This window comes from Lepisma saccharinum, chromosome 7, assembly GCF_977018435.1.
Source record: "Lepisma saccharinum chromosome 7, izLepSacc3.1, whole genome shotgun sequence".
Classification (NCBI taxonomy): Eukaryota; Metazoa; Arthropoda; class Insecta; order Zygentoma; family Lepismatidae; genus Lepisma; species Lepisma saccharinum.
Genome location: NC_139235.1, coordinates 96,654,535 through 96,771,910, shown reverse-complemented (window position 1 = coordinate 96,771,910; position 117,376 = coordinate 96,654,535). Strand labels below are relative to the sequence as shown.

The following is a 117,376-nucleotide window of genomic DNA, read 5'->3' as shown; positions in this document are numbered from 1 at the left end:
TGTTTACACATATCAGCCTGCAATGTTTCAGACTGTTTGCAGATATCAGCTTTCAGTGCTTCAGACTGTTTACACATATCAGCCTGCAATGTTTCAGACTGTTTGCAGATATCAGCTTTCAGTGCTTCAGACTGTTTGCTAATATCAGCCTGTAATGTTTCCATACTTTCAACTTGCTGCTTGCTAATTCCTTCAATCATGGCTTTTAAAGCTTCAAACATATTTAATGGATCAGATGTAATAGTTGTAGACAATGATTCACATTCTTTACAAACGAAATCGGTAGCTTCGTGGCTTTCAGATCGAACATCTAAGCCACAACATTCATAATGTAGAAGCTTTGTACATTTCTTGCACACAAATGTGGTTTTATCTTTATCAATGTTCCGACAACAATCGGGAACATTAAGCTCTGAATTTGAAGCAAGATTTTTATTTGCGCTACGCAAATGTTTTCTTTCCATTTCGAACCAAGTAGTTCTGTGCTTTTCTACAAATATAAAAGTTTAGTGCTCTTGCACAATGAATCTCAACTTTAAACAATTGTCTTGCCCTTGTACACTACAAAATCGAGCCAACACGTTGAGCTGCCACTTGATACGTTCTAAGCACAATTACTTCACGCGTCATATTATTTTACTATTAATATTAACTTAATAATACTCAGCGGTGAACGATGAGACTCGGTGAAGTACAAAGACTCCTCTCAGGTACAGGGATAGTGTTAGGCAAAGACAATATTCACAGCACAGAGAAATAAAACCACCTTACTGCCGTATGCATCAACTGAAAAGTTTTATTCTTTATTTATTGCAATTATAATGCAACTATACTTGAGACGAAGGCGAGGATTTCGCTTTGTCGATGAATTGACTCAATTAAAACGCATAAACTCAATGCGTGGCTATCGGCAAGCCTATGATCACATAGACCTAGCTTGCGCCCCGAACTACCACACCAAGAGATATGCAATGATAACTGAGCCAATATTTGCTCTTTAGCCCTTTATTTCCAAATTAATCCATAGGCTAACTTTATTATTTGACGTAGAATGGTTGCAGTATTGTGCATGTCATCAATGCATGGCTATCGGCGTACCTATGATCACATAGGCCTAGCTTGCGCCCCGAACTACCATACCAAGATGTATGCACAACACCGAGGAGTTCTTTTTAAGTTTAAAAGCTTCGTCGATCCGTGGCGAAAAAGTGTGATGCAGGGGGTGCTCGTTGCTATGTGAAGTACGTATGCATTACGTCATCTGGGAGGATCGGGTTTGACGGTGCTCGTTGCTATGTGCAGTAAGTTTGGTGCGGGGTACATTTAGCCAGCCCTGGCCCAAAACCATGGTAACGGTTGAAGTTTTTGCTTTCGATGACGTGCGACCGGCCAAGTGAATGCATCACTTCAATGTGAAGTCACGTGAAATGACAAAACGACAGTGTTGCAGTATGCAGATATTAAACACCAGAACAAGAACAATGTCTAGATGAGGATGTGTACTACAGGCTGTGGAAAAGGAGATGCGATAGCCACTAACGCCGTCAAACGGTTGGGCGGGAACTTTACGTCACATACCATGAAGAAGTAATAGGATCTGAGCTGATTATGTCATTTGCGACTAGTCCACTCAGAATTAGTTCACTTCATCAAATGATTTACTAAATCTCATCAATTTACATTATCGAATTCATTATTTGAGTTTCTTTTTTTTTGGTTTAGGTTCAACATCTTCTCCGAAGAGAAAATTATGCTCATTTCTTTGTTTTTCTTGACCCTGTACATCCAGGTGTGTTATATACAGTGTACGTACAACTATAGATTGAATTGTATATGATTGTATCTTCTCCAAATATGATGTATAAAGAAACAAACTGCCGGAGAAGTAAGTGAGGTCAGTGTACAATTTTATATTACTATTATAGTGGAACCACAAGCAGAGAAACCTGCGCAGACTCGCGACTCCTGTGCACCGTACTCCAGTGTGGAGGGGAGGGGGAGAGTGGAGCATGCTCATTTATAGTCCGAGTTGAACAGAAGAGGAGGAAGGTTCTTTTTCTTGTGGTCGCTCTTGTAAGTAAGGGGAACTGTGATTGGCCATTCATATATTTTATCACTTCTTCATCATCTCAATTGACTTAAATGGCCGGAAGAGCAAAGTAAATTTATCAAATATAAATACAAACACGTACCGTTTAATAAATAACCAAAATGGAATGAAAAGTTAACAGTTTGTATTTTTATTGCTTTATGTGAATATGTAGGGAAAAAGCGAGAGAGAATTGTACACCAATGGCAAAGAAATAGTAGGCGAAGTATTTACCAGGATTATACTCCCTACATTCCTGCTCATAATAAGGAGTCGAAAGCATCTTGCTTAAGGATCTTTCTTCGATGTAAACCTAAAAATTGACTTTTCAGATTACGTACATAATCGTCTGGGCAGAAATGCGCACTGCAGATTCTAGCATTAGCATGATTCACGGTAGCGTTCCCACACGAATCCAAAGCTCGGTGACCGAAGAATCCTTTTGAAAAACGTATATAACGTATATATTATGTTCAAGGTACTTGGGAGATGTATCTTGTGCTGAACTAAAATAAATAATAATAACAAGTGGTGTGCGGTATCTCGAAATGTCGGTATCGGGATCGGAAAGAAAAATTCCGTCCCTATCCCGACTACAGCAAATGACTTCCCTACTTTTCTGGATCCCGAGCAGTCGGGAAATACCGAATGGTCATTTTAAAACGGTATTAATTCTTGATGTTTTCTACATTGCAAGTGTCTGAAACTTATCGGAAATTGTTAGCTTTCATTCCAGAAATGCAAAGAAAATCACTTAAGGTGAATTCAATTTGTCTGAAGCCAGAAAATGTAAATGGGTGGAAATGCTCATTTGTGTACTCGATTTCGTGTGTTCAGTTTCTGGCATGGTTTCCTATCTGCATAGTGCAACACTAGCGCATAAATTTGGAATTCATATCATGGATAGATTCATCTCTTACCGTCGTTTCGTCATCACGAGTAAACAACGGATTGGCCCAACCTATACTTCTAATAACCTTGCATTCTGCTTCCACCAGGGGAGGGGGCAGCAGAAGCCAGAACCTCTTCATTATAAGGCGACAACGTTATGCCATTGGAGAAAAAAATATGCAGAAAAAACTCACAGGAAACGTGTCATTTTATCTCCACAGAAGATGCGTTCATTTAAGCGCGAGCGGGTATTGCCAGAGACAAATATCTGAGACTTTCGGAAAACAACGTTATTGTTCACAGAGTTAGCTGCCTTGATAGGGTGACCAGACGTCCTCTTTTATCCGGACATGTCCTCCTTTTTAGGTGCCTGTCCGGCGTCCGGGCGGATTTTTTAGAAATCGGTAAATGTCCTCCTTATTTAGAAAGAGTATAGCATCGACCGTTGCAAATGTTCTGCATAGAGAATGTTTCCACACATAATGATATTCATATCACTTGGGGCGCGTTAAGTATTAGACCAATGCTCACCTAGCATCTGGGAGCTGAACATGATCACTTTCCTGACTGAGTCATTAGTAGGGGTGTGCGGGTTCCAGAAAAGTTTGTAACCAGGATCAGTAAAAAAAAAAATTCCGTCCCGATCCCGACTTCGGGAAATGATTTCCAGACATTTCTGGATCCCGAGCAGTTCGGAACTTCCAAATGGTTGTTTTAAAAAATGGTTAATTATTGATGTTTTCTGCACTGTAAGTGTCTTGACACTTTTCGGAAATTGTTAGCTTTTATTTCAGAAATGAAAATGAAAAAGGAAGTGACGTAAAATTCGCGATTTCCACAGCATTTCTCGTTCCTGAAAATTTCCTGGCTTGGTCAGGAAATTGCGGATTTTACCCGTCCCTAACGTCGCGTCGCGATTTACCCGTCCCGACCAAAAAAAGTTCTTTCACACCCCTAGTCATTACTAACCAACTAAACTAACTAACTGTCTAGCCTTCCTAAACCCGAAGGTTCATGGCTGCAGCAACACAGGCCTTCCATCTGTCCCTATCTTGAGCAAGATCTATATACTCTTTTCCATCCCTACCGATTTCCCTTAGGTCCATCTCAACGTTGTCCCTCCATCTTCGTCTTGGCCTTCCTACAGGTCTCTTACCATCAGGTTTCCCAACAAGAATCCTGTAAACTCCTCTTTCCTCTCCCATTCGTGCCACATGGCCTGCCCACCTAAGTCTTCTTGATTTAATTATTCTAATAATATCTGAACATGAATACAAATTATGTAGTTCTAAATTATGTAACCTTCTCCACTCACCTGTCTCCTCATCCCTTTTAGGTCCAAAGATTTTCCTAAGTATCTTATTTTCAAATACTCTCAATGTATGTTCCTCTTTCAATGTAAGGGACGAAGTTTCGCATCCATATAATAGTACAGGCAAAATTACTGTTTTGTATATTTTAACTTTTAGTTTCTTCGATATTAAACGAGAAGACAAAAGTTTATGAAGAGAGAAGTAACATGCATTTCCTGATTTAAGCATACTTTTATTTCCTTTTTAATATAATTGTCATTTGTTAGTATTATTCCTAAGTATTTGAATTTGGAAACTGGTTCAAACGAGATGTTACCAATAATTAGATTTTGATTATTACCTAAAACTTGGTTTCGGCCTGTAAGCATATATTTAGTTTTCTCTTTGCTAACTTCCAAACCTATCTCTTTAGCAGTTTTGAAAAATACTTTAGCATTATTCTTAATTGTATTTATATCATTCCCTAATAAGTCTACATCATCTGCATATGCTAATAACTGAGTCACACCATTTAATTTTAGTCCTTCTTTAGTTTCCTTTACCTTACTAACAGCATATTCTAAGGCAAAATTAAAGAGCAATGGAGATAATGCATCTCCTTGTTTTAACCCATCATGAATTGTAAATTTGTCAGACACGTTAATACCCCTAGTCATTAGTACGTATTATTCAAACTCGTTGCTTCGCAATCTGAGACTTGTGAAATGCATGTAATTTGAGCAGTTCCTTTTTGATTGACTGATATGGTTTATTTTAATTCGCTTTTCTGCCACTTTTGGATAATGGCGAAGATGAGGATGAGCGATGACAAGATGATTTTGATGAAGGGACACTCACAAAGAACACCCATGCCCAGCCTGGGATTCGAACCAGGGACCTCTGGCGTTGTGACTCGGTGTGCTAACCATTCCGCCACAGAGGTCGGCCAGTTCCTTTTCGAGTTATACATAGGCGATACAGAAACGCGTAGTGAGAATTTTCATTATTAAGTCCTATTCACTTTTATGAAATAACCTTACAAGAAAATATGAGGCGTTGCGGATACGAAGGGCGAACTCAACAAACGTACGTTGTGAGGGTAATGCGTTTCAAGTTGTCAGACAGTGCGAACACACAAAAACTTGGTAACAGTAGATCGGAGACGGAATGTTTCATGCGGGAATTCCAAAGTTGTTTTTTGTGGAGTTCGCACTGTGCTTGACAACTTGAAACGCATTTCCCTCACAATGTACGTTTGTTGAGTTCGCCCTTCGTATCCGCAACGCCTCATATCCAGCTTTTAAAGATGGAAGAAACAAATATGAGGTAAAGTGTAATAGATAATAGATAGATTAGGAGATTGCTTTCGTTGCTTAAATGTAAGAGGAAAATATTTTTAAAAGTCATCAGAATTATATGTGAGCAAAGTTTTCGTAGGTTTTTTTTATATTGATTAAATTATGAGTAATGGCAAATGAGTTGCCATTTTTTGCGGTGTCCTCCTTTTTCATCATGCTCTGTCCTCTTTTTTACATGTACGTGTCTGGTCACCCTGTGCCTTGATCCAACAATGAAACAATGTGATATTGAAACTACCACCTCAACTTTCGAAGTGGTATGAACTAATGAAGCTCCACTTTTGGAAGAGTAAGTTGTTGCTGATTCGACTGATTTGTTCTACGTGAAGTAACTTTTCTGCTAATTTGGCTAATGGCGACGAAGAGGTTCGATGGTGATCAGGTGAAAGTGACGAAGAGCGAAAACAATACACGCAGACACTGAAAATACAACACCACACAATTAAATTATTATGTTGACTGTGGTTCCAGGCGCCAGAGATTCGTTCACCTGCAAGATTAACGTTTCCAGGGTAAGCTGGGCAGGATAGAGGTTAACATTTGAGCGCTTTCGAAAAGGTCGCGGCATACAACCCAAGTCATCTATGAAAAAGAGATGAATTACCGAGTATGGTGATCAATTTCGATGAATTCCTTGTGTCCAAAATCAAATTCTACTAAATGTAAACTATTTGTTACCTCAGAGCATGTGTTCATCTAACCATACCAGTGTTACATATCCCGCATGAGCAACGAAGACTAACTTCAGAAAACGAATAGCAACTTAGCAAATAATCTCTTCAATTCTTAACAGATTATTACTTTTGAGCGATGTTTAGTCAAAATAGCCTTTCATAAGCCTTGGGATACTTTATGCAGAATGAAGAAAGAATTGTCTTTTTTTCCGCGCGCGCGCGCGCGTGTGTGTACATTCTCAATAAGACATTTATTTTAATCAAAATATTTAGTGCCGGCGATTTGGAGGAGCAAGGGGGGGAAAGTTTTCCCCGCCACATTTTGCCACTTATTGCACCCGCGCTATGGCCTCTTAATGCTAAGACTTTTCTACCAAAAAAAAGGTAAACTGTCCTTGAACCCTAGTTTTGGCACACGATCGCCGTTACTGCAAACATACATTCAGATACATTTGTCAGTTGCAATAACCTTGTAAGCCAAGAAAAGTGAACATTAACCCTCAAGTTTCAGTCAAAAACTCATATGATGAAAATAAAATGATCAGGAACATGCATTTAAATTACGAGAAAGTAATTTATTTCTTCACCATTGTCTACCTCAGTGGCGACTCGTGGCTTTTTTGGAGGGTAGGAAGAAGTTATGGTAAACCGAGGAAGGTTTGAAAAATGTGTACAATTACAGTCGCACAAATCGCTCTTACTATCCATTGCATTTAGAATGTTACCTGCAGGCCCACCCACAAGGTAGGGCCCTCTTAAAATATGATTTTTTTTAATGTGAACCTATAAAAACCAACGAAAATAGTATTGCGATATTTCAGATTTTTCAAGAATTTCGATATTGTCCCCTCTCCCTGTCGTGTGGATTGAGGATAATAAAAAGTTCTGCTTAAATTCTGACATTATGTTAAATGCTTCTAAATTGTGCTAGGATTTATTATTAATTACTTTTTTCGGATAACTACAGTTTTAAGTTTAATTATGTATATACTTTTCGAGTTTTGAACTTGCGTTACTTATTATTCACTACACAAAATTGTGTAGAATGGCTCAACAAACGAAATGGGTTCAGCATATAGAACTTGAAACTGTTTGAGAAAATGGTTTGTTTACCCCCAACCTTCTTTCGATTTACTGCCGTAAAATCTCCTCAGGAACAAAATCGAGAGTATAAGGAAAAGATAGAGGATGAATCGTCTCATGGTTGTAAAATTATGCGTGTCGCTATGTATGCATATTCCCTTTTATTTGAAACGAGTCCGCTGGTGAAGTATAAATGAGACTTGGAAGTGATTTTATTTCTATTCCATGAAAACTTATTCCTTTGAATTCGATTTCCCTATACCTGAGACTCGCGTTTGCAGATTATGCTAGATTTGACCATTATGCCAAAAGCAGGATGCTAGGGGCCAACGAAAATCAAACTTTGCTACATTTAGTACCATTTTGATGGATTTGGCACCACTGATTGAGGAACCCCTCGGTGCTTCCTGGCTGTATCTTTAAAAACCGCAACCTTCCCCCGTGCTCCTTTTCCACTCCTCACCCAGCTGTCTGTAGGATGACCGCCGACGTTCCTCAGCGATCGACTCTTGACAGTAGCTAACCTAGTCAATTGTACGTACATTGCGCTCAAAATTTTATAACGCACATTATTATTAAACTCCTAAAAAGTTGAGAACTGGAAGCAAGTATGAATGAACTGCAGGAAGTTGCTCACTTCCTACATGGAGGAATCGCCCTTGGTCTACCATCACACGTTCTGTCACTGTCGCCAGATAAATTGCGTATGTACCTTGTGTTTTTTGCACTTGAAGGGCAAAATGTGATGCAACCGATCCACATTTATTTCACTACATTGACATGAATGAAATAATGTGATTAGAATGTATGGCTGCGCACACACGAACACTTCCTTGAAATAATTGTGTCCATCGGAGACAAAGAAGTGGAACAAGATGCGAGAATAGATTAGAAAAAAAAGAGAAACATTTGAAGAATGGAACGAGAGAAAGTGAAAGGGGAGAAAGAGCTAACAAGTTGAGAAAGAAAGATATAATAAGGCATTAAAGAGTAAAAAAGAAAAGATGAAAAGTAAAAGGAAATCGGGTGTGTAAGAGAGGAGGGGATACATATACATATATATGGCCTTACATTTATACCTGCCTACCCTAATCTATCAATATACAGCTCCTGCCCACCCGGTGAAAAAATTCTGGCCGCCCCTGATGACAGTGGTCCACGGACTCGCTGCGATACAAATCACGATGGAAAATTTCGTGTAAAGACAGCGTGCAACGTTCTAAAGGATCATACTCAGAGACATAGGCGAAACTTGGCAGGGGTAAGGGGGCCACTTCCCCCCCAAATTTTTACGTTTATGAAAATTTAAGTTAATGGTAGAGTGGGACAACAGGCAAATGGACCTGCGTAGAACAGCGTGTCGTGTGCATCGTACTAGCACGTGGAGGGGAGGGGCACAGTGGAGCATACTTCCTTATGGCCTGAGTTGAACGGATGGAGGGGAAGGTGTGCGATTTTTTTGGCTGAAGTTCTCTCTTTGTGGTCGCCCTATACTTTTGTTAATATCCTGGAACCTGAGGAGCAAATACTGTCGGATCTCTACGTTGCGTGCAAAATTTTATGACTTCAACGTAATCTTACGTCTGTGTATGGGCCCCTTTGTGTTGGGAACGGAACAAGTTTTACTGTGCATTCGAAGCCAGCCCTCGCCAGGAAATGTTTCAGTTTACACTGGATAAATTAGGTTTTTGGCTTCTTGTAGTGTTGTCCACGGGACGAGAAGGGACAGGCTTTTATAAATTCGAGACGAGACGAGATTGACCATGTGTCATGAGACAAACGAATATTTTCGAGACGAGACAGCATTTCCACGAGACTTCCACGAGACGAGACAGGCCTAAGTCTCGTCTCTGGGCAACACTAGCTTCTTGAATAATGTGACGATAAGTTAAGGAGATAAATAATTATCTAGGCAAGAGGGAGACTAAAATCCTGTTATTGATAATAGCACGTATCTAAGGCGGGGATCAGGGGTCAGCCCCGGGGAAATCTTTCAGTTTACACTAGAAAAAAATAGGTTTTTGGCTTCTTGAGAGAAATAATTATCGAGGAAATAGGGAGAATGCTCTATAACCCTGTTATTGATAATTGCACCTATCCAAGGTGGGTATCAGGGGATCGAGCCCCCCCAAGGGAAATCTTTTAGTTTACACTAGATAAATTAGGTTTTTGGTATGGAGAATATTCCATAACCATTGATAATAGCACGTATACAAGGTGGGGATCAGGGGGTCGAGCCCGACGCAGGAAATCTTTCAGTTTACACTGGATAAATTAGTTTTTTGGCTTCTTGAATAATGTGACGATAATTTGAGGAGAGTAATTATCGAGGCAAGACGTAGAATGTTCTATAAATCTTTTATTAATAATATTGCACGTAAACTTTCTTGCGCTTTCGTTGTTGTTGTCGCAGCGAGCGCGATCATTGTGTAAACATTTGTCATCATTTGGAACCTGCACAACAAAGCTAGTGCCACGAGTAGGACTTCGTTGCATTATTTATTCTTTGGAAAGCGCAAGAGGGAACGTTTTTGAATATGAGGTGGAGTCGAACTACTGGTAATATTAGCGAAAGGTTTTTATCTGCGGAACATTCTAGAATATAATGAAGATATAAATACCCGGCTTCAATTTCCCGGTTGATCAGTACAACCGAATTGGTTAGTAATTCGAAAATGAAGAGGACTAGTGGCACAATTTCCCGTAAAGTATACCGAAGTCTACTTCTGGTTCGTGTCCAAAGTTAAAGATATTGACGACTGTGGAACTCTCTAAACCTCAGTGTAGTGCTAGTTCGGGACATGAGCCGAAGAGATCGAAGGTCTGTCTCTAAAGTGAATATTTTAGCAGTACCGGATATTGGAGCGGTTTATTAAAAAAACTAAATAAGCTGCACAGATCAACTGTAAATCAAAGTTTTGAGTGATGATTTATTTGTGCCCGGGCCAAATTACGTGTATGCAGTCCGCATGGGATAGAAAGGACTTTTATTTAAGCCAAATGGGTTCGACACACTCAAACACTTAACTACCAGAAAGGGACAGTCGAAAATTTTATGAATGTCGAAAAGAGAAAGCAAGAAGATGTTGCACATTTCAGGCTCTGCCAGGACCCAAACCAGGATCACTGCCATATCGTGCCATTGCTCTACTGGCATACCAAGACTTTTTGAAAGGGAGGAGGGGGTTACGCATACTTTTTTCGGTAGTCAGTCTTCATTTTGCAGTCTTTTTATGTCTTTGATGTTCCTTTTTCTTTAGGAATACTGGGCCAGGGTGCGAAATCCTGGGGGGACGGGGGGATTTTCCCCCACCAACAATCTTGGCCTCAAAAATCCCCCCACCAAACGGGGGGGAGAGTTTTTGTTATAACAAACACAAGATAAGCAAATACTTTTAATTTCAAATATACTTTACTAAGAATAATATCCAAAAGACACACAAATTAGTGTAGTTGTGAGTATTGAATCCATTCTCTCTCAAGAGATCATTAAGAAATCTACATCAATACGCATCAATAAAAGTAAAACAAGAATGCAAGAAAATAACAACTATGAAATCTAATTGATTTATCATAAAGCACAAACTAAACAAAAACTTACACATAATAAAACCACTTGAACTATTTCATAATTTATTAACATCTTTAACCAGTTAGTAACGGAATTAATTAGCTGCTTTGCAATATCTGATATGTATAAAAGTAACAAATTAATTTCCTTTATGTAATTAATAATAATAGTAATAATAATAATATATTTTTAATTGAGTAATTTATTTTTACTTTTAATAACACTACAAATATGTATTGTATAATTTACACATATGTTTGTGGGGGAGGGGGTTTGTAGATGAAGAACTTTCTCCCCCCACCAGTTTTCAATGTTTTCGCACCCTGTACTGGACCAAAGGGGGGTTATGACATCCCACCAAATACTCCCTTGAGCACGCCACTGGAGATAATTGAGTCAGCATTTTATCATATTGGGAGGCAAAATTGTAGATATTTTGTGAACGGAAGGGTTTTCATTGTTCATTAATTTTCTCGCGATCCATCTGCGATCGAGACTTACTTTGTTTAGTGCCGATATATGACAAGAGTGCTGAAACTGCAACACAGTTTTGAACACTCGCGAGTGCTTAGGCCGGAATGTGAACGATTTGGTGGGTTTCGGCTTTGATAAGAGCCGCAGCAGAGGTGTTCAGGTTCGAATCAGAGAAATATTCGAGAGCTGTCTGCATCCACTTCGCAGCCCACAGTTTGTGTGGATTTTCCACCCCGAGCGCGTGTAACAGCTTCGTAAAAACACCCAGACACCATAAATGTTTTGATGGCCGATGAGAAGAAACGGGCAAACACGTTGTGATAAAAATGGCAGCCTTCAACGGTGGCTTCGATTTAGGGGACAGTTGCACCCCCATTTTTTTGCCTCCGCACTATGGCCTCCTAATGCTAGGCCTTGTCTACCAAGAGAAAGTAAACTTTCCTCCCCCCCCCCCGTTCTGGCACCACTTTTTTTCTGTAACTTGGGAGAGATGGAGGATTTTGGAGTGGTAGAGAAGAGAACAATGAAATTCCTTAGGTCAGTGTCTCAGTGTAGCATCTCAGTTCGTGCGGTGTCATTCTGCTTAGTGAAACAATGTCTGAAACTTTACTGCAAGACTGGCTGAAGAAAGTAGAGAAAATGAAACTATACAGACAGAAACCAAAAGTGATTAGTAGAAAAGCAGTGACACTATATGTAGGTATAATTTCTTCAACGGATATTCATAAAGTACCAATATAAAATTTACTGACCGAGTATTCGATGTAAAATGGCAAGTATTTTATGAAGAACCTAAGTGATTCATTCACGTCTATAGTTGATGTACGTATGTGACCACTTTTGTGGCTCTAAGAGTTCTTACCTTTGTAAAAGAAATTATATATTACAAAGAGAGTTGTAAAAGGTGTGTGTGGGGGTCCAGGTGGGGTGTTTGCCTGGTCGCTAAGGTCAAATGGGGTGCCGAACAAGCAACACAGATAAAAATAGAAAAGCGTTAACGTCATAGTGCACTGTAAAATTATGGCACCCTATTAAATTAAAATTATTGTCAGTTTGCAAAGATATAGATTTAGTAAAAATTGTCTTCCTTTTTGATTTAGTCGTTTCCCTGACATAATGACATATTTAATTTTTTCCAACTTTTCAGAGGAAGCAGAGAATGTATAAGGAATTGAACATAAAAATAAATTTAATTTACATTAAGTCCAAAATTTATATCTGACCATCGGCGCACCAGTGGGGCATGACGGCCTTTACCACTGCCTGCTGGAAAACGTGGAGAGAAAATTTTCATTTGGTTCATTGTGCTCTTTGTGTTAGAAAGTGAAATAAATGATATTCAATTTTTAAATAATTGAAAATAAGCATTACCTCAATTTAGAAGTGAAAATTCCTTGCCTTCCCTTTGCAGCCATGCCATGCGTTTATTTGCACATGTTATTTCGTTTTCTTTTAAGACAAAGAGGCACATGACTCCTAATTCCGTAAAGTCTCTCGTTCAGTATTTGAAAGATAAACTCTCAACAGCGCCAAGCGCATTTTGTCCAAAGTTTTGGAAGGGTATAAGACTTCAATATGAAATTCCTTGACCGATTTCGTTCAAAAGCAATACCAGGTATCTATCAAACGTGCATCCCAACTTCTCACTATATTTTAAAGTCTTCATGGCCATGCTCTAAATATATAGAGTTTCATTACCTTATTTCAGTTTGTGAATCATTGTTTAACCTTTAGGTGCCCAAGCGTCTCGATCGAGATACCCAAAAGTAACCCTCAATTGCCCAAGCGTCTCGATCGAGACGCTGTGTCAAGGTCGTTTTGAGAGTTAGCCCCCTCCCCCCGCCACATATACGCCGAATTTGCAAAAATTTCATATAGTCTGAATCTCTGGTTCATTCCGCGTACAACGGTATATCACTCACCTCTCTAGGGCAATTAGCTTCCGAACTACACTCATTTAATTGAAACTCTGTATTTTGCTCAAAATCGGCTTGGGCAACCGAGGCTTACTATTGAAAAAGGGCTTGGGCGTCAAAAGGTTAAACAGAGATTTGAAAACACCATCACAATTTGGAAGTAATTCGCAACATAGAACTATTAAAATTATATCTATCCATATTTTCTAACTGAAGCTAGAACAGGAGGGGCAGGGAGCACGTGCTGAGGTAAAGAAGACGCCGAACGAGCAAAGCAAGCTTGTAAAGAGTAAATATCGTTGGATACTGTGAAATGAAAATATTAATTAATAATATGCATTATCAGTTTGCAAAGAAATAGTTCTAAAATGTTCTTGCTCGCAGTGTGATAATTTATTTAAGTCATTTTATATCTGTGTTTATTACTACTCCTTCAGACAGGCAACCGCGCACGCACCTATGCGATGCAGTCTCACTCATATTTCATCGATGAATTGGGCGACCCCCCAAATGAATAAGTTACACCTACGACAAGAACCATACAAATAAAGTTAAAAAATATTGCGCAAGTGTTCATAATTTCTTTATTACTAGCTTAAGAATTGCATGAAATTATTCCTGGTAATAATATGTTTAAATTTTGCATTTTTCAATGTCATCTCCTGAGTCTTGTATAAAGATTGATTAAATCAAGTACTGAACATTATCGGAAAGTAATACTCGAAACGTTAGACTGAAATGTTAACATTATCACACGAATCTATTTTCCATCTTTTCCTGTATTGGACATCTTTTTACTTCTGAAATGTTACGTGAAGGGAAAGGGGAGGGGGGATGAATCTCTGGAAACATCTATGAACAAATTGTATTAAGGCAAAAATTTAAAAACTGTCCAAAATATGCACTTAACATCCAAGAAATTACACCCTCCAAAAGTTTCCAATACATATTTTGCCAAAGTATCTGCTATATAATTTCCTTCTATTAAAGAATGTCCAAGGGTACAAATAAAATTCATATATCCCAATGCCATTAATTTCAGTGTCAGTACTCTTATCTTATGTTAACAATATACCATTCCAGTGGAGACGATTAGGAGGGGGGCGAGGGGGGCAGTTGCCATCCCACGTTTTGCCACTTGATCAAGAGACACTTAAAAAAAGAGATTGCCAGACCAGGACTTGAACCCGGAACCTAAAGCGGGTAGGTTGTGGAAGACCGTCACTAACTCCCGGCCATGAACTGGCTTATAACATTTGTAATTGCTCAGGAGTATTTTTTGTTCTGTTCTTGCCTAAAATCTGCTATCGGTCACTTAATTTATAAGTGACACACTTCGTTCGATGAGGACAATCCACTTACTGTTTGAGAGGAGGAACACATCTCGTTCATATACTACGACGGGCTAGACACTACTTTCGGAGATCAGTTGGACATGGCAATTTTGATATACAAGTTGCATTTTCTCTACTTAGATTCATTATGTCAAAATTTTATCCTAATAGATAATCTCGCAACAACGCAAAATGTTTCAATTGACACGAATTCACAATGACTAATATATACTGGACCTACATTTTTTAAATGAGAAATCTAGGTGACGAAAATATGCTTCATCACGAAATAAAATGCAATATTCATTCAATACACTAAAGATGCTAACTAAAGCAGACTTTATTATATATTCTTAATAACATTACACACGTAACGTTTCCATCCTCTAACAGGGTTTTCGTTGCAGTAAGATTCACATGGCGTAATAGGATTATCATTCACTACAAAGCAATAGCTATAAACATGAGATAAACCTGAAATGAGGGGTTCGAATTCACCATAAGAGAAGTGCAGCAGGTAAAACAAAATACATAGGAAGAGGTGTGTAAGTGGAGGTTTCTATGTGAAAATTGATTGAGTGGTAGCACTAGACGATTTACGTCAAGAGTCCTAGATTCGAATATCGGTCTGGGCATTGGTGTTCTTTATGAACATTCTATTTATCATATCTTCACTCATCTTCATCGTCGCGATTTCCCAAAAGTGGTAGAAAAGCGACGCTAGATAACAAAAATAAAAATAGATGTGAAAATTAAAAGTTGAATTAAGAGCTGCTAGGTAAAATATATTTCATGAGCGATAGTCGATAGAAGTTCTGTTAAGATGTAGCAAGCAAGGGGGCCTCCCCGATGGCGCAATGGTAGCGTCATTGCCTTGTAATCAAGGGGTGCCGGGTTCGAACCCGGTGGAGGCACATAGTGGTTCGGATCCCACTTTAAACTGTAGGTTCAGTCCCGATTAGCCTTACTGTGCATAAAGTGGACTTAAAACATCAAATCAATCAAGATGTAGCAAGCAAATAGCGAAGTTGTGTGAAGGATTGAAGATAAGCTTCTATCACGTTTAATCTAAGCTCACACGAAGAGCTAGAGCTCTGTATGAGCTAGAGCAATGCAAAGCACAGAAAGCACTTAATTATTGATAGAAACAATGAATTGAGGACTAAAAGTGGTAAACGTTGTAAGTGCCAAAAGCGAAAGTGTTGGGAAATCGCATCGTTCAGCACATCAGCCCATAAGAACGTTCACACTAGTGCCCTCTTTACACGCCCTTTGAACTCCTTAGAGGGCTACCAGCCACATTTCACGTTTACCACATTATAAAGCATGGCACATTGCACAGTTTAACGTGGAAAATGGTGTTTGAATTATTGTGGCACTTACAGCGTTTACCAATTTTAGTCTTCAATTTCAAGGCTGCAAATTTCTGCAAATGTCAGAATTTGAACTCTAAAATAATAATTCTTATGTGACGAATAGTATAATGTTGTAATCCAGTGTGGATTTCAGGTGCTTTGCGTATTGTTGCTTTTCGAAATTATTTTCGTTGTTACCATTCTTGATATAGGCAGCGTTTTGCGACAATTTCTTAATTAGTTTGGGTTTTTGTTTCAAGTCCATTTTATGCACAGATAGACTAATCGGAACTGGGCGTACAGTTTAAAGTGGAATCCAAACCTTTATGTGTCTCCACCGGGTATGGAACCCAGGGCCCTTGATTGCAAGGCTTGACGTTATCACTATGTCATCCTGAAGACCCTCCGTAATGGGTTACATCTGCATGGATTAACATATATTTATTTTAAACATATTTCTCACACCAAATAGAGTTCGTTATCACCACAGACTGGAAATTAGTTTTTTGCGAAAATACGAGGAATACATATGGTTCTTCTCTTCTTACAATTCATTAGAAAATAAGAATCATTTCATTTCTAGCGTTGCTATTGATTGACGAAACAATAATGCTTCAAACTCAGAAGCCAATACCGAAGATTATATTTTTTTTTATTTCACGCCATTGTTCTACCAGTCTCCGTTAATTGCGATGATAAAGAATAAATATGTAAGGTGGAGGTGGGATGAAGACCAGGTTCTAAACCGACCTATTAGACTTTGAAGCGCGTTACGCTGACTAATTTGCCACAGGGTTGGTTTTGAGTTCATCAAATCACTCTATTCGTCATTCAAATCCCAGAGGTAGCAAAGCAACGTAAAATAACGAAAACAGAAGACAATAACATATACACTTATCATCACCCAGCAAATCCACACACAAACCTCTTCTGGCATTCGTTGTGCTTAATGGCCTTGGGGATTAAAGATCGTCCATTTCCTGGTTCAGCTCGAGACAATTCAGGTGCCTTATCAAAGCTACCCTGAAGCACGCAGGGTTTCTAACCCCTTCGCCGTGTGGTCTATTATCTTTGCCGTTGTTTGTACCAAGGGAAAGTAAACTGTCTTTGCCCCCCCCCCTTACTTTTGTCATCTTGCCCCCAGTTTTGGAACCCAATCGCCGCTATTGTACATGACCATGATGTACAATGAATTTAGCACAGAGGCAGAATCGGTTGCAATTAAAACTGAATTCAACTTCTTCTCTTGTACATAAAGTAATGCCTGTCGTATTGCGGAAGCTTCTGCAGTGTAAATGGACACATGCGAAGGCAAAGGAAAAATTTTGAATTCTGCAGAATGCTAATTAACTGTACCGTAACCAAATAATGGCGACAGCATCAATGGGATGCCCACATTAATCGCATTGTTGCTAAGTTTTTAGGCGTGTTGGTATTATTTAGATAAAGGTGATATCTGTAAAAAATAGTTCTGGAGACTCGGTTCCAAATTAAGTAAATTCTTAGTGCTTTAAACTAATGCAAGTAATTCCTCATTGCCTTCCTTCTAGAAGCCTGCGGACACGTTAGAATAGTGTTAGAATTTGACGGTTGAAGAATCGTTATTGCTAGTTTTGGGATCAGACAAAAGTTGCAGAAATGCGAAAATAAACCAAATGAAAGCAATTTCAGCCTGCGCGTATGCAACCTGGCAGCCCAAATTCAAGGTTGTAGCCGTCTTTCGTACTTTGGTAGGAAATTAAACTAAAAGGAACCATGGCAACAGCACAGGAAATAACGCGTGTACAGAACTAGAGAACAGCCTAATATATTCTTGTACCAGTGTCAGTGGTGCTGGAGCAGAAGGTATATAGGGGTACTCATGTTTTTTTTTTTTTTAATGACACAACAAAATACTATAGCTCTCAACTTGCGCTTAAATATCATTAAAGGAAGATAAAAAGGAAACTTACAAAAAAAAAACACACATGACAGTTTTAGCATTCGATGGCATCTAAGGCCGTGTCCGAAAGGTACAAGACTGTACTTTAAGCGAGCATCCTCCGAGAAAGGTCTTGCAGTGCGGTCTTCAAGTCGTGGACTGGAAGTGAAAGTCTCTCGAATTGCACTACGACTGCAGCGCCAAATACGATCAGTAGATATAACTGAGGACACTTTGTTTTCCCTGAGTTTTAAACACTTGTTTTTCACCAAAGAAATCACACAGCATTTTCAAATGTTCTTACACATACATTTCCACACATTACAAAAACTTTAACCAACAACTTGCTGGCCCATAACTTATATATATTTAACTTGTGTTGCTGGCTTTCTACCTCCGTGATTTTAAACAAATGAACAACGAGTGCGGAGATCACGTGACCTGGTCAGCAACGATCTGTGCATTTGTGTAGTTGGCCCTTTCGAACTGTAACCTACTAGATTACGTTACTTCCGTCAAGACCACACTTCATGTCTGTACGGTGTACCTTTCGGACAGAACGTAAGACACTAATGTATGGCAAATGGGGCTCTAAAATGAACTAGAACTCCATATGTATAATATGTTCAGTGGCGAGGCGTCCGGTCATCGGGAGATGCGGCGATGCAAACCCAAATAACAAAAATATTGCTTTTTAAATGTTTTAGAGAAGAAGTCAAAATTAAGACAGAATATTCGCATATTTGAGCCAAATTAGTCAAGTGACACCATGAGACAGCAAGAATTACGCAAGAGATTCGGTAAGTTTAGCGTATCGAAGGGAGAACCCAGTTCTAACCCCCCCCACCCGTCCCACTATATTTCTTGTTGAATGCTATGGTATCAGGCGGCCCAGGTCATCGCAGGAATTGTGCGAATCCAAAGTCATTCGACTGCTATTTTCCCCCCGCTCTTGAATGTCTTTTTTTTCAGTCCCATGTTTACAACCACGGCAGGACTTCTATTACGTCATCCAGATGAAACTTCTCAGTGTCTGCTATTTGCAGCACTAGAAAGCATGCAACGCTCCACAAGTTACACAGAATACATTAAAATAATGATGCATAGAAAAAATATAACTAAACAAAAGCATAAATTTACCCACGGTTAGTGCTGGAAAGAACTGGAAAAAGAGCCGTTTCGGATCCATTGTATTTCTTTCATAGTATTTCTCCTCTTAATTTTTTGAATCCTGCGGTTCACATATTGATTTCGGGGGGGGGGGGGGGAAGAAAAATAAACTTTCTAGCTTTACAAAACACGTACTTCCTGTTGTTTTGTGTTTACTATGCTTACAAATGACAAGACTGATCAAGATTTTTGTTCTCGAGTTGACAGACATACTTACTTAGATAGAACCCTTTTCCCTAGCACATCTTCTTCACACTAGGAATGTCCAAAATTATCAGGATTCAGGGAAATTTAAAAATTTGGATTCGGAAATTTTACTACCCGGATTTCGGAGGCAATCCAAATTTCGGAGAGAGAGGATAACAATTTTTCCATTTCCTCGGGTAGAATTTATTATCTTCTTTATTTTACGATCACATACTCCTAGCAAAAAAAATCCGGACTTGGTAACCCCTATTTGATACTTCATCAATGTAGGAACGGCGCCTTTCTTCAGTCTCTTTTTCGGTGAAACTCCTAATAATTCGGATTTTAAGTCACGTTCGTAACATTATTGTAAAAAAATGTTAGCAATTTTGTATTTTCGATAGGATTTGTTCTCTCAATTTTTCGGAACTTCTCATCCGAAGGAAATAAATGTAAACAAACTCAGAAAATGTCGTTATCTTGAGATAGAGTGCACATGAGCTTACAGCACCATGAGATACAGTATGTAACATTGTTATTCGTACACATAGAATTTCCGAGGAAAAATGTCATATCTACTAGTAAATATAATCATTTTCATATGTAGGCCTACCTGGAAATTAAAGTTAATGAAGGTTTCAGCAACAAATGTCAATAAAATTGTATGTTCAAAATGTATAAACAGAGCATATAATTTGTGTGAAAAGAGAAAAACACGCTGTTTCATGCAACATTGTTATTCGTACAGGCAAGAGCTTCAATCTTCCTCGCATACAGCGCCACCGCTATTCGGGCGATTTCGTGCAGTTTGCAACTTCGTAACAAGTTTGAACATGCAGGCGCGCTCCCCGTCAAGCGGAATGCTGGCGTAGGTATTGTTGTAGGCCTATCGTCTATCTATCAGAGTGTTCGAAATGGGCAAGGTGAAGGAATTTAGTTCCGATCTGAAGGATGTTATTATAAATTTGGCCCTTAGAGGTTATTCGTTAAGAAAAATTGGACAAACAGTCAATAAATCACACTCCACAGTTCAATACATAGTAAACAAATTTAGAGAGGATGGTTCAGCACAGAATGTGCCGAGAAAACCAAAAGAGAGAAGGTTGAATAAACGTAATGAACGCTTTATTTTAAAAAGAGTGCGAGAAAACCCCCGACTAAGTGTTCCTCAGTTACGACCGTTAGTAGAAAATGTTGCTGGCAAGATGATGTCCGATCAAACTGTCCGACGTGCCTTGTGGAAGCATGGATATCATGGCAGAATACCACGATTTTGATTGATTTAGTTTATTTTACTTCGCGTTTTGTGCCTCTTGGCTAATTTGCAAAGATGGGGATGAGTGATGAAATGATGAAATTGATGAATTGACATTCACAAACAACCAAGCCCGACCAGGATTCGAACCCAGGACCCTTGGCGTCGCAGCGTGATGTGCTAACCACTCGGCTACAGGGTCGGGCGCAGAATACCACGAAAAAGGCCGTATGTAAGTAAGGTGAATCGCAGGAATAGACTTTCATTCGCGAAAGAGCACATCCACAAGGACCAGGAATTTTGGGATAGTGTCATATGGTCAGACGAGTCCAAGATTAATATATACGGGCCAGATGGGATAAATAGGGTCTGGAGAAAATCAAATAAAGACAACGATCTCATTAATACAGTTCCAAAAGTTAAACACGGTGGTGGGTCATTAATGAACTGCGGCTGTATGTCGTCCAAAGGTGTTGGTACCATCCAGTTTATTGATGGTATCATGGATGCATATGTCAGGCACAAATAATTAGTGAATCATGTGTTCCAGGGTGCATTATATCACATATTTGAAGATATTGAAGAACAATGTAAAGCAGAGTGTCCAAAAAATGGACATGCCGCCTATCTACAGATTCCAACAAGACAATGACAGTAAGCATCAGGCGCGAGTTAACATGAATTGGCTAATATGAAATGTGCCCAAACTGCTACAAACACCAGCTCAAAGTCCAGACTTAAATCCCATCGAGCATTTATGGGCAATTTTGAAGAGGCGAGTCCAAAAAGCAGGCGTCAAGTCCAAACAAGAATTGAAAACTGTTGTGCAAGCCGAGTGGAATAAAATAAGCTCTGAAACATGTCAGAAACTGGTTAATTCTATGAAGAACAGGCGTCAAGCAGTAATTAAAGCCAAAGGATACGCATCAAAGTATTAGAACTGTGAGTCAATTTGCTCTGAATATACTTTTTTATTTTATATTATTAAGTGTACGAATAGAAAAGTTGTACAAAAGATGGCATGTTTCTCTTTCAGTTTCATTTAATTTATTATTGTCATTGGTTATACAGAATTTGGGTAAGATTTTATGTTCCTAACGATATTAGTTATTGAATTGTAAGGAAACAATTTCAAAAGAGTGTATTTCCTTCCAGATATTAAAGCATTTTCTTTGAAAATCCGTGTGTACGAATAAGAATGTTACATACTGTATTATTATCTCTCCGATACTAGATTGTAGAGATGGGCCGATATGAAATTTTGGCCGATACCGATAAAGTACCGATATAAAATTTATCAATACCGATAACCGATATTCTACTGATCCGATATAAAATTAGAAATGGTCTCTGAAGAACCTGAAAGGTTCGTTGACCTCCTTAATAAATGTGTATTTCGAGGTGACTGCAGTGAAAGAGAAGTTGTGTATTTAGACATTACTTTTTTGGAAAGTAGGACATGGAGATTATCCATAAAAATTATAACAAAATGGCAAAATTTTGCACTAAATTACCAGATATTTATCGATATATTGGATCGGTAAAATAATCGGTAATTTTACCGATAAACCGATACACCAATATGCCTATATCGGCCGATACCGATAGAGTACCGATTAATCGGTTCCATTCCTACTAGATTGTGACTCGCACAACATAACGCATGACCTTGACGTTTACCGTGAAGAAATATTTGCCCTGACGTTTGGCAAGTTTTGCGATAATTACGTAAAAATGTCACGCTTCGCCATTGAATATGTTTAATAAATAATATAGTTGACATATCCAGTGATTGCGCAAACAGTTCCCTGATTGTAATGTCTTATACATAACCAGAGGTTGGAATGATTCAAGGCAGGGGGTGGGGGACTCCCATCTCCACTTCCAATCGCACCCTCCATTAATATGAGTAGATGTAAGCTTGTTCGAAACTTTCATATTTCAAACTTCTGATTTTTTAAATTCAATATTAGCCAAGAACGAGGTATACAGCTTTATATGGAAATTTTTATCTCATTTTAAAATAAACATAAAATCTACAAACAAAAATGAAGGAATATATTTATCGAAACTTTCCATTAAAAAATCGGAAAGTCATGCATGCTGTTCTGGCATGCAATTTTCCATGTTCCTCCCCAACATAGTATATAGTGTGTGTATGTGTGTGTCTGTAGGCTGAATTTTTGCACCCTTCCTCAAATTGAAAGACGTTCTGGTGGCACTCTTTCTCGTGTGCAAAAGGGTTTCTTCTGTTTGCCATAGCCCGCTGCGATCCTTGCAGCCTCGGCACTAGACCAGTTCGCATGTTATTGCAAGAACTTACAATTTCTGCCACTACCCACCAAATGGCGCTGATGTCCGACTGGTCAGCTTCTTGCAAGACACCTCTAAAGCAGGTGAGCTTTATGACTGAGGGGCTTGTGATTTAAGTATTTAGGTCTTTCAAACACTTCCGTCGTTGAGAAAGTATTTCAACACAATTAGAATAAAGAATCTGCAGAAAAGTGCACTTATGTCTTCTGATTGATCATTATTCGTGGAAGAGAACGACACATTGTATTGTCTCAAAGCCGGTAGTAAGCTCTATATTTTCTTGTAGGCTCCGCTTCAAATCCATTCTGGATAAGAGAGGCATAGCATTTTCGAAGAATTTTTTGAATTATCCATGAAAGACCAACAAATCTGGGCGATGTATAGGGCATCGATTTTCTCACTTCCGTAAATTAGGTCCATACAAATGCCGAAGTACAGGATGAGGTAGATATTTGTACGTTGCATTTGGAGCAACATGATTTCCATAACAAATCCAGCAACACAAGCAAGGGAAGATAGTTGTACCGATTTCTGGGGAAAAGCTTAAAAGAAAGCCAAAAATAAATAAATAAATAAAATAAAATAAAGACGTCACAAAAGTAAAGGTAACATTCCCCTGCTTGTAGCACAGTGCCATGAAGGTACATTTAGGGGATGTTACAAAACGTAAAAGAGTGACTGATTTAGACTTTGAATAATAAAACAACTTATCTATGTTCTAAATGGTTATGACTAGAGCTCGGATTTTTAGGTTCTAAAATATGTGCTTTTAGGTTCCTAAAATAGGCTCTAAAAATCCTAAAATAGGTCCTAACACCTTAAATCAGGCTCGAAAATCCTGAAATAGGTTGCAAAAAGACTTATTTGGTACAAAATTCCTGAAAAATACTGATTAGATACAATAGTTGAAAACAAAATTTCACAAGAACCGTAATAACCAAATATTAATTTTCTAAACAAATTTTCATTTCTTTATATTATTTTCAAAATTATCTACAAATTATATAATACTGCACTTGTGCTGTTAGAGAAAGTCACTTGTTGGTATGAAAAATGAATTACGTATGTATAATTTGCTGCACAATATCAGGGTGGCTACTCACTTGGAATTCCTTGAATTCTGGGAATTATGCTCGAATTATTTGCTCTGGAAATTATTCATGAATTTTGGCAAGACATGAAAAAAGGTACAACCGGATGTTTTCTGTAATCCCATTTTTCTCCGTAGACGTAAAAAATTGCAACCTTTATTAATCCAAATCCCATTAAATTTATACATCTTTATATATGCACTGAGGAAAGTTTCTCTCAGTTTAGCTTTTATTTTATTTTATTTTTTTAGGAAGAAAAAGAAAGCTCTATGGAAATAAAACAAAATTTTCTCAATCCGTTAACTTTGTTAGTGATTTCACAGAACCATCTATCTGACAGACGAAAGATTATTAGAAAATAATATATCTTGAAGTTGATTAGGTAAATTTTTTGGTACCTTGGAATCATACAAACCCTTTACATTGTTAATATTTTTGTGTGTGGAAGGGAGGGTGATACGTAAGGTTCTAATAGAGAAAACATCTGCTTGTATCCTTGAATTTTTGGAAAGTTCGCCTTGAAAACCAGGAATTATACTTGAATTGTTTCCATGGTCCTATTGACCAACATGAATCCTTTTGCGTTATTCACACTCAAACTCCACCTCTTGCCTGTGAGGATCATTTCATGTGCTGAAAATTATTCAACAGAAACATAGTCAGTAGTGCGATTGTAATCAAGGTGTTCCGGGTTCGATACCCGATGGAGGCACCTAGTGGTTCGGATCCCACTTTAAACTGTAGGTCCAGTCCCGATTAGCCTTACTGTGCATAAAGTGGAATTAAAACACCAAATCAATCAATCAATTAAAGCAAATTTGAATGCTGAAACATTACTCCGCAAGGCGTGAATGCCAAAAAGAACCAAACTGACACGAGAGTGAGCAAGGCTGCACAGATCAGAAGTTTGCACTTGGGACTGTGCAGGCAGTAGAGACGATTGGGTGACAAAACAGAGAATGGGGAGGAGGGGGGACAAGAAGTTTAGTTTATCTTACTAGGCAAGGCTTAGCATTAAAAGTCTATAGTGCGGGGGTAAAAAGTAGATATCATATACTTGGAGGGAGGGAAATCGTCAGGAAACATGTTTCAAAGATGCCAGTCATGGAATTATTTCGCCACCAAACCTAGTAAATACCTCTGTGAGATACAAAAATCCTGTAAAGCCTAAAGAAAAAATAAAAACCTAAAAAAAAGGTTTAACTTAGGCACATAAACCTAAAATAGGTTCTAACAAGCAAAATAAGTTATTTTAGGCACTATAAAACTTCGTCAGTTGTTTCGTTTTTTAATGAAACGCTGACGTAACTTATTTCTTATTTACCTGCAAAGGAAAAAATAGGTTAATAACCTAAAATCCGAGATCTAGTTATGACACATTGACGTATCCAGCGGGGTGTAAGGAGGGGCATTCCCCATGGAAAACGAGTCATTTCATTGTGTTTTCTTTTACGTGAAAACTAAAATAAATGTTATTCTTTTATCAAATAATTCAAATTAAAGCATTGACAAAATAGCGAATCGTTGCTTGTCTCCCTCAACGAAAAACGTGTTATTTCGTAACGTGAAGGTTGGTAGCGGGCTGTGTGTTTACCATCGTCTTACATTTCCACAGCAGGAGGACATATCATGTACAACTGGAAATTGTATTAAATGTTACTAAATAACGAGAATGCTGATAATTTAACACTGTTGAATTCACATCTAAAATAATGAGATTTAGATATAGTAGATAAGTTTATGCAAGGAATGGAGCCAGCTTCGGACCTTCAGCAGTGAGTAATGGACAAAGGTAAGTGAGATACCTTGAAGAGAAGAGACGCTGCACGAGGGAGAAGTGAACTTCGCTTTTCAACAAAGATACTTTGAAGCGGTGTTGTTAAAGATGCAGGAACGCATACACTCTAATGGGTTCTATTGGGTTCCGCTGCATGACCGTAACCTTCTTTCTCGCACAATTTAAATTCGGTCCAAGTTACGTATTATTTGATTCCAATACGGAACTTGGACTCCACTTAAATTCATCCGGAAAAAAGGTTCCTGGGCCGTATTTAAATTGATCTGAAAAGAGGGCCGAATTAAAATACTTTGCAGATAAAAGGTTTTTTTCATGTTCCAGAACCGAATTACGCTCGCTGATTTTTTCTCATGGACCGGAATTGAATTTATTTCAACTTCAAGGACCTTTTGCAACCCTGCTATGAAATTTCTAGGTCGAAATTCTTTAATTGGCGATATGAATCCGGTTACAATGGCCTGTTTCACGTATGATCCAATTACTACTGTTGAGTTGAGATATCATTCATTTTTTATTATGAAAATGCATTCTTTCAGCTGTTTATTTTCGACATTTGCCTCCCTGTTATAACCAAAATAAATGTATGAACTTCCAGGCTCTTATAATTACAATAAAAAATATAAAAGTTACGTAACGTAAGTTGACAGACAAGTCAACAGTCTTCACGATGACATATAGCCTTACTATTAACACACAACTCGGAGCAAATCCAATATGAGAAAGAAGATTGTATATAACCTTTCATATCACGAAGAGAACTGATAACTTTTCCTTGAATAAAATGTGTATTCTGTGTTTGTACATAACATACCTGTTTTGTATTAATATAAGCCAATAACTATTTACTTTATAGTCATACTGCAATGTGTAGTTATTACGACATTACTACTAAAGGTCACAGTTTCATTTTGTATGAGAGTAAGTAATATTTTGTGATGCACTTAAATACGTAATAATATTCATGCAAACGTGTTTAGAATATTAATCTATAAGTAATGTTTTGTGTCATTATTGCTGCGTGGGTAGTTTAACTTCAACGATTATTAACGGCAACTTCACAATGATAATAAGGCTCTTGTAAATGTGTTCAGTTTTCTACTCTCTGCACGCATCCAACATGTGGGAGGTGTAGAGATAGGGCCCCACACGATCTGTGATCAATACCATGCTCCGGTCGCCTTTTCAACTTCTTCCCAGTACCAATTATATTACAGGCTGGGTGAAACCCAGAGTAGTTCCATAGGAATATGTCGGAAGGATTTCCACCTAAAACCACCCACCACCAGAACCGTACCAGTCAATTGGGGAAGTCACACGCCCTATCGACTGAAGACCGATCTTCCAATTTGATATTAACAAGAAAATATAATTTAACTAATGAATAGTAATTTAAAATATGATGTACTCCTAGCTAGGATGTCAAGCTGGAATCACAAAATACTTATTTCAGATTTGTGCTTACACGACGTGTGATTGAAAAGTTCTTACACTGGGCTTGTAATTTCCAAATTACAGTACTTACAGGTTATTGTGATGAATCCTCTTCAAGGTAACCCACTTCTGACTGAAAACGCCGACTCCAGTGATGTTTCCACTTTTGGAAGCATTCCTGGAAGCCCTCCTTCTTGAGCCTGTTAACACACATCGCCGTATTTGCCTCGATCTCTTCAATTGACTCAAACTGCTTCCCTTTGAGCATCAAATTCAATTTTGGAAATAGGCAGAAGTCTGCGGGGGCTAGATCTGAAGAATAAGGGGTTGGGGAAACACAGCAACTTGGAATTTGGCCAGAAATTCAGTCATTTTGAATGGATGATGATTGGGTGCGTTATCGTGGTGCAGGATCTCGCCAGAATGCTGGTCTTTTCTTCCGCACTTTTTCACGTAACCGCTCAAGAACTCTTTTGTAGTATTCCTTCTTGACTGTCTGCCCATAAGGGGGATATTTCTGGTGCACAATACTGGTACTGTCGAAAAAACTAGTAACAATGTCTTCATATGCGACAAACTTTACTTTGTCGGCCATCTCTAACTTTAATATAAAAAAGGTAAAGTGCTCCCCTGTGCTTAACACCACGCCATGAAGGCGTATAGGGGGTGTGGGGGTAACGCACACGTAACTTTACTATACCTTATAAAAACACTTGCCCTATATACACACCTATCTCCGAAGGCTATTTTTGACATTTCGTAAGTCTCCGAAGTGGATTTCACGATTTTAAAGGAAAATTATACGCACATCCATTGTTCTGAACACACAATAATCCGCCGACAACAATACACACGCCCGTACTTAACAGGCTGCAGCTCGCCACTAAACAAAGATAGAGCCATGACCTTTTCAGAATTCTTGAAGAACAAAACAAGCTCCTCCTTTTCCCCACACACAACCCCAGCACAACCTAACTAGTCTAAGAACTTTTCAATCGCACCTCGTATATTAATGATGAACTAATGAATGAGGTTCATTGTCTCTACAAAACAAAAAGGGATGCCGAAACTCTCACTCCAACTTTTCATGCTAAATTTGTGGAAAATGAAAATAAGATTTTAAATTCTGCTCGAGTGACACTTATGCAGACCTCTTGAAAGATCATTTTGCCGGGAATGTAACGGCAGTTATCAGTGAATTAATTTCAAATGATACATTCCGATACCGATACATCAATTGCTTGAAGTCAATATGGCGGCCACCAATATGATGGTCGTTCGCTTAGAACACACCAATATGGTTCCATTTAGGCCTAACCCGTTTCTATATTGACCATTCTTACCCAGCCTAACTCTTTTATATACTATTATAGAGGTTGTTAAAGGACTTTTGAACCACCCTATGTACATGCATATGTACATCCATCCATCCATATATACATACATATATCTATAGTAGGGCATTGGTGAGTATCGGTTGATTTTCCTTTATTGATACTAAAGATTTTCAGTGGCTATAAGAGCAGGCAAGAGCAACAGCTGGTCTCAACATTGCTCCTTTTCAAAAGTTCGTTCACCCTTCCTTGTGACAGATTGGGTGACCAGCACAGGAAGTTCCATAGATTTTCCTAGAAACACTGGATAAAGCCCGCACCCTCCTGGGAAACAGATGGCAAGATCAAAGCATATGATCAAAGGCATGGGTAAGTGAAAGCTGAACCGAAACATTACCATGGAGGCATGCAACACTGTAGGAAATAAAACATTCATAGCCAATTCTTGCTTGAAGCTTGAAACTCCCGTCGCACATTACACAATCCCGTCTCTCTCACTGTCCATTGGTGGAGCCGTCTCGCGTCACTACTTGCGCAGAGACTTGTTCTCGTTCGCCTGGTCTACAGTTAGCTGGTACGCAGTCTAGTTGCGGAGTTCTTGGCAAACAGGGATGGAGGTCACTTGAAATTAGCTTTGTTTTATCTACGTTCAAGCGGGAAGGCGATTCAGCAATTTCTTCTTTTCCTCTTCCCTTCCGTGTCAGTATTTTGTGTGACTGCCGGTATCGTCCAATGAGGGTTTTCAGCCGCGATTAGATTATGAACATGCGGCTTTGAATGATGGCACTAACGAAGACTGAGTTTAAGTTCTTGTTTCAAGTCCACTTTATGCACAGATAGGTTAATAGGGACTGGACCTACATTTTAAAGTGGGCTCTTAAGCACTATGCGCTTCCACTCAGTATCTAACCCAGGATATATTGATTACAAGGAGACGGCATTACAATTTCACCATCGGGGAGGCCCCTCTAAAGATTTATGTACACCACTACTTACAATAATGTGCATAAAATAATTATCAGGAACTTTACTTTTCAACAAATAGACATACCATCATTCTTTACGTTATTCAATAAATATTCAATTTTTTACTTCATTGACATTTATCTCTTTGCCATGACAGTTGCTTTTACACAAATTATAGCGGCCTTAACTATACGTAAGCTAGATAATGAATATTTGCAGTTTTTTCTTTGATTTCATAGGGTCTCTTTGCAATTTATGTAATGATATTTTTCAGTCAAAGAAACAAAGAACACAATAGGTATTAACTTTGATTTCTTAGTCTGTGGTTACATACAACAATACTCCATACGCATCGGAGATATTAAGTACTAATTCATTAATTTATGTATTATTACGAATCGACCTATACTCATATTAACATATTAAATGAAAACACTTTAATGAATACATTTCCAAGACACTTGGCTCGGACTGGCTCCCTAAATATATTTCTAGATACGTGCCCAGTGATGTGACAAGTTAATATGCGTCGGTAACTAGCCTTCATTATTTCATACTGGAAGTATACAAGTATCGGTATCGGTACGAATTGCTCAGATAATATATATATATATATAATGGATAAAAGCAAGGAGGGCCAAAAGGGCTAAGTAAAAATCAAAGAAGGTAAAGGAAACACTCACCGGACAGTAGAAAAATTCAAAATTTTCGCTAACTTCGTAGCATCATCGGTGTGAGGAGCAAGAGACGGCCTCCTCACACCGATGATGCTACGAAGTTAGTGAAAATTTTGAATATTTATACTGTCCGGTGAGTGTTTCCTTTCACCTTCTTTGATTTATATATGTACGTATATATATGAGAATGTGTCGCTTACAGACAAAGGCTACCACATGGTGTACAACTTGGTGTTTAGTGTTTGCATTCAATTCTCAGACGTATTCGAATAACACAGTGTTCCACAAATTAACAATGTTTTCAAATTTCCTTTACTTTTCTTATACCTGCATGACTGAACAGCCGTGATAATTCTATGTTTAGAAAATAATATATTTATAAGTCCTTCTCCGTGGTCATGCTGTTTAAGTGCTGTGCTTTGGGCTCCGACTGCAGGATGGATGAGTTTTGAGTCTGCCTGGGTTCTCAGCTTGTGTATAGGATCGGTGGCAACCCATCATCGTGAGGAAATTGGTGAGCTACGAGTGAGTAGCGTAACCCGGTCTCGAATATCTCCTACAACGGCTGAGGGTTCGACATGCTGACCACACGTCACCCCATTACTGGTTGAAGATCTCCATGCCTCTAGGTAAAATTGTGGGAGGGAGACTGGCAGCCGGAAGATGGGCCAAGGCCCTTCTAGGGCTGTAGAGCCAAGGGTTATTATTATATATTTATAAATTAAATTATATGTATTAGCAATGATTATTAAAATAAAGACTACGTCTAATACTGAGTTAACAAAAAAAAAAGAAGAAGATAGTTTCGCAACACAACTGAAGTAACAAAAAAGTATGGACACTAATTAAAAACAATTGACTGTATCAACTAAATCTAGTAGCCTTGCATTAATGCATCAATATTGCAGACTGCCTCTCTCCACACAACAAACCCATTCATTTACCGTATGTCACCACATAATCATCACAGATTTTGTGCCAAATTTTTCTGCAAAAAAAGTTAGGTGCGACCATAATATAAAGATATTTTTTTAAATAAAATAAAAAAATGTGGTGGCATACTGATACTTAAAATTAATATATTACTACACTGTCTATGGTGCAATATTACTTGAACATTTTTCTGGTCTGATAAAAAAAATGTTAACGCAGTAGTTGTTACTTATTTGTGCATTATAGTCGAAATATCAAGTTTGAGAAAATATACCACGGTGTTACGAAGTACGTAGTTACAAAATGTAATCATCTGCGTCTGAATATTCTGTGCCACTATCATTGGTCTTGTTATCTGATGTGACAATTACATGATAAAATATTATAAACCAATTTTTGGACTGAAAGAAACAGTTTGGTTTCAGTTGGTGTTTTAAGTCCACTTTATGCACAGTAAAGCTAATCGGGACTGGACCTACGGATTAAAGTGGGATCCGAACCACGTGTCATGTGCCTCCACCGGGTATCAAACCCAGGACCCCTTGATTACAAGGAAACAATGCTACCACTGCACCATCAGGGAGGCCCTGAAAGAAACAAGGAGCGACGATTATGCATTGAAGTGCAGTATGCAAGGACAAAATCGAAATTCTTGCAAAATCTGAGAAATGGTTAATGTTATTTATTTTCATAGGATTTACATTCTAAATATTTCATAGTTTGAGGTGTCCCCTGGGTGAAGGCCTGATATGTGAAACATACATTGCCTAAAATTACTATCCTGAATTAAAGAATCATCAAATTTAACTGTTTGTAAAGTGATTCATATATAATTAGATTGCAATCACCATTATTGTTATTTTTGCTGCACACACTTTTGTAAATAATAGAACTGCACATTTATTCCATAGCATTTTTTCAAGAAAAATTGTAAATAATAAATATAAAAAAAGATTTAACTGCAATACTGTCACTTTACATAACTTTTCTGCGGTTTAATTGTGACAATGAGGATGAGCAATGATTTAATGGAATTGATGAAAGGGCACTAACAAACAACATCCATGCTCAGAGTGGGATTCAAACCTGTGAACTTTGGTGGCAAGATTCCAAAGTCTACCAGTAAATGCAATTGGCTATGGAGCCGTTGATTTATTAATTGTTAAGCTTATGACATCACAACACTCTGTTACATGGGTTGATTATTATGTTCTTGTTTGCAAGTATGGGAGAAAATTAAGATGGACACTGTTTAACTGAAGTGAATGACATTGAATGAAGTTATTATTGTACTGGTGGTTTTACGTTCCACATACATATCGTTCAGACGATATATCACGTAATTCAAAAAATATCATCTAGGTGATATATCATCATGATATTTTGGCGATATATATCATTTCAGCGATATATTGCCACGATATTTTGGCAATATATATAGTGTTGGTGATATATCTTTGAATTTAAATTTTTGGGTGCATTAGCACTAAAAGGCTATTTTGCACCCGTCACGTTATACGGGGTGCAGCCCCTTACCAGAACTAAAATAACAGTAATGTCGTTAACTAAAATATTAGAACATTCTGATTTTGGTAAAAAGCGGAGGCTGTAAATGGGCACTCAGCACACATAAGGCCAAAACACAGACGCCAGAGCCTCGTTAGTCTGCAAAATGCAGTCCAGGGTGTACTACGTGGAAGTGAGGTTGGCAATTGGGTGTACTACGTGGAGGATCACCCCTCAGTGATATATGGTCACGATATTTGGAAATATTTATCATGGAGATGATATTTTCTTGACGATATATCGTGATATCAAATTTCCGATATCGTCCATCCCTACTTTCTGGCATCATGACTGGGTAATAATGTGCACACTGGATAATCTATAATAATATAAATTCAGTTTTACTTACGTTTTTTGCGAGTATAGTTCGTTCTTCAAATACGACGTTTCGAGAGATAACTTCTATCTTCTTCAGGTTATACGCGATTCATAGGGTCTTAGCTTTGCCAAAATATTTCTTCCATAGTCAACAGGATCGAGGATTAGGTGAAATGTTAGCAGGGTAAAAATATAGGAAGATCGATTACACACTGACAATTTACGTTCTAAAAAGCCATCGTTACCTAAGTTAAAACCTATTACAAAAACTTATTGGTCCTCCTGTATAAATTTAAAAAAAACTAAAAACCTTTAAAATTCTAAAAACCATTCACTATTTTTCCCAGTCAAGTTGTCCGCAAAGAGCTTCCCTTGCGAATGTGGAAGCAGTCGAACCGGCTGTCTTTTGTTCCTCATTTCCCCTCCCTCCCCTCTTCATTACGTCAGTGTGTAATCGATCTTCCTATATTTTCTCCCCGCTCGAGTTATCTCTCGAAATGTCGTAATTTAAGAACGAACTATACTCGCAAAAAACGTAAGTAAAACTTAATTTATATTGTTAATCTTGTGAGTAATTCGCACATAGTAAATATGAACGTGGATAACCTATATTGCCCCAAACACAAAAATTCACACATGTTTAATATAACTCATAATGTTTTGCTTCTCCAGAATTAAATGCTGCAGTCTATTGAAGTTCCTCGTAACTAATTGGTTTTTCCTCCACCATTTCTATTCTATCAGATGTGGTAATTTCTGGAGTGCCTGTTTGCAGAAGGCATCTGTGAGGCTTGCTGCTTCATCCCATCTATTCCTTTCAGTACTGGTATATGAAGCAATGTTCTCTACATAGTGAAGGGCAAATTTAAGAAACCTGTAAGAAAAGAGAAACAAAATTAATAAAGGGCCTTTTGGTGGTATAGTAATATTGCTTCAGCTATTAACTTGTAAAGAAACTCAGTACAAACAGATGAAAAATTGGCAATTTGAATTTAAACAGCTGTAGATCAAAAACTATTTGACCTAGAGAGTTCAAATTGGTGTCATTCTCTTCTGGTTTTAATGAAGTGTAATGTGGAATGTAACTTGAATATGGTTGGATTTTGTAATTTTTCAAAAAAATTCATTTTTAAAAAAAAAAAAATCTCAAAATCCCCACTTTAATTGTTTTGAAAAAGAAGAGTCTTAAAGACATCAATTGGCTATTAGTCTGTAAAATTTCATAATGTGGCAGAAATGGGTTTCTATGGAAATGTGCATGAATTTTGCTAAATTTGTTGACTTCCTTGTTAAAACTGTAACTATAAGCTCAGTGGTTGATGTTGAACACATAATGTTAATCATATTTTATAATTTTTGGGCTACTGAGTTTCTATTGAGTTTTTGAAAGTCAATAACTAAAAAGCTAAGAGACAAAAAACCTGAAATTCTACACTTTTTGCTAATTTTACGGGTACTACCACTGTATCAAAAATTATTAATTTCTGAGATGTTAAAGTTGAGATCATTCATTGATTTGACTTGAATGGCTCACGAGAAGTACAAACAAGAAATATCACCTTATCCAATCATGTCTTCTTTCTTCACTCCAGGTAGGTATATCATTGACATGCTGCCACAGGTACACAGTCACAAGCAACAAGCCGGTCACTGACAAATGCAACACTGGCACAATCTCGAGCATACGACAATAGGTCACACGCTGCCGTGAACGTAGTTTGCGACCCTGAAAGAGATTGAATTTGATTTTCATACCATTTTGAACATTTTCACACGTCACACCAACGTGCCCCGCCAATCTCTTCAAGAAAGACAGAAACTCATATTCCACTTTGTCCCTGTACAGAGTTAGTACTCTCACTTTTAAACAGTCACTGATATCCACTTCCCCTTCATTTCTCAATATAATGTGAAGTACGTGAGGTACAACCATAGACTTCAAACACAAAAAATCCTTTCTCTCATCACACACTTCATCCCAAGTTTTGTATGTTAACATATTTCTATCTGGCAACGGAAAGTTCTTCCACTCATTTAACTTTACAAATGCTTTCCTTATGTCTTCTGCAACTAAAGAACTCAAATTGAATTTCGAAATGTATCCTTCTTGGCTTTTTCTTAGCATAGAAACTAAAATGCCATTTTGAAAACTGTCGGGAAGAACTTGCTCTGACGCATTTTTACTTGAGCACTGGATGATCAAAGTCAGTGCAACTGCAATAACCGCATTGCATAAGGGGAACGGAATGTCACATAAATTGCACTCGCCGTGGCTGATCTTATCGCGGATTCTTGGACCAGCCAAGTGCACAAACAGGTCGTGTAGCATTTCCAACAGTGGCTCACCCAGAAGGTTCCTGATGCGATTCTCTTCCTCGCCGGAAGTGAAGGGGGAAAGGACTTCATCCATCGTTGTGTAAAACACGGTTGATTCAGCTGTTAACACTCTATCTGGGCAGTTGTTTGCAAGGCAGTATGCTATTCGCATTGTTTGTTCCATCTGCGGTAGGAGAAGCAATAAGCTTCTTCCATATCTGCAAAGAGGAGAGAGATATCATATATGACTGCATGAGATCTGATACCACTTTGAGCAGACACTGATGATGATGTCATACTCACATTGATATGATACTAATACTTGAATATAAGAATTTAATGCATTCTGAATAGATATAAAGGTTTATTTTTTGTAAATATTCTATGGCAATTCCATTAATAAGAAGTAGAGATGGAACAGAATAATTAGTAATATATTTGTAGTAGTCAATCCCATTAAAGTCAGTTGTATGGAGTGTCCTCATTAGGCATACAATGAAATTACATTTAACCTGCAATCAGTTGTTGGCAAGGTGGACTGATGTAAATCAGATGATTTTTTTTAAAAATCATTTTAAATAAATAATTTATAGAGTAATGTACATAAGGATTTTGTAGATATCAGATTCACTTTTGGTGAAAGTATGAGGGAAAGTCAATATATAAGTTACAAAATGAAATATCTTTGAATTGCTGCAATGTGAAATTGTTTTATGAATATCAGTCGTTGCACTGATCCTTTCTGCAAGAGTCGGTGTAGGTAGCAGCACCAGCATGTATCGTATATGGCGCTAGTAGTCACGTTCTCGTGCGGCGGTGAGTCATTCGAGTGCCAAGTGGGTAAGATGGCAGGTGTGTTAGCCGAGTGTACGCATGGTGAGCAACAGGCCGTAATTCGATTTCTGTGGGCTCAGGGCAAATTTGCACACAGTGCCAATACCACAGTGGCTCACATATGGTCCCTAAGTTGGGAACGACTGGAACATCCAGCCTACAGTCTGGATTTGGTACCATCAGACTTTCATTGGGAGGTCCATCAGGAGGTTACCAGCTGGCTAAGACACCAACCACAAACCTTCTGGCTTTGAGGGACTTGTGAAAAAATGGGAACAAGTTCCTAAATGTTCATGGAGATTACGTTGAAAAATAAACCACAATTCATCAGGTAACTATTTCAACTTTTCTTTCTATTCCATTTTGCGACCTTGTACATTAATCTTGTATTCATTTAATGGTGTTTATTAGGCTCTAAGAAAGGAAACAAAATATATGTACTGATGGAAAGGAAATGTAATATGTAAACTGTAAACGCATTTAAATTTATCTTGATTAAAAATTCAATACTTTGTATACACAAAAATAGGAAACATTTTGTGTAGACAAATATACAAAAAACTAATCATGATAAACCGTAAAATAGTGTCATCATCATTAAACTGTAAACAAACATGGCAGCTGATATTTTGAAAACTATCATTAATTGTTTTTCCAAAATTCAGCTGAAAATACTTAAAAAAATATTTTAAATTATAATTATATACAAAAAGAATGTTTTATTTTCACTGGAAGAAAAGTTACTGAAATAATTATAGTTTCATTAACACACTAAACAAATATTTCCATAGAAGATTCATGTAGCTATACAGTATCAGAAACAGAAAAATGTATATTTACATACTTTTCTATTTATTTTAATTAAAGTGTTCGAATATTTTATAGGGCCGTTTACTAGAAAAAGCCTTTAAAAAAACAACACATCTATATGTATGGTATCAAAATGCATACAAGCAATTTTAAGCGTGTTCTTTAAAAAATAAAGAAAAAATCGATTTAAATAAAAGAAAATCATCAATTTTTTTTAAAATAAAAATGATGATTTTTATCCACCCTAGTTGTGGGTGAGTGCTGCACTCACTTTCAATTTTAGTTAGGTGCCATTGTAACAGTATTTCAAATATTGGCCTGTGGTGATATCTAGTTGACTTTTAGAGTGTCATGAGTGTGACGAGTCACATTCTTATAAATAACATAAACTGCAGTATGAGAGAGACCATTGCGTGGAGGATCTGCAAGAACACACATGAAAACTTGCAATCTGGAAGATGATGACTCAGTCATTTGCTAGGTAAATGTCTAATGGCTTCCATGACTGAGGTGAATGTATTGACGATAGGGGGAATAAGCTGGGGCTTTTGGACAGAGTGATAAGGGAGAGAAGGAAGGCGAGAGATGGTGAAGGAGGAAGTGACATCTTCATGCTGAGACTGGGAAAGTTCTACCATGCCATCATGAAGTTTGCCATTCTCAGTCAGAAGGTATTGGTTAAATGTTATCTCTCATGTCCTTTCCCTAAGTCAGTTTTAGTATCCTAATGCACCCTTCAGGAGGATTTGTGCTAAGCGTACCTGAGGGTTACGTTACGCAGAGCTCACCCATGACCGATTAGATTACATTTTTTTAAATTTAGACTTGTGCATTATTTAGAAACCTATGCTGCTTCTAATGACTTTTCGTACCGATATGTTTTTGTCCTGTTAATAGAAAGTACGAAAAGTGTCTAAATTTGTATTTTATCACATTTGTGGAGCACAGATGGAATTACTCCAGAGTTCTTCATGGCAGCTTTGAGGAACATGTGATTCTTCTTACTGCTGAGAGATGTTTGATTCAACAATGTTTTACTCTGTTTGAAAACGAATAAATATTTTGAAACAGAAACAGAAACAGGTCACTAGAAGTACAAATTAAAAAAAAAAAAAATGCAGTGAAATATGCCTGAAATGATGGGGTAAATTTTGACATTTTTATGGATCTTTAGGGTAATTGCAACGATGAGGTTGTACGGCAATTAGATGAAAAGTTTCTTTGTTTTAAATTCACTTTTCGATTAACTAACTAACTCTCTAGCCTTCTTAACCCCGAAGGTTCATGGCTGCAGCAACACAGGCCTTCCATCTGTCCCTATCTTGAGCAAGATCTATATACTCTTTTCCATCCCTACCGATTTCCTTTAGGTCCATCTCAACGTTGTCCCTCCATCTTCGTCTTGGCCTTCCTACAGGTCTCTTACCATCTGGTTTCCCAACAAGAATCCTGTAAACTCCTCTTTCCTCTCCCATTCGTGCCACATGGCCTGCCCACCTAAGTCTTCTTGATTTAATTATTCTAATAATATCTGGACATGAATACAAATTATGTAGTTCTAAATTATGTAACCTTCTCCACTCACCTGTCTCCTCATCCCTTTTAGGTCCAAAGATTTTCCTAAGGATCTTATTTTCAAATACTCTCAATGTATGTTCCTCTTTCAATGTAAGGGACCAAGTTTCACATCCATATAATACTACAGGCAAAATTACTGTTTTGTATATTTTAACTTTTAGTTTCTTAGATATTAAACGAGAAGACAAAAGTTTATGAAGAGAGAAGTAACTTTTCGATTACGTAAACTAATTGGGAGTAGACCTACAATTTACAGTGATATCCAAACCACTGTGCTTTGTGCTTCCACTGGCAATTGAAACCGCAAATGTCTGATTGCAAGGCAACACTGTTAGCCACTTCACTACCAGTGCATAATGAAATTGATGAAAAGACTCGGACACAACAATACTCATGCCCAAGCTGGGACTCAAATCTGGATCCTACAGTAGCGAGATTGCATATTGAAAATTCAATGTGTTCAGCCAATGAGGCAGTGGTATATTTCAAATCCATCATCTACCAGTATTGTTAAATTTCTTATCTTATTGCATTCCTACTAACTCTCTAGCCTTCTTAAACCCGAAGGTTCATGGCTGCAGCAACACAGGCCTTCCATCTGTCCCTATCTTGAGCAAGATCTATATACTCTTTTCCATCCCTACCGATTTCCCTTAGGTCCATCTCAACGTTGTCCCTCCATCTTCGTCTTGGCTTTCCTATAGGTCTCTTACCATCAGGTTTCCCAACAAGAATCCTGTGAACTCCTCTTTCCTCTCCCATTCGTGTCACTTGGCCTGCCCACCTAAGTCTTCTTGATTTAATTATTCTAATAATATCTGAACATGAATACAAATTATGTAGTTCTAAATTATGTAACCTTCTCCACTCACTTGTCTCCTCATCCCTTTTAGGTTCAAATATTTTCCTAAGGATCTTATTTTCAAATACTCTCAATTTATGTTCCTCTTTCAATGTAAGGGACCAAGTTTCACACCCATATAATACTACAGGCAAAATTACTGTTTTGTATATTTTAACTTTTAGTTTCTTAGATATTAAACGAGAAGACAAAAGTTTATGAAGAGAGAAGTAACATGCATTTCCTGAATTAAGCCTATTTTTCATTTCCTCTTTAATATAATTTTAATTTGTTAATATTACTCACTCCTAAGTATTTGAATTTGGAAACTGGTTCAAACGAGTTTGTTCAAACTCAAAATAAATCTATAGAAGTATTCAAAGGGAGCTTTCAGAGCAAATTGAAAAGCTACAAGTGACACACGTTACTTGGAAATGAAACTTCTCTAAAAGACCAAGCAGTAAATTAAATAATAAAAATATAATTGCTTAACATTTGTTATGTAATGATGCTTATTTATTTCTGCTGAACTTATTGGAAGGCAAGGAATTTGTTTCACAAGGCTTTGATGAACGGTTCCAAAGATTATGCATACTACTACTTATGATAATATGCATAATCAGCAACTTCACTTTTCATCAATTGTAATAGGAAATCAATAGTGATCACTGTACAATTATTTTTGCTTATTACAATTGGATATAACTCCTTTTTTTATTATTATTCAATAAACATTCAATTCTTTATCTATTTCACATTCATTTCCTTGCCAGGGCAGTTATTTTTACACAAATTTTGGCAATCTTAACTATACGTAAGCTAGATAATGAATATGTGCTGTTATATCTATCTGCAGTGGCGTGGCATGGGATTTTTAAAAGTGTTACCGGTTATCAGTAGGACATTTAAGGGAGGACCCGTAAGACTTGGGCGCCTCCCCACCTCATGCACCCCCCCCCCAATGTCTTCCAAGTATATCATATAATATTAATCTGGTACGTCTGCAATTCAATACTAGATTTTGGTAAAGTTATTAATCATGAAAAAGAATGTTGATATAAGGACTGAAGTGAAATCGCAAACATTGGTTGTTGACACAATAATACGTAATTTGATACTTACAGAAACATAGAAGGCTACTTATAGAGAAGATTAATCCGACGACTCTTCTTTGAAAATAGTTATTTGATGCTGTGGTCCCGGGTTCGAATCCTGCCTTGGGGATGGACGTTTGTGATGTCTATTCATCAATTTAATCATATCATCACTCATCCCCATCTTCGCAAATTAGCCAAAAGTGGCACAAGCGAAGCAAAATCAATCAAATCAAATCAAAAAAGTTCTATGATGCTGTCATAAAGTGAAGTTTTTCATTTGAATTTGAATTTTTGTGTGCGTCATGGTCCATGTTATCCACACCTGAATTCCACACTTTTTTTTCACCCGAAAATAGAGTACATGGCCAACAAAACAGTTTCGACAACTGCGCACATCCACATAACCACGGATAGTCGTTATACCACAAAACATTGAAATGTCGGTCATATCCAGCAGACGACTTGGTTTTTAAATCGTTCAAAATAGGCTTTGGCCTCCCTTTCGCCACAATTTCGATTTTTTCTGCAAAAGAACGAACCAAAAGATTGCTTCAAAATATCTTCTATCGCACAATTACACATACTGTTCAGATAGGATGAACCCGCCACCTCGGAACTCGGAGCAAGCTCCATTAATTAATTGACAATGCCCGAAAACAACATAAAGACGAAAGACACCACTCACAAAACTCGCACTGCACTGTCCCTCCCGCAAAACGTTGTTTACTTTTGTAACACATGAAGCACCCGCCTTGCCCCCTCCCCTCTCAGCATTGGCGCTTCCCCAATATTTCCTTCGGAACCTGCAAGATGTCCAGTTCTACTACTGTTGCCATCTTAGTTCTTTTGAAACCAGATTTGCCCAAATCGCGAAACTTTTCCTTTCAAATAAGACGTATGTAGAGTAGATGTAGTCTTCATCTGTTTCCTAACTACTCCCACTCCCATGTTTCGCTAAATCCACTGAAATCTCATTTCTGACACCACTACTATTTCGTATATTTTACGTCCCTTGCTACCTTTAAGGCTTTCGCTTTATAGGATAATCGTGACGATGAGGATGCATGGTGAATTATTGAAATAAAATTATTATTTCTTTGTGTATGTAATTATTAATTTTTATAATTATGTAAGTAAAATAATAACAACAAACATTGAAATAACCATTTCTTGCTGAGGATTCGAACCTGCGACACCTGACACTTCAGAGCGTGCTAAGATAACAATCGGGAAATTATGCTTGTAAGTAATGTTTTCACCCAAAAACAGTTCTACCACCTCAAAAACATTGCTTCAATCCGAAATTATCGCATTCCTACGACAACGTATGTCAATCTCAATCAGCCCTTTCAACAATTATCACAAATTCCTGTAACTGAAATAATATGTGTGAAAGATAGAATTTTAGGTTGACATTTTTAGAAGGACAGCGGACCCCATGACTATCCCCAACTCTCCTTCTCACCCATGATGTCAAAGGACAAAGAGGGACTTTCGTAATCGCTGATATTTAGAGTAAATACAAAATATCACTTGGTAGTTTGCTTTTCCCCCAGTGTGATTTGATTTTTTAAAATTTTGATTTGGCGATTTAAGTCCACTCATGCACAGGAATGTTAATCGGGACAGTTTAAAGTGGGATCCGAAGCACTTGGGCCTCCACCGGGTATCGAACCCGGGATCCCTTGATTACAAGGCGGCGACGCTACCACTGCGCCATCGTTCCTCAGTGTGAGTGGGCACCTTCAGAGTAAAACCCCTATTACACGGAACTGGATTTCTAATAGGAATGCCCTAGTTGGTGCTGAACTAACTTTCTAGGTAGCAATCATGGCCACCTGGCTGACTGCTTGACTGGTTTGGAGGAATAGGACATGTTCTAATTGCTACTTGCTTTCCTCGACTGGATTCTGTGGAACAGCCAATCAGAGCAAAGTTTCGCCATGTGAAGATAATCTGTGAGTGTGCAAAGGAGCACTTTTGTCTGTGGTTTCCGAGTGTTACTCCAGCAATGTATAATGTATATAGCATGAAAGGCACGTTGAGTTACACCATCTATTCTGAGTGCACGGTTTGAAACAACTAAAATATTCTTCCATGCATGTACAGTAAACGTTGTAAAGTATGTATTTAAGCAGTGCCATTGTTTTGTACCTAATAACGTTTTATACGAAACGTTAATCCTCTCGGTTGAATAGTTATCAGCTTTTAAAAATGTGAAGTGATACATTGTTTACATCTCACGCAGCCGCCATTAAAATTTCCCTCATATGGGAACAAAAGTCTATTGACAAGTACACTGATAAGTATCGTGTGAGGCGAAAACTAGCAACTTGGTAGCCAGTCTAGCACCAACTAGGGCATACCTACTGGAAACCCAGTTCCGTGTGATGCGGGCTTAAGATAGACCCGATTAGGCAACTTAGCTTTTTTCTGTCAATTGAATATGGCAACACTGATCTGTATCCGGTAAGTATCACCGGCAACTGCGGCGGCTAAACAGTCATGCTAATAACCTGCCTCCTCCTCATGCCGTAACAGTCTTTGCCGCGACGGAAAGTCTTCCTTGGGTGGGCTCAGGGCCCTTTCCCCATGTTGCCTGAGGAGGGTACCGGATCAGTCCTCCTCTTCGCTTTTGCCGGTGTCAGAAAAAATGTCAGTCTGCTATGTTTACTTTACGACAATATTACCAGTTTATGTACGTAATAATATTTTAAGACGAGTTCTTCAATATTTTGGTGTTACCTGCGGTAACAGCGGCTACATGCACGCCACGCCACGCCTCTGTCTATCTGTATATCTATTCTTTTACCATCATTTTACTTATTAATGTAATAACAACAAAAATATTAATTAATTTATATATTTAATTAATATCGTTTTAATTTAATTAGATATAATTATTCAAATTTATTGTCGTTGTCATTATTATTATTATTATTATTATTGAGACACTTGGTCGGACCCCACCCTGAAATGTATTTCTAGATGCGTGCATTATTCTTACCTGTTTTGGCAGTAATATTCAACCGCAGTCTTCCAATAAACTTTATGTGACAGAGGAATAAATGAACAATAGTCTATAATTTCCATGGCATCTCTCTTGTGTTCATGTATATCAGGAAAGTTCTCATTTAACACTTCCATTTTCTTGAACTTTGTCTGTTCTCTACTTGGAATGGAGGAAAACATTATTCCTTTTCCTTGCAGAAGTTTTCCAACTGAACACACACTAACTAGCAGAGTAGCTGAATAATGAGGATGAATTTCATCAGGAGATGGGAATCCATGCCACACAACATTACGAAGATTCAGGCACTGTGGTGTTCCCAGCAACACTTGCAAAAATATAATCTGAAGAAAGAAAGAAAAAAAAATTACAAGGATGCATTTTTGCATTTTGGTGTTGATATACACGAATGAGCATAATTAGCTGATGGTTTTAAAATAGTAAAATTAAACAAACATGTTTCACTAGAGGATATTATGTAAATGGAAGAAAGAGAAACAATTAATCTGTACACTTGTTGGAGATAAATTCAAACAACACAAACACATACATGAACCGACACTAATAAAAAATAATGTCTTTCAAGTGGTCAAGACAAGGCATACGAGGGGGTATCAAAAAGTAGTAATCATTAGGTAAAATTATTAAATGTACGTGAATGAATTTTTGCCAGTATAATCATTGAAGTCTATGTACGTCATAGTGCAAATACCGTGTTATTATGTCTGCATATGTCTAAGATGTCTGCATGCTGGCTAACTCCACACAACAGGCACACACGATGTGATCAGTCAAGGCAGATGCTAACTCTGTTGCAGCACGACGAAGAGAATTTCTTTAGTCATTTGGTAACTATGGAAGAATGTTTGATCTACCTCTATGATCCGGAGACCAAAGAGATGAGCAAAGAGTGGAAGCACTCTTATTCACCCCCTCCCAAAAAGGCCAAGGTGCAAAAGTCTGCAGGAAAGGTCACGTTGTCGGTATTCTGGGATTGTCGGGGAGCCATCCTGACAGACTACCTTCCAAGAGGAAAGACTATTAACAGCGCATATTACTGCTCACTTCTGAAGAAATTGCAAGATACTTTCAAGAAAAAATGCCACGGTATGATCTCCAAAGGCATCCGTCTCCTCGCTGATAATGCACCACCTCACTCATCTCAAGTCGCTGTTGTGGAAGCAGAGCACTGTGGTTTTGAATTATTGCCACATCCACCTTATTCTCCAGATCTCGCACCAAGTGACTTTTTCTTGTTTCCAGAAATGAAAAAGCCACTGCGAGGTCGGCGATTTGATGCTACAGATGACGTCATTCATGAGGTCGAAGTGGTTTTCCATGCAATCTGCGGACTTCTACAATGAAGGCTTCAGAAACGCTGGGAGAAATGTGTGAATTTGGAAGGTGACTACGTAGAGAAGTCTTAATTACCACTACATAACATCAAGTTTCTCACGTAGTTATTTCATGGTGATGATCACAACTTTTTGATATCCCCTCGCAGGGCTCGAAAAATTCCGGTCGCCAGGTCGCCATGGCGACTAAAAATTTCAGCCTGGCGACTGTGATCTTATGTTGTAATATGTACAAAATTTTGATGATTCTAAGTTCAAATTGCAGTACAGTGTAAGTTAGCAAATTATTATTTTTTTTTTAATCAACGTTGTGAACATTCCAGAGTGTCAGTAATAATTTCTTACTCTTTGTCCCCCAATACCTCATTTCCTGTTTTCTAGAATGATTTAGCGATGTTTTGAATACCATAATGCTCAGCTTCTTACACAGAGTGTTTCAAAAGTTGCACAACCCAAACTTTGAAAATGCATTTTTCGCTGAAAATTTCTACTTAGTACATTTCCTGTGTGTGCCTGATCTTCAATAATTAACATCTCTACGCTGGGAGGAACCAGGCAACGTCGAAGTCTACTGTGTTTCAAAGGCAACAGATCCCATTGCGGTAGCACTGGCAGAGACGATTCCACGCAGGTAAAACAGCGACAGAGAAAAATCAGGTGAGGCCAGGCCGGCTCAGTAGCTCAGTGGTTAGAGCAATGGCACAGTATATCAGAGACCCGTGTTCGAGTCCTGATCAAACCTGCATTTTTCGCTGAAAATTTCTACGTTGGTATATATTGTTGAAAATCAATTCAGATATTTTCAGCAAATTAACAATATTTTTTAAAAATAATATAATTATTTTTATTTGGATACATGCTAATATAAATTTATTAACCCAGTGATAGCGTACATGATTAGTTTAGTGCAGAAAACCTGGTGTAAATACCTCTTACGGTTTTCATGATATACATCTTAAAAGTTTGGGTTGTGCGACTTTTGAAACACAATGTAGTATGAACAATTGCTAGTAGGTAGTTTCCTGTCACCTGATTTTCAGAGCTGGCGCCTAGCTTTGAAGAAAATTTTTCGAGCACTGCCCCCTCGTATACAGTATATGCTCATTTTTTAACTTGGCTCATGCATTCTCTCAATGATGAGTGCATACTGCTTAGGGACAACATTAGAGGTAAAGGCAGTCAAAGAATGCCGTACTGGCCTAGCTAGCATCACAAGGACAATCGAGGAGTCCCTTAAAATAATGCAAACTTGTTATTGTAATTACTAGACCTCGGATTTTTAGGTTCTAAAAAGCATGCTTTGAGGTTCCTAAAATAGGCTATAAAAATCCTAAAATAGGTTCAAAAAAACTTAAAATAGGTTCAAAAAATCCTAAAATAGGTCCTAAAAAGCTTAAGTTAGGCTCGAAAAATCCTGAAGTAGGTTCAAAAAAACTTCAAATAATTCAAAATTCCTGAAACTCCGCAATTTTGTTTGGGGATCATCGTATATGCTGAAAATAATCTTTCAACAAAAACATAGTCAGTGGTGCAAGCTTCAATGCTGAAATGTTAGTTTGTAAGACATGTGTGCAAGTGACGCGAAAGTGAGCAAGACAACACAGATCAGACCACTTTGAATTGTACATTTAACAGTGGCTAACTAACTAACTCTCTAGCCTTCTTAAACCCAAAGGTTCATGGCTGCAGCAACACAGGCCTTCCATCTGTCCCTATCTTGAGCAAGATCTAGATACTCTTTTCCATCCCTACCGATTTCCTTTAAATCCATCTCAACGTTGTCCCACCATCTTCGTCTTGGCCTTCCTACAGGTCTCTTACCATCAGGTTTCCCAACAAGAATCTTGTAAACTCCTCTTTCCTCTCCCATTCGTGCCACATGGCCTGCCCACCTAAGTCTTCTTGATTTAATTATTCTAATAATATCTGGACATGAATACAAATTATGTAGTTCTAAATTGTGTAACCTTCTCCACTCACCTGTCTCCTCATCCCTTCCCCTTTAGGTCCAAATATTTTCCTAAAGATCTTACTTTCAAATACTCTTAACTTATGTTCCTCTTTCAATGTAAGGGACCAAGTTTCACACCCATATAATACTACAGGCAAAATTACTGTTTTGTATATTTTAACTTTTAGTTTCTTAGATATTAAACGAGAAGACAAAAGTTTATGAAGAGAGAAGTAACATGCATTTCCTGAATTAAGCCTACTTTTTATTTCCTCTTTAATATAATTTTCATTTGTTAATATTACTCCTAAGAATTTGAATTTGGAAACTGGTTCAAACGAGTTGTTATCAATAATTAGATTTTGGTTATTACGTAACACTTGGTTTCGGCCTGTAAGCATATATTTAGTTTTCTCTTTGTTAACTTCCAAACCTATCTCTTTAGCAGTTTTGAAAAATATTTTAGCATTATTCTTAATTGAATTTATATCATCCCCTAATAAGTCTACATCATCTGCATATGCTAACAACTGAGTCATACCATTTAATTTTAGTCCTTCTTTAGTTTCTTTTACCTTCCTAACAGCATATTCTAAGGCAAAATTAAAGAGCAATGGAGATAATGCATCTCCTTGTTTTAACCCATCATGAATTGTAAATTTGTCAGACACATTAATACCCACATGAATTTTACTTTCTGTTTCACTGGTGCATACTTTTATCATACTAACAAGCTTCTTAGGTATTCCAAACTCTACTAATATATTATATAATTTATCTCTTTTGACCGAATCATATGCTTTTTTGAAATCAATGAATAGCTGATGGACATTTTGATTATATTCCCACTTTTTTTCAAGTGTTTGTCTGATGTGAAAAATTTGTTCTGTAGTTGATCTGTTACGTTTATATCCACATTGATAATCACCTATAATTTCATTAGCATATGGGGTTAGTCTTGTTAAAAGAATGTTAGACAATATTTTGTATGTTGTTGAGAGTAGAGAAATTCCATGGTAATTATTGCAGTTCATTTTATCACCTTTTTTAAACACAGGAACAATTATGGATTCTTTCCACTGTTGAGGGATTTCTTCTTTATTCCATATTAAACAAATTAATTTATGAATTTGACATATTAATGAATTTCCACCATATTTAATTAACTCAGCTGGTATTAAATCAATGCCAGGTGCTTTGTTATTTTTTAGCCTTTTAATAGCATCTTTAACTTCAGTCAAGTTAGGTTCTGGAACTAAAGGTTCTGCTGTGTGTAGTTCATTTACTTCTGATTTATCTCCTACATATACATTTAAAAGGTCATTAAAGTAGTTCTTCCATCTATTTAGAATATCACTTGGGTCAGCTAGATTGATTGATTGATTGATTTAGTTTATTTTACTTCGCGTTTTGTGCCTCTTGGCTAATTTGCGAAGATGGGGATGAGTGATGAAATGATGAAATTGATGAATGGACATTCACAAACAACCAAGCCCGACCGGGATTCGAACCTGGGACCCTTGGCGTCGCAGCACGATGTGCTAACCACTCGGCCACAGGGTCGGGCAGGGTCAGCTAGAAAATCACCGTCTTTATCTTTTATCAAGTTTACTTTAGGTTGCCACCCCTTTCTAAACTCATTGACACCTTTATATAAATCTCTGATATTTTTATTTTTGCTGTTTGTTTCAATTTCGTTAATTTTGCTTTTCAAGTAATCTCTTTTTTTACTTCTAAACGTGTGGTTAACTTCTCGCTTTATTCTATTATAATTGTTTAGATTTTTATCATCAGAGTTATTTAACCACCTAAGTCTAGCCTGATTTCTTATTTCTATTAGATTATGACATTCATTATCAAACCATGGCTTACTTTTTCTTGGTTTATGGTATCCTATACTTTCTTTAGCTGCTGATTCTATTGCATTACGTATGTGCTCCCAATTCTTATTTACGTCTGTTTCATTTATATTTTCATCATCATTTAAATCCTGCAAAACATCAAATCTATTTGACAGTTTAATTTGGTAATCTTTCTTAATTCTTTCATCAGTAAACTTTCCTGTATCAAATTTTATAACTTTTAGATTTTGTTGCTTATGATTTATCACTGAGAGTCTTTCTCTTAATTTAGCAATTACTAAATAATGGTCACTGGCACAGTCAGCACCTCTATGTGTACGAACGTCAATTATACTAGTATGCCTTCTCTTATCAATGAGAATATGATCTATCTGATTATGAGTTTTACCATCTGGAGAAGACCAGGTATATTTATGGATATCTTTATGTTTAAAAGTGGTACTTTTCACAATTAAATTCTTTGAGGTTCCAAAAGTAATCAATCTTATACCATTATCATTACTTAATTCATGAAGACTTCCTTTACCAATCGTGGGTTTAAATGTCTCTTCTTTGCCAATCTGTGCATTACAGTCACCTAACAGAATTTTCATATCATACTGAGAAAATTTATCAAAGACCTGTTCTAACTCTGTATAAAAATCATCTTTAGTATTATCATCTTTATCTTCCGTTGGTGCATGTATGTTTATTAAAATAATTTTACACCACCTACCCTGTAAAACTGCATATGATATCCTATCATTAATAAATTCTACTGTTTTAAGAGCCGAGATAATTCTATTATTTATGAAAAAGCCTGTTCAAAATTATGGTTTTCAGTACCACCATAGAAAAAAGTATAATTTTTAGTTTTACAATTCCCTTCTCCTGGCCACCTAACTTCCTGGACAGCTACTACATCTAATTTATACTTAACTATCTCATTAACTGTACACTGAAATGCCCCAGGCCGGTAAAGGCTCAGAACATTCCAGGTGCCTAATTTAATATCCTTATTCCTAATGTAGATCTTATCCTTAGTCCAGGGACCTCCCAAATTAGTCCCTGCCCGGAGATCCGAATGGGAGACTATTTTACCTTGGGAACATCCATGGCCTCATATTGCTGATTCTTAACATGTCTTTTATACAGTGCAGATTTGTCAGCTCTACGCCTAACCCCCAATATGAATTGAGGACCTCACCTGTCGTTGGTCAGCGGATCCCTCGGATCTAGCTGGGAGAATCACATAGTAGTCCACCAACCATACCCCACTTCTGCCGATTGTGGGACGCTCATAGAGCCATGACAGGACATTTAACAGTGGCACAAGACATTTTGCTTTGTTTCGAGCTTTGAAAAATCACCATGGACTTGGAGGAAGGGAAATCGACAGAGAGTTTGTTTCAAACACGTTTGTCATTGAATTTTTTCGTGACCAAACAAATCTGTGTGACATAAAAATCCTGTAAAACCTGTGAAAATATATAAAAACCTAAAAAAAAAGGCTTGATTTAGATGCATAAACCTAAAATAGGTTCTAACAAGCAAAATAGGTTTTTAGGCACTATAAAACTTCATCAGTTGTTACATATTTTAACGAAACGCTGACATAACTTATTATTTCTTACGTACTTGTAAAGGAAAAAATAGCTTAAAAACCTAAAATCCGAGGTCTACTAATTACACATCTATTTAAATGTAATGATATTTTAGTGCTTGGTTATCCTATTATTGATAAAAAGTCTGGGGTCCAGAACAGTTGTTTAGACTTAGTGACGTATGGGGTGCTGCGAGATGAGTGTAAGCTAGGAGAGGGTGAAACGTTGTTGAGAAAGTTTGAGATGTGATTTAGCATGCCTGGATGCTCTGCACTTGCTCTGGATTCCAGAACTTGCTCTTCAAAGGGGTGTTGCACTTGCACCATGCAGTGTTTGTTTAGTAGTCACTGACTGAAATACCTGCTCTATGTAGCCATTAAGACAAAATTCAATTTTGACAATAAAATGATACTCTAATCATGTATATGGGAAAAGAAAGAAGAACCACAAAGTACTTACAGGAAATATGCCAAGGGTAGTTTTTAGTTCACTTGTTGACAGTAAATCTCGCAATAGAAAAGGAACCTGCTTTCCATTCAGTAGCAGTACCTACAGCATCATAAAGAATTACATAATGAACACGACAGAAAATAGCAATACTAAAAAAAATCTTAAGGTTCTGACATTTCCACAACATTGTGTGTAGGTTATAATCAGAGGTCAGTCTGTTTGTGAAGCTTCAGTTTGTTTTTTAAGTCCACTTTATGTACAGAAAGGCTAATCAGGACTGAATCTACAGTTTAAAGTGGAATCCGAACCACTATGTGCCTCCACCAGATATTGAACCCGAGACCCCATGATTACAAGGGAACGATGTTACCACTACACCATCGGGGAGGCCTTCCGCAGCAATCGCAAAAAGCAAAATATGAACATAATCATGAATTATCACAAACTTTTTATTTTTGCAGATTATGAAGGCTACATTGAATTAATAAAGTAATAAATGTAAATTAATTACACTGTTATATTGAATAAATAATTTTATAATGAATGATATGTATATTTATATTTTTGCATAGTAAGTTACGTTTGAACATGCAAATAATAGTTGACCAGAACAGTTGTACATCAAATTCAGCTGCAGTATCAACATAAACATGAAAAATATTGGCAGAAATAAAATAATTATTTTATTGTAGTGGTTCTTACACTGTCACAATCATATAATATATTTCAAGTAGTGTAGGCAATCATTCCTTTCTTGAACACAACACACTTGTACCAGATGTATTGAATCCTTAATATTAATTATTGTATTTATTTATTTACTTAAAGTTTCAGATACAGTACTGAAAGACCATTTTATACTAAAACTGTAGCAACAAGAAAAATAGCAACAACAAAAGAAAAAAAGAAATGTTACACATACATTCTTACCGATTGACGAAAACTGTGTTTTGACAATAAAATATCAACATTTACAAGCATGTTATTATATAATTGGGGGAGCCTATAGTAAAGAGACCGCTGTAGGAGAGAGAACCATGTAGCGGGAATGTGAAAGAGCTTTGCATTACGGGTTGGCCGTGCGGGTGGATCACAACATTAATATGAGTAAATACATCAATTTTAGCAATTTTGATCACTTTCCACCAGAATACAAAGCAATCTCCATAAATACATGCCTCTAGTTATAGTATCTGTTTTATTAACTAAAATAACATCAAACTATAAAATACACTTAATTACTATTTTGAACATACTGATCTCAACAGAGGTACAAGTAAAGCTATAATCTGTGGAATGCACCATGTCACGAAGAAACATAGCAAAATAAACCTTTTTTTTGGTTTGAGGGCTAATTTACATTTCAAGAATTACTGGCGGTCTACTTATTTTATTAGACCTAACGAGAGCCTGAAAAAGGAAGCAAAGGGCCAATACCATAAAATTCACATTGATTATTTTATGTATTTATTTATTTACTTATTTATTTATTAAATAAGTTTTGGCTTCAGTACTGTGGGCGTGGCACCTGTTTTAGGCTGTATCTCCCCAGTTCACCCCTAGCATCTTTTCATCCTTTTAATGAGAGACAGCAGCCTCACAGCGAGTTTACAGTCTCACAAATGTGAATTTTCGACAAACGTCATAGCGTTCCACAGGGTTACGAATAACTGCTTATTGGCCCAGTACTTTGTGCAAACAATGTTGCATCTAACAATGTAATCAAACTGGCCTTGTCAATAACAACAATGTAGTGTAGGAGAAGAAAGCTTTTGATCGCCCATTGCTCAGTCGTTCAATAACGAATTGTTGGTTACTCCGAACAGAGAGGGCACAGAATATTTACATTTTTTATGGTTAATTATTATGTGATTAACTGTTACAACAAAGCTCTTTTCCTGATACAACAGTTGAAAATACAGAGAGGTAAGGAATAAAATATTTTGTGACTATGCATAATAAAATCCGTATAATATGACAGAGCACCGTGGGCGCTACCTCTCGCAGCTTGCCGGTCGACACGTTGGCCACCCCTGTCATATGCACAGGAGATATATTTATTTTCATCTTTATCAATATATACACACACCCACACCTCACATGTGCAAAGAGAAAGTGAGAGAGATGTTCTTCTTAAAAATATGAGCATGATGTGCCCAGAAATTTTACAAGAGAAATAATCTATCAAAAAATTTATTGCGCTATTGACTTTCGACCAAGCAATTTCGGGAAAACTTTTCTGAGTTTTTGACGACAGCTAATATTGTTCTAATCTTATTTAATTCTTCAAACTTCAGAATCTACCACAATGCTGCAGTCAATATCAGAGATAACTAACTCTCTAGTATTCTTAAACCTGAAGGTTTATGACTGCAGCAACACAAGCCTTCCATCTGTCCCTATCCTGGCAAGATCAATCCAATCTCTTCCATTCTTAACATATTTCCTTTAGATTCATCTCAATGTTATCCCTCCATCTTCGTCTTGGCCTCCCTACAGGTCTCTTACCATCAGGTTTTCCTACAAGAATACTGTAAACTCGTCCTTCCTCTCCCATTCGTGCCACATGGCCTGCCCACCTAAGTCTTCTTGATTTAATTATTCTAATAATATCTGGACATGAATACAAATTATGTAGTTCTAAATTATGTAACCTTCTCCACTCACCTGTCTCCGCATCCCTTTTAGGTCCAAAGATTTTCCTAAGGATCTTATTTTCAAATACTCTCAATTTATGTTCCTCTTTCAATGTAAGGGACCACGTTTTACATCCATATAATACTACAGGCAAAATTACTGTTTTGTATATTTTAACTTTTAGTTTCTTAGATATTAAACGAGAAGACAAAAGTTTATGAAGAGAGAAGTAACATGCATTTCCTGAATTAAGCCTACTTTTTATTTCCTCTTTAATATAATTTTCATTTGTTAATATTACTCCTAAGTATTTGAATTTGGAAACTGGTTCAAACGAGTTGTTATCAATAATTAGATTTTGATTATTACCTAACACTTGGTTTCGGCCTGTAAGCATATATTTAGTTTTCTCTTTGTTAACTTCCAAACCTATCTCTTTAGCAGTTTTGAAAAATATTTTAGCATTATTCTTAATTGTATTCACATCATCCCCCAGTAAGTCTACATCATCTGCATATGCTAACAACTGAGTCACACCATTTAATTTTAGTCCTTCTTTAGTTTCTTTTACCTTCCTAACAGCATATTCTAAGGCAAAATTAAAGAGCAATGGAGATAATGTATCTCCTTGTTTTAACCCATCATGAATTGTAAATTTGTCAGACATATTAATACCCACATGAATTTTACTTTCTGTTTCACTGGTGCATATTTTTATCATACTAACAAGCTTCTTAGGTATTCCAAACTCTACTAATATATTATATAATTTATCTCTTTTGACCGAATCATATGCTTTTTTGAAATCAATGAATAGCTGATGGACATTTTGATTATATTCCCACTTTTTTTCAAGTGTTTGTCTGATGTGAAAAATTTGTTCTGTAGTTGATCTGTTACGTTTATATCCACATTGATAATCACCTATAATTTCATTAGCATATGGGGTTAGTCTTGTTAAAAGAATGTTAGACAATATTTTGTATGTTGTTGAGAGTAGAGAAATTCCACGGTAATTATTGCAGTTCATTTTATCACCTTTTTTAAACACAGGAACAATTATGGATTCTTTCCACTGTTGAGGGATTTCTTCTTTATTCCATATTAAACAAATTAATTTATGAATTTGACATATTAATGAATTTCCACCATATTTAATTAACTCAGCTGGTATTAAATCAATGCCAGGTGCTTTGTTATTCTTTAGCCTTTTAATAGCATCTCTAACTTGAGTCAAGTTAGGTTCTGGAACTAAAGGTTCTGCTGTGTGTAGTTCATTTACTTCAGTTTTATCTCCTACATGGACATTTAAAAGGTCATTAAAGTAGTTCTTCCATCTATTTAGAATATCGCTTGAGTCAGCTAGAAAATCACTGTCTTTATCTTTTATCAAGTTTACTTTAGGTTGCCACCCCTTTCTAAACTCATTGACACCTTTATATAAATCTCTGATATTTTTATTTTTGCTGTTTGTTTCAATTTCGTTAATTTTGCTTTTCAAGTAATCTCTTTTTTTACTTCTAAACGTGTGGTTAACTTCTCGCTTTATTCTATTATAACTGTTTAGATTTTTATCATCAGAGTTATTTAACCAACTAAGTCTAGCCTGATTTCTTATTTCTATTAGATTATGACATTCATTATCAAACCATGGCTTACTTTTTCTTGGTTTATGGTATCCTATACTTTCTTTAGCTGCTGATTCTATTGCATTACATATGTGCTCCCAATTCTTATTTACGTCTGTTTCATTTATATTTTCATCATCATTTAAATCCAGCAAAATATCAAATCTATTTGACAGTTTAATTTGGTAATCTTTCTTAATTCTTTCATCAGTAAACTTTCCTGTATCAAATTTTATAACTTTTAGATTTTGTTGCTTATGATTTATCACTGAGAGTCTTTCTCTTAATTTAGCAATTACTAAATAATGGTCACTGGCACAGTCAGCACCTCTATGTGTACGAACGTCAATTATACTAGTATGCCTTCTCTTATCAATGAGAATATGATCTATCTGATTATGAGTTTTACCATCTGGAGAAGACCAGGTATATTTATGGATATCTTTATGTTTAAAAGTGGTACTTTTCAGAATTAAATTATTTGAGGTTGCAAAAGTAATCAATCTTATACCATTATCATTACTTAATTCATGAAGACTTTCTTTACCAATCGTGGGTTTAAATGTCTCTTCTTTGCCAATCTGTGCATTACAGTCACCTAACAGAATTTTCATATCATACTGAGAAAATTTATCAACGACCTGTTCTAACTCTGCATAAAAATCATCTTTAGTATTATCATCCTTATCTTCTGTTGGTGCATGTATGTTTATTAAAATAATTTTACACCACCTACCCTGTAAAACTGCATATGATATCCTATCATTAATAAATTCTACTGTTTTAAGAGCCGAGATAATTCTATTATTTATGAAAAAGCCTTTTCCAAAATTATGATTTTCAGTACCACCATAGAAAAAAGTATAATTTTTAGTTTTACAATTCCCTTCTCCTGGCCACCTAACTTCCTGGACAGCTACTACATCTAATTTATACTTAACTATCTCATTAACTGTACACTGAAATGCCCCAGGCCGGTAAAGGCTCAAAACATTCCAGGTGCCTAATTTAATATCCTTATTGCTAATGTAAATCTTATCCTTAGTCCAGGGACCTCCCAAAGTAGTCCCCACCCAGAGATCCGAACGGGGGACTATTTTACCTCCGGAATATTTTACCTTGGGAACATCCATGGCCTTATATTGCTGATTCTTGACATGGCTTTTTACAGTGCAGAGTTGTCAGCTCTACACCTAACCCCCAATATGAATGGAGGAACTACTACACTAGACAAACATAAACACATTAGACAGCACAATTACTACCATTAATAATAATTAACCATAAAAAATGTAAATGTTCTTTGCCTTCTTCGTTCCGAGTAACCAACTATTCATTCATTCATCCATTCCTTTATTTGGAACCTAACAGCTTTTATGCCGTTTTTTGTCCATAACAATACACATATAAAATGTGCACAATTGTTTTACATTAAAATTATCAGTCCTTCCCCCCTATTTTACAGAAAGTACTATTTTATTTTAAAAAAAAGAACACTTTGCCTTTTACAATTGTATGTTACACTCCTTTTAAATGATAAACTATAACCAATCCGCACATCTGGATTAACAACTAAACTTAACAAATTTGTTGGAAACTGAACCTTTAGATTATTTAAAGTTTTATACAAGATATTTCTCTCTCTATTATATGTTGTGCATCTGCACTTTCCCAGCCACATCTAGGTAATTTAATTGGTGGAGTGGGTCCAGCTGAACTTGATGGAACTTAAGGTGTTGAGTTTGTCCAGGAAAGTGAAACATGTGTCCAGAGCATGGAAATATTCAGTGTCTAGTGAATGTTTCCTATTGCTTTCTTATTTGTCAACTCACTCACTCTCTCCCTCTCTACAAACAAATAAACAAACAAACAAACCTGGAACCTTCTGCAGCAACTTCAAAAGAAATGGAAGAAATTATAAAACTGTCAACAGAGAAAAAGTAGTGAAATTAATGAAGAGTAAAAATAGGGGTGTACACAGTAGGGAAATGAATCATGCAATGTAGTTTCCTCAGACCCTTCTAAATCACTGAAATTTAAATGTCAATTCAATGGTATTTTGAAGTTTGAAAATGTGTTACGCTTATCCCCTACAATAATGCATTACATGTTTAAACGCAGAATGTTAATAATTACTCTTTCAATACGACACTTACATTTCCAAGTGCTCTTTCTAAAATGGCTGTCAAAAGCAGAGGAACTTCCACAGTACTCGTTGAATCAGACGAGAGATATGTATTGTAAGCTTCTAGAAGCTCCTCTTCTTTCTTAGTCCAACTGGAAAGCTCTTGTATAAGGCTGGAATGGGTCTTCTTTCTTTGACCAAGATATTTATGGCATGCGGCAAGCACTGGAACTAACCTCGATAAGATTTCTTCAAACCACTCACTTGTTTGTTGATGTATATTAAAATCCTCTGTAATGCAATTAAGAAATTTATGTGGAGGCGTATCAAATGTTAAATGCCATAAGAACAAATTACTTTGTTTAGGAGGGAGTCATCATTGTCATGCTGTTATAACTGCAATTTTATGTACACTGTGGGCCAAAAGTAATGATCGGATACAATTTATAGTGCAGAAACAAGATTCGCAAGCGAAATTGACGAAAAAGTTGTCGTTGATTGAGCACATATGTGATGTGGTAGTGATTTGTCTGTTTTCTGATGCAGGTTCATATGAATGCTGCAGTTAAAAATGAAGATTAGTGGAATTTGTCTGAACTCCATTGACGTTTTGAAAAGAGAAATTATCCGTGTCTTCAGAATGATCATTTCTGAAATGGTGATGTGGGAAAGTCTGCGCACATTGTGACGAATCCAGCTGTGCACAAAGAATGATGGTCAGCAGCATTCAGTGGTTCGATCATTTGAGAACTGTACTGATATTAATTATACAGGTATTTGCCCTATCTCGCTCTTTGTTCAGTTCAATACAGTTTCTGCATTGATTACGATCATGACTTTTCGTTCATTCTATACACTGTACAACTAGAGCAGTCAGCCCATTAGAATATCTCCAAAGGAGGGGAGGGAGGGTGCAGAGATAAACAAAGAGACCTGTCCATTTCCAGATTTTAGGGGTCTTCTGCTGCAGTCAGTGACCTTGTGATTGATTGATTGATTGAATTGCTGTTTTAAGTCCACTTTATGCACAGTAAGGCTAATCAGGACTGGACGTACAATTTAAAGTGGGATCCGAACTAGGGATGGCCAAACGGATCCGGATCCGAAAAATCCAGATCCATTCGGATCCGGATCTGGATCCAAAAGTTACGGATCTGGATCCGGGTCTGAAAGTTTCGGATCTGGATCCGGATCCGAAAGTTCCTGATCTGGATCCGGATCCGAGAGTTTCGTATCTCAATCCCATTATAATATTACCACACCTTAAAATGTATTATGATCTTCGATTACAAAGAAATCTTTTGTTAGTCCTACAAGTATTTTTTTCAAGTGATGTTCCTAAAATACTTTGCTACGCATCGGCTAACACACTCGTGCACACATGTCAGAGGTGATTTTGTAAATGCCATTGAAACGAATATGTATTCATTCGAATGTATTGGAAATGAAAACACACATAAATGTGAGACATTCCATTCCAGGATGAAACCTTTAACACAAATAACATGATAGAAATGTTATACAAAAATTATACAATTGTTCTACAGTTACAGTTCCACAAATTAAAATAAAACATTAAAATATATGCAGTGTTAAATAATTACAAAGTGTAAGACTAACAAGGGAGGTTATCTAAGTATCCCCCTCCAATTTCCATGAAACTTGGCAGGTGTATAGTGGGGCCCAAAGGAAGAAATATGTGTTTTTTTTTTGTTTCAGCTAAAAAACGGTTTTACAGGGCGAAACTCCTCAATTGTCAAGATGAGGACAAATTGAAGTGGGGATCTGACCCCTGTGTCCCCCTCCGATTTCCATGAAACTTGGCAGGTGTGTGTATAAACGGGCCCAAATGAAGAAATACGTGTTTTTTTGTTTCGGCAAAAAATTTGTTCTAGAGGGCAACCTCCTCTCAAATGTCAAGATGAGGACAAATTGAAGTGGGTATCTGACCCCTGTGTTCTCCTCCGATTTCCATGAAACGTGGCAAGTGTATAGAGGGGCCCAAAGGAAGAATTACGTGTTTTTTTGTTTCAGCTAAAAACTGTTTTAGGGGACAAAATCCCCTCAAATGTCAAGATGAGGACAAATTGAATTAGGATCTGACCCCTGTGTCCCCCTCCGATTTTCATGAAACTTGGCAGGTGTATAGAGGGGCCCAAAGGAAGAAATATGTGTTTTATTTTTGTTTCGGCTAAAAAACTGTTTTAGGGGGCAAAACCTGCCTCAAATGTCACGATGAGGACAAATTGACGTGAGGATCATCTGACCCCTGTGTCCCCCTCCGATTCTCATGAAATTTGACAGGTGTATAGAGAGGCCGTATGCCCCCTGTTTCTTCCTATGCCATATTTACGTGGTTTCGGGGTCAGATCCCCACTTTAATTTCTCCTCATCTTGACATTTGAGGGGGGGGGGGAATGAAAACACACATAAATGTGAGACATTCCATTCCAGGATGAAACCTTTAACACATATAACAAGATAGAAATGTTATACAAAAATTATACAATTGTTCAACAGTTACAGTTCTACAAATTAAAATAAAAAAGTTCTGGATGTGGCTTTCGGATCCGCTAGGATCCGGATCTGGCCATCCCTGCTATACACCTGCCACGTTTCATGGAAATCGGAGGGGAACACAGGGGTGAGATCCCCACTTCAATTTGTCCTCATCTTGACATTTAAGAGGTGGTTGCCCCCTAGAACAAATTTTTTGCCGAAACAAAAAAACACGTATTTCTTCATTTGGGCCCTGCACATTTCATGGAAATCGGAGGGGGAGACTTAGACCTCCCTTGTAAGTGTATTAATTAATTACAAATCGCGCATGCGTGCACACACACTATATATATATATGTGTGTGTGTATGTATATTATATATATATATATATATATATATATATATATGTATATTAGCAGGTAACAATATGTTATAAGCACATTCTTACTTTCCAAAGAAGCGCATGTGGGATGGCAATACGGATCCGGATCCGAATGTTCTGGATCCAGATCCGAAAGTTCTGGATCCGGATCCGGATCCGAAAGTACCAGATCCGAAAAATTTTAGGATCCGGATCCGGAACCAACCGGATCCGGATCTGGCCATCCCTAATCCGAACCACTATGTTCCTCCACCGGGAATCGAACCCAGGACCCCTTGAATACAAGGCAGTGATGATACCACTGCACCCTTGGTGAGGCCCTGCAGTGACCTTGTGGAAATGCCTTGGATTACTTTACTTTACCATTACGTGCTGGTTACAACTCTTACGTAATTTATCCTGGCAGTTGTGGGCCTTGAGTCGAAGTAAGCTATCTTTCTGCACAGTATAGCTTGGAGGGAAAAGCAAAATTTTGTGGTTACATTTGCTGTTTACACTTATAACTGTAACCTGAAAGCTTCTAGTTTCAAAATAAAGGTCTAACAAAGCAAGCATGTGATATTCTCATTGTAAAGGTAAAGCGTTCTCCTGCACACTGCAACAAAACATGCCTGCTCATAGTGTGGAGGTAGGGGTTCAGCACATTCAGATCTCGATCATTGTGGAGGTCATGTGATCAGCACTATGCTCCAGCCACCTTTACCCTCCCCCTTGTTCCCCAGGTAATCATTTTGCAAGAGGTTGGATGAACCCCAGAGGCTCCTTATGCAGGGACGTAGCCTGAAATATTTCTCCTGAGATCACTTACAGTAGGATTTAAACCTGGGTCTCCCATATGGTAGTCTGACACCCCATTGACTCGACAAGCATATTTCTGTGTACAGTTTCAAGTACATTTTATGTATTTTTTTAAATATAAAAAGTACTTACCTGATATGTTTCCAATCAATGGTTCAATTTGCTCCCATTTAAATGAAATGTTTTCATCTATATAGTCACCATTCATCGAGGCACCAAAGCTATCCTGAGCACCCACATCCACCAGGAAATGATGTACTTGGGGAGATAGGAACGTCATGGGCAGACTTATTCCTATTCCATCAGCTTCCTTCATGTTTAAATATTCTGAAATAAATTCATGGGTTAGTTTGAATCAGGAATGACACTAATAATTATTAAAGTACTTTACTAATTAGAATTTCAAATACATCATATAAATGGTATGTTTAACCTTAAGCACTTTTCAAAAATACATTGTAGAAGAAAAATTGCACAGTGTGGCAATTTGAAATCGGAACTGATTTCGTTTCTTGGTAGGTGGTGCCACTGTGCAAGTGTTCTGTTGTGCGAACAAGTGAGTGGTACCTCACGAACGTTAGATGCAGAGCTCATTGACCTCAAGCGACATTACCGCATTTGGCATTGTTGAGTGTGTGCACGTGTCGTGAAAGTGCATCGTGATTTCAAAGTGGAACAAAGAGCAAACATCAAGTCTTGTACGCACCTGGGTAAAACTGCTATGGAAACAGTTCACATGTTGCAGCAAGTGTATGGGAACAATTGTTTATCCTGTACGCATGAATTTGAATGACACAGGTGCTTCAGTGAACGACGGGAGTCAATTGAAGAAGACGAGCATCCGGGTGCAGCAAGGATGGTGAGAACACCGAAATTGATTGAGAAAGTCAGGACAATCATTATTGAAGATCAAACTTACAGACAGACTGTTACTGCTGCATTTTATCTTGACGTACTGAAACGTTTGTGCAAAGAATAACACGTGCGAGGCCCGAGTATCGGGTTGATGGTAGCTGGTGTCTGCTTCATGACAATTCCCCAAGTCGCAAGGCTGCGATTGTAAAGGACTTTTGGCCCGAAAGGGAATCTGTTATGTTGTCACACCCTGCACATTCACTGGATCTGGCTTTGTATGATTATTTTTTATTTCCTAAACTGAAAGCTACTTTGATGATGTACCAACAATCAAGAAGGCTACGACAAGGATTTTAAACAGGGTCACACAAAACTAATTCCAGCAATCCTTCCATGCACTGGTCGGTAGGGTGCAACGATGTGTGGATGCAGGAGGGTCCTACTTTGAATGATCCTAGGTAAGTAACTTTCTATGAACACTTGTTTATTTTTTACAGCATCAGCAGGGACGTCATTAAGGGGGTGCACGCGGGGGCACTGGCCTGGCATACGTCCACGTATCCCCTGGAAATTGTTCTGTATTTGCTGGAAATTTTACTTTGATGACAAATATTGCAAAATAATTCTTCAGTAAAGTTTGCTTGCAGTTTGAAACACTTCTTCAATTTTCAATAGCACAAACTCAAGCAAGGCATTTCTTTCTTATTTCTCTGTTTCTTACTTATTGAACACAAACAGATGTATTGGGAGGGGATGCAGTTAATGGTTTTGTGGCCTGCCATGGTCAGGGAAGTCCGAGAGCTATTGAAAATGCACTTTCCCTCCCTGCTGCACACCAGATCCAGGATCCCCCCCAAAACCTGCGCTTTCTCTTCATCTGGCCCTGCACTGGCTCCATGGACCTCGAAAGGACGACACTAACAGGAAGATTTAGCTACGGGTGGCTAGAACTTTCTGCGTTAATTATTTTATGGTTTAGAAAAGATATCCCCATGCGTTTCAAATTCCAAGAACAGAATTTTATTGCTTGCCCCTTTTTCAGCACGAGAATGAATGACATAGCGGTTCATCTCACATACACTGAACCCTCCTGCTAATGACCTGCCCTGCAAGGAGGGAAAGGCCACTTTCTGAAAATTCGGAGAAACATCGAAGCGGTCGGTTCATCTGTTGATTTGGTGGACAGTTGATATCTGTCACTTTGAAGTAGGATTTGTTGTCCGAGCGGTGGTAAACTTCTGTAAACGTGAGAAGATAGCATCACAAAGTGTTTGTGATCTCGTTTTCTTCCATCGCGAGTAAAATGTCGAATGCGAAGCTGCCAGATTGTCTTCCTCTGAAAACAATGGATCAGGATCGACTGATCGGCCAAATATCCAACATATTGACGTTCTAAAAGAGAGTCTGACTACCACACAAGATCCTGGGTTCGACTCCCAGCGTGGTTGATCTCATGTATAATGAAGAATAAACCAAGTTTCAATTAAGGAAGGAAACTAGGTATATAGCAATTGTTTTTACATGCATGCTCTATAAGTATTATGTTACAAAATTTGTATATCTTTCTGACTTTCTGTGATTTTTCTTCATTTAGCCTCCACCTGCAAATGCGGAAGCTGCTGTTGCTTAGGTGGCTAGGTTGGCTAGACATACAAATATAATTAATCCCTAGTCATACAGCGAATAATACTTATAATATAATCATGAGTTATGGAGAAGCAAATAACTTATCAAGCATTTTCTGTTTCTATTTGTTGTGCGGTGGTTAACAAGGTGCATTACGATGCCAGGGGTCCAGGGTTCAAATCCCGGACTGGGCGTGTGTGTTCTTTATGATGGTCCTCTCATCAATTTCACATCACTCATTGTCATCTTCATCTTCACGATTAGCCAAAAAGTGTCAGAAAAGTGAAGTAAAATAAACCAAATCAATCATTTATATATTTCTATATTACGCCGCTTTTCTACCTCTTGGGTTACATGTGACGATGAGGATGAATGATGAGCTGAAGGAATGGCGATGGGACAGACATGATACAAGCATATCTGTCCAATGTCCGAACCTTGGACCTCTGGTTTCGTAGCATGTTATACTCAGTGGAATTCTTAGGAAGAAAAACTAAAAGTAGGGTGAAAAGAAGCAAAGTTGTACGATGCATAAAAAGCCATGTTTAGTTCTTCTAAAACCTTCCAATTATCGAGTTCGTGTTTTAAATCCACTGTATGCACAGTAAGGCTAATCGGGGATCTGAACCACTATGTGCCTCCACCGGGTATCAAACCCGGGACCCCTTGATTACAAGATGGCGACGCTACCACTGTGTCATCGAGGAGGCCGAGAAAAACTTACTATTAGTAAGTAAAATTAATATTGAGGGACAAGGCCTGTGAAGAGTTCTTTCATTCGGTTGCACGTGGTCATCACATCGAGTCCCATAGTTTCGAGAGCAGAATTTGCTTCCATATCGCTTTCAAGGACTTCCCAAATTGTCCTCATGATGTTGGAACAGCACAGAAATTTTGGAACTAATACAAGCAGGCACATACCCAGGGAAGGGGCTCGGGGGCTGCAGTCCTTTCCCGAAATCCTACAAATATCTGATTTTAATAATGTGTAGTAGTAATTAAATTTACTTCATTAACAGGATTAAACATCTTGTATATGGTAAGTTGCAATATACCACGAAATTCATCTTCAGCACATTTACTCCTCCCCCCCAACCTTTTCGTATTTAGATGGCGGTTGCCGATAAGGGATAAGCCCCTTCCGAAATCAAATTCTGGCTACCAGCCTGACCACCAGGGATCGAACCTTGAACCTTTCGATTGATTGATTAATTGAACTGGTGTTTTAAGTCCACTTTATGCACAGTAAGGCTAATTGGGACTGGACCTACAGTTTAAAGTGAGATCCGAACAACTATGTGTCTCCATCGGGAATCGAACCCGGGCAGGTTGTTGGACCAGCCAAACAAAAGACGAGAGCGTAATTATTTGAGCGTGTGGGAACTTTGTTTTATCCAGTGCCATCATATATTCAGTTTTCCACACACAAATAACATTAATTTTAAGAAATTAGACGTGTGCATATAATTTCTTATCGTCATCATTTCCCAAGTGAACAATCAGATGCCATAGAAGACTCGGGCCCACCTTTGAACTAAGAGATACTGGATTCAATTCCGGTATGAACTGTATACATGAGATGCATAGCTTGAACTCATTACGCACACATTTTATATTGGCACTGCTGTCAATACTTGTAAACCTGGTTCCAGCACTTTATATCTAAAACCACAGAAAAGGGTTTTATCTACTTCTCAGTTTTCTTCCAGCAAATTTACAAATCTAAAGACTAATAACATTGTTCTTGGTGTATAAGCCATTAAGCTAATGAGTTCATTCTGCATTTAGTTTCCCGAATAATGGCTGTGTATTTCGCGAGAGTATATCCGTAGACTGTTGGGGGCCACAGAAGAAAATGATGTACCTTTCCAATTTATTGATTGATTGAGTTGGTGTTTTAAGTCCACTTTATACACAGTAAGGCTAATCGGGACTGGTTCTACAGTGTAAAGTGGTATCCGAACCACTATGAGCATCCACCGGGTATCGAACCCGGAACCCCTTGATTATAAGGCGACGATGCTACCATGCGCCACCGAGGAGGCCCTTGATCCTTTCTTTCCAAGACTATATATACTCTATGTGATCAGAAGTATCCAGACACCCACCTGAAAATAAAGTACAAGTTTGGGTAACCCTCCATCGGGAACACTGGCAGTCAATACAGTGTTGGCCCACCCTTAGCCTTGATGACAGCCTTCACTCTCACAGGCATACTTTCAATCAGGTGCCGGAAGGTTTGCTGAGGAATGGCAGCCCATTCCTCGCAGAGTGCCAAAATGAGAAGAGGTATTGATGTGGATCGCAGGCCAGTCCATTAGTGGGACGTTGTTGTTGTCAAACCACTCCCCCACAAGCCCTGCAGTATGGACGGGTACTCGGTCATGTTGAAAGATACAATGGTCATCCCCGAACTGGTCTTCGACAGTAGGCAGCATGAAAGCTGTTAAAATGTCAATGTAAGCTTGTGCCATGACATTGCAATGTAAAGCATAAAGGGGGCCAAGCCCCCCCCCCCCCAGGTGAAACATGAACACACTGTAACCCCACCACCTCCAAATTTTACTGTCGGCACTATACAGGCTGATAGATGTCGTTCACCAGTCATTAGTCACATCCACACCCTACACTCGGATCGCCACATTGTGTACTGTGATTCATCACTCCACACAACGGTTTTCCACTGTTCTATGGTCCAGTTTCGAAGCTCCTTGCACCACACGAGGCGGCGTTTGGCATTTGTCTGTGTGATGTTTGACTTTATAAAATAATACTGTGTAAATAATATACATCCATATAGTAATAATAAATACTGCAGTTTCTTACAAAGTTACACAGAAGCATTTACAAATTCAACTTAAGTAAAACACAAGTTACGTAAAGGTAATGCAAAGGCCTCCAGTGTAGAGAACAACAGTGCAAAAACTACACAGCTTGCACTATGAGACTCTTCTGCATCCACCATACTCACCAGATCTCTTGCCAACCAACTACCACTATTTTAATAATTGGGACCATAATTTAGGCAGGAAAGCAGCTGTCAAAAACGCTATTGGGTAGTTTCTTTAGTCTAGAATAGAATGTCGAACTTCTAGGAAAGTGGCATTAATGCACTTCTTGTTAGGAGAAGTGTATAGCATCCAATCGTGCCTACTTTGGTTTATAAAAGTTCCTTTCCACCGAGTTACTGTTTCACTATCAAATCCAAGATTTCATGTGTAACAATCCAATACTTATTTTGAACGCTACACCCTAGTAATTAATATACTGGGTGATCCATTTCAGATGTCAGAAAAGTACACCTTTATACACAAGAGGTTAATGTATGTATCTCTGAGCAGCTTGTTGTAATATAAGCACAAAGATGTAAGTTTCGAGTGAGTGGAGGTTTACAGTCTTCAGCTGCATGGCGACAGAAGCATACATTAATACTCGAGAATTTCGCATACCATACGACATACTGTGTGCAGTGTTGTGACGTGATCACCACTTTTGTTACCATGCACATTAGCGTCGCCATGTGGCTAAAGTCTGTAAACCTCCACTCATTCGAAACTTACATCCTTTCTGCTTATATTACAACAAACTGCTCAGAGATATGTACATTAACCTCTTGTGTATAAAGGTTTACTTTTCTGACATCTCAAATGGATCACCCAGTATTTTCTACGGATGGACCAATATTAAATGTGATCTAACATTGCTAGAGGCATGCATATTTTGTTTTTGACAGAAACATGAAATGTGAAATACCATGCCGTAATGTTAATTTTTCATGGATTTGAAAGGTGTGAGGTACACTTTCCTACCAAGTTTTAGCATGGAATAAGGTGAAATGAACTGCAAAATGGGAAATAAAGGAACACAAAATTTTGAGTTTATTTACAGACACCACACTTTCTGGTCTGAATTATCCTGTTAGTTATGCAAAATCATGGAAACTTGATTAATTCTGCTGTAAAAATTTCAGAAACAAAATCGGACTTCTTTACACAGGAATAAACTTAATATTCTAGTAACTACTTACATGTGTCATTAGAAAGGAAGCGTTTATTTTGTGTAATAAGTATAGTTTTCAAATCAAATTTAGGGTTAGTACAAGGTGCATTCAATAAAGAAACTTGAATATTATAAATACTAGCCTATTAAATAAATCAATGAAAATAAATAAAGATAAGACAAAAATTGTGAGAATAGCCAGAGAAGAGAAACCATGCATAATAGAGTTTGAAAATGAAGAACTGGAACAAGTTACGAGTTTTAAATACCTCGGAATCACCATCAACAGCAATGGAAGAATAGATGGAGAATTAAATACAAGAATACAAAACACAAACAAACTATATTATGATATCAATCAGGGGTTTATAGGAAAGAAATAAATCAGCCAGAAAACAAAAATGGCAATATATAAATCAACGTATTTACCAACTATGCTATATGGGAGCGAATCGTGGGTATCGACAAGTAGGCAGATACAGCAGATACAGACAGCGGGAATGAAATATTTAAGAAGAGTGGTTGGAAAAACAAGAAGAGATAGAATTAGGAATCAAACGATCAGGATAACTCTAAATTCAAAACCAGTGGAACAAAATGTCATCGAGGCACAACTGAGATGGTTTGGCCATGTTAATAGAATGAAGGATGGAAGAATACCAAAGAAAATATGGGAGGCAAGATCAAGAGGAATAGGAAAAAAAGAGGCACCAAGGAAGACCACGGCAAACATGGAACAAGAATTATTTTCCTGTAGTTTACGGTTATTACAAGTATAAGAAAACAGTTTTTCTTTGTGACGTTTCAGGAGAACACACGCTCCTTTCATCAGACATTTATTTTCATTTTGACTAAAGATACAGTTATAACAATGGTTAGTAATTTTTTAACGAGAAACTCTCTACCAGATGTGGAAACCACAGGAATATATAATATAAGTTGTTCATGTTCCAAGGATTATGTGGGACAAACAGCAAGGACAATGGCAATAAGATGGCACGAACACGATTTGGACATTATAAATCTAAACCCAAGAACAGGTTTGTCAACTCATATCATCGAAGAGAAGCATTTGATTAAAAAGAGAAGGGTTTTAAAAAGATTAACGGGAAACATAGAGTTGAATGTCTGGCAATCTTCGTTCATTGCAGAAGAACACTGGAATAAATTAAATAATGAAAATGGTAACATAGATCCAGTATGGAGCTTTCTTTTTCACAAATGGAGTAAGCCACCATCTTTAAAATTTAATGTAACAGAAAACATCAAGAGACTTTGTGAAAACAATGATGAATTTGAATTACCTGATGATATTTGGAATTCATAATTTTTTATTAAAAAAAAAATCTGAAATAAAAATAAAACAGACTGCTTCTTTTCACAGTTAAGTTGCTATATTACAACAATGTAAAATTGACAACATCCATTATATAAGGGATTCTTTTTGTTTAAAAAAATTGCTAACCATTGTTATAACTGTATCTTTAGGTAAAAAAAAAAAAGGTAAAGTGCTCCCCTGTGCATAACACCACGCCATGAAGGCGTATAGGGGGTGTGGGGGTAACGCCCCACACTTTCTTGATCCGGTCGTGAGTGGGGGTGATGTGATCAGCATCACGCCCCTGACCGCCTTTACCCCCCAGGGTTTCCCCCAGGTACCCATGTTATTCGACGCTGGGTGGGCGCCGGGGCCTTAGTCAAAATGAAAATAAATGTCTGATGAAAGGAGCGTGTGTTCTCCTGAAACGTCACAAAGAAAAAATGTTCTCTTATGCTTGTAATAACCGTAAACTACAATGCAAGCAATGCGTACATACAAGAAAAACTATGGAACAAGCACATTGAACAGACAGACCCTGAACAGAAGAGGCATTAAATGGGATGAAGGAAGGAAGATAGCAGAGGATAGTAACCAATGGAGAGCTCTCTGCAAAACCTCGACACCTTTGGGTAGAAGAGGATCCGAGTAAGTAAGCATTCAATAAATAACCAGAAAAATAGTATAAAAAATCTAAAATACGACATGATTGTTATATGTTTGTTATCTTGTGAAGGCATATGCAAGCTATTCATAGCTAGGCTGATACGCCTGCCTCGCACACGGGATGCTGGGAAACAGTAACACAAAATGGCAGCACCCTTACAGGAGTGCTCCAAGCTGCAGCAGCGAAGTGTCGTGAGATTTTTGTTGACTGAAGGCGTGAAATGGATAAAAATTCATCGTCGCATGACAGTTCAGTACGGTGACAACTGTATGAGTCGATCACAAGTGTACAAGTGGGCTGAGAAGTTCAAACAGGGCATAACCAGTGTTGAAGATTCTCCGCATCCACGTTGCTCCGTCACTGCAGTCACGGAAAGCAACATTGCTCCAGTGGAGGACTTGCCAGAAAGGTCATGTTAACTTTGTTTTGGGACCAAGAGAGGCCAATTCTTGTACATTAGATGCCCAGAGGTCATAGTGTAAACAGTAAACAGTACCACCTACTCGCCTTGTAATCAAGGGGTTCCGGTGCGATACCTGGTGGAGGCACATGGCGCACTGGTTCAGATCACACTTTAAAAATTGTAGGTCCAGTCCCGATTAGCCTTACTGTGCATAAAGTGGACTTAAAACACCAACTCAACAAGTACCATCTACTCCAACCTTTTGCGTGAAAAACTGAAACGAGCCATTCTGCAGAACGACGTGCTGCATAACAATGTGAGACCACACACTGCCAATGTCACTCTGTCTACCATCATGAACTAAACTTTGAGTGTTCACCCTACCCTCCATATTTGCCCGATCTCGCACCTTCCGATTTACACACCTTTGGCCCACTGAAAGATGGACTAAGTGGAGCGAGGTTCCAGAATGACGACGAAGTCCAGTCAGTGGTGCATGAGTGATTACGCATGCATCCAAAAGATTTTTTCCTGTGGAATTAGTGCTCTTATCAAGCGCTGGTATAGGTGTATTGAACTAGGGGTGGGGGGCATGTTGAAACACAGTACTTTAGTTCTTTTGGTGCTTGTAATAAATATTTGTTACAACATATAAGCCTTGTATATTCACCATTTTAACATCAAAATGACACTTTATATCCATCTTCCTCCCTTACTTCGAGCACTGGGTGAAACCCCCAAAATAATAATATTCTTATGTCAAATTTACATTATTTTATGATTACAAATGCATGTGAACCACAACAAACTGCTAAACCACAGTAATGTTTATTTTTTATCCTTTATTCTCTTACGATTTCCTGGTTACCTCTGTGCCTCTGTGGATAGCAAGTTTGTATGTTTGAATTGATATTAGCAGATGTTGTATCAATAATGGATATATTACGATATAAGATACATTATGACTTTTGTCAGAAGCATCAAGAGATCAATTGCAGATGTGTACTATTGACTTCAGTCACAAGCATAATACAATAGCGATAGTATAGATAGTATTCCCCGATAGAAGATCGAAAGAAACTGACTTCAGATCCGAGTTCAGTGAATTTTATTTATTAGAATATATTTCATATGGTGACTGAAAGCAACATATTTTCATTTGCGTAGTTTCTTCATTTAAGAATTCACACTAGCGCCTCAACGATGGTAGTTACAGAGAAATTGACTTCAGTGATTTTTATTTACAGCTTATATGTACAGCTTAATATAGGCCCATGTAATTTCTTAATAAAGATTAAACGTTTGTATTGGTGGACTGAGCTCTGATATTTCGTTCTACTTCATATCAATATTACAAGTGTTGTGCATTTTAGATAGCAAAATTAATCTCGAGTTATGATGACAGTCATGATCGCATTCTAAGAATCTAAAATGCAATCTTCATTAGTACTCTAGCATTCCTTCATTTCAGAAATCATTGAAATACCAAAGTTAATGAAAAACCCACTGGATTTTAAAATGGGTTTTTCAAGTGGACCCACCTTGTCGAACCCTAAATGTTGTACATATACAAACACTACATGGGGTGTGAACGGTAACCTTTCCAGAAGGCACCAAATTGTCAAACCTCGCTTCAGCGCACCCTGGATTGCAAATTGCAGACTATTGAGGTTATGTGAGGGTCTGGATTCATAGACATTATAATTTTCTGTGGAACTCGAGTTGTGTGCTGTTCTTCTGTTTGTCACTGTCCTTTCATCTTACCACTATTCACTCTCATCTTCGCAATTAGCCAAAAGTGGCAGAAAATCACAAAATTAAAACACTGGAATTAAGACTTACTTTTCCTCCAAGTGTAAAACATAGGAACATGGGGTTCCACTGTATAAATAGTTCTCTTGCAACAATTAATGACTCTGGAGTCATCGTGTTTACAAAAATTCAAGGTTCCTAGTTACAAGTTACGCAGAATCATTTTCTTTTACCCTAACATTGGAACTTTCTTTTCTTTTCTGACCAATGGGAGCATAAATTATTCATAAATATCATTCTCAATAGAAAAATATATTTGTCAATATTACAGCCATCATAATACAATTTTACACTTATAAAAGCAATCACTGGGTTAACTACCAATGTAAACATTGGTAGAAGTTTAGAGAACAAGTTTAACAAGTTTCAAAATCAACAAGGTTCCTCTCATAAATGGAACAGATTAAGACCCAACTTAATGGAAATTACAAAACAAATTATGATTCAAATAGCTACAAGATCCCAACTATCTCTTTCCCCATTTTTATCTGTATCACCATGGTAACTGTTTCCCATCGTACTGCAGAAAAGAACCATTCTGCTTTTCTGATAAGTTAGCAGTCACATTTAACAGTCCACTAACACTCTCTTCAACCGACAGTTGTGCATTTTTTCCTCCCATATCTGTCACCACCCAGCCAGGATGGAGGCTTACCGCCATTATCTTGTCATCCATTAAATCTAAACTTAATGAGCGGGAGACGGCATTCAAGGCAGCCTGAAAGTAAGAACATCTTCGTAAACCTTCTGCAATGACAATCCCATCCTCACTTTATTTATCTTAGTAAACAATGATACTAAATGCCCATAAGAGACTTATCACATTTAGGAGCAAAACTGGAAAACTATAAGTACATTTTTTATGCGATTTATACATATGTACAAAAAAAAAAAAGGAAAAATCCATAACATACAAGAAGTATTACTTACGTGAAATTTAGAAAATTTTGCACTTCCACATTGCACAATTTAATGGTTAAATCCTATTCATTTCGAAGATCCACTGTCTTAATTCACAAAAGGGTATGGCGTTTGAAGCGGAGATGGTACTGTGTCACTCTGCTTCAAACGCCGTACCCTTTTGTGAATGAAGACAGTGGATCTTCGAAATTAATAGGATTTAACCATTAAATTGTGCAATGCGGAAGTGCAAAATTTTCTAAATTTCACGTAAGTAATTTTAAACCGCTTTTACCGCATCTATCATAAATACAAGAAGGAATATTTGAAACTTGTGATTCTTGCAACTATATGGGCTTTTAAAATAGGTCACGAGTCTCCTTCATGGTGCAGTGGTAACTGTCATCTTGTAATCAAGAATCCTGAGTTTGAACCCTAGTGGAGGAACATTGCACAGTGGTTTCGATCCCTTTTTAAACTTCCAAGTCTAATCAAATGAACGTAACACACAAAACAAAAATAGACCATTCTTTTTAGGTTGCCAAATATACCAATAAGATTAATCTCCTGCTACTCATAATAATAACCCATAGCATAACAGCCAGCGAGGGCCAGTGCACCTTAGACCACATGACCACGGTGTGGGACTTCTGCTACTCATGCTGTGGTGTAATTAAAACAGCTGTATTATTACGCAGTGTGGTGAAAGTACTTTGCATTTTGTATTTTTGTTATGTAGCATCACTTTTCTGACCCTTTTGGCTAATTGCAATGATGAGGATGAGCAACATGATGAAATTGATAAGGGATACTCACAATGAACACCAAGACCCAGGCTGGGATTCGAACCTGGGCACACTGGTGGTGAGCTCATAAGTTGATCACTTAACATGATTGGTCACCAAGCCAGCGATATTTGTTCCCTGTTAAGCCATCTAGACATGAACGAAAACACTCATTGGGCCCTTCCACGTGAAATCAACAAATCAAGAGTCACTTTTCGAACTCTCACATTTTGATTCATTTGAAATTTGGCATACTGGAAGGGTCACCTGAGGTAGCAAAATATGCCGAAGTTGTAGATCTATATCTTTTGTATTTCCGGAATTACAGTGTTGCAAACTGTGAGATTTTGACCATTTTTTTCAACATCTTGTTTAATTTAAATTGCAATATTTCGGCAATATAGAAGTAATTCTAACAGCGTTGGAAAGATATTGATGGGTTCTTTCACATATAAATGAAACAGACTCCATAAATGGGAAATGATTCACAGTAAACACTGACAAGCTGAAACTTGATCTGTGCCTATTGATAGCAAAATATACCATACCTTGCTGCACCTGTATGGATAGAAGCCTCCTTGGTCATTCTCTGCTATGGATCCCAGAACAGAGCTCATGTTAAGAATAGCGGCTCTTGAAGAGCCTTGAGGCAAATGGGAGTTTTTCTCAGAGGCCTTCTTCAGCAGAGGTACAAAGGCCTGCAATGTACAAAGCACTTGTTCATAATCGATAATCATATACAGGGTGTCCACCTTAAAAGTATAATAAAACAAAACAATACAGAACATCCCCAGGCAATGTGCAAGTACGAACGAGGGCAGAAATTGAATACAGATTGGATGTCTGTCATGCCACTAAATGGTACACATATTTATGTATTTAGGTATGTAAAAAAATATTTTGAGTTACTGTAAAAACTTAGGTCATTAATTTTTGATTTATTATACTTTCAATTTTAAACAAAACATACCGTAGTACAGAGGCTGGGCAAACAATTATTATAACTTGATGTCACTATAAATGTAACTGCTGTGAAACAATTCAATTTACATATTTTTAAAATAAATTAAGCATTTTGAACATTTTACAAACAGCATTACTCAAACACAGGCACATTTTAGACTCTTCATCTCACAATCCCATTTGTGAAATGTTCCAAGTTTCAGTCTCATCACCTGCCACAAGAGATAGAAAAGCAATGTTCAATAACGAATTAGAAACAAACTAAAAATATTAACTACTTAACTAGTTAATGATTTTCAGGTTAGTGGAATACTATTAATTGAAATGATAATTTGGTGAAACTAAATACAAATTTCCTAAAATACATTATTAGAGGATAATCAGTATGAGAGCATTACTTAATCCCATTTCAAACTGGATAAATATCACTTGGAAAAAAAATATGGTAAAATTATCATATGTACGAGGGGAGAGTGAAAAGTTTTGAGCCTCACAGGTAAGGGGTGTTTGAGCTACAGTTTCTCATTACGATTTCTCTACATAATCACATAATCTATAATCACTCGGCAGATCAATGCACTTATGCATTCTGTGCTTCAATTTGTTTACAGTCATCTGGTAGAATGATTTCTCCTGAATCTCACACCACTGAATGACCACCTTCGTCCATGTGGAAGTGATGTCCTCAAAGTGAATTCTTAATGGCAGGGAAAAGATGAAAATCTGACGGGGGCAGACTGGGGGAATAAGGTGGATGGGGAAGTGCGGGGAAGCCACACTCGACCAAAGCAGCCTGTGCAGTGAGGCCTTGCCGACAGAGGTACCGAATCATGGCCCTGTCGGCCACTCTCTTCTCTGACACTTCATTCATTTTCAACCTGACAAAAAAATAGAAGAAAACATGCGAATTTCATAAAGTTCACACAGTGTATCCAAAAAAATCACACCTTCAATCCTCCAAAATTTTAACTACCTAGCATCACTTCTTTCATGTGAGGCTCAAAACTTTATATTCTCCCCTCGTATTATACCTGCCATGAAGGCACATAGATGGTGTGATTATGGAAGGCAGTTGTACCCTCCACCCCTACACTATGCTAAACCTTATCTACCAAAGGAAAGTATACTATCCTTGACCCCCAATTTTGGAACTAAATCACCACCAATGGGTGGGGGGGGGGTAGGACTCCACACAATCTCAATCCAAGTTGGAGTTAATGCGATCAGCACCTAGCTCCAGGCACCTTTATTGTCACCCCCCCCCCACCCAGGGTTGTCCTCCAGGATGTACCGATTATAGTAATTTTATGCATAGAATATTCCCACCTGAGATCACCCATCTTGGGAAGTGAACCCCGGTCTTCCACACGGCACATACACTACCGACCGGACCAATGCCGAACATCGCAAGTAACAGATGAATGATTTTTTTTTTGTCTCTATGTTTTCTCACCTTTGCTAACATCAGTGGACACACGGTGTTTATTGTGAAGTTATCCAACATATGATCTGGCTTTACCAAGTTGTAACGCGTGAATTTAGTTGCAACTCCAGCATTATTAAACAAAACATTGAGACCATCATCCTTAACGATGCTGCTCACTTTCTCCACTATTTCGTCGTATTTGTCATAATCTCTAACATCTGAAACATGAAATTTAAAATGAATAACCACAGTTAAGCCTCTAATAGAATTACTTTAAACTATAAACACAACCTTTTTGGTTCAAATAAAACTATATGTTAGAATAAAATTGCCCACGTTACAAGGTGGATTCATTTAAATCAGGTTGATTTTAAAGAAATAATTCATAGAATAATGTACAAGGGCCATATGGAAAGTAGTACCCGTTTTTGAATTTTAAAAAAAACTAACAAATATTGTTTGAAAAAACTTTGTGATTATTAACAACAAACTTTAAACTACTTCTCTCCATAGTCTCCATGTATATTTAAGCATTTATAATAACATGTAACGAGTTTTTGTAACACAGCTTCATATTCTTCTGCCGCCAGTCCAGTTCCTCATCAGTTATGAAATTTAAGGAAGCGAGGGACGCACCTTGCACAAATTTTCCCATACTTCAGATGATCTTTGACAATTTCATGAAGAATTGTTCGTGAAACATCAGTGCACTGTTCACTAATTTCATCCAGTGTGACGTGCCAATCGTTCTTGATGAATTCGTCAACTGTACTCAGCGTTTCGTCCGTAATGACAGATGGGCACCCGGAACGTTCGTCATCATGGATGTTCTCCCTACTATTGGGTGCTACAATCACGTTCATCTTTCATTCAGGCTAAGGTAACAGAGGTACATTACTTCACCATAACAGATCTCCACAATATAAAAACAACAGATAAAGTTCATGAACTATACACAATTTTTCATTTTCTGGCGGATTTATAGTGTCGTAGAAAATGCTGCTTTTTTGCTTACATTTATAAGTACACAGCATCTGGAGAAATTTTTGTTGCATATAGGAATTCTATAGGAAATGCCAACAAGACTAAGATCTATAAAATAATAGACGATAACTTCATCTTCACCAACCTCTCTGATAATTAATATCATATTGTCAAGGTACTTTAGTTATCAATCACATATCTGGACTGCAAGTTTTACTTTGATATTCTTTCTGATATCTAGTATTATAAGAATGAAAATTTATTACGGAAATTTGAAGGAACCATAATTTTGGAAAATCATAAGAATGAAAGAAACAAGTTTCGAAAATGAATCTTTTTTGGGAGTGGAATCACAAGAACCAAATCCAGAAGTGGAAGTGAACTGCTTGAACTTTTTCTCTTTCAGACACCAAAATGCACGTTAATTAATTCCAGATGATCTGTGAAATTCCCTCTTTTCCAAACGTGTAGCAACTCTGTTGATACAAAGGCCACATTTCAGGACCAAATCTCTAGTTATGTGAGTTTCATTTGATTTTTGTTATTTAGTACCATTTGCTGCCACTTCTGGCAAATCTCAACGGTGAGAATGAGTGAGGGTACGATGAAATTCATGAAGAGAGACTCACAAAGAACATCTATTTTCAAGGAGTATACTTAGTCATAATGCCATCTCTTAATCAAAAATTTATTTTTGTTTAATATAATTTAAAACATATAAAATTAATTATATGTACAATTTAAAATATACAGAAATTGTAAAAGTCAAGAAAAAAGATTAACAACAATTCTTGGAAACATAAATATTATTATAAATATTTTGTGACAAAAACATTTCATGGTTTTTGAAATTTGTGTCTATTAGGAAAGCAGTAAAGAAGAAGGTAAGAAATGCGAAATTTAATTATTACAATGATTTAAATTTTTGTTTTATGCAAGACAAAAATTCATTTTGCAAAAAGTTAAATCTTCAACATCCAGTGACTCTTGTATCCTGGATCCTGTTAACGGAATTTTAACTGACAAACAAAAAATAGCTGATATATTTTGTGAAATGTTCGAAAAGAATTTTTCTCTTCCTTCAAATGGTAATTATGCAAATAAAGAGTGGTCTAGTATGCCAATATTTCCTCCAGTTATTGATGAAAAGGAAATCTTAGATGCTTTTCGTAAACTTAAACCCAGAAGTGATTCCGGCATTCAACGCATTCCTAATTATATTTTCAAGGGGTGCAGTAATTTACTTGCTCCTGTTTTGTGCAGCATCTTCAACAGGTCTCTATCAAGTGGTACATACCCGAAAATGTGGAAAGAAGTAACAATTATCCCTATCCCAAAAGCGAGAGGAAACACTGAGGTATCTAATTTTAGACCTATTTCAATTATTAATATTTTTAGTAAGTTGTTTGAACAAATTGTTTTCAAATAACTCTATTTCAATTTTAAGAATAAGATTAGTATCAACCAACATGGATTTATGGCTGGGAGATCAATAAGTACAAATCATTCAGTATTCTTAACAGACATCTCTCAGGCTTTTAGCAATGGACATCAATTAGATGCTATTTACCTAGATCTGTCTAAGGCTTTTGATTCTGTGAACCATAAAACTTTGGTTGCTAAACTTAGCAACTATGGTTGTACACCGATTTATTGTAACTGGTTTAGTAATTATCTTAGGCACAGATTGTTTAAAGTCAGGTTTCAAAATGCTCTTTCCAAACCTGGTTTTATCAACAAAGGTGTACCTCTAAATGATATAGAAGATGTTGTAAAGTATTCGAAATGTCTTTTGTATGCTGATGACTTTAAGCTGTATGCAGAGATTAATGATGTAAATGACCATTATAAACTACAAATGGACATTAATGCAATTAAGAAGTGGTTAGATGATAATCAACTTTCTATCAACTTTTCTAAGTCAGTTGCAGCGACCTTCTCACGCAAGAGACAGCACTCCTGCTACAATTATAACATAGACAATTTGAATCTTAGTCTTGTAGAAGATGTTAAGGATCTTGGGGTTTTTCTTGACAGGAAACTTAGCTTTAAGGTGCATCTTAATCATATGGTGTCAAAAAGTAGAAAACTGACAGGTTGGGTCATAAACAAATGGCAAGGTCTGAACAACCTCCACCTTCTCTTAGTTATGTATATGGCATTTGTCAGAACCATTCTGGAATTCAGTTGTGACATGGAATTTTTCCTGTGGTGTTGGAAAATGTGACATCATTGAGAATATATCAAAGAAATTCCTTTCCTATTTATATTTTAGATTTAAACTGTTTAAATTATTTTATAGTTATGACAATCTATTATTGAACAAGTTAAAAGTTGAATACCTTTCAGCTAGAAGAAACAGAAATGATATAAAATTCGTTGAGAAAATTTTAGGTTACTACTCTGTCCCTACGCTTTTATCGAGAATATCTATACAAGCTACACCGTATCAAGTATGTACTAAAGGGTCGTTATTGACAACATCTACAGATTATAAATATAATGAGTTTTTAAACTCCATAGTCAGTAGTTATAATGATTTCCAACGAGCCTAAAGATCAATTGTATTTTAATCATTCATCAGGCCTATTTTAATCACTTATCATGTATACTTTAATATATATTTTATTGTACCTCTTATTGTATTTAGTATTTCTTTTGTACAGTCACTTCTTTATCATTCAATCTTGTATGACTTTTTTGTATTTACATGTATACGTACTGCTGTACTAAGGCCAGCCAGCTGTTTTTCAGCAGGATAATACTTGCATAAATAATAATAATAATAAAAAAAATTCTGACTACGTTATGCTTACCTAGTTCTAATACATGCACTCCTTTCTCCTTGCTTGCTATTTCTTGAAGTTCCTGGAAAATTAACCGCACATCAAGCTCTCGATAGATTCAACATGACCAGAGAATGTAATTTTCAAGGGATATACTTATATATATGGAATGTCTACTCTACTAAACATCCACAGAAATTAGCCTATCTTGGTGAAAGGGTACAGAAAGTCAAATCTCATGCATCAACTAGAGAACTATTAAATTGATTTCACTCTATCTGTAGCCTATACCTTGTCTCTGGAACTTGTGGAGAAAGGTCGTGCATAACAGTAGAAAAGGGTAGAATGTGAGTTGGTCGAGCAAAGATTTTGTGAGGTGCTGCAAACAGCTGGTAGCTGCATTCATTATCCCTCTCATGAGATCATTGGTTGAGACCACTTGAATCACTACTTTCGCACAGACTTGGTTTCGTTCACTCGATCCAGAGAATCCCGGGACAGGGTGTAGGCAAGATTGAACAAATATTGAAATAACCACTTGCTGTGAAATGTAGTGTGTGTGTGTGTGTATATATATATATATACACACCAGGCGCGTATATTCTAGGCTACCTAGGCTATCGCCGAAGCCCATATTAAAATACAGGAAATAATCGACTAGCAAATTTAACCGATGCTTCACTCTCACGTAAGGACCACGGGGGAAAGCGCTAGTGTAAGGTCGTCTTTATTTATCGCCAGGCTTCTTCGTCTGAGGGAAAAGTCTTTGAACCAGCAGGCGGTCCTTTCAACCCATGACGTATTTGTGCTGGCAGGGACGACCTTGGTGGTCCCCGGTGCTGGCTTCCAACCCCAAGCGCTGGAGAGTGAAGACTTCTCTGCATCCTGGCGATGTTTATAGTGTTGCCAACAATGGAAATACGAAATTCGCTAAATCGCTGGAAAAAAATATATAGGCGGGGGTGCCAATGCAAATTATTCAAGCTAGGGGGATACCTCATGAAAATTACATCACTTCCCCCCCCCTCCATCCCTTCGAGCATTGCCCGTCTCTCTTCCAGTTCCATGAATTTCGTCACATACAAGCATTATAAATCCGCCAAATTTAGTGATTTTCCCCTGAAGGTGGCACTCTGCTTCTCCATGAAATTCGACTGTGGTCGCAGCCGGTCGCAGCTATATGGGACATTCTGATGACGTCAGCCATGTTGCCATCCTGTTTACTTCTGTTTCAAGCAACACCCCTCCCACCTCCCCCCGCTGTCAAAATGTCAAAACCTTCACCCTCGCGGTGGGGTTTCGGCCCGAGTCATCTCATTGAAATACGTTTGGCAACATAAACAATCCATGTTGTCATAGCAACCATTCACGCACGTGTTTTCAACCACGCGGGTCGGTGGTAGTTTTCGCAAAAGGAAGGGATATATGGTCAAACTTGTTGTGTCCGAGATCCGAGTTCTTTGTGTTGCCCGCGTATCGTGTTCATGGATGGGAATCCTTTTTAAAAAAATGTCAGTGATCGAGGCCCTTTTGTTGTGCTGTGTTTTTGACATGTGTTGTGTTGTTCTGTGTTTTTGTTCCGTGGGCGTGTGAAAATGGATTTAATCACCGAACTTGTCTCCAAGACGCCATTCTCACGGCTTCCTTACGAGGATAGGATGCAAATAATAGACAGGTAGGCCTCTTCCACCTCTTCCGGACTTTACAGTCGTGCAGAAAGACAAAAATAAGGTATATATTAGGCGTTTTCACGAGACCAGCTACCAAAAATATCTTTGGTTGACTGGATCGAGTGCACTTCATAAGTTGTATTGCTGGGCATGTTTGCTTTTTTCTACCGACAAAAGTCCTTAGAATATAACAGGATTTAGTAATTTAAACTATTTGGTAACTGCTTGCGATAAACACCAAAAATCACTTAGTCATATACGTGCGTTCAGTAACTTACAGACATTCGGTTCTCAAAGAATTGATCATTCCTTGAATTGCAAAAGAAGATTGCTGACAGTTTGCATAATGAAAAAGTGAAGGAAAACAGAATTCTAATCAACATCAGAAATTCATGTGAGGACACGTTCTTCGATAAGGTGACAAAAAAAAATTCACGGAAAAGGAGAGAAGAATGGAGTTTGCCTTCAAGTAAGGTAAGAAGTTAATTATTATTTCATACTCGCATGTAGGTCCTACATATTGCATGTTATAGACCACTCCTCTTTATAAATAATCATGAAATAGTTTATGTCCATTGCCTACTATTGTTGTTTTTAATGGCAAGATATCGATGTAAACAAAAAAATCCAAAATGAATGAGGAAGAGCCCCCCCCCTCTTTTTGCCGGACACATTTTCATATAAAATTCAAACACTACTATATTTGGAGATAGCCCTGATCTTGGTCTCAGCATACGCCACTGATACACACACTGAGTGGTCACTGAATTGCGACCACCTACCTAATACTTTGTTGATTCACCTTTGGCTCAGCTGATGGCCTGGATTACACGAGGTGCTGATATGTCTCCACAGGGATCTGACACCATATATTCCTGCGGTGCAGGATGCATAGTTCGAAGAGCTCGTTCCACAAAATCCAATAGATGCTCTATGGGATTAAGATCGGGGGAGTTAGGGGGCCAATTCATATGCTGCATCTCTGTGGAATGTTCCTTCAGTCAAGCAAATACAGTCCTGCCTCCATGGCATTCTGCATTGTTATCCTGGAAAATGCTGTCCCCGTGTGGATAGAAGTGTTGCATTGTGGAGTGTAAGTGGTCCCCTAACACACTCCTGATACACAACGGATGTCACACGGCGGTCCATACGCACCAATGGTCCCAGTCCATGCCAACAGAAGCAATCCCACACCATACAGCTGCCACCACCCACCATGAAGGAAGGGTTCATAGCCTCGTGCTGTTGGTGCCACACATGCACATGCCTGTCATACTGGTGTAGCAAAAACCACGATTCATCGGACCAACACACCCTTTTCCAATCGTCCATGGTCCAATCAGCATGCTCGTGGGTCCAAGCGGCAAGTCGGCAGTGATGCTTCGTGAGGAATGGGTCATCTGCTCTGGAACTTCATGCGTGCCAGTGTGCGCCGCACCATTGCATGGGATATGGCTGTTGTGCATCCACTGTTGTATTGGTCCTGTATTTCCCAGATGCTGATGGTGCATTCAGCTGTCACGTGCCATTTCATTCGATGCTCTCCCTGCGGTGTCACCTTCTGTACGCTGCCTCTTGGTGGCCGTTGCCTCGTTTTCTTGCCACTCTCTCTACACCTTCACTACAGGCACATCCGACCAGTGTCGCTGTCTGGGTTATTGACGCACCTGATGATCAGGCACCCACAATCATGCCCTTTTGGAACGACGTTAAATCCTGACCCCCTCCCATTTTAACGTTTGCTGTTTGACTAACATGTAGCGTTGTGTCTATACACCATGATACTTCCAGTCGGAGTGGTTATGTGATCCAAGCAACTGCTGGGTCGTTCCTTGTTATTTGGAGGGGTGGTCGCAACTCAGTGTATATTGGGCATTCAATGTCAAAGTGCCTCTGAACCTCAATTTTTAAAATTAAATGCAATGCTAACTTTATCCTTGCTTGCAAATGAACAATCTAAAAATTGTCATTTAGATAAAAATTAAAGTACCGGGTGTCACAGAATTCTTTCCTTGATTACAAACTTTATTCATATCCGCTATATGCAATGTAGAGATGTGAAAGTGGTGCCAAAATGTTACAAAATTAACCAAGTTTTTTTTCTTGCTGGTTTGAGTAATGTGGCTGTAGTGTAGCAGTGTCAGTGCCCAGAAAACCGGAAATGTTCACAAATCAGGAATCTCTACATTGCATATAGCGGATATGAATAAAGTTTGTAATCAGGGAAAGACTTTTGGGACACCCGGTATTATACATAATTAAGGTAGAAGGTATTTTACATATTGTTCATTTATTTTGACTTTTTGATTTATTTCTTTTGTATTGTGTGCCACCCATGACATCAAAAACATTTTAATTTCTCCTTTATATGTTACATTTCCCCTTCAACTCCACTAGAATAAACAAAGGTCAACTACCTTTTCTTTTATCCTTTATCCATAATTAATTTATTTTTCATTTCAAAATTCAGAGAAATTAAAATAAATTTATTTTTAAGTAAAGAGGCAGTCCTGTATCTGTCCCACCCATGACACAAAATTGTTCAATTTTAGCTGTCATCTGGGAATGTATTCTAAGGATATTTATGCTTAATCAACAGTGTTTAGTTTCGTAATTCGGTAACACTTACATCTCCGAACAACAGATTTCTTCATTTTTACACAAGAAAGTACTTACTGAAATGAGTTTTTGTAGCATTTAGATAGTTCCTGGAGGTATTTTCTTTCATCGTTGAATATTCTTGAGAGGGAATTCATGTGTTTTTGACGAAAAGTATATCTCAAACGCACAATGGCAGTTGTTTTTCTTTCCTTCCTCTACTTGAGACCCGGATGTTCTGCACGTTTGATGATGTAATCTCCTGTCAGTGTTTCCAACCATGCCATTCTTTCGCCAGAACATGGTGGAACGAAATATACATTCGTGACCTGAAATTTTAACTATGTTTGCATAACCTAACTGAACCTAACCTAACCGTGAATGGTTTGTGGGGCTATGCGTCATGATTTTTGGGGCTATGCAGGAATGGTATGTGGGGCATTTTTCGGTCATAACCCCAAATTTTAACTATTTTTTGCTAACCTAACTGAACCTAACCTAACCTTACCGTGAATGGTTTGTGGGGCTATCCTTGAATGATTTTTGGGGATATGCATGATGTGTGGGCATTTTTCGGTTAACGAGATTGGAAACACTGTGAACCTACTGATCCACGATGCTAGTCAACCTGGCACGCGTCATATTGGGCTAGACTCTACTTTACGTCCTTATCTGCATGGTGATTGCTTCTTTGCATTTGCGGTGCGCGTTCGTGGTGCGGCACCCGGCATCTCTTCGGGTAAGTACCTTTTTCTTTTTACACTTTCTGTTCATGATAGCCCCACTAACCATTCACGGGATGAGGTATGCCTACGAGGTTAGGTTAGGTTCCTTTAGCACTCATTTCACCCCTAAATATGTGCTTCATCATCGAAAAAATTCCTCACATTCAATTACGCATATCCGGACAACATCAGTTTTTCTCGATTTACTCCTTTGAGATTTACGTTGTTGAATTCCTTATAAAATAAGCTTTCCAACGATATATGACACGTATTCCTTAGGAAAAGGACGTAGACTAGAGTCTTACCTCATATTGTTTTGTTATGGAAGCGAAACAGAAGGGGGGAAAAAGGAAGAGCAATATTACTGTTATGGACATTATTTTCATGAGAAAAGCCAAATGACACACTACACAATGTTCCGCAATGCACAATCGGTAAGTACGAATGTAAAAAATGACGAAATATATGAGTTACAGGTGTTGTTCGGAGATGCAAGTACTAATCGTAATTCATTGCCCAGAAACTGTAAAAAAAAATGTTGATTAACTATAAGTAGAATATGGTGCGTTCCACCCGTGACAATAGGTGATCCAAGGTCGGAATTTTTCCGGCCTTATTACCACATAAAGCGACTCTGGGGCTTACCTAGCCTTATCGTATGAGGGAAACACCTACAAATCATATATTTCGGACTTCTTTACATTGCTAACGTAATATTTTGGAATGCGGAACATTTCTTAAGGTGATATAATGCATTTCTAACTAAGATAATGTTTATTTCTTCTATTTACGAGTACTTACTGTTACTTGTTGTTTCGAATCTGTAACACATTATGGCCGTGATAGCGTACTGGTTTAGGGGGCGTTCTGAGTGTGTTTTGTCGATTTATGCAGTGTTGCAACCTCGTTCACCGGAAAATATCTACTTTTGTGCCCGGATTTGAAATTATGATAAATACGTTGCAAACCATTGACGTTAGCCTCACAAACCATTGACGTTAGCCCCACAAACCATTGACGTTAGCCCCCAAAACCATTCACGTTATCCCCAAAAACCATTTTCCGTAAGGTTAGGGGCTAGAGTCTAGTTTATGTCTTAGTTGCCCACTCCTTCTTGCTCGTTTATGTCCTTCTTGCGCACTTCTTCTTGCACGTTTACAAAACTGTGCTAGCAGACAGCCGGCGCTCCGGCATCCGTAGGGTAAGTAAGTTTTTCTTTTTACACTTTCTGTCACTAACCATTCACGGGAACGAGGTATGCCTACGAGGTTAGGTTAGGCCTGTTAGGTTGGGTTCCATTAGCACTCATTTCACCCCTAAATATGTGCTTTATGATCGAAAAATGTCCTCAGTACGTTCAATCATGCATATCCGGACAACATTGGCTTTTCTCGATTTTCTCCTCGAGGAAATTTTTCCTCGTCTTGGGATTTAGATTACCTGTTGGGTACTTGTTTACTATCCTTCGGACACATTTATTTATTTTTACAGAAGAAACTACTTACCGTAATAAGTTCCTGTAGCATTGTCAATCATCGGGAAGGTGTTTTGTGTGATGTGGGAATGTTTCATAGCTGAAATTCATGTTGTTCGTTGAAAATTAATTCTCCACCATTGGCACGTGGATAGGTTAGTTCTGTTAGGTTAGGAAACATAGTTAAAATTTGGTGTCGTGTTAGTATCAGGATCTAGAAATTGGAAATAATTGCGAACCATTGGCGCTAGCCCCACCAACCATTGGCGCGTGGATAGGTTAGTTCGTCTCAGGCAAGCGAAAAGGCCTCAGAAAGACGTACTGGTAATGTGAAAAATTGCAATTAATTTCATCAAAACAACGTTGATACACCTTCAGGAATGTTCCGCGAAGCAGATACATAGGTACGAATGTCAAAAATTGACGAAAAAATTAGAGGTGTCCGAAGGATAATAAATTTTTACAGATTGTCGAATTCCTTATACAATAACCTTTCCAACAATATGCGACACGTATTCCTTATGAAAAGGACGTAAACTAGACTCTTACCAGTTTAGGTTAGGTTAGGCAAGCATAGTTAAAAAAAATACTCGATACATCATGTTCTAGTGAAAGCACGGCGAGGCTGAAACACTGGCTACGGGGTTGCATCATCTTAACACACGGAACATTGCACTCTCGTGCAGAAAGCAAATGGCAGGAGCAGAAACAGCGTGTCTGACAGAGATTTTCGCAGAAAACAACACGCATTCACATTAAAATGGATCATATCTACATTCAGGAACTTCCACAACGCTAGAGAAATTGATTTCCGTAAGTACTTTCTCCTGTAAATTTGAAGGAATCCGTTTCCCTCATACGATAATGTTACCCCCAGCCTCAAATAAATAAATGAATTCATGCATTTATACATACTACAAGACTCTACCTAGCTGAGAAGCCAGAGTCCTGGGTTCGAATCCCGGATAAGGCATGGGGGAATTATCTTGTTGTCATTCTTTCATCCAATTCATAATGTCAACAGTAATATCGTCGCGATTGCATGTAAACCTAAGTGATGCAAGACCGACGTAAAATAATTATACGAGAAACCAACTCGATTATGTAATACGTAATACGAGAATAGAGAAGTTCGAACCTTAGCATCTCCAGGTTTACGGCACGCTGCAAATATGTATTCTGGGCGAGTTTTTTTCTGACACAATTGCCGTACTAATTCTAGACCGATCCCTCGATTGCATCCCGTAATAAATATGGACTTCATGGGAAATTTCTTTTAAAACTTGAACCTAGAAATCTGTCGTGTCACTCAAGAGAAGTCATAACAGAACAGCAGGGATGTACTAAATATCCCATGTCGGCGCGCCGGAGAAAAAAATGCGGAATTTAAAAAATAAAATTCATTTCTGAAAACAATTCACTTCTGAAAGGAACGTGAACGAAATTGCATTTGTGGACGACCTCGTATAGACAAAAAAGCCAACAATATACAACATAAATTACCAAAACAGCGTTTGCTATGGTGGCAAGGACTAATCGTTTTACCCTTAGCCCCAGTCGAAGTTACCAGAAGGTATTATTTCTACGTCATGAAGTGTACTGGCATTTTGTTGTGTTTAGCCTACTCTAAAAAGAAAATATAAAGCTTTTCCATAATGTGTTATCCCTTTCATGTTAAAGCAGATCAACAAATTACAGCCTATAACACAAAGTGATCACATATAACAAAGGTATTCATTCGCGGATTTAGCGGGGGCACATGCCCTTCTAGAAGCACGACCAACTGCTATGGAAGGGTTTGTCCATGGTTTTCCATCTTGGGGGTGTAAGTTCTTATTTAGGGGATGCAACGCAAGGATACATACAGAGTCCAAATGCCCATAAATTTGCCCTTTGTGGAAAATTTTAGGGGATGTTGAGGAAATTGTGGGGTATGTTGGGGGGTTTGGACAAGGGCGTCCACATCATCAAAGTGGTCACAGTGGGTGGAACGTGGGGTGGTGATGCTATTCCCTCAGTTAAGGAAATTCTCGTAAAACATCCCCCACTAGGATAAACTGCATAGGCACTGCATTTTCTCCACGTTGATCCACCCAAACTGATAAAGCATTCCCCCAGCTAGGAAATTCCACTTCGAGCACTATGGGGCATATTTTACGTTTTATTGTTGTTATTGTTGTTTTACAAATCATAAAATTGGATAGAAAATACCTTGGCGTTGTAATCAAGTTCAGATACATGAGCCAACTGGATTCCACTTGCTTCCTTTCCATAAACATCTATCACTTTGTGGATGAACGGTTCTTTGACTTTTTGTACTTTTTCACGATGCACAGATATCACACTGCTGTCTTTAGTGGTTGGCACCTCCCGTCCATGTTTCTGTTCGGGACTCTGAGTTATTTCCAAATCTCGGGTTAGAATCAACAAATGCAGAGCCATTTTCTTCAGACTGATCAAAATCACTGTCATCATTTGAAGTTGGTTTTCACGCTACAATTTCACCATAGAAATTACAGGAAGTTTTCCCAGATATCACAAGCAGGACAATGGCCCCCTGTCCCCTCCTGCTCTGCAGCCGCCTTTGCGTGTGAAAGATTGCAAAGAAAAAATTAGCACAAATTAAATAATCGGTACTGGACCTGTATTTGACATTGATATGCGTCGCCACTGAAAATCAAACCCGGATAATGTTCATTACAGGCAGAGCCATAGATATGAGTGCAGGGGGTCAGTAGTTGCTAGCAAATCATTCTATTGAGAAACACATTGTATGCGATTTTTTTTGATGATGATGTAATATGCAAGCTACCGAGTACTGGGTGATGATTGTTAAGCGTTTGGAAAAACGAAAAAGTTTTCAAATACGTAAATACCAGTTTGGCGTTTTGATTAAATGAATATGAAGGTATAGTTGAATTAACAGAAATAAATATTCTTAGTTATAAGTAGATTTTAATAACATTTGAATGGCAAGTTCTACCACCGCAGTATAGTTAGGCAACACACATAACGCCTTGCAGGGAAACGAGTATTTCAGGATATGGGTGTTCCATTTCTATTGCCTGTGACTGTACGTAAGTGTTGCGGGCGTAATGGTAGGGTGGGCATATCTAGAAACACAGCTTATCAGTGCCTTAATCCTTCCCTTCCATTAACAGGATCAGGCACGTAGAAATATGTTTCGGGGAGGGTCCAAACCAAGTGTATCATAATAATAATAATAATAATAATAATAATAATAATAATAATAATAATAATAGTTTATTTTAAGTGTTGAGCACAGTATGAAACCTAATACAGCACTAAGTCAAATACAAAAGTACAAAGTTACACGAATAAAATACATAAGCTGCAGAATAACATAACTTAACAAGTTAGCATATTTACACTTCAAGTTACAGTTTTCAATGAGATCTATTATATCTCTGATACTAATAATTGTTTATTGTCATATAATATTGTGCAATTAACTGTGTATTGTTCTAATAATAATAATGATCATATTTATTGAAGTGATGATAACGATTAAACAACCACTATGTTATACAAAATTAAAAAAATGAATACATAATTATAAAATAAAACAGTAGATCCTACAATTTTATACATCAACATAAATTCAAATTGTAGGTTTCAACAAGATCTGCTACTAAACCTCTTGCCTTGTTTAGGCATGTGAGAATTGAGATATACCTATGTGAATATCTGGGAATTTTATAAGCTATATTATTCAAAAAGTATTCACTGTCAACTTGGAAATTTAATATCTTCTCTACAAAATTTAACCTTTTCATTTTTCTTCTTTCTTCTAAGGAAAACATATTCAACTGTGATAACCATTCAGAGTAATGTTGGTCATAGTAATTTTTTTTAAACTTTGTGCATAATAACCTGATAAAAAGTTTTTGAACTGATTCAACTTTTTGAAGGTGACTGGTTGCAGTCAGAAACCATAATTCATTTGCATATTCAAGAATAGGACGAACTATTGTTTTATACAGGAATATTAAGGTATCTTCCTTTTTAAAAACTTTCCATGAGAAAAATATATAACCAAGCATTCTCTTTGCTCTTTTGCAAATTTCTGAAATGTGCTCATCAAATATGAGAGAGGAGTCTATTACTATTCCTAAGTCTTTATGTCTGTCGCACACTTGGATTTTATTTTCATAAATAAAATAATAATAATAATAATGTTTAAACAAAAATAATTATTAGGATTAAATTAATGAAAATGGTATTAATTAAAATATTCAAATTAATTAATATATTTTTATTACATGAATAGGTAAAGGACGGTATAAGAATAGTGATATATCAACACGTATTCATTATCTAGCTTATGTGTAGTTAAGGTCGGCAAACTTTGTAAAAAAATGCCCTGGCAAGGAAATTAATGTCAAATAGACAAAGAATTGAATATAAAATAGGATGTTAGAGTCAGTGGATGAAAAGTAAAGTTCCTGGTAATACCGGGTATCCCAGAAGTCTTTCCCTGATTACAAACTTTATTCATATCCGCTATATGCAATGTAGAGATGTGAAAGTGTGCCAAATTGTTGGAAAACTAACCAAGTTTATTTGTTGCAGGTTTCAGAAATGTGGCTGTGGTGTAGCAGTGTCAGTGCCAAGGAATCCGGGATTAATGCTCTTGACATCGGGTGGCATCTTTCCATACAATGTTTCTTGGACTTGACAAGATTTTGGAATGAAGATAAATTCCATTTTTTAAATACCAACTTATTGATGGCAGATATTCTAGACGAAAGAATTCTGTACATTTGAAAGTTCCTCTGCACTGTTATTGGTGACCGGGTCTCGTGATACCAGAGGACATGCTGAGCTTTTTCCTGATTTGTGAACATTTCCGGTTTTCTGGGCACTGACACTGCTACACTATAGCCACGGTACACAAACCAGCAACAAAAAAACTTGGTTAGTTTTCCATTTTGCCACCACTTTCACATCTCTACCTTGCATATAGCGGATATGAATAAAATAAAGTTTGTAATCAGGGAAAGACTTTTGGGACACCCGGTATTTTATGAATGTTATGTTAAAAGTAGTAATAAATCTTGTACAAATCTTCTTTGCTAGAGTGTGATTACTTTTGGAACATCTCTGGCTGTTCCGCACTTGCAGCTTGGGAGCGAGCCATAACTCCCAAAGCTTCCAATCAACAAGTTGGCAGCTGACGTCATCTCAACCCAGCACCAATCGCTAACCTTTCATCCACGCTCTACGTAGTTGCTAGGCTTTCTGGCTAGATTCACGCAGACTGCTGGAGATATTATGGAAATAATCTGACTCTACTGTCATTCAAAGTCGTAACATATGATCCGAATATAATCCATCCCTTCCAATAAGTTTGGCGGAAATAAATAATCCTCGATTAAGGAACAAGTATATTTTCATTATTTAATTTTAGTTATTTTATTACTTTATTATTTTCATTATCTAATTTTTGTGAATAGCAAGTCTTTGGAGAGGGGTCCGCACCCCCTGGACCCCCCTAAATACGTCCTTGATCAGGATGTACCATTGTTCTAATTGATTTCGTTTGATTAATTTCCATCATAATTTGGGCGACGCAGCCCCTCTCCAGGGGAAAATCGGCTGACCTTCCCGTGTCCCCACGTTTTTGGAACAAAAATATCAACATGTAACGGCGTTGGAACTTTTTTTTAAAAAATAGGACATCTATCCTGAAATACTCGCTTCCCTGCAATACGTCATGCTCATGTGTGTTACCTACCTCTCCAGCAAAAAGTCGATTTAAATAGTAATTTTTTTAGCAACTTCTGCAACCGCTGGAAAGTTAGGCAACACACATAACGCATTGCAGTTAAGCGAATATTTCAGGATATAGGTGTCCCATTTGTATTGCTGGTGACTGTACATACATAAAATGCAGCTACGATACATAAAAGGTGACCGCTCCTTTATTTCCCTCTGTCACTGCTGTATCTCTCTCTCTCTCTCTCTCTCTCTCTCTCTCTCTCTCTCTCTCTCTCTCTCTCTCTTCTCTCTCCCTTTCTCTCTATCCCCCTAACTGTCTCTCTCTATCCTCCCTCTCTCTCTCTCTTTCTCTCTCTCTATCCTCCCTCTCTCTCTCTTTCTCTCTCTCTCTCTATCCCCCTCTCTCTCTCCCTTTCTCTCTACCCCCTAACTCTCTCTCTATCCCCCTCTCTATCCATCTCTATCCCCCTCTCTATTTCTCTCTATCCCCCTCTCTCGATATTCCCTCTCTCTCTCTCTCTCTCTCTCTCTCTCTCTGTGTAGCGTCGTCACCTTGTAATCAAGGGGTCCAGGGTTCAATAGCCGGTGGAGGCACATAGTGGTTCGTATCCCACTTTAAACTGTAGGTTCAGTTCCGATTAGCCTTACTGTGCACAAAGTGGACTTAAAACACCAACTAAAACCAAACCAAAGAGTCTGTGTGTGTGTGTGTGTGTGTGTGTGTGTGTGTGTGTTTGTGTGGGTGTGTTGGGGGTGTGTGTGTGTGTGTGGGTGTGTGTGGGTGTGTGTGTGTGTGTGTGTGTGTGTGTGTGATGGTGTGTGTGTGTGTGGGTGTGTGGGTGTGTGTGTGTGTGTGTGCTGTCTCCTTCTACCACTAGCATACGTATGATTATTTTTTTCGAAGGGAGCTGGAATTGGAAATGTGGAAACATAGCCGCATTCTTCTAGCGGGGGACGAGATGCATAATAAAATTTCGTAAATACCTATCACTTGTAACCTTCACTTCACAAATTGTTCAAATATTAAAATTGTAACCGGAAGCAGTGGCGTGCCCAGGATTCTCGAAAGGGAGGAGTTACGTATACTTTTTCTTCGTAGTCAGCCCTCATTTGGTCATATTTCCCTGCCTTTTACATTTTTTCTTAGGAAAACTGGGCCAAAGGGAGAGGGGAGTTTTCCTACCAATCCCCCTTGGGCATGACACTGAATGGAAGTCATTTTGAGAGAGGTTTCTCCCAAGTTCTTTACTGCTTTCATTTGAAAATTTTGATTTTCTCAAAAAACAAAAAAATAGGAAGAGGCTGTAGCCTCCTCCTCTCCGCTCTACCACAAACAATTGTCGTGTTAAAATGCTTATTGATATTTTAATTGAAAATTTCTCATGCAGGCTATTTGTGTGGCTGAAACATTGGGCTAGCTAAAACATTTTCACGATATTAACGACCCTGGGCTGGGTTCAAAATAGACATGTTCTGTGGAAGGATTTCTATATTAATACTTATTTATTTATGTTTATTTATGACAAAATACGAATTTTGGAACTGACAAATAGCAGGAGCACATTTCGTTCATTCCACAATAGAGAAATGAGCTATTTGCAATTTTAATTAAATCAACTCCGTATCCGAAAAGGATTTTAATTACGTTTGACAGTAAGTGAAAATTAATTGATGGAGATATTGTCTCCGAAACGCCAATATTAGCAAAAACAACTACATTGTACTTTAATTATCAATTTATTACTCGCTCTAAACAATAAAATTGACTTTTCCTTTCCCCTGTTTACTTTCAAAACACTGAAAAGCAATGTAATTGCTGTCCTCGCAATTCAATTAAACTCGTTAGACTCATCTGACATTTCTTTTTTGAGAAATTCATTAAGAATTTCAAAAGCGTAATTATTCATTTCTTTGTCATTTCAGTTCCGTTTTGGTAGTTGTAGTGTAGGAATGTAGTTTGTTTCGCAACTAACCATGAAGATTAATTTGGACCAATCCATGCAAAGGACTATCCTTGTGTCCAAAATTGTCGGCCTCATACCTGTTTCCTCAGGCTTTCTTACTGTGGCTGGAAGATTAGTGTTTCTTTCTATTATTGTCTTCACTATGTTTCAGTTTGCAATGTTCTGGGATACATTCGAATTCTCCAAATCTGATTTTCATAACCTTCAATACCAGGCCTATGCTATGCACGCCCTTGGGTTCATAGCAATTTTAATATCATCGGTTGGTTCAATCTTCTGTAATGTTCGAAACAAGAGTATTGTGAAAATTTACAGTGCCGTTGTGGATTTTCAGCACAACCTTTTTCTCAATTTACCTTTGAAAGATAAGAAATTACAACCATATACTTGCACTTTAATCACTTGCGGGCTTGTAATATTCATTATTCATTCACTTGTTCAGCATGTTTTCCTTCATGCAAATTTGTCATGTTTTCTCTGTGTGAATTTCTTAATACTCCAAAGTATAGTTATTGAAATGCAATTTGTAAGTTGGGTGCTTTCACTTAGGGAGTACTTTGTTTCCCTCAAGGATATACTGATGGACTATACGGGAGCATGCGGTTTCCAAACTAAGTTCACACACGAATGCATTTTCGGTTCCGTAGATAGCCAAGAAACAATTGTCCCTCTTCAGATCCAATCAATGCGCAATGTTCATAGCAAACTATGCGATGTTATTGATTCCATTAATGATGTCTATGGTTTCCCTCTGCTCACTCATGCTACGGAGATTTTTCTAATTGTTCTGTGTAGTTTGTACTACAGTATTGTTGCCGCTGTGAACCTGGAGATGTTAGGAATAATGATTTATGACGGTATTAGCATTGTTGTAATATATGCTATCCGACTCCTTGCAATTACCAACTCGTGCTCTTCAGTTACCAAAGAGGTAAGTCCATTTAGACATTGTCTTAATTTAATTAAGACGTTAACAATGAAAAGGCCAAGATGGACATATGATACGGAACACGTGAGTTACAGGAACCACAATGTAAATCGTTAATAAAGGGTGTGGTGGCTCAGTCGGTAACGCGTCTGACTACCATGCTAAAGGTCCCGGATTCGATCCCCGGTCGGTTCAAATCCAGGTTTCTAACGCTGGGCCCCGGCGCCCACCCAGCGTCGAATAGCATTTTTCCCCTGCAGGTTTTGCAGTCAAAATATTGCGGTTAGTCAATATGGAGCCCTACACGACGGAGGAGCGAGTGAAATCGTTAAAATTCATTACAAGTACGAATAATGTTTTTTTTTCTTCTGAAATTAAATCCTGCATTTTTGGGGGAACACTACATGTGTGTGTCGACATTATTCTTAGTAATGCATTTTTGAGGATCAGAATTATTTATATTTGTTGTTACAACAAAGAAATTGCCATCCAAAAAGGTTTAGTGCGGGGATTAGTTTCTTTTAGGATATAACGTTGGTAGGAGAAATTCCTCTGTTCTCCAAGATTTTCGCACTGGAAGCGAATAAATATATCCTTACCACTAACATAGAATATAGCTTTACATAGGCTATCTTTAACAAAATATGCAGGTCCTGGCTAAACATGCAATTTTTTAAAAATTCCAAAGCGTGTATGGGACATTTTTAGAAAACTCACTCCTGTTCGTGCTCGCGCGCATGTGCAATGGTAAATAAGTGACGTCTTAACGACTCGCTCACTGAAAAGTCAGCAAATGGTAAAACTCATTTCATCCATAGATGATGAACGGTTTGAGTAGTGTAGCATCCCACTCCACGAACTCTCACTCAGAGTGCCTAGACATAAAACACGGAGCAAGGAAACTTTCCACACTACAACTCCCAGGCTCTCACTCATACAACGTTCACTATTCCATAGGCTACCGAATCAGTTCAATATCATCTCAAACCAAATAGATATATTCATTTTTTATCACCAACATAGAAATAATTGTACATAAATAATACTTTTGTGAAACGGATCTGTTTACCTTGGTACTGTTCTGGCTTGTTTATTTTATGTTATCCTTTTTCGGTGTTTTTAATCTTAGTCTATTGATTTAAGGGAAAGTGGGGGAATTGCGACCACCTAAGGGACATTATAAAAATCTCAAAAACTGTACGCAGTGAAACAAAAAGAAAATGTGGGCCTTAAAAAGCAATGTTTGTAGTACATTTCTGCGTATTACTTTGCTCCCTGTCGTTAATAGTTATCTCTGTAAACGTCAAAAGTAACAATGTGCGTGTGAGCGCAATTGCCCTATTGGTAGGGTAATGGCACTCAGTAAACATTAGTAGTGGGTTTTGTGGTACGGACAGTGCGAGAAAGGAAGAGCATCCCCTCAAGCAGCTTTGCTACACTTAAAACTTGCTTAACATGAGCATATGAGTTTTTGAGCAAGTGTGGAATCTTGTCTAATCCAAGATTTTTGTAAAAATGCCCTCGGGAATTTTTCAGAAACGAAGAGCTCTCTTAGATTGATTTGTTTATACTTAAAACTTGCATCAGCCAGATTTTTGTTTATAAATTTGCCAAAAATTGATATATTTTTGGCTACACCAGAAATTAAGCTTATAGCATGTTTTTCTGTCAAAATCCCAGGAATCTTGAATTGATATCTATTGGGTTCTGAGACTGAGTGGAGTGTGGTGCATCGCCGTGTAATCAAAAGGTTCGGGTTTGAGTCCTCATAAAATCTGATTGCAAAATGTTAATATTGTTGTTTTGTAAACAGGGGGCTTTGGGTTCGAGTCCTGAGAGATGTGGCATTCCATACGTGAGATTTTGCTCTGTTGATAGCTCCCAGATCTTAAATTTGGTAAAAAATTCTCTATTCTCTATTAAGAATCGCCAGAGTTTTGTTATCTGGCTAACAACAATACGGGGCAAAACTGCATAATCAATACATTAGAATGGAGGTCAGGTAAACATTGCATGCTTTTTCCAATCTTTTGATCAGTCCCATGTTTCGGCCAACAATTAATTATGCATGGCCGGGGGTTGTATGCCAACAGATATAATCTATACTGCGTCTTTTCAGAGTTATTCATCGTCATTAGATTATATCTGTTGATATTACCTCTATTGTGCCTTTTCCGAGGGAAATTACATGTCATTTGTCATGGAACTCAAAGAGAAATTCTTATCTATACTATGTACTCTTTCAGGGACCATCCATCATATTGAGGAAAATACTAATATTGTCTTCTGGATATTGTCATTGCAAACTGAATTGCATTTAGGCTTGGTCTTGTTGTACATAAGTCTGTAACTTATAGAATAATTATTGCAATATTTCTGTATTTCAACTTTTGGCAAATGTTTTGTATTTTGGATAGGTATCTGCTACGAACAGAGGTGGTATAAAATGGGTAGGTAATATATTTTCTGACGGTAAAGTATTGTTTTATATCCAAAGGGTTTCTGTGTTTAAATCGTGTTTCTAGTTCGAGTTGCTGTTTTAAGTCCATTTTATGCACAGTAAGGCTAATCGGACTGGCCCTACAGTTTTAAAGTGGGATCCAAACTACTTGTGCCTCCACCGGGTATCGAACCCGGGACCTCTTGATTACGAGGCATGGGGGAAGCCCTGAATCGTGCTTCTAGAACTGCTCTGTGACTCTCTCATTTCTCACATCATAAATATATGATTTTTCACCTATGAGAATGACACTGCATATGGTGTCTTCAGGTACTGCCTCGTGGAATTCACAGATAATTTTAATGTTTGTTCTGTCATTAACCACAACTTGTTTTCTTTTTGAAGTGTTGATGACAAACATGGGTCTCCGTTCCTTGAATTCATCTGGTGTGTAGTACAGGTCAGTATTGCCAGTAGTGACGCGCTTGAAGGAAGAAAAAGCCTCATATAATTTAAGAAAATCATCCTTGGACATGTCTAAATTATAATTTTCTCTAGGAAAAACCTCATTTCTGCCATTTTTAAGATATATGTTCTTGATGTTGCAGTTATCAAATCTACTTGAATTTTTTTCCTGATTATTGTGTCTCCCAGTCTGAAACAGTATCACCACAAAATCGGGCATGTCATATTGAATACTGGAGAATGAATTTGTAGCATCAAATTCATAATAAGTACCAGATGCGGGCTTCTGTACGCATTGATATGTGTAAAATTGAAGAGGAACCTGTGGATTTTTTATTATATCAGCTTTGTATTTAAGAGCGTAACTGGCCTCATATTCAACAACAGGGATTCTTAACTCCATAGTCTGAATAATGCATTTGCCTGCATCTGGTAAGGTATTAGGCAGAGCTTCCCCTGTAGAGTTTAATGTGCTGTACCTCATCAAAGCATTATTATCATTGGCAGCTCTTCTAAATGTAATTCTTAACCCACCCTTCCACATAATTTCTTTGTAATCTGAGAAGAATCCTGGCAAAAGGCGCATGGGGAACAATACAGTATGATTTTTAGTTAATATCTTATCACCAGCCTCAAATCCACCGATTTTGTAGTAAGAAGCTTCGGTTTTGGATAATTTTAGTGTGGCCAAAGCCGTGGAGGTAATACCGGGATAATCCACTCTGTTTATAACAACGCCATGCTTTCTGATCTCAATTTCAGAGAACAGATGCGGCACAAAATTATCAACCAATCTTATGTTTGAATTTGCCGGATAATCTGTTCCATCGAGCTTCACAACATCAAATTTGATGTATAGATCTGCTCTGTGAGGGTGTATAAACCCATCCCCTACATCAAGATCAACCTCAATTTCCGTGTTGGGTTGATTTAAATTTGCAAATGTCCTCCTGTTTGGAGGGAATGATTGTAGCTCATAACTCTCAATATTTTCCATTGTATGTATTTTTATTTAAATGTTAATCTCTATGATAGCAGTTGTTGTGGCTCCAGCAAAATCAACTAATTCTTCTTTTTCATTAGTGACCATCAATTCAATATAATCTATTCTGTTATGGCACACAGGAAAATATAATGTTGGGGATGGATTGTAGATGATTGGCTCCATGAATTCGGAATTAGGTTTGAATGTTGCAATGATGCCGGTTTGTTTGTGAGTGCCTATGCCATTTGATTTGGTGATCATACCCTCAGCTACATTACAGTGAATATTCAGAGTTTCTATGGCTAAGAATTTGGGTATATTCATAGCAGTGTGTTTGATGGCCGGTTCAAGTTTTGTGTTGTTCTCAAATCCTAACAGCTCTCCTATAGTACCCAGATGCACTGTTTCTGTAGCAGATACAATCTCTACTCTGTGAGTGACAGAATTTTGACTTAACACCACACCTCTGGGTAATTGAGCATTTAGAGTGGACAGATTATATTGCCCTGCAGTGATGACAATTTTTTGATCCCCTACTGCAATTGTGTTGTTGTGGTGTGTAATATTTGGTATCAAGTACATGCCGTAAAATGCCCTGAGAGCTATTGTTTTGGGATACACTATGTCATCATGTAATTTGAGTTTCAATATTGAATTTTGGCTGGTGAGATGGAATACCCCCATGATGTTTTAGATACCACAAGGCTTTTTGAAAATTTTCAATTGATGGTTTATTTATTTGAGACATATATCTAAGAACTGATAAACACAAATGTCCACAATTAACATCTTTGAAGTTTTGAACACGGGCATTATTGTAATAAAGATTAGCTGATTTTAGATATTTTACTAAATTTTCAGGTGGATCACATCCAAATGAATCAAACACAAATGCCTCATTGTTTAAATATTTAAGATAACAGATCCAGTGAGTGCCCTGATTTTTGTACTCATCCAAATTAACAATGCCACACTCTTTGTTGAGTGGTTGTTCTGGCAAAGAATCAGACATGTACACACCTCTAAAATGTTTGATGCCCAGTGGCTTGATTAAAGCTTCAATATCTTGGTTTGTAAGCGGCTCTTGTTTTTTTTAAACTTATTCATGGCTCTCTTAACACCTTTGCCTTTTTTCTCCATGGCCAGGTTATGGCGCCTCTGCTCATCTAATTCTGCCCTATTTTTCTTGGCATCTATTACTGTTTTTGCTATGGCAGCTGATCCCCCAGCCAAGCTCCCAACAGCCCCGAGAGCAGCTAAGATGGCAGGGATGGTAAATATAAATCCCCCCACATGTGATTTTTTTCTTGATTGCTGTAATTTTTTTAATTGGGGGGTACTAAGTAACAATTTCATACCATGGCCCTTTGCAATACAAGAGCTTTTTTTCTTGCGCTGCTTTTTGGTTAAAAGACTATCAATAGTTTTAAGAGATTTGAGACCTGCATAAGGTATTTGATACATAACACCCTTGGCCTTCATTGTAGGTTTATTATATACATGTTCACAACCCCCACCCCAGTTTTTGTTTGGTGCTCATAGCTATGGTGGTTCCCAATGCTGCTATTTTTTCACTTAAAGAAGCATCTTTGCTTACAAATCTACCAAATGCAGCCTCTTCTAATTTTTTGTCTGCAACATGTCTCTTGTCAAGATCAGTATGTGTGTTGTATGCTATGTCATGGTCTCTACAAGCAGCATCTAAAGGATTTACACCAGGATCCCCTCTGTTTAATCTATGATCCAATTTTGTACTTGGACCACAATATTGATAGCCTGGAATATGTAGTTCAAATGGCAGCTTGTTTATAATGTCATTAACCAAGCCCCGACCCTCAGAAATATTCCAAAATTTGGGGGGTAGAGTATTAATAATTTTTATGAGATATCCAATCCCCTTAGTGTCATTCACGATAAAATTAGACAATTTGGTGCTTATCATGTCCATAATTCCAACCTTTTCATTGTAAAAATTGTGGTTCCCAGCATTTTCCTCCCCAGCTATCACCAGCAACCTATCTACAAGTTTCCTGACATCATCAACCCACACAAATTCTTTAGGCAGGGTGTTGTATTGTTTGATTCCACTACCTGTCTTGATTTGTGACCATATGGGCTTGATTAAATTATTGTATTTTGCCCCACTGCTCGACTTGACTCTTTTTTGTGTGGGATCATTGTTCTGGTATAGAGCATCTGATTTTATTAATATTTCTTTGTAATGTTCATAATCTTGATCTGTATAGCTGCCAGGCCTTTTCCTAGTCATCAGTTCCCACAATCCAGGTGTTCCGGGGTACTTAACAAAACCACCTTTTTCTCCGAGACGAGATTCTGAATATACAATTATATCATCTCCCATAAATGTTACTCTGAAATTGCCAATTCTATGAATGATGCTACCGTCAAGCTCTGTGTCAGCATATAAGCCAAACACCTCATCTTTGTTGTCTTTAGGTGTGGTTAAATATTTTTGAGCAAGAAGACCCAATTCAATAGGATCCTGTGTAGCTTCAATTCTTCTAGGAGCAACAGGACTAGGTGTATGAATACTGGAAAGTGGGGTGAATGGATAATCTAATATGTTCCTTGCAGCTACAGGCACAAGTTCCGTGATCAAATCTTGATTTTGCTCTGTAACAGTTTTGATATTCTTACCTAAATTATTAATAGCATCAATTACAGGCTGTTCTGTTTGTTTGTGTTTTTCATAAATTCCCCGGTTCTCTGATTTCCATCCCTTGAATCTTTTTACAAGATAATCTCTTAACTTAAGATCATCAATGATTGGTCGTTTCATGGTTGTTTATATATGTTTCAACGTCTAGAAAATCGTTGATTTTACTTCTGTATTTGCCGCTACTGGGTGTTCTTGTCATATCAATTGTGACAAACCCATAACTGTTCTGGTTCCAGCACTTGCTGCAAAATTTAGAAAAATCATTGTAGCTCAAGTCCCCAACTACATATTCATCATGTACGTGTTTGAGGTTGGTATGATCTTGATGAAACACACATATAAAATTGCTGTTGTCTCGGATCAGCTGCTTCGGTATTTTTGAAAAAGTCTGTGCCAGGTAGAAGCAATCAATGTTTTTGTGTCGGCCCTGTGTAAAGAAATTTCTAACCTTGTTTTGATTATCCAGTATAATGTCATCAAACACAACAACAGAATTATCGAGACATTCATGAAGTGGCTTAACATCTGATTCAAAAGTGGCTATATCCAATCCATCATATAGCTTCATCAGCTGCTGATATTTTAATTGTTCCAAGCTCTTAGAGAAGACATACAAGTGCCTGTTTTTCCAGTCTAACCAGTTGGGTGCCAATAAAAAATTATCAACCATTAGTGTAGTTTTACCACAAGCAGATGGCCCAACAATAAGACACCTAATATTATCAGGCAGCAATTTTCCATTTCTCTTAATCTGTTGTTCAGGTTCTGGCAGCCTTTTTATAACATCCCAGGTGCTCATATTATCACTTTGTCTGCATCGATCCAGCTGTTTTCCGGATGACCCAGCCATTTGACAAGTAACTTGTTGCCTTTTCTGCGGATGATTTTTTCTATGAGATATGTGTCAGGCTGTTTAGTTTTGCTGAGTTCTTGTTCATAGAATCTGCCTTTGAGAATTTCTCCTCGGTGATCTTTTATTATATATGTGTTAAGGGTCCCGGGTTTAACTTGAACCACTGTAAATAATTCTGTGCTCCAGTTTCTTGTAAAGCCTCTTTTGAATAAGTGCTTATATTTGCTGATTCTTACTTGATCACCCACCCTGTATTTGGCCCTTCTTGTTGTTGGCTGGTATCTAGGATAATAAACAGTCCTGATCAATTTTTGCTCATCAGATGAAGTTACTTCAGAGGGTTTCATGTTGATTGTGGAATGGACCGAGTTGTTATATTTATGTAGAAGTTCTGGAAGAATATTAATCCATTTATAATTACCTTGAAGTGTGAATTGTTTATACATAAGATTTTTTAAGGTTCTGTTGAATCTCTCTACAATTGAGGCCTTGAGATCACTGTAACTCGAGTAATGTTTTATTGACTGGCTTTTAATAAATTGTTGGAACACTGAATTATAAAATTCTTTGCCATTATCTGTTTGCAAATAGCGCGGGGATCTTCCTGAATGATTGATGATTGTTCTGATGGCTTCTGTAACACATGTTCCAGTCTTGGATTTGAGTGGCACAGCCCAGGCAAATTTTGAAAATGTGTCTATCACAGTGAGTAGATACTTGTAGCCCTTGTTGATTTTGTCTAAGTTTTTCAACTGTCCACTTGACAACTCAATCAAGTCGCTCTGCCATAAATCATCTATGCCCTTTGTGACTACTGGCAGTCTCTTAAAATTATGTCTGGCTTGTCTGTGTAATTCATCAACAATAATTTGTCTAGACATGGTATGAAAACAAGAATATTGCAACTATGGGGTGTTCAGCAGCTGATACTACAGGATTTTCTAAATATAATTTGTCCCCTATTTGTATTTTAAATTCCAAAGAGCCATCATCTTCAACATAAGATGTTTCTAATGTATTGGGGTCTGTAAAATCCTCTAACTCTACACTGGTGATTTTTACTTTGTTCTCAGCATTTGTTATTGATAAGGTGGGGTAGTGGTGTGCCTGTGGCTGATGCCAATATTTGATCTTGATTGGTCTCAATGTTCCCCCAACAAAAAACTGGTAATAAAATTGTGCAGGGGACAGCATATATATTTTGCCACCTGGTGTAAATGGTGAATCATATTCTTTGTTGGGGATACTGTACAATTCAAGAATTACTGTATGTTTTGGATTCTCGATTATGCCAGTTATTTCTTTTTCTGCTGTAAGCAATCTGCTTGTTACAGATTCAAGATGCTCATTGATGGTCCTAACAACATCATCGTGGCCTGGCTTGATCTTTATGTCCACAATAAGTTTCTTGTATTGTTGCACAATCTCTTGAAGCTGGGTGGCAAAAACAGACAGAGCATTTGCTTGATTGGATTCCATGGTCCCTAGCTGTTGCTTGATATTAGCTACAATTTGTTGCAAATTTTCAACAACTGCCAATTTTGAATTTTGAGCAGTAAGATCATGGACCTGTCTTCTGATATCCTCAAACAGGGCATGCAGTTCATTAATATGTTGATTGGTTGGTAGAGTGGCCACTGTCTGAGTAAGTTGTTTGATCTCTGTCTGGATATTCTTGATATCTTCTGATTTCAATATCCTATTCACAGCTCTCTTAATATTTTTAAGTTCCTGTGATGTAGGAAGATTTGATACTGTATTTTGCAAAGATTCAAGTGCCAATTTCACATTATTTAATTCAGATGCATCAGCCACATTTTGCATAGCATTTTGGAGCAGGGCTATATCTGCCTGAGTGGGTGTGGATTGTTGTAAAATTTCAAGTTTTGTTTGGATATCATCGATCAAATGATGAAAATGTGATAGTTCAGATTCAGTGTTGAGGTTTTCAAGCTTTGTGATTTGGTGCTGGACACTAACAAGAGTGTCTACAATACCAGGCAGGCGGGATTCTTGTACATTTGCCAAATCTCTTTGCACTGCTGCTATTGTACCCTCAAGATGGGTTATGGTACTTTGAATTTTTCCAAAATCTTCATATGTTTCAAGTTGCAGCTTAATGTTGGCCACACTCCGAGTTATTGCATTCAAAGCATCAGAAGATGGCAAATTGTTCATAAAATTTTCAAGTGTTTCAATTTTTTCTTTAACCTCGGCTATGGCATTGTGCAGAGGATCCAGATTAGGTATCTGGAGTGACTGAATCTGTTCTTTTAGAGTGGAAATCACTAGATCAAAATCTTCTTCTGATTTTATGCTCTTGACAATTGTTTGGAGCTGTGCCTGGACATTATTTATCTGCTCTTCCAATTGTTGTTTCAATTGCTCCGAGTTGTTAGCCTGGGTCTTAAATTTGGCTTGAAGAGCTGCAACAGCTTCTTCTAAACTTTGAAAATTATCTAATGTTGCCAAATCAGTATATTTCTGAAGCAGCACTTTGAGTTCAGAATCAATTTTAAGAAGAGGGTCCATGCATTGTGATTGTAAATTTGTAATTTCTAATTGAAGACTGGCATTGAGTGTGGTTTGTAAAGCTTGTAAATCACTTCTTAATTTCTTGACTCTGACATCAAGCATCAGAATCTCATCACTGTGATCTTCATGTCTTGTATGGCCAAATATATCATTAGGCATTTTCTTTTAGTGGTTATTTATTATAGAGTATCTGATTCTTAATTCTATAAAAAAAGGTATAAGCTTGTCATAAGATCCAGGGACCTCAATATATAAGCAGTCACCAGCAGAAACAGTATATACAGTGCCAGAAATCATGCTTGAGTGCTTAATTCTATAAATATTTCTCCCTACTGAAATCTTGACATCACCCTCAGGGGTTGTAATAAATTGCAATTGCCCACCTACTGGTAATTGGTAATGATTTAAATTATTGTTAAATATGTACAATGTTTTGCCTGTTTCATCATCATTATCTGTAAGTATGCTGTTCAGATGAATAATTAACAAGCCACTCAGTTTAGACATTACAGATTGTAAATCAGGAGAGGGTTGTGGTGTGGGCAGCTCCATATTAGCCTGTTTTTTGAACCCAAATAAGTTCATAGGCATGTTTATTTATTTCAAATCATGCTCTGTAATTGGGCATTTTTTTCCATTTTTCAAATCACAATGCCCCCAAGGTAAAGTATGCATGCCACATGACAAAATGCATCTCTTGTCATCATGTGGGTCCAGAGCCACTTTTGTTACAATATTTGAAGTCAATAAGTGATTCTCACTCTGAATTCTATTTTCTGATGTTCTAATTGAATTCTGTGATTTGATGCAATTTTTATAATCTTCAAATACAAGCTCTTTTTCCACAGTAACTCTGCCAATGCCCTTGGCCTTTTTGACAACAGCACTACATGTTTTAAAACTGTACATCTTGGCACTTAACCCAGCAAATTCCACAATAACATCGCCAAGTGTCTCATCTTTTAACTTGCCAGGCACCTTTTTGTTGTGGTGTTGTTGAATCTTTGTATGTTCACTGGTATCAAAGTATTGAAACAATTCAGGCTGTGACATATCTTGATAAACATCTTCTGTTTGAATATCAAGAATAAAACTATCCGTGTCCATGTACAATAATTTTACACGATCACCATAAAAAGGTTTCAACACATCATAATATAATATTAACATATGTAATTTGGACAATTCCAATATCACAGCCCCTACATAAATAGGTTTATCAAACTTAATCTTTGTTTTCATCATGTTGAAGAGTGCCATGTGCTCATCATAAATTCTTCTGTAATTGAAGTTGGGCTTTGCAACCAATTTTTTGCTCCGGCTGGGGTCAGTAATTATTTTAACATCGGTATGTTTTCTGACATTTTCAATTGTTTTGCCATAGACAGAATTAACCATCAATTTAAACAAGCCCTTATCAAATTGACTCTTTGCAGATGTTCGAAGCTCTGTATTTGTGTCAATATATGGTTTCAGCCATTCTGAGTGCCTGAACCTCAAAACTTTGCCAACTTTGGTTACTTGAACACCATGTTTCATCAGGAACTGGAGGTTTTTGTAATATATGACATATCCCTGTTTCGGCTCCAGAGTCATCATGAGCTTCTTCTGTTTAGCGCCAGGTGGGCACCTAACCTCGGGAATTGGGGGCAGATCAGAAAATTTATTGTGCAAATAATCTGGAATTGTCACACCAACCTCTAAGAAGAGGCCATGTTCACGGTCATCAAAATTCTGAAGATCTTCAATATTGAAATCTTCAACCCATTCAAGCCCTGCATATGGCAGTTTTTGCATCATGGCGTGACCATAGAGGCTGTTTGCATCCACATAAAGTATATAATTTGATGGCCGTGCTGGATCATAATCAGGCATATGCTTGTTATTTGCTCTGGCATATCTCTGGGAACATTGCACCATCCCTCCTCTTATACATTCCTCCATAAACAGATACTTATCTTGATCGTGGATCAGATCCAATTGCATTTTGGTATTCAAAAACGTTGCTGCCCATGCTAGACCAGGGGCACTGTAAAAATACACTGGGTCCAGTCCATAATTTTGCATGGAAGATTTTCTGAATGCTTGCAATATATCAACTGAGAGAGTAACATCAAGTTTCAAATAAGCCATGTGATAATCACCAAATGTCTCGCATTTTAAACTTTTCCACATCAATTTGGCATGGTGATAATCTTCATCAGTAATTCCAGATCCTCTGATTTTGCTGTAAAATGCTTCTTGTGGTGGCAGGGAACACTCATCAAATTTAGGAAAATCTGTAACATAGTCGTATGGATATACACCCTTTCGCCTAATTAATTTCAGGTCCTGATCTGGAAACGAGGCACGTGTGATTTTCAAGTCATCATCAGATAATTGAGAGGCCAGTGTAGCCAGGCTAGCAGGTAAAAATCTGTAAGAATCAAGAAATCTTATGTGAATAGGAACACCATCAACTTTAATTATCTTGCTAATAGATATATATTTTTCATCATTTTCAGCTAAAATGTTTAAATTCTGCTTCTCAAACCCCTCGTACCTGATCAGATGATGGAAATCATAATTGGATGCTCCATGGCAAAATATGGGGATAAATCTTGGTCTCTTGATCTTAATATTACAGCTATTACACAGGGCCTGTTTATATCGACCATCTGTATGAGAATGGTGTTTCACCTTGATATTTGTATCTGAAAATTCAGAATCACATACCGGGCATTTTTCTGCATTGTTGAAATCTTCAATCTGTTCCTCTGTTAAAGGCAACATAGGCTTTGATTTTAATAAGATGTTAGATGCTATGTCACGGCACACATTTTCTATTCTATGTGCAAATATTTTGATGGCATTTGGTCCCTTGTATGAATATTCTTTAATAACAACACCATCCCGTATAACCATAAAACAAAAGCTGGAAGGTTCATGTAGCTGGTATGGTGTAATTGATGATTCTTCTGGATCTGGGCTACAGAATGCAAGAGATTTGAGATTCGATTCGAAATCATAGACAATATATGCTGGGTGTTCCAACAAGGCTTCATACTTTTTGAATTTGCAATTTTCACTTGGATTGGGCATCACCATATGAACAGGTTTATGGTTGCCACAGTATTTCAGATGCTCAATTAACTTGTTTTTAGCAATTTCTGCATTCTCTTCACAAACACCATTCACCATTTTTCTACCATCAAATACAGTTAAGCATCTTCTACACAAGTTGAATATTGTATGAGTTTTGTCTAGTTGTGTTCTCACTAAAGCTTCAAGATTATGTATCAGAGTATAATGGTATGTATCATCTCCTTCAATTAAGAGCAGATCAATCGGAATAGCAGATTCATCATCAATTGTACTGATTCTGAGAGGTGCTATCGGGCAATTGCCAGTGGAACAAATAAAAACATTAATAGATAATTGTTTGCCATTGATATTCCTGGCCCTTTTTTCAAATTTATCAATATTCTGAACTGACATTGGATATTCCAAACCCTCCATTACATCATCAAAATCGTGCTCATGCTGTTTGTAATAAGTTATTCTCTCAGGATTCCTTGAAACTGGATACAAAGCAGCTAATATACACCACAAAAAGCATTTCTGGTCGGTGTTTTTATATTGACCACGGCTCTTTTGTTTTTGATATTAGCAGGCAATGGCACATAAGTGGATCCTTGTAATGGAGTGAATTCAGAAATATTAACATAGAGCTTGTGTGATGAACCGCATAGGCTCCATCCTGACTCTTTTGCCGCAAATTCAGAGTGTTTGATATTTAATTGATCTATCAACCTGCTTATTATTTTGTCTGAATTTGCATTTGAATATATAGGTACAGTTTCTGTTATGTGGGGCTGTGTAAATTTTGTGCCATTTGGTTTCTTATATTGTACAAACAATTTGAGGGACAGCTTATAAGAGCCATTTTGTGCATTTAGAATTGCCTGCAGATCAGAATTTATACTGTTCAAGAAATTCTCAATGCCACATCTTGGCTCTGATACAAACCGGTGATCTCTTAATTGGCCGTTAAAACTGCTACGGATGGGTACTGCATAGCGTGGCTGCTTTGCTGCTCTGGCATTAAGAGGTGCTTCGTGCCTTCTTTTCAGACCAGATGTAGATGGTTGAGAGGGCAATGCAGAGCAAGTATCTTTATGTTTATATGTGAAATATTCCATGTTATATTTTCTATTGCATTTGGGGCAAATTTTTGTGGGAGTTCTGCATTTGTCTGGATTACAAATCTTTTGGTGTCTGGCCCAATTAGAGCTAAATATATTTTTATTGCATTGATTACAATATTTTTGATTCGGCATTTTTGTTGTTGTTTATTATATACAATTTCCTGGGTTTCAATTCAAAACTTTATACTGGATCAGTTGGGTTCAGCACTGTGATTTGTATGTGTGTGTATGTGTGTAGGTGTGTATACACTTAATATTTCTGGCTTTGGTATTTATATAAAATTTCCTGGGATTCAAATGTAAAGCCAATAGCCCACAAGTGGAAAATCATTCACACTGACCCGGCGCAAATACCTGCACGAACATGCATATCTTGAATGGCAATAACCTTGTTATGTATAACAGGCTGGGACAAATATAAGCTTGACTCTAAATATGAGTGGATTACAACAAATATCAGATTTTATAATGTTCAATATAAATTTAAACCAGTAAGTATGAGAAGCACTGTATCAACACATCTGCTCCCCTCAGTCACTCTCACATAAGTGGCTGATGCAATAATCGGGAATTTCTGTAAATACTGGCGCTGAGGAAAAAAAATCAATACTACCGTCTCGGGAATTCCACACACTGACACAGAGGAGAAACATGCAAACACGAAGCAATTCTAGAGGTAAGCTCTGCATATTACATTGTTTTAATATTAGATAAGCAAATTGAATGGTATCCAATTAAACTTAAACCTGAAGTAAATATGTATAGGTGGGTATAGATACAAATTTATAGACAAACTGATGCAATTTTGTAAATCTGCTTGAGGGGGGTTAATACTTTAAAAATTACAAAACTCTTGGGTTAGGCAGGTGATACACTTAAACAAATAAACATGTTGAACAAGTTTTAAGTATAAACAAATCAATCTAAGAGAGCTCTTCGTTTCTGAAAAATTCCCGAGGGCATTTTTACAAAAATCTTGGATTAGACAAGATTCCACACTTGCTCAAAAACTCATATGCTCATGTTAAGCAAGTTTTAAGTGTAGCAAAGCTGCTTGAGGGGATGCTCTTCCTTTCTCGCACTGTCCGTACCACAAAACCCACTACTATCATCCTAACAATAAATCAATACAATTTTTGTACTATACAGAAACTATATCTTTAAGTACTTATATTTATTAATATGCAGATACAAATTAAATTGAGCACAATTTTGCACAAAAATGCACACATGGGACGCTTATTATGAGAAACGTGTTTGCACCCTTCATGTACCCATCACAAACAGCGTGAGCGTCATTACCCTATAGGCGCCATATTATGTTCTTTGTTTCTCGTCTCATGAAGAACCTCAAATGTTTACTTTACAATAATTAAGAAATAAACAGGAGATACTATTATTATATCTGTAAAATTTTCAAGACTCTAGCTTAAACGTTCCGTCTACTTACCTTGCACTTTTTTCCTTCCCAATTTTATAAGAAAATATGACGAATTCGTTTTTCGCACCCTGCTTCTTAAAAGTCAACTCCACATGTACCGCCTTTTGTTTGGTGCCTCGTAGTACTGGGTTCTAGATGTCAGCACAGGTTACTCTTCAATAACACCCTCCGTAACGACTACAGAGGGGTGAGCGCCATTGCCCGCTGAGCGCCATTCCCCCACCTTCCCCTAGTTTTGTTTCTTTCTGGTTTAAAATGGCTTCTGATGTACTGGAAATTTCAATAAATAAATAAATAAATAAATAACGAGCAATGAAACAAATACATGTTTTTTTCTAATTTCTATTTTGTCATTTTGCATGTAATCTAACAAAACTTTTGTTTCGACCCCGCGCTTTATCTGACTCCTCTTTTACAGAGCTCCCGTTTGTACTATACCCAGCATAACTCCTTTACATTTTATAAGGGGTGTTAAGGGACTTATATTAAGTATGTGTGTAATTTAAGGTCTACCTCCCTCCACCAGTGTTCAATGATTTCGCACTCTGTAGAAAAGTACAATAAATAAAATAAAAAACCTCCTTTGTTCCACATTTACGGGCCTGCGAACACCCTTTCTATTCGCTTGACCTGAGACCATACATGGTCTCAAAATCAAGTACAGCACAGTGTTGAACTGAAGAGAACATGGGGAAACATCACAACTTATATAACAATTGTTGCTTTCCTTTATTTCAGGCAAAGAACATTGCCGTTGCCATCTACAAGTTGCTTGGGAGCGATCTGGCGAAAGACGTCAAAGAAGAGGTAAGATGTGACACAATTTCATTCTTGTTCTGAAGTGTAAAGTGTGCTACGATTGCTTCTTAAACCAAAGTTCATATCGTATGCATCATTTGCAACATACAGAGTCTTCCAAAAGTCCTTCCCACATTTAAATTCACAATAACTTCGTAACGAACAGAGATATTTCAGTGAAATAAATTTTGTACTTCACAGCAGTCTTTAAAGTTTTACCTTTTCAACATTGCATGTCTGTAGTCCTCATCGCCACACCTCCAACTGGGCACCAATCAAATAGATGCATTTCTGCAATCTCGTCGTGAATATGAAATGCTCGCGATGACTGCAGTGCAGATATCATTGCTTTGAGGTCGTCCAGATCTCTTGACTTTTCCGCGTACACTTCCGCCTTGACATATCCCCACGGCCAAAAGTCACACGGAGCCAGGTGCAGCAACTTTTCTCCACAGATGACCGACATAGAGTATAAGTCCATTTCAAAAGCAACGTTCCGAAGACTTATTGTCACTTCATTTGATTTACTAATGTTGAATAGCATGATGTGTAAAAAAAATATATAATTGATATTCTTGTGATATATTCCCAGCTCCAATATTTTGCATCGCAGGTGAACACCAGAAGGACAGAACTCACAGCCTGTGGACTGTTCCCGTTGGATTTATCGCTTTTGTATTCTGTAAGTAAGTGACCATCAGGGTGTTGAGACAAAGGACTGTTCCAAACATATGTTTGTGTCAGTGGCGTATACTGGTTTAAGAACCTGGGCTATCTCACCATATCATAGTGTTCGAAAGGACAAACATTTGCTGATGGGGGTGTTTTTTTTTTAACTCATTTGGGGTGGTTGGTTGAAGTGATGTGACTCTGTGATTAAAAATATATATAACTCATAAATAAAACATGGAAATGCACACTGTCAGTAAGGAAAGGATTTCAAGAATTTCATTCTTATTTGCATAAATCAGAGGCCCATATTGTGAAATATTATGTAGGCCTACGTACGAGAATAAAAATAAAATTTCAACCTACCTATTTTCACGATTTTAAGTTCGGGTACTCCTTGTTGGCGCAGTGGTAACGTCGTTGCCTTGAAACTAAGGGGTCCCGGGTTCGATACATGGTGGTTTAGATACCACTTTAACTGTAGGTCCGATCCCCATTAGCTTATCTGTTCATAAAGTGGACATACAAGAAAATTCCACAACGATTTGGAGCTTATCGTAATTCGTAAGCCGAAAAGACAGCTTGTTAATTATGTCACTCATTTCAGTTCACTACACAACACAGCACATATCATTCACAAAAATACAATCCACTCAATACTGTATTCACACGCTGCCTCTAAATAAATTCCACGCACCAAGACCACTCCATGCGATCTAGACTAGAACTGCTCCTTGTCATTTCAGTAATTTTTAGATGCACTCATAAAGCATTCCCGCTCGGCCAACAATTTTCTACTCCCCAGTGTATCTCTAGTTGCTTGAAGATCAACGGCATCTTTTTCAACTCCTCTGCAGGCGTTCCAATGATGTTCTTGTCCCTGCCATGTGACACACTTTCCGCTTACCTGCGATATTTTGGCTTCAAAATTCCCCATTCCTTGGAAAATTGCATGCTGGGAAAAATTGGTTTGCAACATTGGCCCAGATTGTTGAGGAAGTTCAGAGGGTTTTTCCCCTGCCATATGCAACTCTGGTCTCTCTCCTGTAACAGTTTGGCTCCACAATTTCCCGATCCTGGTGAAATAACATGCTGGGAAAAATTGGTTTGCAACATTGATCGGATGATCTTTGTGGTAGCCCTGTCACGCTTGCCCATTACCCCCGTGGAGTTGACCGCCGACGGGTCAGCCGTCTCGCGAATTAAAAAAAAGCGAGCAATGTTTCCAACTCCTCTAAGAAATCAGGTTCATCTTCTTATTGAAATGAACAAATTTAGAACTGTAGAACGTAACAAATAATAATACACTAATTGAAGTGTAACACTTTTCTGTCATGTATTCCGAAGCGGATGGAACCAAAATTGGGAATTAAGGTAGTCTCAGCGGCATCTCATCGCACGACGTACATGAACGTGACACTGTGAAAACACTTGAATAAATATATCACTGGTAACACTGAACCGAAGATAAGTTAGTAGGTCTCAAATGTTGAAAAGAATACACAAATAAGTTGATTGTAGTCAAAATATGTTCGCAAGAAAAGTTCAGGAACAATATTAATTCGATGCGAAATCTGCTTGCCACTTATGGATGACTTCTGGATGTACTCTGGAGAAAAAACTTCACCTTATATCTATGAGAAGGTACATTAGTGATGACACAGCAAATGATGATTACTATCAGTGTTTAGTTTGTCATAAAATAAAATTTTGAGCGTGAACAGGAGCAAATGGTAAATTTAATCAGGGTGTAAATAATAAGATTAGATACATAGTATGCATGCGATTATAGCAAAAAAAATGAAAAGTCTTCAGAAAAAATAAATGGTGTGAGAGTATCAAATATGTAATACCAGTTAATGTAAATATGTGTCATAAAAATGGCAGATGTAACAATAAGAGGTAGGGACTTGATTTGGTATTTCTGTCCAAATCGTGTGAGTTGTGTGTCGTATCAGTAAAAAAAAATGTGTTTCTGTGTGAGAGTTTGGTCGGTTTTTAACGATGCAGCGCTCTCAGTTCGCTTCATCGATAGCTGGGACACATCTGCACGATAAAAATTTAGAAGTTAACATGCTGTCATATATTAATTAGATTGGTAATATTGCCGTTTATATGTAAGAAGTTATATGAATTGAAGAAATATGAAGAGAAAAGGTGGAGAAGACGTTGGCCCGTACATGCTCTGTAAAGGCATTTTGGCGTGTTGAAGGTAGTTATGAATTATTGAAAAGTCACAAAATGAGAATTTTACAGCGTTGGTGCATAGCGTATTGTCTCCGCCAACAGTGAGAACACGTGAGCTCTCTCCCATATGCAGTAGATATATTCATCGCGTTCGTGCGCTTTGTTTACGTACACAAAATGCTGCCGAAGCAGAAGGTCGTGTTGCTACGGTATCGTCTTCAGAATTCCATCCTACTCTGTGTAAAATCACATCATAAAGTGACGTCACGGTGACAAAGGGTCGGCACAATCTTGTATGAGAAAGAAAAAAAAATGTTGCGGCGAGTGCTGTCGCGTGTACGAGATATATTTAATTTTCTTCTTGTTCTGCGAGTTATTGGTGCAGAGAAAAAATAGCAGAATTTATAAGAAGAAGCATAATTTATACGCGTTATTCAGCGAGGTAAAATATATAGTTGAGGAGTTGTTACTATTTCTGTTCGAATTTTCGTCGTGGCGAAGAACTATGAAGGATGATGATGATGATGATCGTCGTCTTCGTTAGGAAGTAGCTGTTTTATACTGCCAGTGTTTCAATGTTTCTAGCAGTGTTGTCAACTTCTGATATATAAAGTTCACTAGTTGTGAATTCTTCCAGATAAAGTCCCTCTAGAGTACGAGGGATATAAGCTTGCACTCCTGAATGTAACTTTAAGGCATTCACATTATCTTCCTCTGTACGTGGTTGATCGAGAGTTACCATTTGTGGTGTGTAATGTTTCATCCTGACCGATGCTGCCTTTTGTTCAAACCGTTTTCCTTGCTTGATCCCTTCAATTCTGTAATGGTTTTTGTCAAGTCGCTCGATTACTGTGAACGGGCCTTCGTACTTGCCTGAAAACGCTTTGGACGTCTTTGATGAGCGTCGATCGTTCCACAAAAGTATTTGATCGCCAGATTTAAACGCTGCTTGAGAATAGTGAGGATCAAGCCGTGCCTTGTCCGTTCTGTGGCGTTTGAGGAGATTATCTAGTGCAAATCGACGCGAAAGCTTCATGTGTTCCAGTCGTTCATAATTGCTCACATGCTGCGGCGGGGTTTGAAAAATCGCATCCGGTAAGGTGCGGGGATGATAACCCATCAGTAAATAAGTAGGTGAGTACCGTGCAGATGAATGCGGCGTGTTGTTGATAGCTGAGACCGCTGTTGGTAAGAAATTGGACCAATTATTGTGTTTGGCATTGACATAAAATTTGATCATTCCTTCCAGCGTTTGTTGCGTTTTTTCAACTAAGCCAAGGCTCTGATGAAATCCTGGGCTGACAAAGCTTAGTTCAATTTGGAATTTGTTGGCCAATTCTTTGAATAAATCTGAAGTTTGACCTGGAAGTTGGTCCACTATGATTTTTTCTGGAAAGCCAAATGGTAATATGATTTTCGTGTACAAAAAATCCGCCAGAACTTCAGCAGTGAGAGAATGTGTCGGTGCGGCTACTACGTAACGCGTGGCTGCGTCAGTGCACGTGATCACGTAACGATGTCCCTCTGGTCCTGATGTGACATATGGACCGCATTGGTCCAAGGCGATAATTTGGAAAGGTGTCAGAGAAGTCCTTGTTTGTAGTTCGAAGTGCTTTGGTTGGCGGGACTGCTTAAGTCGTGCACACTGTTCACATTCTTTGCATTTCTTGTAGATGAAGGATTTCTGGGAAGGAAAATAATAACGGTCCTTCGCATAGGCATATGTTTTATAGTATCCAAAATGGTTGAGAGCGTGTGGAGAAGAGTGCACTTGTTCGAACCATATATCTTGTAATGCACGTGGGATGCAAGTCAGTAGCCTTTCTTGTTTGTCTGAACTTCGGGTCCTCCTGTAAATAATATCATCTAGGAGACGGAATTGCTGGCTGGTTCTGTCATATTTTGGGTCGGCTTCTTTACTTCCAATTAAATGTAGGTAAATATTTTTGAGAAAAGGGTCTGCTTGTTGTTCTTTGGCAAGGTCAAATTCACGTGTTCTCAAAACAGATACAATTTCATCTTCCAGGAGAGGAGAAAAAGATTCATCTTGAATCCTCGTGTTACGGCTAATGGCGTCCGAGGCACTGTTGTCTGTTCCCTTTAGATGTTGAATGACGAAATCGTAGTCGGACAGAAATTGTGAAAAACGCCAAAGGCGGCCTTTGAGGGCAGTTGATTGTCGTAAATTTTGAATACATTTGGAATCGGTGTGTAATATAAATCTTTTGAAAAGGATGTAGTGTCGGAATGCTTTTAAAGCAAATATTATGCCAGAGAGTTCTAACATGTTTATATCTTGTTCTCTTTCCTTATCATTTAGTATCCTGCTTGCATATGCAATCGGCTTAACATTTCCTTGGGGGTCTTCGTGAGCAATGAGAGCCCCTAGAGCTATTTTGCTACTGTCCGTGTATATGTGAATAGGAAGAGAGGGATCGTATCTGGCTAATACTGGACTCGTGATTAGTGAATGCTTTAAAGCATTGAATGCCTCGTTTTGTGCTTCTGTCCATCGAAATTTTCTCTCCTTCTTCAGCAGTTGTGTAAGAACTGATGCGTGTTTGGAAAAATGTGGAGAGTAACGACGGGAAAAATTAGCCAGGCCCAAAAATTGGCGTAAAGTCTTCTTGCTTGTAGGTGTCGGATACGACTTAACAGTTTCTAGCATCTTAGGTGAAATAGCGCATCCTTTTTCGGATAAATGGTGTCCAAGATAGACAATATCATCGTACAGGAATTTTGCCTTTTTAGGAGCCAATTTTAATCCAGCGAGCCTAAGTCTTTCAAAAGTGTGACGCAATATCTTCAAGGAAGTGGGTACGTCGTCAGAGACTGCCAGGAGATCATCTGCATAGAAGAACAAATGGCGGTTGTCAACGACGTTGAGGGCTAAATTCAGCGCTATCGCTAACGCTGTTCCCGACGTGACAAATCCTTGTGGGGCATAATTAAAAGCGTAAGTCCCCATCTGCGGCACTTGAAAACTCACTTTTTCACGGCTACTTGGTGTGAGGCGTATCTGAAAATAAGCCGAGAGGATGTCCATAGATGAATAATATTTGAAACCTGCCGCCCTCTCTACGATGTCTAGGAGATGAGGTGCCGGAAAACTTATCTTCTTGGCGACGGCGTTGATTCGACGAGCGTCGAAGCAGACGCGGTACGTGTTATTTGGTTTCTTCACAAGCAAAATAGGAGAATTCCAGCGTGGCGCTAAAATAGGAGAAACGACACCCTGTTGTAGCAGTTTCTTGATTTCTTGTTGCATGATTGGAAGTGTATGGGGTGGTATCCTGTGGGGTCGAGTGTACACCGGAGGCGAATCTCCTGTATCGATATCCAGTTCATACAGGGTGCAACTTCCTATATCGTCCTCTTTCCAACTAAAGACATCAGCGAACTCGTGCGTCAGTTCTAGTAGTTTATCTCGGTCTTCTTCACAGACGTTGGGGTTGATGTCGATCTTCGTTTTGTCGAAGTTGTTCCGAGATTCAGAAATGCGCTTTTGGAGTTCTTCAGAATTTTCCTTCAAAAAATGTCGATGTGGCTTCCTATCGTCGCTGTTATTTTCCTTTAGCGGGTTCCAGATAGGTTCCGTCCTTGCCTCGGCAGGACCGTTTGTGTCTCCCGTTTCCTGCTGGCCAATTATTTCCAAGACAGCATCAGCTTTCCCTATCGTCGTGAATGTCGGAATGGTAACTGGATCGTTGGAAAAATTTGTAATGAGGACGTGTGGTTCGTGTTCATGCATGAGGGAG

At 37.8% G+C, this 117,376-nt stretch overlaps 2 protein-coding genes across 3 annotated transcripts; both read right to left on the bottom strand.

The window, feature by feature from the left end:
• Positions 1-33,040: 33,040 nt before the first annotated feature.
• On the bottom strand, positions 33,041-61,053 carry LOC145990369 (endoplasmic reticulum membrane-associated RNA degradation protein-like). Of its 2 annotated transcripts, XM_083126063.1 has the most exons (6): positions 60,886-61,053; positions 57,105-57,364; positions 50,693-50,782; positions 43,480-43,826; positions 34,556-35,530; positions 33,041-33,870 (listed from the first exon to the last, which is right to left on the bottom strand). In XM_083126063.1, exons 1-6 carry the CDS (start codon positions 61,031-61,033, stop codon positions 33,729-33,731), a joined length of 1,962 nt encoding a protein of 653 aa, XP_082982189.1. In that variant the 5' UTR covers positions 61,034-61,053; the 3' UTR covers positions 33,041-33,728. The 2 variants fall into 2 exon arrangements, with proteins under 2 accessions (XP_082982189.1, XP_082982190.1); XM_083126064.1 differs by lacking the exon at positions 50,693-50,782.
• Positions 61,054-71,666: 10,613 nt separating this feature from the next.
• sni (SDR family oxidoreductase sniffer) lies at positions 71,667-87,070 on the bottom strand. Its single transcript, XM_083126061.1, has 5 exons — positions 86,883-87,070; positions 79,308-79,359; positions 75,535-75,725; positions 73,667-73,816; positions 71,667-72,151 (listed from the first exon to the last, which is right to left on the bottom strand). Exons 1-5 carry the CDS (start codon positions 87,006-87,008, stop codon positions 71,927-71,929), a joined length of 744 nt encoding a protein of 247 aa, XP_082982187.1. The 5' UTR covers positions 87,009-87,070; the 3' UTR covers positions 71,667-71,926.
• Between the last annotated feature and the right edge of the window lie 30,306 nt (positions 87,071-117,376).

Coding starts and splice junctions, on each gene's coding strand:
- LOC145990369 (XM_083126063.1), bottom strand. CDS start 61,033: ATGACGTTCCTATCTCCCCAAGTACATCATTTCCTGGTGGATGTGGGT. Junction 50,783..57,104: donor TAGAAAGAGCACTTGGAAAT/GTAAGTGTCGTA, acceptor ATGATGCTGTAG/GTACTGCTACTGAATGGAAA. Junction 43,827..50,692: donor CTACCCTTGGCATATTTCCT/GTAAGTACTTTG, acceptor TTCTTTCTTCAG/ATTATATTTTTGCAAGTGTT.
- sni (XM_083126061.1), bottom strand. CDS start 87,008: ATGAAGTCCATATTTATTACGGGATGCAATCGAGGGATCGGTCTAGAA. Junction 73,817..75,534: donor GTCCACTGATGTTAGCAAAG/GTGAGAAAACAT, acceptor TGTACATTGCAG/GCCTTTGTACCTCTGCTGAA. Junction 72,152..73,666: donor ATCCATACAGGTGCAGCAAG/GTATGGTATATT, acceptor TCTTACTTTCAG/GCTGCCTTGAATGCCGTCTC.